At 35.9% G+C, this 144179-nt stretch overlaps 1 protein-coding gene across 1 annotated transcript; it reads left to right on the top strand.

Moving 5' to 3' along the window:
- Positions 1 to 12964: 12964 nt before the first annotated feature.
- Positions 12965 to 76995, top strand: LOC145686624 (uncharacterized). The gene is made up of 2 exons (XM_081760087.1): positions 12965 to 13342; positions 68200 to 76995. Exons 1-2 carry the CDS (start codon positions 13298 to 13300, stop codon positions 68989 to 68991), a joined length of 837 nt encoding a protein of 278 aa, XP_081616213.1. The 5' UTR covers positions 12965 to 13297; the 3' UTR covers positions 68992 to 76995.
- Positions 76996 to 144179: the final 67184 nt, after the last annotated feature.

Consider the following 144179-nt stretch of genomic DNA (forward strand, 5'->3'; position numbering starts at 1 on the left):
TCATAAGTCCTAACTTGATATGAAGTGGCGGTAGTAATATCTTATTAGAATCTACCAAAGGAGCGTATTTGACGTTGCATTCTCCAGGTACGTAATTCACTCTAGGTTCCCATTCCTTCACTTCATAATGTTTGTCATCAGCTCGGCTATCCCATAAACATAAAAAACATTGGTACTTCGTGTAACCGCACTGCAGTCCTAATAAAATACCAACTACCTTGAGATCACAACATATTTGCCAACAATGGTCCTTGTAATTTATAAGATTTAGCAAAGTTGACATGGTGTCATAGAATTCCTTAATCTTCACTGAGTGCGCAAGTGGTATAGAAGGTTTTTTATTTCCATTATGTAAAAGGACAGCTTTAAGGCTGACCTTTGACGCGTCGATAAATAACTTCCATTCTTCTGGAACGTAAGGAATTCCTAGCTCCGCCATCAACCCATTTATATCCGTACATACGCACACATTATCTTGCATTGAGAAATAGCTTGAAAATTGAACATGCCTTTTCCTGTACACTGATATGTTCGTTTCTGCATCCAATAAGTTCCAGTGCTGGAGCCTTGATCCCAGAAGTTCCGCCTCTTGTTTTGTCAGGTGCAAATCACGGACTAGGTCATTAAGTTCACATTGCCGGATGAAATGTGGCTCGCGAACACAGTCAGGGATGAACGTTGATGTCGATGTACATGTTGATGTCGATGGTTCATCAAGGTCATGATCATCATCAGAGTCTTTTGGCCATATCTCTTCCCAGTTGGTAGGGGGCTCGGGAAGTGGAAGTTCATCCCCGTGCGGAATAGGTCTAATTGCGGATTTCATGAACAAAACGAAAAAACTTGGAGAATTGTATATATATGTATTAAGATATACATATACTGTACGTTTAAAAAAATATACGTTGGAAGTACATTCTATTTTTATACACGTTTCTAATTTACAGAGAGCAATACAAGTGTGTTGTTGACTATTGTAAATATTCATTTTTATGTCTGTGTTTGTAGTAATAAAGCAAATCGTTTTTACCCCAACTCAGGAGATCTGAAAGCATTACTATCAGGTGCAATAAACAGTGCACACAGTATACATACAAATATATTTATTTCTCTAGAAAGAACAAAGCGATTTTTACGAAACTTTTAGGGTTTATTAAATATAAATCAAGGTATACTTAGGTATAATTTCTATGTTACTATATGTAAGGGGACAGGAGCTAGGGGAATAAAATATCTGAAAAAGGGAAATTTTTGAGGGAATTTCCCGAAAATCCCTCTGTTAGGGAAAACTGTACGTGATGGAGAAAAACCGAGTGCATATTCGAACTCAGCGCAAAAAGTTCCTTTAAGATCAGGTGATTTTCCTCATGTAACAAACAAAAAGTTTAAATTTGTTAACTAGTGAATCAACGGGACTTTAGGATATGCAAACTGATCTAAAAGAACACTAATATTACATATCATCAACATTACATCAACAAAGTAGGCCTGCTCATCAGAACACCGTTTATAGTAAGTAAGATTTCGGGGGGGGGGGAGATTAAGCCCGGAAGCCCCACCCCTAAATACGCAACTGCTGTTCACCATCATCTTCAGCTTTTAAGAAAAAGCATTGTTTCAAATGTTCGAACGATAAAATATTTTCGTTCTCCATCTTTATAAAAACAACACCATTCAAAGTAAAATAGACTACCAGTACTATTGCACCCGTAGTTCACTCACTGAATGTATTGATTTGGAGCTGTCATAATCTAAGACAAAATCTTCCAGGTGTTTGCAATCAGTTCACGTGATTTCCCTGAGGCTGTCATCATCTTCCAAAAGCAGCAAGTGGCACTATATTTTGTTATGTAAATAAACAAATCAAATTGTATCTATGAATGTATTTGCAAGCCTACCAACGTAAAGTTCGTAAGGCGAAACGGGAAAATGCACATCGAGATTTCCCGTTCCGCCTTACATTAAGATGAAAAGTGATAACAGGCTTTACATGCTAATTTCATTGCTAGAGGTCATAAGGCGAAACGGGAAAAGGCGAACAGTGCAGGAATTGTCGGTCACTGACATCGTTCATGCTCCATTGTTCCATTCTGAGAAATTCACTTACAGGAAACATTTGTTTCCGAAAAAAAAATAAATATATTGTAGTTAATCATTCGAAATGTAACGCGAAAAAGTAACGCAAAGTAGGTACGTTACTTAAAAATTTGTAACGCGTTACCGTTACAGTTACTTTGGAAAAAATGTAACGCGTTCCTAGGAAACGTTACTTAAAAAGTAATGCGTTACAAGTAACGCGTTACTTGCGTTACGTTACTTCCCAAGACTGCTTCATAATTACACGACTATGTGCAGGGGTAAAAGCGGATATGAAAAGGTCATGCTTTCTCACGTGCCTATGTTTACACATTGTAATTTTATTAGGAAGTGGGGGAATGCCATAGATAATTTTTGGAAGTGGGGGAACGACGTCATTCTGCGTTCCTACTCAGTTTTACCCCAGACTATGTGACAAGTTTGAGACTGTAAGGACTGTAAGTAAATCCCTGGTAAGTTTTGTGGTGTCCTCACATCTTCTATTTGGTTTCTACAAATTGCAACTGATATGCTTACAAATTTTATAACTGAGTTATTTTTATACTCGGCATATTAGAAATAGGCAACTTTAAATAGAATTTAGCTGCAGTTAATATTTGAATTAGTTCATGCAAAAACGGCTTCGGTCACCAAAATGGCGAAATTGAGACAACAACGGATTTTTGTTCCTATAGGGCAGTGGTTCTCAAACTTGTTGTTACTGCGACCCACATTAAATAATAAAAAAGCATTCTGTGGCCCACCTACTTTTATTCAAATACACACTCACATTCTACATATTGGTAGTGTATTTTATAGATATGATTTTCTAAATCATATCTATAACTCATTATTTCCTAGACTAAAAAAGGAAAAATATACATGATACCAGTGGCGGCGGTTGGACGTTAAAAGTGAGGGGGCAAGACATGATCTGAATATTTGTATATAAATGTTAGTTTTCCTGGTTGTTTCTAACATATTGTTTGACGAAAGGTTGTATAACTAATAGGATACTATATTTTCAGTTAAAATACCGTATATCGTATATAATAGTTTATTAAGTAAATTGAGAAGAACAACGCAAGTAGATACTAGCCCTTTGTACTCTTAAACAACGAAAGTGTAAGAAGAGATTTGATTCCTTGCTCATGAACATCTTAAATTTCTATCTGGAAAATTGTGTGATCAGATTATTTAATAAATTTACAAAACAAATAAATAGAAACGATAATATTAATCATAGTAATGAATAATGATGCTTGTTTTGCAAAAGTTATATTGAAACTGAGGATTAATGAAAAACTTAATATTTAATTCCAAACATGATATTAAATGTATGTTATTACTCTTAGAAAATGAAAGACAGTAAATACTACAAGCATATGCTACGACATTTAAAGAAATATTTGCTTTTGCAACTTCTTGAAATATGTTCGTTGCCATTAGGTGCAGATTTCACTTTCTTGGAACACATCAAAACACAACAATACTTACAATCCACACTTCAGTTATACAAAATAAACTTAAAACCTAGAATTATGTTCAATTTACTAAATTTTATTGTATATACACTCGTACATCCTTAAAAACAACACTTCACTCGTATATTACACTACAAAACAATGGAAAAGGTAGAAGTTGTTTCTTATCACGCTCTTTTTAATCGATATTCCTTACTTTAGAAAGAAGAAAAGACATTTTAGGAACTGTCAATTTTTGTGCAATTAAAGAATAACTTGTGAAATAGGCCCTACTTTTTTGCATAATGTTCTTTCGATTAGCTTCAAAGCGGCTCACTAACATATCGAGCCCTTGTAAGAAGAAATGAAAGTATGCTGAAATTGTTTTCCAATAGGTTATTTTTTGGGGTTATTTTCTGTGGCGATTAAAACGCAATTACTGTAGCTTTCTTTACTCCACGGGAAGACAACCAATACGTATTCACGCAACAGCAAATATTATATGGCAGCATTTTTTCCTATTAATCAGTAACACATACAAAATCGTTACATTTCCAAACGAAACTATATACATTAATTGGTTACTTAAAAAAAGTGCGGGGGCAACTGCCCCCCTTTGCCCCCCCTAATCGCCGCCCATGCATGATACACAAAAAGTTATTGCATAGCAAAATATTTGTATTGCTGTTCATAATGAGGCGCATGCGATGCGTGTACTTCTTTTCGTTATTTATTAATTGCTGCATTGGTATCCATGCTGATGAGTTACTTTCAGCAGCAAGGAATTGGACACTTGCAGTCGGTTTCTGTATTTAGTCTTTATCCCCACCATTGCTGAAGACCCAGCTTCAAACAAATAGGAAGAACTAAATTGGAGTAGCACTTTCAAAGCTACAGTAGAAAGTTCTGGATAAGTTTGCTAAACGGACAGCCAAAAGAGTGCCAGCTTTATGGGGGTTGAAATTCATATGAAGTGAGCTATCTTGAGATAGGACGATTAGTTTGTTTTTCATGAGCCTTGGCTAATATTAAAGTTGAAATGCCACTGACAAACGGGTTTGCAATCCACTTCTGTTGCATACATTTTTACATATATTCAAGAAAGTAATATTCAAAATGTTCTTTCAATGCGCGGATATTCCAGAAATGCGCGGATATTCCAGAAATTACGGAATCGTCTGGATTCACTTCTTTTTCGATTACGAACCTGTTTGCAATGTTTCGAAACAATCATAATTGTTGTTTTCAATGTTACTCTTCCACAAGACTTCTCCAGGAAATTAAAGGGCATTGAACTACTCATTTTACAAATAAAATATATTTTGTTTTAACAAACATTAAATTTTCAAATTTGCTAGCAGGAGGTTTAATATAAGGTGACAGCTGTATTTATTCCAGTTAGTTCAATAACAGTCTGTATGAAAGATTAATATGAAATTTATTTTGGGATGTTGTAAACACTCCGAGCGACCACAAATGTTATAAAGTTAAGCTCAATGATTATTTTAATAAATCAAAATTTAGTTGGTTTCTTTCATCGTACTGTAATGTGAATTTTTGAATGTAGTGGCCATGTCAGTAGGAAAATATCAGACGGTGATGATAGAGCAAGTGTAACGTAAATTACTTTTTCAATAACTTTATCTATTATATGAAATTATACGCATGCGCATAGGAGATTAAAGTGTTTCCATGGAACGAGCTAACACTACTTCCGACGCAATGCTCTTTCCTGTAACAGATTTTGACTCACCCACTTTCTTTCCATCCTAATCCAGCCTCTCTACTGACTATGCAATAGGGCAGGGCTCTGAGTAACCACCTTCTCTTCAACTCATTAACAAATGCTTCCAATTTTCATTTTCTGAAGACTACTTTACAACATAAGTTTCTCCATCAAAATGAAATTTTCATAATTGAAAGGAAAAACTTCTCGTGACCCACAAAAAAGCAACACGCGATCCACCAATGGGTCGCGACCCACACTTTGAGAAACACTGTTATAGTGTACATCTATGTTTCTATGCATAAAGAGTTTCAGTTTCATTCGTCTAAGATTTTATAATCAAACGCAAACTTAGGTTACTCTATGCAGAGTGGATTTGAGTCAGTGTCTGAAGCTCTTTCTACATGGAGAATTATATTTGTTTTATATGTTAGTGGCAATAGCATTCGATTAATATAATTTTTATCTACATGGAAAATCCAACCCAGACGCAAATTACAGGATTCGAAAACAGGACGTAACATATTATAATATTATTATATTCTTAACCCAACTGTATCTCGACTAACTTACGTAACCTAAAATCAACTGCAGTTGTCTTGTTATAAAAAGAACTTTAGTAAAATCTTTGCAAGTCAAACACACACACTGATTAAAAATGTGCAAAGATGAACAACAACAACCAACATTCCCACCAATTGCAGCTTACGCCTGCGGTAAAGTTCCCATCAAGACATTCAAGAGGGCCAAAATCAATTACGTCAGGAAACTTCTACCCACTGGCGTCTCTGTCTGGCATGTAAAATTTGGGGGGGAAGGGAATCAAAGAAAGTGATTTAACCTTTATTTTACGGCTGTCAGTACACTGCCAGAATAGTAAATCCGTTCTTTCCCGCGTGGCACTGTACTGACACAGGCGAAATGTTTACTTTGACCCGCGAGCACACATATTTCTTTTTTTAAATGATGTGCCTTATTGTATGAAGAGATAGTCCATAGTGAAAGGAACCAAAAACGTTGGTTCTCAACCGGTGTGCTCACGGGTCAAAGTAGACCTTTCGCCTGTGTCAGTACAGTGCCACGCGGGAAAGAACGGATTTACTATTCTGGCAGTGTACTGACAAGCCGTAAAATAAAGGTTAAATGGTACTACATAGTCTGTTATAATTGTTTCAAGCCTGAATATTATATTCCAAATACATGTAATTATTATTATTTATTATTATTCGGTCGTAATTATTATTCTGTCGTTAGTAAATAAATTAAGTTAGAATAAAATATTGAATATTTTGTACTTCAAAATATTGAGGGGGACGTGTCCCCTTCGTCCTCCCCGAGAGAGACCCCCTTGCTTCTACCCTATGTTCCCGATTAGCACAAACACTTCTATGACTTGGTCATGAATTGGCAACAGTGGAGCACATCGAGCCAGAAGACGAAGACGATTGATAGTGTTTATTATTATTATTATTATTATTATTATTATTATTATTATTATTATTATTATTATTATTATTATTATTATTATTATTATAATATTTGAGAAGAACAAACCTTAACACAATATGCAATACATTGTGTTTAGTAAATTGAAGTAGTCAACAAACATATCCTTGCTTCCATTTGGAGTTAAGTTTGTTATATCCACAATCTACTATAGATTTTTAACTAAGCAAGAAACGTCTTTAACACAGTTTTGTGTTAACAAAGAGTAACAAAATAATAATAATAATAAAATAAAATTACGTGCATACAAGGCTTCGTCTAAAATTTACGTCCAAGAAGGGCTTCAGTCCAAAGTGGAAAACAATTTACCATGGCAATGAGAAAAAAAATCCTATACAGCACTCGATTAATGTAATTTTTATTTACATGAAAAATTGTTAATCTTGATTTTATAGTTTCGAAACTGAAAGATTTATTATTATTATTATTATTATTATTATTATTATTATTATTATTATTATTATTATTATTATTATTATTATTAAAACTAAGTTAGTGTGACTGAAACAGGGTGTTGTCAAATAATGTCAAATAATTATTTGACAGACGGTTCTTCTGTAACAATTTTTATAGACGTAGGTGGTGAGTACTTCAAATTATATCCCCGTACCCAAACTCCCTCTATAAAAGTTGTTGCGTGAATAGCGTAGGATTCTGCAACATATATTTTTGGATAGGGCACGGCACATACTAGTTCCTAAGTGAAGTCTTGACCCGACTAAGGTAAGTCCCATAGTTTTTGAGGTATGGACCTCCAAAGGTCATTTTTTCATGTTTTCGGCAGCCTATAACTCCGAAAGGAAGCATTTGTGCACCCAGGTTGGTCCGTAGACCTACTTTTCATCTTGCCTTGGTGTGAGGAATCACCTCCCAAACGTCGGTTTTGCTTGTTGAAAAACACTCCATATATATATATATATATATATATATATATATATATATATATATATATATATATATATATATATATATATATATATATATATATATATATATCGTGTGTGTGTGTGTGGCCATACTTACAAATTATTAACAATCACTTACATAATACAGCTCCACTAATACTGAATTTATTTATTTTTAAAAATAACAGCAAGGGCGAAGACTCGTCCCCGACATTGTCACTTGAAATAAAATATTTTTTTCGGTTTTACAAACTGATTCAGAGCCATATTAGTCTTGTGAGAAAGAGTAAACAATAGACGTGCTGAGGATATTTATCAAAGGATTTTTAAAAGGAAAAAGAAGGAGGAGGAGAATAGGAGTAATAAATATAGTAAAATATACCTGAACCTGATAATGGAACAACCACACAGAAAAACATTTTGTTTGCGTTGTATACATACAGTATTTCTTCTTAGTGTTAGATCAAGTACATTACATTAATCCTGACGACAACACTCTCTGCTTTACTGACGTTACGTCAATCAACACCATAAATCAAAGGAAGGGGAAGGGAGTCCTCTCCTCTATTGGTATTCCTTGCCAATTACATTAGATAACTTCTATGAAATTATGTTTTGTTTGTCTAATGTAGATTCAAACTTATTATTACCATTTCTAACAACGAAGATGTTATTTATTTATTTATTTATTTATTTATTTTTAACAATTAATGAACTAACGAAACTGAAACATACAAATAGGACTATGTGGAACAACAAAGAAGAAAGAAAACAAATGAATGTTGATGTAAGTAGTAATGATCGTGAACTCTTTTGAGATGTGCTGTCTCGGAATTCCTTTTTCCTAATAAAATTAGGCTACCAGAAGCGTTTTTCTAGTTATTTAGATCATTCCATTTCATTGTAAATTGAAGTAATTGAATTCAAAAAGTGCTATTTTCCCGAACTAATTCTAGAAAATAACGCTTACTGAAATGCAATATTTAATTTGATTTTGAATTTAACGTCCCGTTTAGCAGCGAGGCTATATGAGACGTGGAACTTCTGATTAATGTGGAATCCGAACCACCTGAGCTCCCGCTGGGAATCGAACCCGGGCCTCCCACGCCAAACGCAAACCGCTTAGCCACGGAGGAACTCACGAAATGCAACATTTATGCAGAACAATTTCTAAAACGTCTTGAAATCGTGTAGTGTACCTGAAGTAATGTGTTGTTTAGTAATGTGTTATTGTCAGGGTTAAAATACGGTATATGACCTACTATTACTAGTGTCGTAGCATGAGAAATAGGCCCTAAAAGAGAAATAAGACTTTATCGTTACGTTTCGTAAATGTTATAGGATTTCCGTCTCTTATCGATTCTCGAATTTTTCTCGTTTCGTCTCTTTCTTCGAAAAGTTTATCTCGTCTCAGTTTATAAATTTATGTTTTAAAAAAATACATGCCCTAATTTGATTTCTTAATTTCGTCTAGAAATTATCAATATCCTTCCGTGTCACGGGAGATCTTCGAAGGGAGTGACATAACAACATTTAAACAATATGTAATATACGTATGAGTATATTGTGTAATAACTTGTATATATCTTTAAACGCCGATAAATGTAGGGATGCGCACGAGACGAGTCGAGACAGGATTTTCCTGAAAAAGAAACTCGAGTCGAGACACGGCTCTTCCAATAGAGAAATATACATTTTTTCGAGTCGAGACATCACTTTTACAGCACATTTTCGAGACGAGACAGCCACAAATCTTGTCTCGTGCGCATCCCTAGATAAATGCTCTTCATGCTGTTCGTACAATCACATTATCAATTTATAGCTTTCATAGTATGAATCATTTAACTCTAAAACCGTGTTTGAGATCCAAGAGTTAAGTGAACTCGTGAAATTTTCCGTCTCATCACGAATTTAAATAGATACTTTCGAGACAGGACTCGATACGAGAAAGTCTCGTCTCCTGTGCCAGGAATTTATGTAAGAATTTATTTCGGGAAGTCCGAAGTTTTTGGGGTGGTCCGAAGTCAATATAAGAACAAATTCCATTAAAATTTGTAAAATTACCCGTAAAATTAGACTAAATTCCCAGAAAGGTCTGGATTTTGAGGAATCTGGACCCCCAGAGCCCAACCTTGCATAGGCATCCGTCGTCAGAAATGCAAGCTAGCATACAGTATCTCTGGTTGGCTGTAATGTCAGAGTAAGTACATTATTCGTAAGTACAAACAAAGCTCTGCACTTAGAAGTCTGTAAAGGTAAGTTTGCTAAAATCTAAGTATAATAAACCTGCCTAATACTTAATTACCAATTAGCCAAAAAGTGAGTACCAAATCTTAATTTCGGGAAAGGGGACAATATAACTGCTTGAGGGCCACACTGTGTTTTTAGACCAGCTTTTCTCAAGCTGTGATCCTCGTAGTCTTTCCTTGTGGCCCTCTTGCTTGGCTTAAACATTAGTCCAAAAACTACAGAGTAATAAAATTCAAGTGAATTATGAATTACAAAATATAGCTATAAGAATTTGAGATAATAAAATGTAATAATGAAACATTAAGTTTAAGTCCCACATTTCACCTGTGGTGCATTTGGTACTTGGTGCGATCAAAGCTGTTTTTACTTACATCTTAAGCTCGGAAAAGCCGAAGCAAATAAACCCATATACTAGAATGAGGGGTATATACCTACTTTTGGGCCACCCTGTATAGTGGTATAAGCCCATTAAAAAGTGAACGTTAACGTCCTATTTAATTTGCCTTAACTCCGGAGCGAATTAATCTTCTCCAAATGGCTAAGCCCATCTCCCTTGGACGTATGCGTGGAAGAAACTCTGTGTCTAAACGGTTAGCAAACGCGTCTTGGGTGCAGAAGACACCGAGGCTCGATTTCCGGTGGAGCCTCATGTGTTTCGAGTCCCATGCTAACAAGTAAGCTGTTAATTTATTAGCCTCGGTGCTGAAAAGAATGCTAAATTCTAAACCAAACAACCAACCAAGAAGGATTGCATAGAAACTTGAATAATTATATATATATAAATATATTGTCCGTGCATGCCCGCTTCAGCACACACCTGGGTAAAACGATTGCACGTATACAGTTTTAAGAACTGCATAGATGCAACTAACGGAACATCACATTGCTGGAAGCATGGGATAAGAAACTGGTGGTAGATGAGGACATTGTCCTATAAGCTTTGGCGACGCTCCAATCCAAAGCGTCTTCGTCTGGAGTAGAAGGAGCAAAGCGAAAGAAGACAACCATGAAACTGTTGCAAAACCAGTGATTCATATTATCTCCAGTGCAGCGTTATGGATGAGTCAACGGGGAGCTGAAAGAGATACAGTTGTCATAGTTACTTTTCTACTACAAATAACAATACTGTTCCAAGAAACAATCAATCAAATGACCAACAGTCCAATTTTCATTATAGAGAAACGTACACGCCCCTTTTTCTCCCATCCCCTTGGATGCTTTAGCTGAACTCACCCACGCGTCGTGACGCATGGGAAAAAAGAGACCGACTTTTCAAGCTGCGCGATGCCAGCGTTGCCAGTACATTAATAAAATACAATATTATTATCTTCCAGAAGACCGTACTCTTTTTTTTTTTTTTTTTTTTTTTGAATGTGCTTTACTTTTTCAACATACACAACTTTTTATAACATACGGATATATTTATTTGAAATTATGTAAAAGAATGTAAAAGAGCGTTATGACCACCGTGCCCATCCTTTTCAGTAGTTGGGTGCAAATCTCCAAATGTACCATTCCTTCTTCTCAAACAGTAGTAGAGAAAACTGGAGAAGATTGTGATGAATCCGGGATAATTTGCTTTGTAGGACAAAATTTTATACAAATTCTTCAATTTTCCTCATGGTTTTGAACCATATTTAACTTCATCGTTAGCCATTATGGACTTACATTATAATTAAAATTCGATTGTGCCATTTTCAGTTAAAGTCCTCCTCCTCCTCCTCCCCTCGAAAAATGTCATGAGCGTGGGCCCTAAACCCCGCCTCTTGGGACCCCTAGATTCCAGCATGGTAAAATATTAAATAAATAAATAAAAATAAAATCTTCACAGATTTGGCGATCATCAAAACTGAGTTGAGTTGTTTTTGAGTTTAACGTCCCGTTCAACAGCGAGGCTATATGAGACGTGGACCTACTGATTAACGTGGAATCCGAACCACCGGGAATTGAACCCGGATCTCCCACGCCAAAAGCGCGTACGCTAACCGCTTAGCCAGGAAGGAGCTTATCAACAAAACTGAATTTATCGTCTTCATTCTCCAAAAGGATGTAAGTTTTTGTTGAATTGTGACTTTGTGTTTAAACTACATAAAAGGCAATATGTCATGCTGTTTAACTTTTCATATTTTAGGATGGTGAAAAGCTGTCACGTAGAGATCCATAACATTATACACACACTGACGCTGGCTAGAATACATGCATTCAATGTCGAGGTAATATGTTTATTTACGTTTTCACTTACATTATATTTATTTTACTGGACTATAAAAGAAGTCAACACCCAAATACCATTATAGCGGATTGCAGAGATTTGATTTGATTTAATTTTAAGTTTAGCGTCCCTTTCAGTTGCGAGGCTACATGAGATGTGGACCTACAGATTAACGCAGGGGCGGATCCAGGGGGAGATCGGGGCGATTGCCCCCCTACCCAGAAGAAGAAATTGTCTTATTTTATATATAAATAAAAACCCATCCCAGAGTTTGGAGCTCTTAAAAGTAGCTCTAAGTAGCAGTATTACAATACACTGCTCCCCCAGAAGTCCGTCCTGGATCCGTCCCTAGCTTAACGTAAAACCCGAACCACATGAGCTCCCACCAGGACGGAATGGAATATTTGAGTTTTACATTCTACTGCTATGCTGTATGGACTAAAAGAGACGGTGATGATGAGAAATTAATGAAAATGGTGGAATGAAGGAAGTGGGAGGTAAGGGGAGAACCCCGAGAAAAAACACGCATGCGGTGTTTGTACACCACAAAGCCCACTTGGTGCGAGCTGGGATCAAACCAGGGACCCCCATTACTATAGGTGAACGCTCTGCCACTGGGGCAGCGCGGTCCCCTCCCGCTAGGAGGGGTTGTTGCGAATTGTGCTTCAGAAGCATTTTGATGTCAAAGAAAAAAATAGAAAAGAAGATAACCTTTTGTTTAAAAATATCATTTTGCAACAAAATTTCAGCAACACCGTAAACAATGCATGCGATCAATGAGTCAAATCATATACCATTCAAGGACAAATTACCGTATGTGTACGGTCCAGACCTTATATCTGGCAACACTGTAATGCGCGATGCACAAGAAGTGACGTCACTTCATCAGCAGGAAATGCCTTCCAGCTTTTATTTAATCGCAGGATGACTCCGAGGTGAAGAAGGGAAAAGGGCAACAAAGAATCGAATAAGGAAAAAAAATCTGTTCCTATGCACTGCATCCGAACTGCTGGAGAAGAGAAGAGAAAGAACTTGCTAAGCGAATCGGCGCTGTGGCATTTCGCTGTGCCGTTCCGATTTTAACCTTGAAAATATTGAAGTTGTGTTGTGCGACGGAAAAGAGAGCGCGCGTGGACGTGGTACACAAATAGTGACAAAAATGTCGTGGCTATTTTGCTGTTGTTGGGAAGACAAGGAGGAAAAAGTAAGTAAAAGTGTTTTATATTGTTTAAAATAGCTAGTTTCTAATGATTGTATCTGTCAACAGTGTCTGTAATACAATTTTTCTTTAGCTGATTCTTGAAGACAGCTGGTTCTGATTTACACATCACTTTTCGTATTGCATATCAATTACCACTATTTCATGAACGATTGTGAAAATTAGCGTATTGTTAACACTGTTTAAAGCTTCATTAAGAGAATTTGAATGTTTAGCATTTACCATAACGGGGTACCGTTATGCAGCTTAAATTTATTAACATTCTGGAGGAATATGCCTGACAGTGGCGTGTGTGCGCTTCTACGAAATGGTAGTTGCAATCATAAGCCCTTCTACATGATGTTTTTCTGACTACGCCACTATCACTAGATTATTTATTGGAAAACATTCTAGCCTATTCATTTTCTGCACAGTTTGGATGAAACAATATTACGTACGAAAGTCAAGCAAATCTTTATTTCCTTTATTGTAAAGAAACAGATTTCCAATGGATCAACAGTTTTGGGAGATGAATTAGTTATTCTATATTGTAGTCAATTCTTTAAGTAAGGGGATGTTGGTAAAATCCGGCTTTGAGTATAATAGGTTTGCCGTTAAATGATGATATACAAGCAAGAAACAATGGACTATCGAAAACCATTGAAGTGTTGCAACTTCTGGTAAAGTTGACTAAAGTTATGTGACTTGTAACGTGTGTTCTTCGAGTTGTTTCTGTTCCATAGGTGCACGTCAGGGGCGGATCCAGGACGGACTTCTTGTGGGGACAGACCCGTATCCACGGGGGGCAAAGGGGCCCCCCTAAACTTTGGCTGGCCCCCTTAAAATTTCAAGGTAGGCTTGCAAATGAACTATAATATGGTGATGAAGTATAATATGATTGGGTCGCCCCCCTAACTTCTACCGAGCCCCCCACAATTTTTGGGCTGCCTACGGCCTGTGGAGGGAGGTGGTGGGTTGTAATACTGCTACTTAGAACTACTTTTAAGAGCTCCGAACTCTGGGATTGGTATTATTTATATATATAAAATAAGAAAGTTTCCTCTTCTGGGGGGGCTGGGCAATTGCCCCGTTCGTCCCCTGAATCCACCACTGGTGCACGTAATCAAAAGTTCGATTCTCGCTAGAAGTACAACTTTTGGTACTGACTTAACATCGTTAATTGTGGATGTATTCACGTTAAAGAGATAACAATGCAGATAGTGTGGTGGGAAGCCAATGAACAAGTTTTATTGCGAGCAGTGGCGTTCTGGTTACCAGAAATTAATTTGTGGAAGACATTAACTTGAGACTCCTCTGGGTAGGGCAAGTGAGGCGATATCACTGGCCTCGCACTTAAATTGTCGCACGGCATATGAGTAAATAGTTAAGCCCTTCTGAAAAAGTTTTTAAAAAAAAAAAAAAAAATAACAATTTCTGATTAATTCCTTGGATTCAACGTGTTTATAGATGGTGAACTATCATTTGATAAGATATTTTTTACGACAGCATACCACTAATTTCGCAAGACCACTCATGTTGGGATATCACTATCATTCATATGAAATCTAAGCGGTTACCGTACACGCCTTTGGCGTGGGAGACACGAGTTCGATTCACGGCGGGAGCTCATGTGGTTCGGATTCCACGTTAAGCTATAGGTCCACGTCTCATATAGCCTCATTGCTGAAACATACACTAAAATGAAAATCAAACCAAATCAAATTAACATGAAACATTGAAATTTGACGCAAAAATAATTTATTCATATAAAATGTGGAATTCTCAGCCACATTATTGGCCCCTTAAATTGACGGGACGGCACTGTAAGACGTCTCGGTTCAAGCGGCAGCAAGACTGAGTACAGCTAGTGTGAATTTAGAGCATCAATTTAACATAGGACATGAACATTTCATTATATATATATATATATATATATATATATATATATATATATATATATATATATATATATATATATATATATATATATATATATATAGGGTCTGAAATTTCTTAAAAGAAATTACACACTAGCTCAATATAAGCTACAAATACCCAATGCAGCTGCATTCTAGAAGCGTCATGCACATGTTACATGTAATCTATTATATTAATAATCCAAAATTGCATAAGGAAGCCAATAAAAACACAACAAAACGCCAAATCATTTAAATAAGTGTAAAATAAAGATAAAACCTAAAATACACATAATTGTTTTCGAAAAGCAATATTGTGAAAATTTTCCTCAAATAACAATACAGCCTTAATAGCAAAATCGGTTGGACCAACGTTGGGAAATGGTGGCGATACGACATACCAACGGTGGCCCAACTCAGGTTTGGCCACTTTGGCAACCATTTCCCAACCAAGAGAGCGGTTCCCGACATTTAGCCAATGCTAAACTATTATATTTCTTGGTTGATAAAACACTCAATTCTTGTATAGGTCAGGAAACCTGCGTGAAGGTCAATAGAATAGTTAGTTGACCGACCATACATTTAACGAACGTAAGGTTTTCCGCTATAGGCTCGCACCGACCATCACCCACCGTTTTGACCAAATCCTGCGCAATCCCCAACGGTGGGCCAACCAATCTTGCTACTTGGAAGGTCATTAAAAAGATTTTTTTTTGAAAAAAAAAAAAAAAAGTAATTTGAACGATCAAACGGTTGGCAAATTTATCCATAGGTGTTATCACTGGCGTTTCCTTTCGAGGGGAAGGTGGTCTTTCTTAACTTGAAAATGCAATCTGAAGCTTGAAAAAAAAAGAAAGAAAGAAAGAAAAACGAGACCCTTTAATGCTTCAAGGGGAGGAAGGTACCCAGCTGTTTTTGATAGGGGGGATAAAAAAAGAAAAAGGACAAGAGGCGGAAGATGGGAAAAGGAACACAGATCAATTCTGTTCACACTCATGTGTATACAGGAAGAGTTGAGTTGAGTTGAGTTAGTTTAGCGTCTCTTTCAGCAGCGAGGCTATATGAGACGTGGACCTACTGATTAACGTGGAATCCGAACCACATGAGCTCCTGTATACAGGAAGAGTACTATATTCTGTCATTTTCTGCCTACTAAAAACAGTAGTAATAAACCACAATGGCCATGAATTAAGATAAACAAATTTATTTTTTTTAAAAAATATATTTTTTCGTTTTCATATTACGTTTATAATATAAGATTCGTAATCTATGTAACAAAGTAAATATTCATTGTAATCAGAAGCGTGTTAAAAGGGTGAAAAGGAGAATCTACCTCATAAAGTTTTCAAATTTGACAGTGTTATATGGATTTTTTCTTTCTTTCTTTCTTTCTTTATTTATTTCTGTATTTCTTTATTTATTTATTGACACGGCAAAATCGAAATCGATAACACATTGGCGACGGAGATGATTATTAGGTTTTACGAATCTTATTAAAAATTTCTTGGTTGTAAACTCGGTAACTTTTGCTATTAAATTCTAACTCATGTTTCGTGGTATTGACTGGTGTTGTACGTGTCTAAACTTTGAATGTTTTTTAAGAGTTGAATATCTTTCTGTATTTCAAGGTTTCTTATATTATTATAGGTAATATGTGCATAAAAGAGTATGTATAGTTCACAGTTAAGAGCAGACAACATAATAGTACATTCTGCTAGTTACTAGTATTTTAACCAACTTCGAAACAAGGAGGACGTTTTCAATTCGACCTGTTTATATATAACCTGTGCAGGGTCGGACCCAGGATTTTCTGAGTGGGGTGCAGCAATAAGTACCAGTACAGTTTAATTGAAATTTAATTTTTAAAATGCTTAAAAAACATATGTGGTGTGAATGAGGAAATGGCCTGGAAATGCTAAGTAGCTGTTCCCGGTGAATCCTTTTCTTTCAACTTTTAGAAAATTGACTTAAACTATCGATTTTGCAAAACTGCCCTTTGTTTTAAGTCCAAACGGGAACATGACAGCAGAAATTTTCAGAAAATATTGCTATTTTCACCGCTAGCTTCGTAATTTAGGTAGTGTATATTTACAACGAAGGCGGGGTGCACCTTTGCATCCCCCTAAATCCAACCCTGTATACATGTATGTATGGATGTGTGTATCGCGGCCGCAGTGTGACTGAGTGGTAAAGCGCTCACTTTTGGCACGTGGATTTTGTGGTGGCCAAACACCATATCCGTGTTTCTTTTTCGGGTTCTCTTTTCGTCATTCCGCCATAATCATCAACCTATTATCGCCTGCGGCTCAGAGAAGGGCATGGGAAATGCCATTTTCTAACTTTCGAGTAAACTGGAAAAGAATGTTCAACATTCCCATGGAATGAATCAAATGACATAGTAAACAAGCTTTCCTTGGCGTATGCAGCTAGAATTTCGAATTTAAAGTACCTACATATTGTTCTGTGGTTCAGTCTCAGCCTATATCGCCTAATTACTCAATCACGCCGGAAGTGGCACTTCCGTTGTCTTCTTACGAGAAGATAGGCCTACTGTATATGAACGTCTTTAGTGTATCTATGTTTACTTCCGAGAGTATACTGTATATGAACGTCTTTTTTGTAATTATGTTTACTGTACGCTTAACTTCAACATAGCTGCATCGATTTTTTTTTTATCGTATAAATTCTATCAAAATATAATGATAGTTTTCGGGGCTAGTCGAATCGATAGTTTCCGGGATTCCTAAGTCGATTGATGACAGCTTCGGTGCCCTTTAAATACAAGGTCAGCTCCCAGTTTGGGTAATACCTTCACTAGCACCCCTAGGGGAAAGGAAGGGGGAAACAAATAAAAATGATCGAAAGAACCGATATTAGTGTCGAATACTAATTTTTAGGATTACTATGATAAATAATAACACTCCGGATGCCATATTAGTCCTATTTAAGCCCCCATTAGCTCCCGGGGGATGAGATATCACGTTTAAAAAATCTGTCACACGGTAACCGAACTCACTAGGTTTTATTCTTTATCTGCACCACAAATAAATGCTTTGTAACCGTACGTGAAGAAACAGGTGTTTTAGAAAAGAACATGAAGGCCTAACTAATGAAAAATATAATTACAAGATAAAATAATTAAACATTTTAGGTCTAATAATAATTCGATTATCTATGAGACATAACATCTGTTGAATAGGGATACCCCAACAGTAAATATTGTTACTGCATATTAGTAGGTTGCAAGTATGTATGCCATATAAATACAGATGAAACCATTGCAACCATGAAGCAGTTCGTTTAATGCATGGGCCACCGCTCTGTGTTTAATATGTTATGATTCCTGCTCCAGATGATGAGTATGAACATGTTTTGATCAATCTTGTTTGAAGGAGCGAAACAAAATCAGTACAATTAACGGCCACTATGTTTTGATATTATTTTGGCATTTGATATATTTTGGATAATAATTTTGCGTACTGGAGAACTCATATCTATAAACTTGCTGATTAAATATGTTTTATCACTGGATGGTACGTTTAAAGTACAAACTCTACTACAGGGTGTATCCATAAAGTAATTAGACTCCAATCGCCAGTAGCACGCTCCCTGGGGGAATTGTTGTGGGGGGTCCAAGCTAAGCAACACACTGGGTGACAGTCGCGTCCGAGTTCTGACGCAGTAAGGATCACGTGTGGCGCAAAAGATGTTTTCGGGTTTTTGTCACGGCAGAGAAAGGAAGCGTTTGCTCGAGCAGCGCTACGTGATTAAATTTTGCTTTCACCTCGGCAAAACCGCTTCTGAGACGCTTGTCTTTGTCAAGGAGGCTTACAAAGATGACGCTTTGTCAAGGGACCAAGTTTTCCGGTGTTTCAGTGAGTTCAACAACAGACGAGAGACCATTGAAGACATGGAGCGAACGATGGTCGGAGTCCAGACGTCCAGAGCAAAATTTGATCGCATTGCTCTGCTCCAACGAATGCACCCCATTTCGCATGTTCCCTGCCGTGACAAAAACCCAAAAACAGCTTTTGCGTCACGCGTGATGCTCACTGTGTCAGAGTTCGGACGTGACTGCCACCCAGTGCGTTGCTTAGCTTGGATCCCCCACTACAATCATCCCCCCATGAGGAACGTGGCACTGGCGACTGGAGCGCCGCGCTTCGACCAGTCTCATTACTTTCTGAACACACCCTGTAGATATTCAAGCCATGATAGAGCCAACCGCACATTTCTTTTCCCAGTGTATTTCCTCTTTGCTTGGTAATTGGCGCATTCAGTAACGGAAGTGAGTTGATATAAACAATTGAGCAACGTACTCCGTATGCTCATTTCTCTTCTTTCCGTCCGGAGTGGAGTTGCACTTGTAAATGAATAAAGCTTAACGTATCGAATAGCATAATCTTGGAACATATAGAATTTATATTCAGAGTCTGGCAGTGAGAGTAGCGTGTTTGAAAATAGAGACAAATATATTATGGAAGAGTACTCCACCTATTAGAAAACTGTATGACATATTTGTGTAGATTCAAAGGAATGTCCTATCTCTAGGAAGAGGAAATATAGCTGACTTTATTAAAGTCACATACGTTAAAATATGTTACTTAATATATTATGTAATCGGATGTCGAATTACAAATTTATGATTTTGTGTGTACTTTATGACGTTCTTCCGCTAAGCTAGAAACACTAATATTGAAAGAAGAAAAAAAAGTTGTGAAACCAACGTTTTGTATCTCATTTCCTTCCTGTTATCTGGCTAACTTCGATATGAAAATGACTCGATATATATAATAGCTGTAGACCCTTATATAAATAAAGCGCAGTACAACTAACTGTGAACTGTTTTCAAACACAAAAATATTGTCGAAAACATTTTTTTTTTCGTTTGATCTATCTGTCAATGTACTTACCTATATCTATATCTATATATGAAAGACTAAATCCACTGGCTCACTCGTCAACAAATATCCGGAACTGCTATGCATTGAGCCTTAAAATTTTGTATAAATATTCTCCTTGCATTTTACATTGTGATAAAAGACAAGGAATTGTATATCCTAAGAATACATTTGAGAATTGCATACCCTAAGGAGAAATGGAGGGGTTTGAATGACTTTTGGCCGTTCACCAGATTTTCGAAACTATAGTATATTAAGCGTAAAACTTGGAACTTTTGTGCAAAGTTTCTCCAGACCTCCGAAACTATAATATTAAACGTAGAACCGTGCAATATATATATATATATATATATATATATATATATATATATATATATATATATATATATATATATATATATATATATATATAATTTCTCCTTGTACTCTTGGCTGCAGGTGAGACGACTCCTAAAGAGAAGATAGGAAGATCAGGAGCTTGAATGATTGTTCCACCGTTAGTCAGATCTATCAAACTTCCAGGCGTACAACTTTGAACATTCGTATAAATGATCTTCTGCACCCTAGGCTCTCTAGATTAGACGAGATTTTGCAAATGGGAATTCTAAGAGGGGAATGGATTTTTTTTTCGCCAGAGCACCGAAATTATTCAGCACAGAATCCAGAGATGGAGTGGGTCAAGTGGGTCATCAAGTATTCTGCGTGGGTCAGTGGGTCAACAGCACGTGACCCACCACCCGCCATGACCCACTGCGACCCACCACCCACCGTGACCCACTGCAACCCACCGACTCAGTATGATCTATCAACCCTCTCTGCTCACTGCATTGTAGACAGTATCTTCTGAAGACTGGTAAATTTGTCTCCGTTTTACTTTCAAGACCATTTCTCTTTCTTTTCCACTTGTTTCTGTCTACTTATTTGAGGTGAGTACTATATATCTAACCAAGTGAAAAAAGATCTTCAGGCACTTTTGGATATTGATATTTTTAATAGTAATAATAGCAATAAGACTTACACTACTACTTGGCTTTCGAGACCTGTGAGTTTTCAGAGCTAACAACTGGAAACATACATTTTTGAATCACTGTAATATATAAATTATTATATTAAAAAATTGAATGTAACTATGTGTGCCTGATCATCACGGTCAAATTGCAAAGTCAAATGAAATTACTTTTGGTATATAATTAGGCCTTAATCCAAATTGGGATGTTATATTGCTTTTATTATAATGCATAATGTCCTAAGGAGGTAGTGAGGATCCGAATTTTTGCGAAAAAAATGAGTATCTCGGAAGCCGTTAAACTTACGGACTGAAATTCAGTGTATTAACTCTTTATTGAAAATAAACAGAATGTGTTCTAGCATTGTTTTAAATTCTCCTTTATATATATATATATATATATATATATATATATGTGGGGGGGGGGCACTTTCTATATATGGAAAATTGGTAGTGAGTTGGTTTGTAAAAATGATCGAAAACGGTCGATACTATTTAAGAAAAAAAAAATCAGAAACAAACAATACAGTGTTTGGCTTCATATACCCATTGCTTTCTGCTATAATAATTGCTGAAGCTTATGTTTATTATATGAAGCGCTTACAGCACAGGGCAATCAACCCATAAAGTTGTGAGAAAAATAGGCATAAAATTTGTACTGTAGCTTAATTACACGGAAATTTGAAGTTCGGATTGTACGCATAATTGTATGGAAAATTTTCCACTTTTTCTCCCTTTACGTTGGTCTACTTACTTTGATTTGGAACTTTGAAATTTCATCCTTTTTTCCACTGAAAAGTATTGATAATTGAACAAGGAAATAATTATACTATGATAATATAATTGAAATTCATCGTAATTTGACTACACACATACAATAAAATCAAAACCACTGCAGTTGCATGAAACAATCAAATGTTTTTCATTGCATTTTCATTAACATTTCTCAAATATGTCGCTCTAATAGCAGGGAGTATCCTGATGACGTCCCCTAGATGTCCCATGGACGTCACGATGTAAATAGGATGCCCATGGGACGTCCCAGGTATGTTTTACTTGTTCTCGTACGGTATCCACGGACCAGTACCGACTGTCGCAGCACCGGTCTTTTGCTTTTTTTTTTCAGATCTGGTGCAGAAGCCGGTCCTTTCTTCTGACTTTTCACTCAGAAAGAGCATCAGAACTGGTTCTAGATTTTTCTTACATTTAAAAACCGGGTCCACTTTTACCTTACATAAAAGACTAACACAAGAACCGGTCTCTGTAGTTTCTTGACATCTCAGAACCGGTTCCACAACCACTTCGTAATAAACTAAACAGGTTCTTGAAGCGGTTCCTGAACCATGATCAAAACGCAGAATCGGTTTTGAGAGCGTTTTTTAAATTTAAGAAATATGTTGAACCAGTTCTGGTAGCGGTTCTTAAAGTTCAGAAACCAATGAAACCCGTTCTGGGTTTCTAAAGTTAACAAAACACTAGCACCGGTTCCGAGAGCGGTTCTTGAATTAAACAAAACAATGAGACCGGTTTTGGAACCGCTTTTAACTTTATCATGTTTTCTCAGTTCTTGAACCGGTTCTGGGACAGAAAAAAGCGTTCTTTTTCCATCCCTGCCTAAAATCGGTACTCGCAAAAGGTTTAATTCTACACGTTACAAGAAGTACGTGTAACTAACAAGGAGCATTCGAGGAATACCTAGTGGATATTTACCTCATGTTTTGTAAATCGGCATATATTATTCATGAGATGTCGGGAACTCAAGTTTTAGCTGCCCATAGTGTTTCTTTCGCTACTTTTGAGCAGTTCAAGGTAGCATGTGTGCAGAACAATTCTCAGGGACGTGTATTTAACATTCTTGCCGACCCGGCTATTAAAAAATAAAGAAAAGTACTGCCTCATTGCTAAAATTTTGGGACAGTAAAAGAATGATCAATATTTAAGTAGAAGTGAAAAATTAAATAAATATCATTTATTTATTTATTTATTTGCCATCAACACAACAGGCATAAGCCCAATTATAGTGTTGGTGTATTACATAATACATTTACAATATTTTTTTTAACATAGAGTCCGTATTGCAGATGTCAATTTCTTTATGTTTGATACATATTTTGTTATAAGTAGAACACATTCTCCAAATTGGTGGTTTCAATAATACATTGGTCCTTGCTTTTTTGCAATAAAACAGACCAGAGTTATTAGCACGAGTTTTAAGTGTCGGAACATGAAAATTTAATGTTGATATGAGATCTGTACAATTAAATTTGTTTTGTACTATTTTATGGAGAAAAATCAAATCTGTCAAATTTCGCCTTTGTTCAAGTGTCGGGATACAGAAGTTGTCTATTAATGTTAGATAATTTTCATAATATGGATAGATTGCAGTTGTCTTGTACGTCAAGTATTTGATAAATTTAGATGGGACAATTTTCCAGTTGGTGTCTGTATTGCTATTGTGATGGGTTCCAGATCACAGCAGCATATTCCAGTTTTGATCGGACATAGGCACAATACATTTTTGTTAGTGTAGTATTATTATTAAATTCCTTTCCAGTTCTAATTAGGAACCCTAATATCTTGAGAGATTCATTAACTATGTTTTCTATATGGTTATTACATGTCAGTTTCGTATCAAATATAACTCTAAGATCTTTGACTGAATTTAATGTATTTAGTAAGATCTGATTCATTGAGTAATCAAACTCTATTTGACTTTTGTTTCTGGTAAACGATAAAATGTTACATTTGTTTATGTTTACATTAAGTTTGTTAAGAGAACACCAATTAGCAATATTTTCCATGTCACGTTGTAAATCGAGACAGTCATGGATGGTCCTTATCCTACCGTATATTTTGAGGTCATCAGCAAAAAGCAATTTGTTACTTAATAATATATGATCAGGGAGATCGTTAATGAATAAAAGGAACAATAATGGACCTAGATTAGAGCCCTGGGGAATTCCAGAATATGCAATATAATCAGATGATTTATATTCCTTGTAGATAACAGTTCGTTTTCGATTATTTAAATATGATGAAAAGAACTTGATCAAGGGAGAAGAGAAATTATATTCGCCTAGCTTATGTAATAGTACCTTGTGATTGACTCTGTCAAATGCCTTTTCAAAATCTATATATATTACAACAACCTGACATCCTACATCTAACGAATTTGCTATAAAGTCTGTGATAAGTGCAAAGTTTGTTATTGTTGATTTGTGTGGGATAAAGCCATGTTGATATGGTGAAATTACGAGGATTTGTTCAAATATGTTTGCAAAAGTAGGTAAAATTGATATAGGCCGATAGTTATTTATTTCGTGTTTATCATTGGTTTTTGGTATTGGGCAAACTATAGATGATTTCCATTTATCCGGAAAAACGCATGTTTTTAAAGCGAGATTGAATGCAATCCTTAGCTGATATGTAAACGCATCTATACAACCCTTTACGATATATAGAGGTATTCCATCAGGGCCAACAGCAGTTCTGGGCTTTAATTTTTTGATTGCCATTTCTACTTCAGATTGAGTGATTTCCTCAATGGTAAGTGACTCTAGTTTGTTTCTTACATAAGTTAATAAATTGTTCGTAGGAATGTCAGTGAAACCTGTATCTGGCACATATACTGACGAGAAATACTGTGCAAAAGCATTGGCTATTTCATCATTATGATAAAGTTCGCGTCCCTCATAATTTAATTTCCCCGCAAGAAGATGCTTAGTCTTATTTTTTTTATAAAGCTCCACAATTCATTAGCATTGTTATTAATGTTATTTTCAGAATCTTGTATGAACGCTTTGTATGCCAGCTTAATTTTTTTCTTTATTTCCCTACGCAATTCATTGAATTTATTGAGATAATTTACTTCTTTATTACATTTGTATAGAGTAATATATAATTTTCAATTACAGTTAATAAAATTTTGATTGATTTGACTTGATTTTTTAAAAAATCGTCTGAAAAAATTTGCCGACCTCCAAAACTTGCCTCCTCACGCCGAAAGCTGCTTTCCGACCCACATCTTACGTTCAAAATTTTAATAATAATAATAATAATAATAATAATAATAATAATAATAATAATAATAATAATAATAATAATAATAATAATAATCAGGGCCCGGATCTTGTTGACAAGTCAACTTTCTTCTGTTACGCATAGGAGAAGGCAAGTTCAAGTAAAAACGTTATCCATCAACTCTAGGTTCTAAAAATATAATTTTTTAGGATCAACTTTTGGTCTCTTTTTGCTGTTTTGAAATTTCAGGTCTTTTTTTAATATTTTAAGGTAACTTTTAGGTCACTTATGGTCTTTTTATTCTTTTTTTCTACATAAGGAAATCTTTAAATGAACACGGTTTACGGATGTGGAAAAGACTAAGTTGAATAATCTCTTTTCTTACTTCCTGACTATTGGAGTGGAAAAACTGCATTCTTAACAAGCTAATGAAAACTAAACTGTAGCTGGTTAACGAAAGGCGGGGGTTGGTAGGTGGCCAAACAGATAGTTTTGGGTTATTGACCACAAAGAATGTTATCACGTGAATAACTAAAAATGCATTAGAAGGCGTACAAGGGCTTTAAACGGGTTTTTATCTATTATTTTCATGAAGTCTAAACTTGCTAAGTTTTATTGTTTAAGAGTGCTTCCTAGTTTCAACTCGGGAGTGAACTTACGCTTTCAATACTTACAACCGTACAATGGACTGATCAATGGACATAAGTGATAAATGGACTGCAACTAACTGAAACAAAACTTTTTGAATATGAGTGAGAAATGTTAGTTAAAAATCCAATGGATATTAAAAAATGTCAATGTTTAATGAAATAAAAGTTTAAGAAAACGTAAGTTTTAAGGTCAATTTTTGTGATTTTTGGGGTCATTTTACAGGAATTTTAGTGTCATTTTATAGGTCACTTTTTAAAAATGTTTAGGTCAACAAGATCCGGGCCCTGATAATAATAATAATAATAATAATAATAATAAACTGCTAAAAACAGTAGAAAGGTTCATGCAAAACGTAATGAAGGACTGGTTGCGTTTAAAATAAGGATTAAGAATATATAGACTTTTGCCTACGTGTTTATGCAACCCGTAAGTCTGCAATGTTTTGAGGGCTGCATATTAACATTACGCGAAACTACATTTATAAATGAATATATGGGATATAGATACCCACAGTTAAAAGCACCGTTACCCATTAAGATGTTAACAGATTTATCCATTACTTAACCCTGTTGAGATAATAGTTCTAGCTATCTTTTTCAGAAACAGAATTTAAAAATTATCTTTTATCCGAGATTTATCGTGCAGAGTAACGAACGTACGTACGTACGTACTATCATTACAATATTAAAAGGCCCACTAGCCTGATTCTAATAAAATTACAGTCTTATATAAGGCTCATTAGCCTTATTCTAGTAACATTACAATCTTATAAGGCCCACTAGTGTGATCCTAATAACATTACAATCTTATAAGGCCCTCTAGTGTGATCCTAATAACATTACAATCTTATAAGTCCCTCTAGTGTGATCCTAATAACATTACAATCTTATAAGGCCCACTAGTGTAATCCTAATAACACTATAATACTATAAATTCCAGTAGCGTGATCCTAATAGCATTACAATCTAATAAGGCTCACTAATGTGATTCAAATAACTATGGGCCGTATGCAGAGTCATTTTGACGTATGATTAGCGTCATACTAAAGGACTGACTACTGTAGGAAACATATATTAGTCGAACTCTTTAGTATGACACTAATCACGCGTCAGGAACGATTCTGCTTAAGGTGGATTACAATCTCATAAGGTCTACTAGAGTGATCCTAATTAAAAAATGAGCTTATTTTATGTTTCTTTTTTTTAACATTTTTGTATAAATTTTAATGATTTATGCAGTGACTTGTGAATCTCAAAAAAACAAGTGCCAAGGAACGTTAATTATACTCTAGTATTATACAAAAACAGAGAAATGAACGGAAGAACAGAATTAACAGAAGAAAATAAAACGAGAAACATCCAACTCCCAAGTTGTTCCGTATGAAATGACTGAAGAATGAAGTTTTTTTAGTTTTATTGGGCCTTATGCAGAGTCGTTTTGACGCGTTATTAGTGTCATACTAAAGAGTTCGACGAACATAAGAGTTTCCTGCAGTCAGGCTTTTAGTATGACACTAATCATACTTCAAAATGACTCTGCATAAGGCGGATTGTGTTCAGTAGAAGATTATGTCACAAAAGCGTGATAGAAATAATACTCACAACGAAAGTGTAGTTATTTTCTTCGACATTTTCAATTGTGTCTTTCAATTAAGGAAAATACTTGTTCATAAAATGTTTAATGAACTTAGACAATTGGAATTTTTGAATTATTCATTCATATGGTCAAGGGCGCCGATTTCTCTGTAAATTTGGGGGCGCCCATTCAGATGCAGAAGGTATGTATGTGAAGATTTAAAGACAAATTGCACTCAAATTATGCCAAATATTTTATATTCATAAATACAATAGGGGGCCCACATGAGCTTTGGGGGGCTCCGTCCCCCCCCCCTACAGGATCGGCGCCCTTGCATATGGTGAAGAAAATGACTGACATACACTGATTTCACTGTTCATGTTTTCTAAGTTTAGAAAATGTTGTTATTAGTATAGCGTGACAAATTCAAATGCAAAATTGGAACTTCTACCTATTCGAGAGGGGATTTTATAACGTTTCAGGTTGGCATCACTGTCTACAGAACTTTATTTCTCGTATTGTCTTCTATAATTCGTAGAGAGAGAATGAGGTTCTATTTCTGTCATTCGTCTATTCAGACCGGATGTAGTAGAACTGTTGCTTTCGGTTTTCAATATTAGGTAGATCTACCGTAGTTTCATACCGAGCCTGCTCTACCATATGCATTTGCACAGTGCGACAAGCTTCAAGGGCGGCAAAATCTAAAATAAATATTTCTTGTTGGAAACAGACTTCATGAAGATGGTAGTTAAAAAGAAAAATTACTAAGCTGACTTATTTGAATACTACATTCATAAATCATGTAGTATTCATAAATCATGATCGCATTAGTTTAAGGTTACATGGACAGTGCCAAAGTAAATGGTCAAACAAATCCCAGCATAAATTGCATCGTTATTATTATATACAATAACTTACTTCTCGAACTGTAGCGAACACCTGTTTCATTTAGTTAGTTATCTTAGTTTTGATAGAAAACTAGTCATGTTTTCGTCACAAACCAGTTCCTTATCGTCGAAGGTGGAAATAAGTTTTTTTAAACTTTTCAATAGATATAGAAGGAAAATCAGGAAGTAAAGATAAAAGAGCTAGTTGCCCGGAATTGTAAACTGATATGTTGAAATTGAAGCTCTATATTGAATTCTGTAAAAAGGATTACCATATTTCCTCTGCAGTATGTTTGCTTTATCTTTCACTAACACAATAAATTATTATTTAAAAAAAAGAAGCACAACGAGATTGTATTTGTATTGTTAAGCCTTTCTTAGTGCGAGTGCTCTTTCCCTCTACTTCGTTGTTATACGATTGGATAACACTTAAAATCGCGATTGGATAACACTTAACCCAAGGGCGCCCATCAAGGGGGGCAAGGTGGAGCGCCCGCCCCTACAGGAAATTTACTTCAGAATATCGAAAATCCAATAGAATTTTTACATTAGTTACAGCAAAATTTGAAACGTCGCTTATACTTGCCCCCCCTGGAAACCACAACATGTGCGCCCTTGGGCCGACCCTAGTTTCATATTGTGAAAGGAAATTTGGTTTTTCTTTCTTTCTTCGAAACCTTTTATGTTGAGTCTACAGATTTAATAATTTTTCTAAATGTAAAACATTCTTTAAAAATATAGATATGCGTCAGTATATTTGTATCTCATATCTAGTTGCTTGTCTTATCTTATGTGAAGAATAAGTATCAAGCGTAACGTCTTTGAAACCGCGTCCTGCTATTGTGAACATTCTGGTAAATCGTAATTTCAGTTTCTTGGAATATTGTCATATCAAGTGAAATTGTGAAAACAATATGATTTGTTAATGAGTATGACGGAATGTTGAAATCAATTCCATAAAGAAAGAAAGACAAATGGTAACGGCCGATAACAGCTTTCACCGTATTTTTTAATGAATAGTCCGACAGCTATTAAAAAAAAAGAAAAAGAAAAAAACTATAGTGCAAAGCGCAAAGGAATGTTCGTCACAAGTGGCAGGAATTTGTGTAGTACGTGTTGTAAGATAAAATATCAATTAAAGTATTTTTGTATACTGGTTTTTACTTTTATTCACATTTTTAATAACGTGTCTCCGTATTTTAAGCTCCTAAGTGTTTGAGATATGACGTTTCTTTAGTTCACTTTCTGGGAAAATATTTACGCCCACAGTTAGTTGATTCGAGGGCCACTACGAAGTCATGGCACTTTATATAAAACAGGAACTAATCAAATTTTGAAAATAAATAGACTTGACTATCCACATTGAAAAAAGGGCACGAGAGAAATGAATATAACAAATCGTACGTTTCATAGTGCTTTCTATCCTATCTGTGTCAATAGAATATGCTGCTAAAACCCATGGGCGGCGATTAGGGTGGGCAAAGGGGGGCAGTTGCCCCCACTTTTCTGAAATGACCTATTAATGTATATAGTTTCATCCAGATCATGTCTTGCCCCCACTTTTAACGCCCAATCGCCGCCACTGCTAAAACCTCTTCCTGACAAAAAACGACGTTGTGATGTCGTTAATATCTTTTGGTTGCATGGCCAAGGCCTTTCAAATGAGATGCTTTGATTCGGTACAATACACTTGTAGCATGTAGAAATAAAGTTAAATGTAAAATATAAAAACATTTTTTATTATTATTACTCTTATATTATTGCAGTGCGAAAGATCAGATTATACTACCACCAGGCGGACTGGCTATAGTGGAGTTGTGGAGAATTCCACAGGGGCCGATCTATTACAATTTCAAGAGGCCGGTAGGTCTAAAAAGACTTTCAGACAGTAGAGTATGACCAAGTCAAAAAATGTAAGCTATATCTAAAACATTTTTAAAATGTAGGCCTATACAGTCAAAATAATTAATTTCTTAATTTCCAATTCAAAAATTGGTTCCTTTCCTGAGGTAATAGGCCTCTACTTTCGGATAACCCAAAAAAATCCACCAACCGACTCCTTTCAAAAAAAGTACCCCTGTTTAAGGATAGGGGCTACTTTTTTGAAAGGGGCCGGTTATTGGAATTGCTCCACAGTGAAATTTTCATCCCAGTCCGCCCCTGACTGCCACTACATCATAAATAACTAAATATGCTAGAAAAATTGCTCGTGACCGACTAGTTACCGTTTTATACTTTTCGCTTCTTTACAAGTACTTTATGTAAATTAATACATACGTATTTCATTAATGGTAGTCCAGTAGTTGTAAGAAACTAAAATGGTAGTCAAAAACTGAAAAGATTTTGATTTCAAAAATGCAACTTTATATAAACTTAAGCCGCTGTATATTGACCAGAGGACATGATTGGTGAGATGAGGTTTTCGTCCTGTGACCAATTCAACAAATCCTCGCACCGAATATTCACTCAAGAACGTGCTAGGCAAAGGCTTCTCCATCCTTCTAACTGAGACATGCGATCAGTTTACTCAGGTCTCTCTCTGTATTCTCTCTTGCCTCTTACTGCCTCATCTTGGTTGGCCTTCCTTTGATTAATATGCGCCCGGTATTAGTGCAAAGGGGCGTGCACAGGCAATGAATCCTGAATATCTGGACCTCCCTTCCCGAAATCTTGACTTTTGTGTAATCTTGGTGTAATATTAGGGGTGATTTTACAGATTTTAATATTATTTATCATCATCTCCAATATTAACCTTTCGAAAAACTCCCCCCCCCCCGAAGTAAATTTCTGCGTACGTGCCTGACTGGAACTATTGATTAATGATAGTGTTGCCAGACGGAAATAAGGAAAACCGATCAAAGGGCTTGAATGTACTTGAAATATTCAAGTATAATTTCTAAACGATACAATTAAATCCTCTTAAATAATGATCATTATCTCTATTTTCTCTGCTTGGTCATTCAGTCTTATATATATATATATATATATATATATATATATATATATATATAAGTGTTTCAAAACAACACCGACAACGTTTGGGACGGATTCCTGACACCAAGATAAGTCGAGAAGTATAGACCAACTTGGGGTGCACAAATGCTTCCTTTCGGCGTTATAGCCTGCCGAAAACATGAAAAAATGAACTTTAAAGGTCCATAGCTCCAAAACTATGGAATCTACCGTATTCGGGTCAAGTCTTCACGTAGGGACTAATATATGCGCTATCCAAAAATACATGTTTCAGAATCCCAAGGTACTCACGCAACAATTTTTATAGAGGGAGTTTGGCTACAGGCATATAATTTAAAGTACTCACCAACTACCCCTATAAAAATTGTTGCTGAAGTAGAGGAGGATTTTGAAACTTGGATATTTGGATAGGGCACATACTAGTTTCTAAGCGAAGTCTTGACCCGGCTATAGTAGATCCCATAGTTTTGAAGCTATGAACCCTTAAAGTTAATTTTTCATGTTTTCGGCAGCCTATAACTCCGAAAGGAAACATTTGTGCACCCAGGTTGGTCTATACTTCTCGATTTATCTTGGTCTCAGGAACCACCTCTCAAACGTTGTCGATGTTGTTTTGAAACGCCCTGTATATAATAACAAGTAGTTATCATATGCTTAAAGTTTCCAAGAAAACTCCGGATTATAAGATAAAAAGAAAAAACTTATAATTTCTACTTCTTGGAAAGAGTTGAATTTGTTCACTTCCTACCCGCTGCTCTTAAGCGGTCAACAAGCTGTAGGGAAGTGGTTTCCAAGCAGTGAGTTGCAAAGTTATAAAATCATGAAAGAAGGGGGAGGGTTGGCGTAGTGGTAGAGCGCTTACCTCTGGTGTGTGGTGTCCCTGTTTTCGTTCCCAGCCAAGCTAATTTGTGGCGGAAAACATCATGTCCGTGTGTTTTCTTGGGATACGCCCGTTTACTCCCGCTTTCTCATTCTACCATTCCGTCCATCATCATTCATTCGCGTTAATCATCATCGTCTCCTTTAACCTAAAGGGTTTAATTGTGGGACGTTAAACTAAAATTTCAAAATCATGAGGTATTTAATAATAAGAAGCAATTTTGAAACAAATTTTACAAGTCAACTCTCCAGCGGCAGTGTCAATGTTCAAAGAGCTCCTTCGTGGCTAAGCGGTTAGCGTACGCGCCTTTGGCGAGGGTGATCCGGGTTCGATTCCCGGCGGGAGCTCATGTAGTTCGGATTCCACGTTAATCAGTTTGTCCGAGTCTCACATAGCCTCGCTGCTGAAAGGGACGCTAAACTTAAATAACTCAACAACTACTTTATAGCAACTTGTAGCACTATTTACACTATTGTAGCACTACTTTAGGCCTATAACACTATTTATATTATTCTTAAACGTTAATTAAACAAATGTATCGTGGGTGTTCAGTATAAATGTGTCGTCAACCAATAGGAGTATGTGTGACACTGTTTGGAGTATTTTCTCATTGTTAAGAGTATGTGTGTCACTAGTAGGACTATTGTATCACTGGTATGTGTATTGTGTCACTGTTAGGATTTACATGTGTCACTGATAGGAGTATTATATCACTGTTAGGATTGTGTAAATGTGTGTCAAAGATAGGAGTATTACGTTACTGTTAGAATTATGTATGTCACTGTTAGGATTATGTGCGTCACTGTTTGGAGTATTATGTCACTGTTATGACTGTGTATGTCACTGTTAAGATTATGTGTGTCACAGATAGGAGTGTTACGTTACTGTTTGGATTTTAATGTCATTGTTAGGAGTATTGTGTCACTGTTAGAAGCATGTGTGTCACTAGTAGGAGTATTGTGTCACAGCCAGGATTATGTGTGTGTGTGTCACTGATAAGAGTATGTGTGTTACTGTTAGGGTATTATGTTACTATTAGGAGTATTATGTCACTGTTAGAATTATGTGTGTCACAGATAGGAGTATTATGTCACTGTTAGGAATATATGTGAAACTGTTATGAGAAATGAAACATTAGGTACCTTATGTTACTTAACAGTATGTGTTATTCATATACAGTACTCTATAAGTAAATTGGGGGGGCACTGTGGCTCAGTGGTAGAGCGCTTACCTCTCGTGCGTGGGGTCCCTGGTTCGATCCCCGGATAAATACATTTGTGGTGGACAGCATCGTGGATTTTCTCAGAGTTCTCCCGTTTCCTCCAACTTTCTCATTCCACCAGTCTTTCCGTTATTATTTAGTTACGTTAAGCATGGTCTTCCTTAGCCTGGATTTCATTTCATTTCAATAAGTAAATAATCAGAATATAAACGATCAAATTGCATCAGGTTGGCAACGAATGGCAAGTTGACTCCATAAAAGTGCATTTTTCGTTTGTTTTTTTTAACTACAGATGAGAATTTACACTCAGACACATAATTTTGGTTATCATAATGAGATTTATCGATTTTTTTTTTCGTTAAACGCTAATAAAAATATGTAAGTCTCTTGTCATTGTTTCTATTCCCAGAGATCTTCTAGAGATGACTACAAACATCCACACAAAGCTTTAACTATTCATTGCATCATGTGATTAACAGGCAGCTCACATTTATCTCCAAGGTTATATATACGTATACCTCGACATTCCTTCATTGCAATATCAAGCTGATACACTGAGTAACATTTTCTTCTCTTTTCTTTTTTTTCTTTTTTAATGAAGTGCATCCTTGAATTCACGTTCAAGAACACCTGCTCTGAAATACATGGCTTCCTTCGTGCACTTTAATTAATGTACAGAGTGTTCATAAAATGAGTGTAACGATGTTTATCCTCGAACTACTACTAGATAGTAATGGGCAGTGGCAATATTCCCGGTGGGAAGGAAAAGTAAAAAGGGAATATTCCCGGTATTTTCCCTGGCATATAAATTCCCGGGAAGGAATTTATTTCCGTTTCTTTAGTTTATCTTCCAAATTATAAGAACCATACGACTAATTACTTTATTTTCATTTATTAAGATTTACTTCTAGGTTTTAAATAATTTGGAGGTTTAAAAAATTAAAATTCGTTGACTGTACTTTGTATAACTAATAATATGATCTTTTAAGTCCCATTTCCATTTGCACTAAAAAGTAGCAAAGTACTAAAATACAAATGATGAAAAGGAACCAGTTTTTTAATTAAAGTAGAAATTATGTAGAAATAGATATGAAATTATATTAGTACACCCTGGACCACCGTTAGTAATTAATAGACGTAGGTGTGTCTCCTGTTTCTGACTCGAATTTCTGAAGAAGTACTCGGCCTTCTCTTACATGTGAATTAACGCATGAAATTTCGAGAAATAGGTGGGAAGAAAGGTCGTGTGTGACAGTGTTACGTGCAAAATTATATAGATAAGTCAGTGTCTTGAAAATATTGTGAGCATAAATAAATATGTATGTGCAGATGTTGAAAACTTGTGAGGCATGTGTCTTCTGGCAGTTACCCAACCTAATTTGTTTATAACATTTAAAACTTTAATATGTTTATAATATCAGTAGTAGAGTGAAGTTTAGAAAATCCACTTACATATAAATTTAAATTGTTTAGCGGTTTACAAGTATGTGGACTTACTATACCATTTTCTCACACATATTTACTTGCACAGAACATATTGTAAGTAAATATGCATTTACGCGCACTTTCTAAATATAATATTAATAAAATAACAAAATATCGTTCGGAATATATATTTCAAAGACTACTCTGGGGACAACAGTACTAATATACTGTGATATAAAAACAAATTTAACTTTGAAATCATAATATAGTAATAGAATGCAATTTTATTTGTGATTGTACATAAATACTTTGAAAATTCCCATTTTTGGGAATCTTCCCGGGAATATTTTCAGGGAATATTTCCGAAAAATATCTTCCTGGAAATTTACCCATCACTACTCCTAGACCACTGGACCAGTTTTAATGATTGTTGGTACATGACTTGATTCTCGCCTAGCTTAGGTTTTAGGTATATTATTTTATTAAAATACATAACCTAACAGGGAAGGAGGGGAACAAGGGGAGGGAAAATTTATGCCAGAAACTGAGTATATGAAGATCCTGTCAACTTAAGATCAAACTTTGTATTTAAATTCTTGATTTTCAATAAGCGGATCCGTGTCCTTTCCTTTTTAAGGGAGGGCAAGGGATATATACCCTAACAGCACAAGATGTGCTAGGCATGTTCCATTTAGGTGTCCCAGCTACTTTTTAGGTACCCGACACTTGGTACATATGATATTCATGTGCTAAGTATGTACTTTAGCTACCTAAAGTTTTAGGTGCTTGTTACACCTAGTCTATATTTGCGGCTATGTACCACAAATGTAGCATAAATGGCTAGTAGCAGTAATAATAAATTTATATACCTGGCTCATTTTCACACTGTGATAGTCATTTGTTTTTATGTCGTCACTTGGGACATATATCTTTCATGTTCAAGGTTCTTCCTTTAGGTGCATACTTATGACATAATTGATATCTACAGCGACGCACGAATAACAGTCAGCTGTTTGCATTTGCTCATGCGCAGTAACATGCAACGGTTTCTCATGCTTTCTGCTCCAATTTCTGCCCTTCGCTTAGAAAGAAGAAGCAGCAAATGCATCAAATTTGGAAGATGAATTTAGAAGAAAGAAATTACATAACTTATGAATAAAACTTAAGGTGAATTCTTCATTTCTTAGATGCCAACTGTCGCCGATCATTTGAAAGTGAATATGGAAGAACCGTGAATTAAAGTAAAGAGACGCGCGTCATTTTGTTATAAAATTATATAGCGAGCAGATTCTATCTGATCCCAAACGGTTATCGTCGAATATACGGGGTTACAAGAGCACTCTGATTAGCCAAATTAAAAAGAACTCAAGAATTTATCCCTCCACAAGCCATGTTTTCTTCATCGCCTCCGTGGCAAAGTCGGAATTGCACGCGCCTAACCAAAGGGTTGGAGGTTCGCGCCCACACCCGGGTACTCTTTTCTGCTTTTTTTAAAGTGTTTTTAGACTCACCTTAATGTAAACAAATTACGCATAAAGGCGATTTAACATATTTTGGGGGAGTAATTTTCACCTACAGTATGGGGAAGAACATACCTAGAACATACTAGGTAAGTTCCCCAGGTACATGTCAGGCATGTGTCTAGGGGTAGACATAGACTGTGACTATCACTTGCCATCCATGTGATTTCTCTCTCATAGGTACATGACTCACATACTGGGCACATTCCCATGTACCTGAGGGAACATAATAGGCATATGCCTGCTATGTAAGTGTGCTGTTAGGGTTGTCCGCGCACTCTACGAGACCACTACACTGATTTTGTTGATCTTTAGTACATACCTGGACATGGCCTAACTTCGGTTTTTATTATGTTACTTTGATCACAATGGATATCCTAAGAGGAAAGTGAGAGGTTTAAAATTTACGAGAAAAACTAAGTGTCTCATGATCCTCTCAACTTAGGAAGATGAAACTTTGAACATAAATCCCTATTTTAAAATAATAGGACCCGTGATCTAGCGATTTTGAAAATTTGCATTTTAAGAAGGACAAGGGGGACATCTTATATATAAATGAAAGTAACTATGTTTGTGATTTCATACCTCTTCAATTGTACGACCTATCTCGACCAAAATTTTAACATAGATGAGGTTCGAGCCTGGATGTTTTCTTTTTTTATCATTTTACTTTAACGGTGCAATTTAGGGGAGGGAAGATCCGAGGCATAAAAACCATTTTGGAAAAAAATCAGGGGTTTGCTTCTTGACTCGTTATTTTAAAGCTGTTTTAACTATATCGAAGTCACTAAATCTGAAACCACGTAGGTTTTCTTTCATAGGTCCAAACAGGTAAAAGTCAGAAGGGGCCAACTGTAATGCATCTGTCTCCTCGAATCAGTTCATCAGCACGTTCTCGATTTGCATCTGTGATTAATGTCGGCCGGGCGCTTGTCCATTTAACAGCAATTTCTGTTTCCCGTTTTGAAATTTCTTCACCCAATGCTGCACATTGCTGGTGTCCATTATACTGTCCCCATGAACATTTTTCAAGTTAATATGGATGTCGTTAGGTGGACAACCTTCTTTTGCTAGAAATTTAATGACGACTCTTTCGTTTAGCTGAAGATAGGTGATTCCAATCAGTCAAAATTAAAAAAAAAATACTACATAACGAGTAGTAGAATAAGATTACCTCTATTGTGCCATGCACAGATAGTTCAGTATCTGTGATATAAACATTATAGCAAGGGAGGTATTACTTTTTGATTCTCCGTCGTATAAAGATCCATGTCACTATATTTGTCCGCGAACTCCTTTCAAAATGTTGAGCCAGTTTTCGTTATTTTGGTACTAAGTGTTTCTAGCCTTAGTTTTTAAAGCACATTTTTAGCAATAGAAACACAATTGAAAACGACTGATATTAGTGTCCAATCCATAGTCTATGACAATCAATGATTTAAAGTTTCCGGAAAATTTTGAAACGGAAAATATTCCAGAAAAATTTCCGATTCATAAAAAACATACTGCACTTATTCTTACATCGTTGTTTAGACGTAAAATTCATTGGTAATAAATATTGTCTAAAAAAAAGTTTCATGAAGTGTAAATCTAACAATCCTTCATTTCTACAAAATGTTTTAAAAACTTCAAACTGTTCTTCCCTCAGAATCCACCTTTGATCTTACAAAATCATATTTTGTCAGTTTAATACACGTAAGTTGAAGTTTTCTCATAGCTTTACTAATTTTCTGGGTTTACATATTTGCAACAAATATAAATAAGTAGAGGTAATATAAAGTACCTACAGTAAATTTTTGACTACCCAAAATTCCAGTTTCAGTAACTCATGAAAACAAATACTGAACATTTTTTTTCTGGAAATAAACATTTATGTATTCTAATATTCATTCAGAAGAGAAAGTAAAATGTAACTAATAAGCAGGCTGACTTCAGATTCCTCCAATAAAATAATTAAAGAAATGTAAATAGCTGCACTATTAGCGCTGCATTCTAAAAGCATTTCATTATTTCATTTTAATTTACAATATATATATAAACTTTTTGTTATATACATGCCAGAGCTTTCAAATGTACACACTGGAATGTATTATGGAGTTATGAAAAATGAAATGAAATGAAATCTTTGAGTTTTACGTCCAACGGTTATACCGGTTAGGCTAAAGGAGACGGTGATGATGAGTAATGAATGAAATGGTGGAATGAAGAAAGTGGGAGGAAACGGGAGAACCCCGAGAAAACCCACGCACACAGTGTTTGTCCACCACACAGTGTTTGTCACTTGGCGGGGGCTGGGATCGAACCCGGGACCCCAAGCACCAGAGGTGAACGCTCTACCACTGAGCCACCGCTACCCTATTATGGAGTTATGTTACAAATATGTTTACATAACTACGTTATGACATCGTATTCAAAATTGTCCGGCTTATGAAAAGTTTTCCCACTTGTTTCTACATCGTAATGAAAACTTTCCGATCCATGGAAATTCCATTATTCCAGAGCAATAAAACGTTCCGATTTAAAAAATGTTATTTTATCTTTTGCTTCCAAATGATGAAAAATTTCCGACTTATAAAAAAGTTTTTCAATTTTTTCATACACAACAGAAAATTTTTCGATTCATGAAAAAATGTTTCACTTGTTCCTGCATAGTACTGCAAATTTTCAGATCCATGAAAATTTTCAGATTTTTTGAACGATCTTTCACTTTTTAACATTTCTATAGATGTATATGAATTCAATCAATTTTATGGTTAATGACGAACTGTTACTTGATCTCTGATATTTGTTTAGAGCGGAAAATTTCCCGGGAAAATATAATGGAAAATTTTCCACTTCACATCACTAATTACAATAGATTACCTATATTATTGTAAATGCTTTCTCTTTTTATATTTAAATTCCCACGATTATGCACCGAGGTTAAGGGAGACTGATGAAGATAATCAATAAAATTGTAGAATGAAGAAAAGTGAAAGGAAACGGAAGAATCCCGAAAAAACTACACACACAATGTTTGTCGACCACAAAGCCCACTTACCGCAAGCTGGAATCGTACAGCCAACCTACGCTACAGAGGCAGACTGATGGATAGAAATTTAGAGCACCGAAGCACACGGTCTGACGTTATTGACAGTCAGTAGAGACCTACACGGACCGAATTTTTCGGCCCGAGCCCAATCCAGCCCGAAGGTACCTAGGCCCGGCGCATCCCGGGCCCAAAAAGGTTCGGAGATTTTCCGGCCGGATAAGTTTTAAAATTATCGGCTCAAGCCCGGCCCGGGCCCGATAAATTTTTAAAGGTTTTGATCCAACCCAGGCCCGATAATTTTTTTAAAAAATTAGCTCGAGCCCCAATCTTTCTCAAAATTTAGTATTAAACTTGACTTAACCCTCAGAAACATTTTCTAAACTCTTGTTCACAACCTGACGCTTGCCTCCCAAATGGTACCATTGCCTCCTAGACCTTTGCCTGTCATCGAGAGAACAAAAACTCCATTTTCTACAACAAAAATCTAACTTAATTGGTTTTTAGCATACGTAAAGTAAAGATGGCAATATTGTTTAGCGACAGGCAAAACTTTCCTAACCCTTCTTGTCATATTTTGGGTTCATTGAAGTTCAAGGTCAGAGCTCAATTTACCGCGCAATGCCTGCAATCCTCTATAGTGAAAGTGAAGCCGCTAAGCAACACAAACTGTAAATAGCTATTGCATTCCTTGTAATATTTTTCACGGGCACACTTCTTCAACATTTGGCTTTATTCCAATTATCGTTTAACAAAAGTCAATAATTATTAAAGATTTGCAATTAATCGGCCCCAGCCCGGCCCGACTTCAAGAGAAATCAGTGTCGGCCCGCCCAAGACCGGCCCGGCCCAAAGAAATAACAAAGTCGGCAGGTCTCTAAGAGCCGCAGTAGCTCAGTGGTAGAGTTTTGCGTGGGGTTCCTGTTTGACCTCAGTTCGCATCAAGTAGACTCTGCAGTGGACAAACATCGTATGCTTGGGTTTTCTCGGGACTCCCGTTTCTTCCTATTTTCTTCATTTCATTTCTTCTTACCGTCATTGTCTCCGTTAGTCTACACGTCATAACCGTGGGACTTTGAACTGAAAGATTTCATTTCAACGTTTTGCGGTAAGTAAATGTTTATTAAGCTTAGTTTAGCACGATTTATTCTTAGTTTGAGATTAGATAAACTAACTTAGGATACTGTAATGTTAGGAAAATTATATTAGGCTAGGCTGGGGCTAAGTTTGCTAAACGTACGCTAGATTAGGTTTTTCCTTTGCCTAGATCAGTTAATGTTCGATTATGTTATTTTAAATTACTTTAGGGTTAGGTAAGGCTAGGTTAAGTAAATACCATATTTTTAGTAATTTTCTTGGTGCGAGTGCAAAATTAATCTGAACCTAAACTAAGGCAGGAAATGTCAGATCGAAATAAAAAAAAAAAAAAGAAAAACGATTTTATAATGCAATAGTAATTTATTTTCAATAATAGAAAATTACTCCTAATTAAATAGAAAATAGGCATAATCGGTATTTGTGGTTTAGTTTCTTCTAACAGCCAAAGAGAGAGGGCAGTTTCCTCTCCTGAGTTTGAGAAACATACTTCTTTTAAATAATATATATACTGATATACTAATAAAAAAAAGCGAAATTATTATGCCAGTGGACAATCTCCCTCTCTCCTCTCCTGACGAAATCTCAGTTCTGTCCTATCGAAAAATATATAAAAACGCAATGGACAAGATGAAAGGAGAAGTCTATAATTTGTTTTCAAGAAAACGCCACTGGTATATCTAACACCGTTAAAATGTTTTATGTGTTCTGAACAGTAGAAAACTCGTTTGGGAACTCAAGAAACGGGATTTACCTTCAAGGAAGGTGACTTTGAGCAACGAACAGTGAGTGTTTATCAACTTTAATACTGAGAACTGTTATTGACGGTTTTCCCCCCTAGTACTTCTTCAGAAGCTTCACGTGGGCTATCACCTTCAAATGGCATTTAGTTAGTTTGTTGTTTTACTCCGGAAGCGTGGAATTACTTTTATTCTATATTCAGTTTTTCTCACTAAAGTGACGAAAGTATGAAATTATTAAAAATTGTAACATTAAGTTAGGCTACTTAAAACAAGTGTTTGAATTCAACTTCGTCATTTTCAGTGTACAAATTAGAAAAAAAAAATGTGCTTAGCCGTAAGATTTTCTTCTGTAGTAGGAGCGCACGGGCCGGAATTTTTAGGCCGGGCTCGGCCCAGCCCGTGAATTTATAATGTGAGGCTCGACCCGAGTCCGAAATTTGTTTTAGTTTTTAGGCCCGAGCCCGTATGATAATCAAATGAGCCCGAAATCAGGCCGAATTACAGAAGTTTAATAATTAACGTAACATTGTATTTTTATTTAAAGCAATTAGAGGTTTAATTTTGCAGTTGTGCTTTAGAAGTTCTCCAGAAAAAACGGTCCGGTAAATATCGTTGTACATTATATTCACAAAGTTAGGCCCGAGAATTATGGTTGCATATTTAAAAATTTACGGCCCGAGCCCGTGGAGATCTCTATTCTGTAGTCATACATTTAGGCCTACCTGGTTTAGGAAGATCCGATTAAGACCCAATCTCTTTAAGATTAAACCTTTTATTCAAGTTATGGATTGTGTGTTTACGTGGGGATATGCAATATCGGAAAACTCTAATTCAATGACATCGTATTAAGTGTGGTCATGTAACCACCACTTTTTGAAGTACGAACATACATTCATCCTTTGATAACTTTCTGTTTATTGTAGACTTCAATACAAATGTACTAAATCTCTTCTTACAACGCATTATTCACGAACTACTTAGTCTTATTACTTATGAGCTACAGCATACCATATTGTTTACGTCACAATCAGCTACTGTATCACAAGTTCATTGGGAACTCAATAACGGTTACTGTCAAGTCACTTATGGCCTACCTTACATGTGCCACTGTAAGACAGTTGCTTTTCCTTTATATATTCAGAAGACATTATGAACTGAAACTTGTAGTGTTAACGTCCAACAGTTAAGCCCTCAAAGCTAAAGAAGATTGATAAATGACAATCGACTGTAATGAAAGAAATGATGAAATAAAAATAGAGAAAGAAACCGTGCAGAACTTAGGAACACCATTCGTACCAGAGATAAGCGCTCCACCACTTCCACGTATTATACAAGCTACTTTCATTCAACATGCTTGATACAATGGGACTGTTATCCTATTTGTATGATCAGCATTTGTTTTCGTTTGATTTGAGTTTGGTGTCCCTTTCAGCAGCGAGTATAAAGGGTGTTTCAAAACAACACTGACAACGTTTGGCAGTGATTCCTGACACTAAGATAAGACGAAAAATATAGACCAACTTGGGTGCACAAATGTTTCCTTTCGGATTTACAGGCTGCAGAAAATATGACAAAATGTGTTTTAAAGGTCCATAGCTCCAATACTATGGGACCTACTTTAAATTATATGCCCGTAGCCAAACTGACTCTATACAAATTGTTGCGTGAATACCTTAGGGTTCAGAAATCTGTATCTCCGGTAGCTCATTGGTAGAGCGTTCACCTCCGGTGCTTGTGGTCCTTGGTTTTATCCCAGCTCGCGCCGTGTGGACTTTGTGGTGTACAAACACCGTGTTCGTGGGTTTTCTCGGGGTTCTCCCGTTTCCTTCCACTTTTTTCACTCTACCATTTCATTCATTTCTCATCATCACCGTCTCCTTTAGCCTAACCAGCATAATCGTGGGACGTAAAACTCAAAACTCGTTTCACTTGATAAGTTTGATTTCATTTCATTTTATTTTAATTTGATTTCATTTATTTCATTTAATTTCGTTTCGTTTCATTTCATTGATTTAATTTCGTTTGATTTGATTTCATTTTATTTTGATTTCATTTCATTTCATTTCACTTGATTTCGTTTCGTTTCATTTCATTGATTTCATTTCGTTTGATTGATTTGATTTGATATGATTTGAATTCATTTCATTTCATTTGAAAAGCACGTACGCCAACCGCTTAGCCACGTGTGAGTTCGAAAACAAAATTAAGAGCTCAATGAAGGTATATTTTAGCATCACTAACAAGCAGGGTGGATTGATTTAAATCAGTCTGATTTAAATCACGATATAAATCAAGATTTAAATCACTTGATTTTTTAAATAAAAATCGTTGATTTAAATCGAATTCCGAAATAAATTAATTTAAAGTGAAAATAAGTAAAATCTCGTTTTTGTTCCGTGTTTTCGATTATGGAAGTTAATAATCATAATACAATGAGACTCAAATGTACAGTATACTATGAAATAAAGTGTCATGCAGAGGATAATTAGGGGAAATCCCGTTCTGAGCAGGTAACGGAGCAAATCCTGCTTTCTTCTTCTCGTAACATTGGGTTTGGGTTTTAAAATCGTTAACTATTCCAACGGGGAAATCACCATCGACATTTGAGACGAAAATTCTTTTTTGTGTGTCTGTTTGTTTGTTCCTAGATAATAGGGCGTATTTAGAGGGGTTCTATCCCCTCTCCAACTTTTTTTTTTTTTTTAATTTTATAACTTTAGGCGAAATCTATGTATTTCATGCTGCAAGCTAGTTCAGAGTTTTTAAAAATAGGCCCCTGCCAAATATTAGTAACTTTTGTGATAAAATGTGTCATTTTTATAAACGTTGCTGTTCTTTTTCCTTAATGCTTAACCTTTTAAATTAAAACTCTAAATTAATATTTTTAGGTGATAGGATAGAGTCTTCATTATTCAGTTAGAAAAGTACCAATAAGGCTTTTTACTTAGTTTTCTTCAAGACTGAAGGCTTTTAGAACACGTTATATATGCCTTCACGCCTTTCTGCGTTGAGGCATAGTGTGTGATGACGTCATAAATTTAAAGAGATATTTTTTGTTATGCGTATTATTATTTTTTGACGGGCTACCTTTCGCATTCAGAAGACTGAAATTTTGCACACTCCTTTAGTGCACCCCTTAATAATTTTCAGATGTTTTCAGATCTTTGCGTGGAAACAGCGGGGTCCAGAGGGGGCAAAAATGTTTTTAAAAAAGGATATTTTTAACAAAAAATAGCTTTTTTCGTGATTTTCCCGCCTCAGATGAAGACATATGAATGGTACCGTTTGAAAGGCTGTTCTATTCTGAAGAAAATGATGTTCGTACTATGCTCCTATTATAAATAGGGATGTCTCAGGAAACTGTTAGCTCAGATCCTGTTTTATACGGGAATCGGGAGTATTTGGGGAATATTATTTTTCGCGGGCTTACTTCTGCACCTACAAGATTGAAATTTTGCATATTTACTCAGTGCATCCCTCAGTATTTTTCAGATTTGTTTCAGATCTCTGCCTTAAAACAGGGGGAGGGGTCCACAGAGGTAAAAAATTTTTAAAAATATATTTTTAAAAGAAAATTCCTTTTTTTCCTGATTTACCCGCCCCAGATACATGGAGACATTTCAAGCGTGCCGTTTGAAAATTTGTTTTATTCAGAAGAGAATAATGTACAAATCATGATCCTAGGATAAATAGGGATGTCTGAGGAAATTTTTATATTACATCCGCGTCATCTAGGGCATTGTGGAGATGTTCTTAGCTCATTGTTAAATAGTTTCCTGACCCTTACTACTCAAAATAGAAGCTTGAAATATTGTACACACATTTAGTACACCCTTAGTATTTCCCAGTTGATTTTGAGATCTGTGTTAACACAGGGGAATTCAGACGGGATCTTTTTTTTTAAAAAAAAAAAAGTTAAAAAATGCAATTACTCTCAAAATTTCCCGTTTCAGGGACATGATAGGGAAATGTGAATCTTACCGTTTCAAAAGCTGTTCTATTTTAAAGCGAGTGATGTATGTAACATGATCCTAGGGTAAATAGGGATGATGCTGTAGCTGCTTGACTGAAAGTCTATAATTTACCTTTAAAAGGAGCCATAATTTAAAAGGGGTAAGAAACGTTGTTTGGGATTGATGTGAGTTAACGATTGGAATAATTCAAAATTCAACCCCAATACTTTCACTTAAATGGCATAATTAACATTTAATACTAATTCCTAATGCTTTTTCTTCAGTTCGCGACTTGTATTATACGAGGAGAAAGATTTGATTTAAATCAAAAAAATCGATTTAAATCAAAAAAATCAACAAAAATGATTTTTTTTTAAAAAAATCGTGATTTTTTTCCACCCTGCTAACAAGTGTGTATGGTTCTCATACAGCATTAATTAATTGTAATTGCTTATACGAATTAAATTGTTTTTATCCTCCATTGTGTCGAAAACTACGCATTGGCTCTTACATTTACGCATATCATTATGTTCAGTTGAGTATGATCTATCGGTTGGTACATATGTGATCTTTGTACAGTCAGTGACAAAAGTTCTTTCCGTTTTGTAAAATTTATTTTGAGGATAATGGTGAAACCTACATCGTTTCACCGAGTTTCAAGGCTGGAACGTAACATAAATTTACATGCGTTTTAATTTACTGAAAACTGTGCTCAAATTATTCTTCCATTCGGAAGTTATTTACGAAACTAATTTCGTCAAACGGAAAGAACTTTTGTCGCTGACTGTACATAATTTCTCGTTAGCTACTAATAGTATTATAGAATTTCATAATCATTCACTTTTATTAATAATCTTTCCTTATCCAGGGACAAAGTGCGTTAAATAAAAGAAATCTATGTCATATTGTAACTAATGGCAATACTGAGAAAACAGGATATTACACCCTTCTTTATACTTTTCTATAAAGACTAAATGATTGAATTTGATTTCTGTGAATCTTCTTTTAACAACATTAATGGCACAAAACAAGTGTTTGTAGAACCAATATGTGTCATTCGCTTCAGTTTACATTTCCTGTTTTCAATACCGGATGAAGTTGATAACCTCCTATCACTTATCAGTAATCCACTCTCTCTGTCTATACACGTATTTATATTTGGCAATACTGTATGTTATCAATGTTTTTGTACTGGCATTCAAGTGAACTCAAGATAAATACAACGTTTTCTGTTGGAAAGTTATCAAATATAATATAAGTAGTATTTACATGTAATATTAAATATAACCTATATTTATTGACAATGCGAATTCTATGTTAGTGATGGGAAAGTCAAATTCAAGGATTGAAATCTAACAATGATAATTTCAAGGAGTAATCCGAGTAAGGTTATCGTATCAATATTAACGAATGCCGAACATTCATTCTGCAAATGCTTGAGTTTTAGTTTTAAATACCGGAAATTATAAAGGTAACCAAGAAAGTTCTGCCGCTTTTTCACCCACCACGTTCGAACATCGATATGGCACTTAAGGTTATTCATTACGTCCAAATAGTTTGTGTCTAAAACGGTAGATGGCGCCACCGTCACCAATGTTAACATATGCAACTAATAAAATTAAAACAATCAAAAATAAAATGAACAATTCAAAAATTAAGCAAAAACGGATATAATCTGGTTAATGGACGTTACAAAATCTAGGGAATGGTATGTGTCGATTTCACTTATTGTTACTAGTTTCATTGTTAGAGGCCACCATTGTTAAGCAAACAATCAACTTTATCTGCCGTACTTTTTACCAGAAACTGACCAAACTTTACACACCCATTTAAGATTGAAATATCTAGGGAATGGTACGTGTCGATTTCACATATTGTTGTTAGTTTCATTGTTGAAGACCACCATTGTTAAATAAACAATCAACTTTATGTGCCACACTTTCTAAAACAAACTGACCAAACTTGGCACACCCATCCGATTAGCACAGATACATCTAGCGAATGGTACCTGTCGAATGTTCGACAGGTTTCATTGTTCGAGGAAACCATTGTTAAACAAACAATTGCTGGATTTTTCCATTGTTAAATAAACAATTAACTTTATCTGCCATACTTTATACTACAAACTAACCAAACTTGGCATACTCATTTACAATTGAGACATCTATGGAACCGTACGTGTCTATTTCACTTATTGTTGTTAGTTTCATTGTTAGAGGACATCATTGTTAAATAAAGAATCAACTTTATCTGCCACACTTTCTACCAGAAACTGACAAAACCTTGCACACTCATTTAAGATTGAAATATCTAGGGAAAGATATGTGTCGGTTTCTCATATTGTTGTTAGTTTCATTGTTCAAGACCATCATTGTTAAATACACAAGCGTTGGATTTCTACATTGTTAAATAAACGATCATCTTCATCTGCCATACTTTCTAACACAAACTGACCAAACTTGGCGCACCCATCGGATTACCACTGAGATATATACTGAATGGTACCAATCAATTTCTCATATTGTTGTTAGCTTCATTCTTCGAGGCCACCATTGTTAAAGAATCGTTGGATTTCTCCATTATTAAATAAACAATCAACTTTATCTGCCATACTTTCTACCACAAACTGACCAAACTTGCACAATCATTTACGATTGAGATGTCGATCGAACGGTACGTGCCGATTTCACTTATTGTTGTTAGTTTCATTCTTAGAGGCCACCATTTTTAAAAAACAATCAACTTTATCTGCCACACTTTCTACCAGAAACTGACCAAACTTTGCACACGCATTTAAGATTGAAGTATGTAGGGAATGGTACGTGTCGATTTCACATATTGTTGTTCTTTCATTGTTAGATGCCACCATTGTTAAATAAACAATCAAGTTTTTCTGCCACACTTTCTACCACAAACTAACCAAAATTTGCAGAATCATTTAAGATTAAGATATCTATGGAATGGTATGGGTCGATTTCACATATTGTTGTTTGTTTCATTGTTAGAGGCCACCATTGTTAAACAAACAATCAACATTAATGGCCATACGTTCTACCAGAAACTGACCAAACTTTGCACACCCATTTAAAGTTGAAATATCTACGGAATGCTATGTGTCGATTTCACATATTGTTGTTAGTTTCATTGTTGTAAGACACTATTGTTAAATACATAATCGTTGGATTTCTTCATTATTAAACAACAATCAACTTTATCTGCCATATTTTCTACCACAAACTAACCAAACTTGCACAATCATTTACGATTGAGATGTTGATGGAACGGTACGTGCCGATTTCACTTATTGTTGTTACTTTCATTCTTAGAGGCCACCATTTTTAAAAAACAATCAACTTTGTCTGCCACACGTTCTACCAGAAACTATCCAAACTTTGCACACGCATTTAAGATTGAAATATTTAGGGAATGGTACGTGTCGATTTCACATATTGTTCTTTCATTGTTAGATGCCACCATTGTTAAATAAACAATCAAGTTTTTCTGCCACACTTTCTTCCACAAACTAACCAAACTTGCACAATCATTTACGATTGAGATATCTATGGAATGGTATGGGTCGATTTCACATATTGTTGTTAGTTTCATTGTTAGAGGACACAATTTTAAGTAAAGAATCAACTCTTTTTGCCGTACTTTCTACCGCAAACTGACCAAACTTTATACATCCATTTAAGATTGAGATATCTAAAGAATAGTACGTGTCGATTCCACATATTCTTGTTAGTTTCATTACTGAAGGCCTACATTGTTAAGTAAACAGTCAACTTTATATAACACACTTTCTAACGCAAACTGATAAAACTTGGCACACCCATCGGATTACCACAGAGATATCTACTGAATGGTAGAAATCGGTTTCACATGTTGTTAGTTTCACTGTTCGAGACCACCATTTTAAAACAATCGTTGGATTTCTCCATTATTAAATAAACTATCAACTTTATCTGCCATACTTTATACTACAAACTAACCAAACGTGGCATACTTATTTACGATTGAGATATCTATGGAATGGTACGTGTCGATTTCATTTATTGTTGTTAGTTTTATTGTTAGAGACCGCCATTTTTAAATAAACAATCAACTATATCTGCCATACTTTCTACCAGAAACTGACCAAATTTTGCATACAACTTGAAATTTGAAATATCTACGGAATGCTATGTGTCGATTTCACATGTTGTTGTTAGGTTCATGATTGATGGCCACCATTTTTAAATACAGAATCGTTGGATTTCTCCAGTGTTAAGTATACAGTCAACTTTTGTCTGCCATATTTTCTACCAGAAACTAACCAAACGTGGCACACTCATTTATGATTGAGATATCAATGGAATGGTTCGTGCCGATTTCACATATTGTTGTTAGTTTCATTGTTGAAGGCCACCGTTGTTAAGTAAACAATCAACTTTATCTTTCGTACTTTCTACGAGAAAATGAAGAAACTTTGCACACCCATTTAAGATTGCAGTATCTAGGGAATAATACGTGTGGATTCCACATATTGTTGTTAGTTTCATTGTTGAAGGCCACTATTCTTAAATAAACAATCAACTTTATCTGCCATACTTTCTAAAACAAACTGACCAAATTTGGCACACCCATCGGATTTGCACAGAGATATCTACTAGTCGATTTCACATATTGTTTTTAGTTTCATTGTTCGAGGCCACCAATATTAAATAAACAATCGTTGGATTTCTCCATGGTTAAATAAACAATCAACTTTATCTGCCACACTTTCAACCACAAACTAACCAAACTTGGCACACTCATTTAGGATTGAGATATCTATGGAATGGTATGTGTCGATTTCACTTATTGTTGTTAGTTTCATTGTTAGAGGCCAGGTTTGTTAAATGAACAATCAACTATATGTGCCATACTTTCTACCAGAAATTGGCCAAACCTTGCACACACATTTAAGATTGAAATATCTAGGGAAACATATGTGTCGATTTCTCATATTGTTGTTAGTTTCATTGTAAAGATCACCATTGTTAAATAAACATTCGTTGGATTTCTCAATGTTAAATAAACGATCAACTTTATCTGCCATACTTTCTACCACAAACTAAGCAAACTTTGCACACTCATGAACGATTGAGATATCTATGGAATGGTATGTGTCGATTTCACATATTGTTGTTCTTTCATTGTTGAAGGCCACCATTGTTAAATAAACAATCGTTGAATTTCTAAATTGTTACCTAAACAATCAACTTTATCTTACACTCTTTCTACCACAACTAACCAAATTTGGCGCACTCATTTACAATTGAGACATCTATGGAGCAGTACCTGTCGATTTCACTTATTGTTGTTAATTTCATTGTTAGAGGCCACCATTATTAAATAAAGAATCAACTTTATATGCCATACTTTCTAGCAGAAACTGACCAAACCTTACACACTCATTTAAGATTGAAATATCTAGGGAAAGATATGTGTCGATTTTTCATATTGTTGTTAGCTTCATTGTTGAAGACCACCATTGTTAAATACACAATCCTTGGATTTCTACATTGTGAAATAAACGATCAACTTTATCTGCCATACTTTCTACCACAGACTAACCAAACTTTGCACACCCATTTAAGATTGAAATATGTAGGAAATAGTACGTGTTGATTTCACATATTGTTCTTAGTTTCATTGTTGGAGGCCACCATTGTTAAATAAAGAATCAACTTTATTTGCTATATTTTGTACCAGAAACTGACCAAACTTGGCACACCAATCGGATTACCACTGAGATATCTAGGGAATGGTACTTGTCGATTTCACATATTATTGTTAGTTTTATCGTTTAAGGCCACAATTGTTCAATAAATAATTGTTGGATTTCTCCATTGTTAAATAAACAATCAACTTTATCTGCCATACTTTTTACCACAGATTAACCAAACTTAGCACACTCCTTTACGATTTAGATATCTATGAAATGGTACTTGTCGATTTCACTTGTTGTTGTTAGTTGCATTGTTAGAGGCCACCATTGTTAAATAAACAATAAACTTTATCTGTCATACTTTCTACCAGAAACTGACCAAACTTTGCGTACCTATGTAAGATTGAAATATCTATCCTATGGTTCATGTCGATTTCACATATTGTTTTAATTACGTTGTTGGAGACTACCATTGTTAAATAAACGATTCACTTTATTTTTCATACTTTTTACCACAAGCTGACCAAACTTGTCATATGTACAATTCAGATATCTAGAGTGGTACATGTCGATTTCTCATATTGTTGTTAGTTTCATTGTTGGAGGCCTCCATTTTTAAATAAACAGTAAACTATTTTCCATACTTGCTACCAGAAACTAAGCAAACTTTGCTTACCTATTTACGATTGAAATATCTATGGAATGATACATGTCGATTATCAAGGGCTAACAAGCCCTAGCCAAATTGTGTGTAATACATCAGTATGCGTTGGGATCAAACGATAATTATTCGTGATCAAACGAGCTGGACAAATTCCGATTGAATTTGTTTTCATGGTGGCTGTGGTGGAGGGGCTAACAGGTCATCGGTAAATGTTATTGTTCGGAAAATGGAATAGTAAATATATATATATATATATATATATATATATATATATATATATATATATATATATATATATATATATATATATATATATATATATATATATATATATATATACAGGGTGACCGCGTGACTATGTTACAAAATTTAAGGGATGATTCCTGACACGGAAACAAGAAAAAAAGTTCAAATAAACTTTTGTCCAACGTACATAATTTCGGAACTACAAGGTGTCGAAAGCGTGGGAAACTGACATTCAAAGCTCTATAGCTCGACTATGGTGAATGATAGAGCTAATGGGGCATGGTCACGTCAAAGACACCGAAGCTGCTGTATTCAAAAATGCTTAGGTCGAGATCGTGCAATTCGTGCACAAGGGATTCCCCAAAGGAGCGTAGGGATTCCCGGATAATCTGTCAAGAAAGATGGGTCGAAAAGGATACGGATGAATAGCTGTCCCAACTGTTAGCAATAATGCGTCTGTACTAAGTCGATATCTCGCACAAGCACAAAATGGCGAACAGTTTTATACGTGCCATGTGTGGTTGCATAACGCGCACTAAATAAGAGTGGGGAAAATATGAAAGGAAAATGTGAATAATTTAGTACAAATGGTAAATACATGATAGTACATTGTCCTGTTCATTGTACGTATAGACGCGTTTAATAAAGGGAATAATCATGAAACGTACTAAAATGTTGTACAAACATCACACTATCATTGTTTTCTTTCATGTAGTTTTGTCATTGAAAGCAAGTAAAACTAAGGGGATAAACCGGGGGATATGGGTGCTTTCTTCCAGGCAGAAACTTTATTTCATTTGATGATACCAGCCGAGGATACTTTTTACGAGAGGGGGATTTTTCCGCCATCCCATGTTAATTTGACCACTGCCAGAGAACAACAGTAAAATATCCGTTTCTTATCATTAGCCGTAATGTGCGTTACCCGAACATTGAAAAAGAACAAGGAAAAACAATTTATCAGGACGTTTGTTTTAGTCGCTGCTTCCGATGTTTTGCAGGACTAATTCCGAGATTTTGTCTAGAATGCTTAACATGTCGTATTGTTATCGTTTAGAAGATATTTTGTTTTCACAGACGGTGCTATCACCTGAAGTACACCACAGTTTGCAGGTTCGATCACAAGCATTTGTTCTTCCTTCTGTCGTAGAAAACAATCGAAGGTAAGGAAAGTATAAGACAACCCCACTAGAAGGTGTCGTGGAAGGTGGAAGGTCATTCTTCATGTGGTTTTGTTCGTAGCGTACGAGTTCCTTAGTGCAGTTTGTGCTTTGCTTGTTCGAATGTGAGATCAAATGGAGTATTCGATAGCAGAACTTGCGCACATGATATTTGTATACGGTCAAGCAAATGGCAACAGTCGACAAGCTAATAGGTTATATCGACTGAAGTATCCAGAAAGAAGACATCCAGCCCATACTATGTTTGCCAGACTTTTTCAACGCTTACGAGACACGGGGAATTTACAACCTCAATACTACGACCAAGGAAGACGAAGAACCACAAGTACTCAGAACTTTGAAGAACAAGTGCTTGACCGTTTCACCCAAGACCCAACAGTAAGTACCCGGAAAGTAGCACGTGAAAGGGGAGTAGCACAAGATACTGTTTGGAAAGTAGTACACGAGCAACAGTTACACCCCTATCACCCGCAGAGGGTTCAGACCTTACGTCCAACTGACTTTCAACCTCGCGTTCGGTTTTGAGAGTGGTTTCTCCAACGCTCTGTAATTGATCCACAGTTTGCTTCCTACCTGCTTTTCACCGACGAAGCTTGTTTTACGAAAGACGGGATATTTAATAGTCACAATAGTCATGTATGGGCAGACGAAAATCTTTATGCAATTGTGGAAAGGGGCCACCAAGACCGATTCGCCATAAATATGTGGGCGGGTATTATCAGGGATCAGATAATAGGTCCATATTTACTACCACCACGATTAACTGCACCAGTGTATACGAGATTCCTGCGAGACATACTTCCAGAGTTATTAGAGGATGTCCCTCTCGGTGTTCGTCAACGGATGTGGTTTCAACATGGTGGCGCCCCAGCCCACTTTTCAGCTAGTGCTCGAGAGTATTTGAATCAAACGTTTCGTGACAGATGGATTGGAAGAGGCGGTCCTTGTAATTGGCATGCACGTTCCCCAGATTTGCATCCACTTATTTTTTTCTTGTGGGGTCATGTCAAAACACTTGTCTATGAAACGTCTATAGACAACGCAGAAGAACTTAGCACGAATACTCGCTGTCTGTGATACTATAAGAACAGATCCTGGGTTGTTACAGCGGATGCGTCAGATCTTACTGCGACGCTGTAACGCCTGTGTTGAAGTAGAGGGACGCCATGTCCATCACCTATTGTAGGATAATTGGGAGATTTGTCTCGTTTACAGGTAATTGATGATGTTCTTGGCTGCATTCAATCCTGCTGTAAAATGTTGATTGAAGACATTATTCCCATTCTTGTGACTTTTGTTTTTAGGAAACAACCTCTTTTGCATTATGGTTGTTTCGCTCAGTTTTGTTTATTTGTTTTCAATGACAACAATACATGGAAGAAAGACTAATAGTGTGATCCTTTTACAACATTTTAGAACGTTTCATGACTATTGCCTTTTATTAAATGCGTATGTTCAATGATAGGACAGCGTAATATCATGTATTTAACATTTGTACTAAATTATTCACATTTTCATTTCATGTTTCCCATTCTTATTTAGTGCGCGTTATGCAACCACACATGGCACGTATAAAACTGTTCGCCATTTTGTGCTTGTGCGAGATATCGACTTAGTACAGACGCATTATTGCTAGCAGTTGGGACAGCTATTCATCCGTATCCTTTTCGACCCATCTTTCTTGACAGATTATCCGGGAATCCCTACGCTCCTTTTGGGAATCCCTTGTGCACGAATTGCACGATCTCGACCTAAGCATTTTTGAATACAGCAGCTTCGGTGTCTTTGACGTGACCATGCCGCATTAGCTCTATCATTCACCATAGTCGAGCTATAGAGCTTTGAATGTCAGTTTCCCACGCTTTCGGCACCTTGTAGCTCCGAAATTATGTACGTTGGACAAAAGTTTATTTGAACTTTTTTTCTTGTTTCCGTGTCAGGAATCATCCCTTAAATTTTGTAACATAGTCACGCGGTCACCCTGCATATATATATATATATATATATATATATATATATATATATATATATATATATATATATATATATATATATTTCATTCAGAACTTTGTTGCGCCAGAACTTGTTTATAGCCAGTGTGAACTAGTTGTGTGCCTCCAGATTTTTTTTGTCTCAGGTGGAGCGGGATGGCCCCCTACAGCGTTCCTAGAATTACACTAAAAGCCCACAGTGTTCCTAGAATTGCACTCTAAAAGCCCCTCCCATACAACTGACCTGTGCTTCCCAGCAGACACCTCACATTTGAACTCTGTTGAGATTCTATGTAAGTTTGTCGGCTGTACATACAAATTCAGAGAATAAACATGTATTAGGGAATGAGAAGTTCTCGAAATAAATTTGCAAGCTGAATATTTTTTCGCGACATAAGTGAAGAGTAATTATATACCCTTGAAGAGTACCCTGGAGAGTAAGAAAGCTCTAAGCAAAATAATCATTGAATAAATAGCAATGTAATCACAGTAATGTGTATATATGGCATGTTGTATTTCTACCAGATTGTCAGAGCACTAATTATCTCATTTTTTGATGTGAGCGATCTCGCTATCGAATTTCCAGAAGAACATTAAAAAAAAGTTGTATTTAGGTCTATTCCATTTTAAACAAACGAAATACGTTGCGTAAAAGAACTATCCATGTTAAAATATTTGATGGGTAGAGTAGTTTGTGTGGGATTTGATTGTTATTGCATGTATCTATTGCATGCTGAATGGGTAGCTGGGAAAGCAGCCAGGATATTCATTCTGACGGTTGCAAGCCCATGAAAATACAGAGCAACAGTTACTCCAAGGGAGTAGATAATAGATAAAAATTCTTAAAACAACCGTGGGGGAGAGAGAAGAAAATTTGGGCCAGAATCACCTGTATACAGCTCTCATTGTTGAGACACTAAAATTTTTCAATTACTCGTATACGGAAGATAAACATTACGAAACTATTTTTATTTATTCGTATCTTCAAGATCAAAAATGATCCCTCAGCATCGACGACCTTCTGCCAACGTTTTGGAAGGCTATGGATTCCATCGCGGTAGAACTTAGTGGGGCGTGAAGCGAAGAAGGTATCAAGTGCATTTTGCACCTCTACTAGGGATTTCAACTGGCGTCCTCTAAGGTGATTGTCTAAGGAATGGAACAGGTGATAATCGGACGGTGCAATGTCCAAGGAGTATGGCGAATGCAATAGTGTTTCCCATCGAAAAATGATGTCCCGGGTCATCCTAGCCAGGTGGGGCTTAACGTTGTCCTGTAACAGAAGGACCTCTTTGCGATTCAGAAGTCCTGGCTCCAGAGTTTCCAGTTTTTCTTAAACACGGCTCAACTGCTGACAGTGCACAGTTGCATTGTTGCTCTGAGCTGGTAGCAGTTCTCGATGCACGATGCCGCGAGCAGTTCACCAAACACACAGGAGGACCTTCTTCTGGTGCAGTTTGGTTTCGGCTGTTTTGGAACCGGTTTCTAGGATGCTAAGTAATTATGACGGCGCCATGGAGCTTTGTACAGAACCCACTTCTCATCATATGTCAATACCCTGTCCTGAAATGGCTCCTTCCTCAGACGAGACAGCAAAGAAACACAGCTGTCTGCTCGCGTTGCTTTCCGGCCCGGAGTCAAATCATGTGGGACTCATCGACCCAACTTGTAGTGCTTTCCAAGTTGATGGAGGTGCTGCCGAATGTTTGTCCATTCTAAATTGTAGACCCAATTCCTCACATGTATTGCCACTGTTCGCCTCAATTGCTGTCTGAAGATCTTCATTTTGTACATGTGTTAGTCTTCCGCCACGTGGTGCGTCTTCAAGTGTTTCATCATTGTCTTTAAACTTGTTAAACTACCGCTGCACTGTCCGCGTAGTCACGACACCCTCACCAAAGGCCTGGCATATGTTCCGTTCCGCTGCAGTGGTGTTTGACCCCAGTTTGAACTTGCAGATCATACACGCCCTTATGATGCTGTGTGGAGGTCCAATGTCCACTCTTGTCCTTACGCGAGTTCACGGTGTAACTGAACTGCCATAGCGAAGTAGTATATTGGATATACCCACACCAACAACTGACCTTCGCCTTTACCTCCATTCGCGTTCAACTCACGGTATAAAGGTCAATGGAACTCAGACCTCCACAAAAAGCGACAGAAGCGAACTTTCTTAGTAACCTTTGTAGAAAGAAAAAAACTGGAAATGGCTTGCTTTAAAGTTGTGATGATGATGTTGAAGTTGTATTCAGCGTTGCCAAACCTAGGGGATTCATGTATCCGAGGCGCGCACCCAGAAATTTTTCTTTGGGGGCTCCAATACTACAAGCCACGATGTCTATATAATATTGAACGGGTATTATTCTGCACCCAAAAAGATGATAAGTAATTGTAAAATTCTTTCGTCTTTGTTTTCAGAAAAAAAAATGATAGAGCCAGATTGTTTTTATAAGAGAAAGAGTACATATGAAGTGTAAGATCAAATTTTCATGCGACATCATTCGTTTCCCTGTTAAACGAAGTTGTTTTATTGAAAATCTGTACTCATGCATGTTGAGTTAGGAATTTGGGAGGGGGATCTGGACCCGTCCCTATGGGTACGCCCCTGCATGTATGTATCCATGTATCCAGGGATCTATCAGTAGCAAGCGCTCGGAAATTTCAGCATAATTCAGTAGACAACTTTAAAATAAATTAATAATAACTCATCGAATAATCAATCTACGGGCATATTAATGAAGTTTCTGGGCTATTTAATTAAATAAAATCCTATGCTATTCTTTAAAAGTATTGCATGCACTTATGTTTTATTATAAACTAAAAATCACATACTCTTTTTTGTCAGTGAATAAGTGTCAAACACCTTTTGAAAAAAAAATGTCTTGTGTCGAAAGGTTTCTTGACTAGGAAAGACCTTCACAACAAAATAACTACCGGTACGTTTGTTCTAGAGGTAAGAAGACGTTAGAATTTCGATAGTCCACACCCTCTCTACCCCTGTACTGTAAGTGTTCAAGCTTTAAATAGCGATCAAGAATGCTTCTCAAAGAAGCAGCAATATTGTCCGTAGCACAAAAATTTGGACATCTTTAGCCTACATCTGTTTAAATTAGTGAATATAGGTAATATAAAATCAACTAATTGTTATACTGTTTGGTGTAAGTGTAAAGGATCATTTCTGAAGCTATGTTATACGACTGCTGGCCAGGCCGGTAGCCAGCCCAAAAAATTAGGGGGGGGGAGCGATCCAACCATATTATAGTTTATCATCGTGTTATAGTTCAGTTGCAAGCCTACCGTGAAAATTTTTAGGGGGCCAGCGGAAATTTAGGGGGGACGGCCCCCCAGATCCCAGGAAATACCAGGAAGTTTGTTTATTTTTTAAAAATAAAAATCAGTAGGTACTTTTAAAATTTAGATCTGCAGAAAAATCACTAGGATTGGAAACACAGGTGGTTACAGAAACATAGTTATACTTTTGCTAGAAGCAAAATATTCTACTTTTGCAACAAGTATTTGTAAAATTCTTCACAACTCATACGTTTGAAATTATATTTTACTTTATTAGAGGAAGTATTACTCTTTCAGTAGCTGAGTCAAATACTGTTCGGAATTGCAAAATGCTATTGACAAATTTGTAATAAAGTTTACTGAATGTTTTAGTGCTGTTCTCTTCTGAAAATTTACGCCACTACTCATCAATGGTTAAATATTGGTATATCCTTCACCAGAAATGCTTATGAGATCAGAGCCACAGTATGACTCAAGTCATGCTATGTAATGATCAGTTACTCACAATGTCGCAAACTATTTAAGAATTTATATCATTTCTTGTAATTATTTAAAAGACAAAGTGTGAAAGAACTGTAAATCTGATTAAATACCGGACAATACAAAAATACGTAATTTAAATGCCTGCCGGAGAAACTGAAAAATAGGCATGTCCGGCAAAAGCCGGACGCTGGGATCCCTAGATCCGGGGGAAAAAATTCTCCGGGTTAACAGAATTCTCACTCTTCTAGGGCCACATCTCCTTTTGTTTTCAGTGTGGCCAGTGGCGTATTTAGTATTTTGTTTCGGGGGGGGGGAGCCATGCATAACACGTGAATAAGCAATTATATTATCTTTTTACTGTACTACTTTTCAACTTCCGAATATATAAAGTTTCCTCCCTCCACTCGCACTCGAGGTAAATCTGAAATCACTGCTGATTATAGATTTCCTGGCTGGATTTCTGAATTACTTAGCACGGTCGGATCTACGAAATATTGCGCCCGGGGCAAAGACGTATACCTGCCCCGCTTCCTCCCAATCTTGCATCGAAATGGCGCTCCCTATATACTCTCAATCAGCTGCGCCCCGGGGCAAATGCTCCGAATTGACCCGCCCCTTAGATCCGGCCCTGTTACTTAGTGATTCACACACACACACACACAAAAAAAAAAGATCTCAGCAGTAGAGTTTATTGAAATTTCTTACAGTTAGCAAGTTAAGGTAGTGATTGCCACTTTATCACATTTATTTACTTATAAACAAATGCAAACAAAACTACAACACCATTTTCAATACTTGAGACGTGAATGAAACTTAAACATAAAAGGCCTATATCACGAAAGATGCTATTTCAGTATCACTTGGAGGACTCTGTGGCTTAGTGATGCCCTCCTGACTGGTCTAGTGGCTAGCACGTACTCCTCTGGTTTACGGGGTCCCGTGTTCGATTCCCGATGTGAACGCCTTTGGAATTTTAACTGTCCACGATGTTTGTGTTCGTGTCCCTGTCGTTATCAGTTACTGGAAAAACGAGTAAAATGTAGTAAAAACATAGTGATAATTACGTATATAATTTACTGAGGAACGTTCAGTAAATCAGTTAACTTAAAAAAAAAAGCGTTTACCTCTGGAGCATTGGGTTCCTGGTTCCATCCCCGGCCAAGTAAGTTGTGGTGGACAACATCGTGTCTTCCCATTCCTCCCACTAGTGTTGTTTCCTCCCACTTTCTGATTCTATCAATTCTTCCATAATCATTCACTTGCCTTAATCATTGCCTCCCTTAGCCTAGAAAGAGCATAAACGTGGGAGGTTAAACTGAAAGACTTAATTTCATTTTCATTTTTCCAGTATCACTGAAGGGAGACAAGCCCTTACAAAAACCTCAGTAAATGATAATTTTCAGCTATATTTGAACCCGGGACTTCCTGATTTGCGAAGTGAAAGTACTTATCATTCATTTACACCCTTTCATTATCATTTCCAAACAATGCTCCCGCATGTTATGTAAGTATGAGATGTCTTACAGAACGTCTATGCCTCTTGGTTCATCTTTCTGTTGATAAGTGGATAGAACAAAAAAATGCTCACAAGTAGCTGTGTCAAGTATGCACCACGTGAAGAAGTTTGGTTTTGTGAGCTGATATTTTCTTAAATCACACTGGCTGATTTATGGCACTTCGAGTTTAGTAGAGAAATTACAATGGAAATGGAATATGTTCTTGGGACGCTTAATTGATTGGAGAAACCCGCTTTTCGCTATCTGATACTGTTCTTTCTAAATAGTAATCAACGTTAAAACCGGAAGTGGTTGTTTGTGCCACTTATGGTTTGAACAGAAGGTTAAGGGAGAAAATGCTGCCTATTCGTGGAACGGTTCGATTAAAAAAAAAAAAAAAAACGCGACTCACTATCTCTTATCATATCTACTCTATGTAGATCATTATTGCAACCGCAAATAGTAGTGAATTTCTTCAGTTCCGTTTATAGTGGCGGATCTAGATCGGGGCCGGAGGAGCCTAGGCCCCCAGTATTTTGAATGACAAAAATAATTTAAGCTATATTTTTATATATTTTTTTGAAAGTGTATAATAAACATGATATACCTATCATAGTCTGGGTTTTGACTGCCCCCTAGTTTTTACTTTCTAGATCCGCCTCTGTCCGGTTGTAGAAGAAAACTAACGATGGAAACGAAACGTATTGTTGGGACGCTTAATCGATAGTAGAAAACAGCTTTTCACTATGTATATATTACCATTTGGGCTTTATACTGATCAACGTTAAGGCCGGAAATTTCTATCACTTTCGGTGTATGGATTATCTCTCGAATTCTAAGTTTTGATCTGCATCCCGGTCAAGATTGACCGGTGCTTCATCAAGCAGTTTTTTTTTTTTTTTTTTTTTTTTTTTTTTTTTTTTTTTTTTTTTTTTTTTTTTTTTGCTCCTGGACAGACGGAAGCGTAATCAAGATATGTGAGGCGTTATCATAAACCAGACTCGTAAGAAATGGTAATACGGAGAAAGAGAGAATAATTTCGTAATATAAAATCGATGTCCCAAGAGTAAAGGGCATATTGTTGAGACGGTGAATGTATATACCTACTCGTATCTAAAAACCGTTTTCCGACATCTCTTACTGTTTTTGCTTTATGCTGGTCATCATGGAAACGGAAAATGGCAAAATTACTGCCGTTTCCGGTTGCAATGGAAGGATAAAAAGCGGAGATGAAACATTTACTTGGCTACCGGTTTTGCTCGATATCTCTCGGTAGACAAATGGACATAGCATAACATAGTTTGGAAAACTTTCATTTTAACGTCCGACGATTATGCCCTTTAGGCTAAGAGAGATGGATGATTGAAGCAGTAAATGATGTTGCACTGTAAAAAAAAAAAAAAAAAAAAAAATGCGTACGTAAATTTACAAAAAACGTTGGCAATCTGTTTGCCACTCCTCTATGTAAATCAATTTACGCCTAAAAAAGTAAATTTACTAATATAAAATTATGTAAAATTACATTTTTATCAATAAAAATATTATACTTTCTTATAAATTTAGTGTAAATTTGAAAAAAAAAAAAGACCCAGCAAATTTTGTAATTTAATCTAAGGAAATGTATATCAACTTACAAAATGAAAGGTTAATGATTTTGTATTGATGTTTGGCAATTTAATTACCAAAAAAAAAAAAAAAAAAAAAAAAAAAAACAGTGTGGAAGAATCGGTACAATAAGAATGTGGAAGGAAACGGGGGTACCTCGAGAAAACCTACGGATACAAGGGCGCCCAGGAAATTGTACTTCAGAATATCGAAAATCCAATAGAATTTTTACATTAGTTACAACAAAATATGAAACTATTTTTGAAACGTCGCTTATACTTGCTCACCTCCCCTTGGAAACCACAACATAGGCGCCCTTGTACGGATGCGATGTTGTTCGCGAACTTCCATGGCTAGGGATCGAACCAGTACCGTCATGCACCAGAGGTAAACACTCTGCCATTGAGTCATCGTACTTCCATAATATACTAACAATTAAAATGAAGATTATACTATGTTTTTTTTTAATTTAAAATATTAAAGTTGTCACGAATGTTTAAATTTTGTTGATCCCATCTCATAACGAGGCTTCAAGAGTGGGATTTCTCTCATGCATGTCTGTAGTACCTAGATATCTAATGGTTCTGGAATCCGAATGCACCAGAGCTCGAGCATCTTCGAATTCGAACAGAAAATTGAAGCATATTTTACCTTTGCAATCCGAACGCTGACCGCAAATCCGAACACCCAGCACATTGTGAGTGCAGACACCAGAACTACCAGAAATGCACTTAGTTACCTGATATCATGAAAGATTTACAGGTCTTCTAGGCAGTAACTTCTGTTGTTTTCAGCTTCCACATTCGCCATCATAATTTCTTTTTTAAGGTAAATATAGGTTGTTTTATATTTTTAATTTTATTAATTTACATTTTTATAAAAAAAATATATTATCATATATTCATGTTTTAATTTAAAATGTAGTTTTACCGTATTTACTGTTATTAAAATTATTTTGAGAAGTCGAATTCGTTGGACCCAAGAACAGGTTAATCAAGTTTCTCTTATTGTAAACTGAGGAAATTGTTTTGGAAATCGAACAGGACTCTGGAATACATCAAGTTCGGATTCTGAAGTATCACGGTAACTCACTAAAGGAGTGGCAATAATTTGTGAGATCCGTGCCGAAAAAGAAAATTAGATCGTTAGATATTTTTGGTTAACTTCTGTGTCTTCATTAGTGGGAATAGGTTGTTTTCTTTTAATTTTCCGTTAACGGTTGGGGTTTTGAATTGTTATTTTTATGTATTATAGTTGGACTATAGAATCTTCTCGTTAACTTTGCACGTTAAATAACACAAATAAATAGTTAATAGTATATAACAGTAATAGAAGTGGTCATGAAGTTCGTAACCAACCGGAAGATCCAAAGCTAGTCCCATCAAACCTGGTAGCCTGGACAGACCCATGACCCACAGAGGACGAAACATTATCATACATATAGGAAATATTTGTGATGCTGCGAATGTAATTTGAAAAATCACGTTCTTTTTTCCTCACTCTTCTCTGTCTCTCTCTCTCTCTCTCTCTCTCTCTCTGTGTGTGTGTGTGATTTCACTAAATCTATAATTTTCTTTCTCGCTTGTTGCTTTATGTGCCAAAGAATTACACTGAAAGATAACTACAAGCTTTATCCGAGTATAAATGTGAGAAACACAAAAAAGATTGACTGCATATTTTTCTTATGAGGAATTGTCAACGTTTAATCAAGTGAACCTTTAAGTCAATTTGCCATTTATTAGAACATAAATGATGCCGCTCAGCCCAAACAGTGTTTTTATTATTATTATTATTATTATTATTATTATTATTATTATTATTATTATTATTATTATTATTATTATTAGTTTGTACAATACTGCTGCAAAGCTGATACTTCAGCTGTTTCCAGGTCGATGGCTCTATTCGAGTCACAAGGTCTGTCGGGTGACTGAGTCTGTCAAAGTCTCCGGGACTGTTCGAGTCACCAGGTCTGTTTGAGTTTCAGGCGCTATCCGGACCACTGGGTCAGATAGGTCTGAGAAGCGGAACTCAGATCCGGATTAGCCAGACAGAAACCTTGACCCAAATGACTCGGTGACCCATGACCCGTTCCATCACAGGTGTATATTATAGTTCCCTACAAGACGAGGATGTGTCTCAGTAGAAAACGATACACTTTATGAGATGAAATGAAATTTTTCAGTTTTACGTCCCACGTTCATGCTGGTTAGGGTAAAAGAAACGGTGGTGATGAGAAATGAATAAAATGGTGGAATGAAGGAAGTGGGAGGGAACGGGAGAACCACGAGAAAACCCACGAACACGGTGTTTGTCCACCACAAAGTTCACACGGCGCGAACTGGGATCAAACCAAGGACACAAAGCACCAGAGGTTGAACCTCTACCACTGAGCCAACGCGCCCCCGGTTTTTGAGATGAGAAAGCACGTGACGTCACCTTTTCTAGACGAGACTGTCCCAATTCATATTTTGTGGGCAACACTAATACACAGATAACATACAGTAAAACCTGTCTTTAGCGGAATCAAACGGAAATCTCAAAAATTTCCTTAAAGATAGATTTCTGGTTAACGAAGGCAGTCTATAAAAAATTAAAAATATGCATTCATATAGTGGACATGCTAAGATAAAATAGAATGTTGTACGTATACCTTAAGTCAATTTACAGTATTTATTTCTACTACGAGTTAATACACTTAAAACTTATAATAAACAGAAGAAAACACTCTATGCACGTTTTTTCTGTACACACCACTGCTTGGCTGCTCGACTTTCAAGAGAAACCACACTAACATATCAATGTAATTTCGACGTAAGGCAAATTGTTTGCTTCTGACAGTATGTTGATAAACCTTCGACCTATACTCTTTCAACTCAATGTCATATTTCTCTTCTTCCTCTAGCTCTCTTCTTTGAGATTTTTTTCTATAATTCTCAATTAAATAATGTATATCCGCTGTGTTTGTTTCGGTTTGTACAAAATAGTCTGTTTTACTGACAACGTAGTGTACTACGATATATGTATATCTAACCTCTAACATCTAAGATGTCTGGAAACTTTCTAAATGCTGCACTCCGAAACTTAAAGTTTTCCATTAAAATTCTTATTTTGATTTCCGTTGTTCGCGTGGCACAGTTTCCGTTTAATGAAGACATTTCAACATATTTTTGCCAGTAAATGCATAGGTTCCTCCAATATTTCCGTTTAATAAGGGGTCTGTTGAAGGCATAGTTTACTGTATAGGTATAGCAGGGATAAAAGTGGATCTAAAAAGGTAGGGGAACGATAGGTAGCGGCATGACGTCACGCCATCTCCTGCGTATTTTTGCCATTATATTTTTTTTTTGGAAACTGGGGGACGCCTTACATATTTTTCGGTGGTGGGGGTACGGCGTCCCCCCGCGTTCCCCCGCACTTTTACCCTTGCTGTGTAGGGAATTATCAGAATCGAATCCATACTAATCAAAGTAATAGGTGCAAATACGGCTATAACTAAGAGAAATACAGTTGAATATCTCAGGTAAACAAGAAACCCACAACAAAAATATAAAGTACATGATTATAGCTCAGATGAATAACGGTTATTTGCAGAGTAATCTACAAGGTTTAACATACTTTGTGGAATTGCCTACAGGTAGTATTTGAACTGAAGCTAAGAAATAATAGGTAGAACAGACGATATCGGAAATTGATAAATATATCGAAACACAAAAGTATCGAAGATTGAAAAATATGGTAATACCGAAAATTATCGATAAATCGATATCTCAAAGTTTCGGTCCATATATATCGAAATATCGCACAATCTAATAACAATGGCTACTATCTCTGTGTATATAATGTAAAAATCTTTATTATCAAGAACCATATTGTTTCAATATTTTTAAAAAGTAGGAGTATGTTTCCAAATTTTAAATTTATGAGGTGTTCAGAATAACGCTACATTCATGTCCAGAAATTACGGAATTTCCCTTTTCTTTCTTCTTCTCATCGAAATCCCGAGATGGTGACAAATGTGATTTTGTGGACACCACAAAATATCTCGTAATATCTCTCATAAATGACGTAAATTGTAATCCGGTGAGCTACACAAGTGTCCTATACGAGCCAGATTAGTTATTAATCATGGGCGGTTTTTACATAAAAGACAAACTTGGTAGTGTAATAAAACTATGACATGAGTAAAAAAAGAAGAAGAAGAAGAAGTTAGCTCAACAGTTTTCAAGAAAAAATGTATCAAAAAGATTTTTTTAAAGATTGTTTTCTAGTGATTAAAAAATGTATGTGTTCTTAAGTTAAATTACAAAAGAATTTTGGATAAACAGTCACACTTATCGTGGACTAATGAGGTTCTCCGGCAGTCACGTAGCGTAAGAAGTAATTAAGTGAACAAACAAGGCTGTTACGGAGAACCTCAGGGTCTGGCTGACGAAATTTATACAATATAAAAAGGTAAGGGAGAGGTCCAAGGATCATCTCTTAGCAACCAACCACAATCTGCATAACACGGGTGGAATATCAGCATCCATAACGAAGTTGTCATTTATATAAGGCTCCAAGCTGGACGAATGGTCTCCTGCGAGAGAGCATAATCTGAATTTGTATTTTTTAGTCTTTAATTCATGTAAAATAAAGTCTTGCTTGTTGTAGGAGGAAATTATTAATCTGTTAATTGATACCTGATAGGCGAGAGATCCCTAACTACCTCAATATTTAAACAGTAGTAAAGTGTTATGTGCGGCATGTTTCGATGGGAACCAAAAAATCCGTTGAAGATGATACAAAGAAGACATCTGGTCAACATTACACGTAGCTCTATCACCAGAAGATTAGAAATAGAGTAAAGTCAACGAGCTGTGGGTACCAAATTGTCTATGCCCGTTGTGTAATTTCCTGACATGGACAAGATTACAAAGGAACAAAAATATTTGAAGGTAATATGGGGCAAGTCGGTCACGTACCATAACCCAGCGTGAGGACCACTATTAGGTATTAAACCAGCACTGCTTCTATATTAACTTGACATCTTGCAGCAACCTCTGGAATCCATGTTCCCCAGCAAACTGTATCGACGGCTACACTAGGTGTTTCTTTATGCAAGACAACCCGTTAGGGCGTTCCATTCACCTCTATTACTGCCAGGACCGTTTAACATGGTGTCTTGCCGTTTATGAAAGAATCCAAGAACAGTGAGGTGAGGTACTCTTTAGTAATGAGTCTCAGTTGAGTCTAGAGACATTCTTGACGTCTGTACGGAAACGAGAAAAAGTTGTTATTCTGTCATTTTTATCATTATGGCGGTGCTGCAGTTACGGTCATGAAGTGGTATCATGTTAGAGCCATGCACACCTCTGTATGTCTTCCCACAAGGTACTGTGACGTGTGCGATATATCGAGACGTTATCTTGCGACTTTTCCAAGGTACATATAGTCCAATTTTTCTTCTAATGGATAATAATGATCATCCACCAGGGTGCAGGTGGTGGAGGAAAACCTGGAACACTAGAAATTCACCACGTTTCTGGAGATATTACTGCCAGGACCGTTTGGAGTGGTCACCACGTACCCCGAATCTTAATCTAATTAAACATATACATGGGACGCCTTTCGAAGTCGAATTGCAATAATACGAAACCTATCTCCACAGACTCTGCATGGCCTCATCCACATATAGAAGTTCGATGTGCAAGTTGTATAGCCATTTGAAGTGAACGCCTCCTTACTAAACGTTTCTGGAGATATTAGACGGGATTAACGTTGGATCGACACCACGAACCGACACAAGGTGGGTGCCTTACAGTCACTATTATCTGTGTTTCTGTGTTTGTTGAGCTTCAGTATGATCTTCGAGTATCTGTTCTACATGTCCTATCGTGTAGATCGGCATCAGTCCCCCGTGTACATTCGTATGTCACTTTCCCATGGTATCCCTGTAAACTTCTGGACACGAGTGTATTTGAGATGTAGAGTTAGTTTCACGTTAGTGCCATCTGTATGACGGTTATACCAAATTCTTCAACATTACTGTCCAACATTTCATTCTGGGTCTGGATTAGCGTAAATGAAATGGGAAATAAGTCTTTTACGTCCTACAGTTATGCTCTGACGGGTGATTGAGAATGTTAAAGGTGACAGATGATTGAGAAAAGTGAATGAGTACGAAATAATTAGTGGAATTAGAACGTGGGAGAAAACGTAATAACCAGAGTAAACCCACAGACACAATATTGTACATCACAAACACATATGAAATGGGGTCGAACCAAGGGGCTCGCGCCAATGATGAGTGACCTGCCATTGAGCCACGGTACTCCATTCTGAGTTGTCTATGCGTTGATTTATTTTTGTAATACGATGTAAAATGTTGCTGACAATAATTCTAATCTACTGATAAATTCTTCTTTCATTTCTGACAGGTAGAAGTATCTGGAAAATATGAGCCAAAGAAGGCGGACAAAAATCATAAAAACTCACAGGATGATGGTATGATATATGCAGAAGATTCAGCCATAATAGACAATAAAACAGGAAGTTGCAAGGGAGATGCCTCAAAAGATAAAAAGCGTCGTTCTTCTTCATCGTCCAGTAGCAGTTCCTCTTCATCGTCTAATAGCAGCAGGAGACATAGTTGCCAGGGAGCAGGTGATGATGATCATAATAAAGCTGACGAATGCAACCAGTTGCATAATATGTTATCGGACATACATCACTCCGCGTTCAATCATGTTGAAACTACAGACAACTCGCTTTCTTCCTCGCACCATCACACTAACGATATGGACATTGGAGATGAAGGGTTTAAAATTAAAATTTCCTTAGGTAAAGATAAGGGTGATGATTCTAGCAGCAAGAGTAGCGATTCTAGCAGCGGAGGTGATAAATCGGACGGCGAAGGTGGTGATCCGGAAGGAGAAGATGGTGATCCTGCTGTCGATGAAGTTGGTGATCCTAACGGCGATGGTGGTGATTCTGCTGTCGATGAAGGTGGTGATCCCGACGGCGAAGCTGGTGATTCTGGCGATGGAGGTAGTGCTTCAGATGGCGGTGGTGGTGACTCGCATAGTGGAGGTGGTAATTCAGACGGTGGAGATTCAGATGATGGAGGCGGTGTTTCGGATGGTGGAGACGGTGGAGGCGGTGATTCAGACGGCGGAGGCGGTGATTCGGACGGTGGAGGTGATGATTGCGACGATGGAGGTGATGATTAGAGCAGTGTTGGCGATTCTGGTGAAGCTGATTCTAAAGAGAAAGCTATGGCTATAAGAAAATTATGGGAAAATGTATTAAAAAAAAAAAAAACATTGTTCATTATTCACAAAGAAATTACGTAGTAATTTTGGTATCACTATCCGTTGTTTTTGAAGTGATTCTGTTACATGAGTTGCAATGATCTGAATACTAGGAATCTCTTCGTTTCCTATTCTTGATCTCTTATTTGGTTTCTAGAAGTACAAAGTTTTCATCGTGAGTCTAATATATCTCAAATCTTCTCGGGGTTGTCAGTAATAATTCTTGTAAGCTTCCTTTAAACCGTACTATTGAAACTCTCTTTAGAAGCTTATTGTTGTTTTTGCCGAAAGCAGATTCTGGCTTCCTCGGTGTAAGGTAACTTCGTGAGATTACTAAACTATAAGAGTAGGAGTAAGGCAGTCATTTTTGTTCTTATATGAAAGATGTCATATGAAAGAGCTGAAATCAAAAGAGAACTGACATTAGGGTACCAAGATTTCCGGAACTAAGAAATTATTCTGTATTACGCAGATATTCAGTTGTACATCAATATCCTGTTTTAAAGATAACTTAGTTTTCTGATACTACAGAAAGTTATATCCTTCACGTAGGAATATATATGCAATTCTGAAAGCAAGTTATATTTTAGGTGGACTAAGCTTATTGCTTTATTTATGACTGCGTGCCTATACCCATCCTTCTGAGTTCCTCCTTAAAGGTAAATGATTAGCAATATTGTCTTCTTTCCAGGAGATTGAGCACGAATCCCACTTGGAGTACGTACTATTAAGATCCCACCTTAAATTGAAGGGATTAAAATATTAGGGTGGTATCTAAGAAATTGTACATTTCAAGAAAATTGAAGTCACAAATTTGTCTGTGTATCGTACACCCTTCATTGTTTTTAATTTCTTCATCCAAACAGATAGTCACATAGATGAGGTGGTGTATAGCAAGCATAACACATAACATGTTAATGAACAGCCAAAACTCATCTTTTCGAAAAATGTAATATGACACCTTGATCCTCTAACCCTTCAATTGATCCGTTGAGTCAATGTGTTCTATATGTTTTGTAAAGCGAAACGGTAAAATCCTGCCCCGCCCGGATAAGATTTTCTCTTCTAGTATTTTAATCCTGAAGCGTATTACCTATCTATATAGCTGAGACGTTCGAAACAGATTAGCTGCTTTTAGTATTCACGAACGTCAATTTTGTTTTATAGAATTTCCCTTAAACAACCGTTTGCGTGGCTTGCGTATAGGCGTGCAACCGAATTATTAGTACTCCTGATTCCATTCGTGGTAGGAATAGTCAAGACTTGTGCTGCGACGTAATAATATGAGGTTGCTTAAATAATGGCGACCTGTGACCATAAGGCATAGCTGCAAAGTGAGCTGATATGGCCACCAAATATCTCAATGTAATAAGTCATATAGCATCGTTGAATTGCAAACAATTTCGTTTCTATTTTTTGTTGGAATTAATGTCTGTAATCAGAAACGAGGTTCTGTTAGGTAAAACTACAGGTTAACAAACGTGAAATTCGAAACGAGAGGCACTTCCACCGGGTATCGAAAACAGATCTTCTACACCAATCAAGAGAATGCCTATCGTTTAGCTTCGAAAGAGTAATATTTGCTACTTTTCTGCTCAGAGTTGTACTAGCAAGAATGAAAACCAAATTGATTGAACTTCTGTAGTTGTATGTATATACATATTATGTAATCCTAAAATAAAAAATAAAAAAAACTGGCAGATAAGAGATCAATGCAAACTTTACTTTATGGATTTAACAAAATATATTGTATGTTGTCTTTCCGAAGGTAGTGGATGTATTTTTTTTTAATGTTTCTTTCAAAACCATGTTAATTATTAGATTCCTATTCATTTATTTTAACAAAGAAGTAAATATATATCTATCAAAATGTGTGTGTTTTACATCTATAGTGACCAATACTAAAAAAATGCACAAGGAAATCCATCAAAAATTTATTAAACATGTTTTTTTAGGAACAATTACAGTTAATAGTTGGGGATATTACACAATCTTAATAATAATAATAATAATAATAATAATAATAATAATAATAATAATAATAATAATAATAATAATAATATCCACTTCCCTTTGAGATGCTCTACTATCTTATTCATAAGTTGAGTTCACGTTTAACAAAATCTAATGTTCTTTTTTCAGTATGTCATATTTTTTCTTCCCGTTTGTTTTCAGAAGTTTACGTATAACCTTACTATTTGTAAAACTGCAACTAAACAGAATCTCATATTCTTTTCTTAAATTATTATTATTATTATTATTATTATTATTATTATTATTATTATTATTATTATTATTATTATTATTATTATTATTATTATTATTATTATTATTATTATTAAAGTTGAATGTTCATCTCTAGAACCTTTGTAACCAACCATATGCATGTGTATAAATGTTAAATGAAATTGCTTATACTTTGTTTATTTGAATTTGTGCTTCCAAACCTATCTGTCAAAACAATTTTACTTATGAATGCGAGTAAAAAGCTTCCGAAGGGCGGGTATGTGCTCAAGTTTGATATTGTCGTGCAGTTTATATCGAAAGTGTTTACTAATTTTATAGTGTAAAATATTATTTTCCACAGCTTTCTTAAGTATTAGTATAATTAGTTTTACAGATCAAACTCTTCCATCATATAATCATTTCAATTGTAAATATATAATTTCCTTAAGCCTTGCTGTGAAGCAGTGAAAGTTACTCACTAAGAAAGTGGGTTTGTCAAACGTTCTTATTATTGTATAAAATGAAGCAGACAATTTAATAGTTTTTAGTGATGGTTTCAAGACATCATCAGACATCTCGCAACATGGAAAAAGTTAATAGTAGTAAATATTTCGGAAGTCAATGAAAACGCAACCCATACTACTCATTCATCACCCTGTGCGAATCACTAAGATGTAAATCTTTCTCGAAACAATATCCTCACCACTACGTCAAGGAATTGTACCATCATTATTTGAACATTATTCACTGGCGGCGAAATTGTGCTGAGAATATGGAGAAAGTTGTATCCTTAGATATATTGGTTTCGAGTTTAAATGTGATGTTAGCATAAAAGGTAGTGTTTATGTCCACAAAAAGTAATTTTTGCTTTCCATGTTTGCGTTTGTGGTGGATGACCACGATAGGCGGTGGTTCACACAAGACAACGTTATCCCAGAAGTCACTGATCCATTTTATCCTTGGACTTTTAAAAATACTAATGTTGCTTTCGGTACGCCATTTCATGAAGGCCAATGACCTTTATCTTTTGTCAACTTCTTTGAACAAGTGAACTAATTTGTTATTTGTTGATATTTAGCTTGGGAACCACGGTGGCTCAATGGTAGTACGTTCACCCTATAGTCCATGGAGGTCCTTGGTTCGATTCCAACTCGCGCAAAGTGAACTTTGTGGTGGACAAACACCGTGTGCGTGGGTTTTCTCGGAGTTCTCCCGTTTCCTCCCACTTTACTCATTTCATTTCCTTCATTTCTCATCACCGTCTCCTTTAGCCTAGCCGGCATACCCTTAGGACGTAAAACTTAAAGATTTTTGATATTTAGCTTATGTTTACGCGAAAACAAAAGCAAACTTTACCGGAACTGGTCTATTTCATCCGCAATTATTAATAAAATCATATGAATAGCACTTTTATTGGCGATCTATATTGCAGTATTTTACCGTACTTACAGTAAGAAAGTGAGTCCTGTTATTGTATGTAAAAGAGTAAAAGACGATGAAAAGAATGCATTTAACAATATTGTGTCAGTTTATTATTATTTTCTTTTAAAACACAGAAAATATGTTCAAATGACAGAGCATAAGCGGATTATACTCATTTTATATAAGAATTATTGTGCCATGACATGTCTTTGTAACTGAACTTCGTGAAAATGTCTTTTAAGTAATGTATTATACGTTTTATTGTTATATATTTTTTTTACTTAAATGATTACAAATAATACAGCTTAAAAATAATGTCTGTAACTCGATAAATGTTATGTGCTATATATTGTTTTTAGTATCTAGATATCAAACATTTATATATATGTAGCAGTATATCATGACACTATGCCTGTAATGGATGTGAAAATAATGAAATGTGATATGCATATATTAAGACTGATAATAGTTAATATTTTTTTCTGTTCTTTACTTGGAAAGTACATATACCGTAATTTTTTTTATGATCTATAAGACTGTACTCCATATTCGTTGTTGTTAATTGAATAGCAGATTGCATTGTAATAATAAAAAAGCTCATTTTTAAAAATCTTTTTCCTCATGTGTAGCGTGTAGTATTCGTTGAGCTATATATTTATGTATCATTCATACCTACCTGCGAAGTGACGAAAAGCCGAGACTGTTTATATTCAAAACTTCCTTCAACTATGTTAACTTTTTCAGACTGGTATTGCTAAAAATGTGTAAATAAAAATTTTAGGAATGATCCAAAAAAAATGGATCAAAAGATTGCGATCTTGGCCAAGAATTTTAACAATGATAAAGAAAAATGCATCAAAAGATTGAGACCTTGACTAATAATTAGTTTTTATATCAGGGAATACAAAGTTTTTGAACGACCCCTAAGTCAAGTTTTCGTGTTTTGAGTTTGGCCACACTATATGTAGTTCCCGAGACACAAGACGTACAAGAATTTTTTTGAGTTGGAATATATTGGATCTTTTGATTTAAAAATAATATGTAAATAAAAGAAATAATAACAGTTACTAAAGGAATGTGCATAGGAAACATCAACCAGAGCGCGCACATTCCGTTTCCGTTGAAATTACTTGGACAATTTGGTGGTCACTTACCAATATCATACTCAACAGGTCAAGTGTTGCATACTGAATAGCTTCTATGCATCACGATCTTCAACTAATCTCTTCGTCTTTATGTTGCAAATTTTTGTTTTCATTTGTTCCTTTTCTCTTTCTTGCCACCATACTTTCTATCAGGTTTCTCATGATACAGTTTCTTCTCAGCCAATGTCCCAACGTTTTTCTTCGTCCTTTTAAATTACATCTAAAATTATTTTCTCTCTTACTTTTCCTAACAGTTTCTCATTCATTTTCTGTTCAACTCAGCTAATGTTACCTCTTCTTCTTATCTACGTTTCCGAAAGCCTCGAATATATTTTTTATTATTGTTATTTCCTGCTCAATAGAGTACAATAGTCCACACAAAATATTTTGTAAGTCTTTTTCTCACACCTTTATTCAAAGACTCACAAAATAAAATTCTGCTTTTCCTAAGTGTTTCTTTGGCAATTCCTCTGTCCTAGCTTTTATTTTACGTTCGCCATTCATGTCATCGTTTATAATATTACCCACATATCCAGTACTAGTCACCTTTTAATACCGATCGCATCATGAGTGACTAAAGTGATAATAAAGACATGCCTTGGCGTTGAGATTGTTTTAGTGCAAATAAATTATAAACACAAAACCAAACTGATGAGGATACTATTTTTAAAAAATCGTTCTGAAGAAGGTAATATAAAATATGTTTAATATGAAATGAGTAAGGGAAGAAGATTGTAAACTATTAAATGTATTAGTAATTATGTATTCGTATCGGTTTTTATGCGGACATATACTACCTAAATATAGGTTTGTGATTTAATGTCACTTATCAACATCCTATCTATATGAGACATAAATCCGCAATTTCACATGGAACTCGAACTTCGAGTAGATGATCTACCAAAAATCAAATACGAGTCTGTCGGAACTATTTTCTTCACGATGGAGCTTTAAAAATGGCACATATTGACGTAGACAACATATGTCGTATCTTAAATTTGTGTACATATTGTTTTGTAAGCATCAAATACATCTTGTACGTACCCTTAATAAAAAAGAATTGTACTTAATATTTGGTCTGTAAACCAGGGATAAAAGTGCGGGGTGACGCCGTCCCCCCACTTCCAGAAAATATATGTGGCGTCCCCTCACTTTCTAAAAAAATACAAAGGGCAAAGATAGGCACGGGGGATGGCGTGACGTCATGCATCCCCGTACCTTTTCAAATCCATTTTTACCCCTGCTCTAAACAATCAATATTGTGCCAATTGAAGGGTTAACAATTGTAAGTTTTTCTTTGACGAAAGGTAGATTCTAACATGAGAACTGTATTGTTTGGAAGTTTTGTATTTCCAGTAAGTGGCAGGAACAGCAAAATGAAATAATGCGAACAGCGAAGGACAAATAAAATAAAGTCACTTCGACCATAGAAATTATACTTGTACCTAAGTCATTCATTAACATACGTGATCTGAAAATCAAAATAACTTTTAGTTATAATTGAAATTTACATCAGCTAGTGGCAATTATTTCCGTTTGCTTGTGTAAACGTGTTATAAAGCTTGTGCAATTTGCATATACTAAACTGATGTAATTGTAGACTGAAAATGAAATTCGTGCTAAGTGCCAAAAATGGAGAAGTTTGGTTTAATGTCAAAATGTGGGCTATGTGCCTAACACTGCTCAGTGAACAACGGGCTATCCAGTATTCACTGTGGAAGTAGTTCAAATAATCGCCAGAAAAATGCGCGTGGGTCTATATCCCACCAGTTCTGAAGCAAAATCTGGTCTTTTTGCACAACATTTTCATTGTGGCACTTAGCACTCTGTAAAAGACTGAAGATAGTGAATGCAACTGAGTTTTTCGTTAACGATAATAGAGAAAAAGTTACGAAACGAGTGGCGAAATTTTGAATGAAGTATATGTGCTTTATATGTTTTGTATTATACTTTATATGTATTTACGTTAATTTTCTAGATAATAAATGTAAATGCTATATTAATGTACGTAGTATGATTAATGATCCAGTTGTGGCATTACTTTGTGGTGTAATCCAAGTAGTGAAGATGTAGCGAAGACATTCTTCTTGACTTCCTTGTTTTTCGATTAGCAATTTACCTTGGCAGTGATTTTCCCTTAAGCTATTACAGGGATTTGTTTGTATGAAACATCAGCATTAAATACACATGCATATGTATAAGAATGCGCATATATATAGCTTTCAAAAAAAAAAACATTAAGTTTCTGAACTTCCGTGTCATCTAACAACTGTGTAGGATGCTAAAAACATTAAAAGAATCATTTATGCTACCTTCGTCTCCCGTGAGCACAAGTATGAAGATAAAATGCATTAGCTTAATGTATATAATATTCTGATCAACATACATTTCAATTTTATCGCGATAAAAGCCGCTGAGTACCGTTACTCTCCCATTGCCGTGAATCTTATGGAATTCTTGCGGTAAAATGCTACTATTAGTTGATGCATACGTTCTCGGTTCGAAATCAAGAATAAGCAGGAAGGGTAGAGAAAATAACGATAGCTGAAAGAAACATTCTACATGTCACTCGATACATTTCTTTGTGATTTACTCTAAACTACTTTCAACTTCACCCATTTCAAAGTTTAAAGCGCTTGCCTCTTGTGCGTGGGATCCTTCATTGGTTTCCCGGCCAAGTAAGTTTGTGCTGGACAACATTGTGTCCGTGGGTTTTCTCGGGTTACTCCCGCTTTCTCATTCCATCAATTCATCCATCATCATTCATTTGCTTTAATCATCGCCTACCTTAGCCTCAAGAGCATAATCGTGGGACGTTAAACTGAAAGATTTCATTTCCATTTCAAAGTTAGATCAAATGTTCTGGTTTGATCAACATTTCTGTTTTTCTTCGAAACTAATTCTACGTTGTTTGGTTTACAAACGAAGCCTAAAGCAGTTTGAAATAAATTCATATTTAACACTACAGATTGAACTGTATTTGTGAACTAAGTAAATTATTAGTTAACAAGTTAATTTTCGAGTATTAATATTAAAAGCGAATAATTGTTTTTAATTTGATAAATTGTAAGTAATGAAAATTGCATTAAGGGGGCAGACTACTAAATATTTTTCAAAAGCTAACAATGTTTCTTTTGCCAGTTTTTCGTTAAGTGAAAAGAGATAATGAAATGTAACTTACCACAATAATAGACAATGTTATTCTACATCCGAAAATACGAATCGAAAGTGTAATCAGTGCTGCCATCCATAGAAATTACAGTGTGACTAGAATTTGAATTACCCAAAAATCTAGGTTAAGGCAACTGCTAGAAAAACTCAACGGTAATTGATGACTTATCATGTTGTTTTTGTTCCTTGTTGACTATTTTTTAATAGTATTTGTATTTATTTTGTAATAACTTATCTTTGTTCGGAAAACTTTCATCTAATAGAGTATGATCTCTATGACCTGACCAGGAATTATACAGCAATAAGCTCTTCGCACTGGCACGTATATGTTCACCAACGACGGTGTAAGTAACTTTTCATACGCTCTTTCGTCCTTTTACCACTTTTACTTGCCTGTACTTGAATGTTTCGTGGACATGTTGCTCTAGGTTTCTTTGAAACATTTGTGCCAAAAGTGCCTTGTAGCTCTTGGAAATAGCTATAGAGCTTGTGAGCTAATTTGCCACTCATTGATAAAGCCACATAAATTGTATAGCTCTGTGTAGAGCTATGCACAGATTGTAACGCAGCAGCTTTAATTTTCTCGTCCCTGTGAGATAGTGGTGACAATGAAGGCATTTGTTAATTAAATTGACTTTAGTCATTTCCAAACAGTTTCTTTGTCCATACTCTTGTCTGTTACATATTTGTTTATTTCCCCCACAAAACCTTGTGCCTTTTGCCGAATATTATAATCTTGTATTTCCTTACGTGTGACGAACGTGCTAATATGCTTGGAAGAAATGTCATATTTAGCCTTAAGTTTGTTGATGAAGGTGTTCGAAGCTATGGGATTGTCTATACCAACGCTTTTAGACGCTTATAGTGCCCACATTTGCAGATGCCAATAGTGAACAAAAGGTCCATACGGTCTTTCCCTATCAAATTGTGAAATAACATACTCCTAGTTTCTGATAGACAGCATGTTTCCCTTGAAGTGAGTTCGATCTCGCCTTTTGTTAGTCATATAATCTGATACTACTTTGCAATCCCATTTACTTCGATTGCACTTACAGCGCCTTGTAAGGTTGCTATAGAAGTTGAAGCCACGACTGTAATCGTCTTCATAAATGTTCTCCAGTATGTTGCCATCAATGTTTTGTAATATACTGGCCCTCGACATTTTGAATGGAGATGGTTCGTACTCACTTTCACTTAAAGGTTCTTGTTGCTCTGCAGATGAGTCTTGTACTGCTGACGGGCCAAATTTAGGTACAGAGTCTACCTGTCCTTCAAAATCACTATTCTTATCCAGCGTATCTTTATACATTTCTGAATCTTCCTCATTATATTTGTGAATTATTGTGCTATATAACATATTCGCAAATTCTATATCCTCGACTTCGATTACATTTCCATACTCAGCATGTCGCAACTTAGCCGCTAACAGTTTGACAACATTCATGGGATTAATTCGCCTCATGATACCGATATATACTCTTTACACTCAAACCGAAAACTCTAAAAAAGAAGGTCTCCTACTGCTACTATATACTATTTACACAACTAAAGTAAGTACTTGTTTCGTGGAGATACAACATACCACCGTCGAGTGGTGCTAGCAAACAACAGCTGCGTTTGGCATGAAAATGACCCATACCACTTTCTAGGGTGAGCGATTTATAATTTAAGCACACTTTCGTGCGGTTCTAAGCGTTCAAGGTCACGCACATCCCTTGTGAATAGATCGTAAAGAAGCCCTATCAGATTACATCTAGAACATTTTATTCCGTTATTCTTCTTATCCGCTCTTTTAAGCTGTATATGGGGATGGACAGCAAGTCATTAGGAGTTCTTAATCTGTCAACCTATATGTGTGATCGATCCCTATGATTCCATGTAATTGAGGAGTCGAAGAAAATTTTAAACGGATCAAGAAGTACATCAAAGATTCCAGCAGTCGCCCAATGCCACAGTGGAGTTTAGTATAATCCAAAAGTAGGGTTGTGCGATAATCGAGAATTTCGATATAGAAAATCGATAACATTTCGAAACTTAATCAACAAATATATAGAATTACCACATATGAAAGTATTGAAAAATGTTACCGATCTATTTTATATTAAAATATATGGAATAACAAAATATATATAAAAAAATATCAAGTATAAAAAATGAGATATTGATATTTCGATATTTGAAAATCTCAATCGAAATATCGCACATGGTAATAATGTCTACTAACTGGGTCTATGTGGTGAAAATTTATTTATTCTTGCGAAATGCTTTTCTTTAATTTCCGTAAAAACATGATTACAAAATCTTAGTAATTCAATTTGAGATGTATAGTTAGTTTCAAACTAATGCAATCTGTACGACACTTCTATCAAATTCTTCAATCCTATACACAATTGTTGAAATTTGCGTTCTTCCTCTGAACGCATCATTAACTGTGCCTTTTACTTATACTTGTAATACAACATAAATAATAATTTTAACCTACTGATTATATCTTCGTTTTATTTTAAACAGGCAGAAGTATCTGGCAAATACCAACCAAATAAGGCATCCAAGAAGCAGTATGGAAACTCGCGAGATGATGGTATGATCTACGCGGAAGATTCAGCCATAATGGACGACAATAGAGGAGGTTGCAATGGAGATGCTTCAAATGTTGATGATGATCGTCGTTCCTCTTCATCGTCCAATAGCAGCGGCAAGCATAGTTCCCATGGAGGAGGCCATGATAATGATGATAATAATAAGGCTGATGAACACAATCACTCGTCGCATACACATCACTTTGAGTCCAGTCATGTTGAAACCACAAGCTACTCGCATTCTTCCTCGCACCATCACAACTCGGACATTGGAGGCGGTGGATTTACAATTGAGAGCTCTTCAGGTGGAGGTGGAGGTGGTGATTCTGGCGGCGGATTTAGTGATTCTGGTGGCGGAGGTTGCGATTCTGGGGGAGGTGATACTGGAGGAGGAAGCTGTGACTAAAAGAAAGCTTCCACAAATCTATTTTTTTTTTGCATTGTTCATTATTTACAGAGAAATTATGAAGTAATTTTGATATAATTATCCATTGTCTTTGAAATTATCCTATTACACAAGTTGCAGTGACACGGGAGCTAAGAATAACCTCATTTCTTATCCTGGTCTCTAGTTTAATTCCCAAAAGTAGAAAGTAGTAGATAAAGCATCGTGGTATCACTGATTGTGAATCTAATAGGCCTATAACTTAAATCTACTATTAAAACTGCGTTTTAAGATTTGTTATTGCTTTACTATTCTAACCAAAGGCAGATTTTAGCCTACTTATTTTAACTATGTAAGATTGCTAAACCAGAAAAACAGAACTAGTATGACCAATATTGGTTCTCTTTATATGATTACGGTACGTGGAAAGCGGAAATTAAGGAGCTGGAGTGGAAAGAGAGCGCAGTTAGGAATATTATGAATTTTAAAAAATTGAGCTTTTTGAACATTACACAGGTATTCACTTGTATATCAATATTTCTTCGTTTCAAATGTTACTCTGATTTCCGATATCAAAGTTATATCATTGATTTACGGAACATTAAAGTCTGATAAAACAGCTGAGATTCAGGGGGACCAAGCATACTTGTCTAGACCTGTAGTGATCCTTTCATGTTCTCCCTTAAAGCTAAATGATTAACGTTCTTACCTTCTCTGCAGGAGATTGTTTAGATCTCCCCTAGGAGTACATGTTACTAATATCATTCATTAAATTGATCTATTAGGTGTCACATACGGATTGGAATGCAAAATAATAATGACGAAGTAAACTAACAAACTTGTTCCTTTCAGTGTCCTTAGTCTGAAATAACCTATTATATACATTCCGTTGAAACATTAGAACCACAATCTTCAAAATCAATCTTACTTTTCAGAAATTGCTTAAATGTAGAAGCATTCTAGTACATGCATGCAAGCAACTAGTTCTACCATGATTTCATTATGGTAGAAACACAATTCAGCTTTGATCTTGTGCTGCCACGTAATAGGAAGTTGTTTAAGTGATAGCAATCTATGTCGGTGAGGAATTGCAGCAAAGCGGCAGATATGGTCAAAGAATGAAAAACATGAGGTCAATACAGTATATATATGTGTGGTCTTTTCAAAGACAATGGGTATATTTAGAAAATAATTTTTGAGTAATTTGTTTGAAATTGACTGTTATATGTATATTTTTAAAAATATATCTTTCCTACAAAGAAATTACTTATATAATACCCAGTACTGGGAAACGCAAGAGATCCATCAAGAAGTTTAATAAAAAGGTGTATTTTTAGTAATGTTTTTTTTTTGAAACTATTACAGTTAATAGTTAGAAATAATGATTATACATCCATGTTTTTCTTAAATATATACATCAAGCTTTAATAAGGTGTATAAACGTATTCATAAACAGCATTCCAACTTAACAAAGTCGTATATTCATTTTTTATCATACTTTTTTTTGAACATCCACCATCCCGTTCAGAATTTATTACAATGCTGTTAATAAAACTACAGTTAAACAAAGTAGTTTTTAAACTAAGCCACATTTGTAAAAACTTGAACATTCATTTCTGGTATAGAAGCTTTGTAACTAACCGTATCCATATTCAGTAAGTTGTATATTTTCTTCAATTTTTGAATTTGTTCTTGTAAACGCATATAAAAACATTGCTATGTGTGATTGCGAGTAGAAAGTTTGCAAATACAGGTAAGTGTTCAAGTTTTATTGTATAGTTGCTATCAAAAGTGTTTACTAATGTCAAAGTGTAAAATATGCCTATTTGTACAGTCCTGTTAAGTATTAGTGTAATTATTTTAAAGGCGAAAACTGTTCATCACTTAACCTTTTTATCTTACATATATCATTTCCTTGAGCCTCGCTTCAAAATGCAGTTAAAATTACTCACAAAGAAAACCAGGCTGGCAAAAGTTATGTATGAAATTAAATAGGCAGTCCAATAATGTGTAGTGGTGATGTTAAAACATTCATTTTACAACATAGAAAGAGATGGGAAAATTAGAGATTCAGTGAAAATGTGATCCACAATCACTGATACACTATCAACTGTGGTCCACTATGACCCAGAACACCTTTGAGTGATCTAAATGTGAATAATCTCTTTCGAAACGTTGTCCTTACCATTACGTCAAGCAGTTTAACATCATCATTACTTGAAGAAATGTTCATTGGTGGCGAATATTGTCTAGAAAATATAGGGATAAAGTGACATCCTTAGACCTATTGGTTTAGAATTTAAATGAAGTGATGGCATGGAAGAGAGTGTTTATGTGCGGAAGTGTTAATTATTATCTTCCATGTTCGATATAGCCATTATTTAATTTTTAAACTAGACGCGTTACAAATTTGATCACCCAACGTAGTAACAAATTTGTAATGGGTCAAACGTTATCACAGTGAATGGTGGATCAATCATAAGTCATTTAATGTTCCGCCATGACTCATTGACCCACCCTATCCTTGGAGTTCGGCTATAAAATATCAACTGTATCTCTTTAGACTTCATAAAATGTTTTTTTTGTCAGTCTTTTTTTTTAAACATATGGACTAAATCCATTACTTGATATGTAGCTTATGTTTACATTTAAACTAAAGAAAATTTTACCAAAGCAAGTCCAGTTTGTCTGAAATTATTACCAAAAAAAATCATGTGCAAATAGTCTTTTCGCTGACGACTTACTATTGCGATCTTTCACTGTACTTATTAATAAAAAAAGCGACAGTCTTGTCATTGTGTTTAAAGAGGTGAAGGACGATGAATAGAAATGCATTCAATATATTGTGTGCCAGTCAGTCCCGAGGAAAAAGCGAATACATTCACATGGTAGCAGACGTAAGCGAAACGTATTGATTTTGTATGAAAATTATTGTGCCATAACATAACCTATTATAAAAGTTACTTCACCACTTACAAATCAACCGTTTTAATTGTTAAGCTTTATAAACTAATATTTATCAAGTGCAATTATGCCTGATGCACATCCGACTGTACGAGTTAATTTTAGCTTGTTTTTTTTTCTTGTTTCAAGAAATGTGTCTTTGTAACTGTGAATCTTGTGAAAACGTCCAAAGCTATGTATTATAATTACTTTTTTTCTGAAATAACGGTAAATAACACAGCTTAAATAATATATCTCAATAAATAATGCTATATGTGCTATATGGTTGCTTTAGTGCCTAGATATCAGACATTCATATATACAGCAGTATATCTCTATCATGGCAATATGCCTATAATGAATATAAAAATAATGATGTGTGATAAGTGTGATGTAAGGCTGATAATAGTTAATAACTAGGTTTTTTGAAAATCATTTTCGTACTTTGAATATACATGTACCGTAAGTTTTATATATCACATGTAAGACTGTATTCCATGTTCATTGGTGATAATTGAATAACGGATTTCATTGTAGTAAATAAAAATCACATTTTTTATCTATACTGTCGTGTATAGAGTACAACTATTGGATCATTTCCCTATGTATCCTACTGGTTAAGGTAGAAGAAAAGCAGATACTTTATATATATTATATATATTCGAAGATTTTCTTGAGCTATTTCCAATATCTGGCAGTTTTCTGTGGTATTACTAAAAACGTTTAAATAACTAGATATAAAGTACCATAAAAGCAATAATAATTACTATGGTAATGTTCACATTGTTACATTTCCCAAACTACGCAACCTGATTCCAATGGAAATTTAGTGGATATTTTCATGGTCAATTATCATGAATGTGATAATTGTAACACCAACGTGGTACAACAAAAATCCTGCCTTAACATAAGGACTGCCTTGGTGGAAAAAAATCCCTAGAAATTCCTCTATAATCTTCCTCTATAATGAAGAAACAAACAGACATTGTTTCAATTTGATGTGTATATATGTAGACTGAAAGAGGTAAAGATTAGCACAGTTTCATAATTAAAAAAATGTTCTGGAGAACGTAATATAAGGTATAGGTAGTTGTAAACTTATGACCTATCCGACTTTGGCGACCTGCACTTACGACTACTTGTACAGGTTAGATAGATGGTGTTATCAACGTCCTATAATAATAATAATATGAGAAAAATAGCAGTAATAACATCATAATAATAGATATGTCACTAATATATAAACCACACTACTATTATTAAGATTACAGAAATATAAACATTTGTATACATAAAAACAGGTAATAGTGATGCAGTATGACGAAGCCTAAATCATTGGCCGACGATTGGTAAAACTTGTATTTCATAGAGTCTATTGTACTGTATAATAGGCTACGATCTGACTGACTTACAATTGCGCAGTTGGAACCGAAGTTGGTCATGGGTCCACGAGGAAAATTACACTTTTATTCCTACAAACTAATGGAAGAAAATTTAAGTAATGTACTAATTGTTGTTTACAGGAATTGTTACATTAGGTAAGTGTTCTTTCCTTAATTTGAAGGTTAAAACTTGAATTTTCAACGATGTGACATCCTTCAAGAACCTCCACTGAGTGAAAGAGAAGTGATGGGGACAAAGTGCAAATTATTAAATAATAATTAATTTATTTGGAGAAATTGTTACGTTTGTGTGTATTTTTATGTGTATACTAGGTTAAGATATTTTGGTTTACATAACATACAACTTGATGTGGGATCAGAACTCATTACCTACTACAAAACAGTCGAATCAAGTCTTCCAGAATCATTGTCACAACAAGAGACCTCGAAAAGTACCACGAATTGACGTATATATTATATACCGTGTCCTAAATTTGCGTAAATAATATATTGTAAACAGCGAACACATCTTACAATCACCTTAAAGAAAATACGTCGTACTTAATATTTGGTCTGTAAACAAGTTAAAGATGGTAGGTCTTACGCCAAAACAAACAGATAATTAACTTTAGGATGTACTGTGTGAAAGTATTGAATTTCTGGTAATTTGTACAGGTACTAATGATGACGGTGCGTAGCCAAGGAATCTAAAATTAAAAAAAAACTCAGGTAGGCCATAGAAATCATACCCATAAATACATCATTCATTAAGATACACGGTCTGAAACCAAAATAAACTTTTATTTATTACAATGATTTATTACCAATGCAAGCTTAAATTAGCGATTAGAAACTGTTTATACTGTATGTTTGCTTGTGTAAATGTGTTGAGTGAAGTCTGTGGGATTTGCATATTTTAAATTGGTGGAATTATTTTTTAATATTATTAAATACTAAGCAACAGATTGAAGGCAATGAATGTAATATTATTTCCGTTCAGTATAAAATAAGAAAAGTTACTGAATCAGTGAAATGCTTTTAAAAGAAAAAGGAAATATGTAATGCTTTATATGTTTTGTATCATAAAGAGATGTATTTACATTTACTTTTCTAGGTAATAAATGTAACTCCTATATACTACAGTATGATTTAATTACCCAATAACCTCATTATCTTCTGATGTAAGTTAATCAAAGTACTGAAGATGTAGCGAAATAATTCTTGAAGATTTACTTTTCCGTTAGCAACTTACTCCTACAGCGGTTTTTCCTGAGCATATTAGGGCAATTTGTATGAAAAATCAGCATCAACGTACATATTCATATTTAGCAAACTTTATATATATATATAAAGTGAGAACGTGTTGTGTTTTTGGTATAATTTAACAGATTTCATACGATGCTAAAACATTAACTGGAGAATTTATGCATCTTTGCTTTCCCGCAACTTGTAGACCCTACTTATGGAATTTTTGTAGTGAAGTGTGACATTCGTTTACAAAACATGCTTAGGGTCAAAGCTTACGAGACTTAGATGGGCAAGTCGTGTAGCCAAAATGGAATAAAATGGGCTCAAAGTTTTAAGTCCAATCGGATATCGACCGTTAGGAAGACCTAGGCGCAGATGGGAGGACAATATTAAGCTAAGTCTCGTAGAAATAGAAATACAAAATAGAAACGGGATCTAGTTGACTAGGAACAAAAGTCAATGGAGAGCTTTTATGACGCAGCATTGAAACTCCGGGTTCAGTAGGACATAAGTTAGTTACCAGTGTAACTACCAGTGTCGGTAGACTCTTCCTTTGTTCGAGATCAAGATCCAGAGTTTTGGCCTTGTAATGGATGGTATTATCCTCCTTCATGCTAACACTAAACCTCATACAGTGAACAACACGTTATTGGAAGTTCCTAGCCCGTCAGCCTACAGCTCTGATCTGTCTTCATGAGATTTCCATGTAATTAAGGAGTCAAAACAAAATTGAAGTATGTACCACTTTTTAACGGATCAAAACGAGCAGGAAGAGTCCACCATTGATTTCGCTAGCATAGCTATAAACAGATGGATTCTAGTATTACAGTAAAGAATGTGTGACAGGGGCGTCATTTAGGGAGGGCAGGAGGGGGCAATCGCCCCCCCAAGAGTTTGAGGAATACATAAACATTAATAGATTGTTTACTAATATACTAGTACAGAACGTGAAAGTACTATGTCTGTGGTGCATTTGCCCCCTCCAAGCGAAGTCTGAAATGACGCCCCTGATGTGTGATCGAACGGGAAAAATTACTGGAATGTGAGTATATTTCTTACTAGCTGATCCTTACATTTAAGATTGAACACGCGCGCAGCCAGACATCTTTGGTTGGGTGGTCCAAAGTCTATAATATATTCCACCTGGTGAACTCCCCATCAGTGTTTCTTTCAGAAACAATGTTTCGGGGGGGGGGGGTACTGTTGATACTATTCTATTTATTATTATATTATAGACGTATTATTTTGGTCTCCGGGGGGCAAACTTAGGACTCCGGGGAGGCAATGCCCCCCAAAAGACAGGTCTGGAAGAAACACTGCTCCCCAGAAGTGAGACTCTGATGCAGGCAAAACAAGTATATTATTTAGAACATTTTACGAAGTTTTTGGAGAGGATGCGGACCTGGTGAACCCGTGAGTGCGCTACGATGTGAACATATCACAAATTTAAATAAAAGACTTTTTGTATATTGACTGGCGTTTCATTCCTAAAGTCTTGCGTCTACAAAAGTCGACTTAACCCAATATTAATTTCATCCCTCAATAATACTAGAATGAACAGGGCGATTCGATCTCTCTCTCTCTCTCTTTTTTTTTAATAACTACAGTATGTGCACAGGCTTTATAAGAAGAAAGAACTTCGGCACCTAGCTTTCTGTAGAAAGATATAGTATCAATCGTTCGTAGAACAGTTTGATATTTTGATTCGAACTAAAGGTCTTAAGGCTAAAGAATATCCACATGACAATAAAGATGCTTGTTATAGAGTGAGTTGTGTGGTGACTGTAAATTTTTGAACAAAACTTCAATGGGGGAAGCTGATGACAAAATGACTTCCATATGTAGTATTTATCGAGTTTCCATTGAGAGCTTACGTAGTTCACAGTAGAAGTATTGATACACAAACCACCAGCCAAGGTTGACGTATTGATTTGCACACTGCAATACTTCTTTTCTCTCTTTCTTTCTCTCTCTCTCTCTCTCTCCAATGAAATCTTAATCTTAGTAAAATTCAGGAGATTATTTGGAATGTGAAGAATATGAAAAGGAAAGATAAACACTAAAAATACGAAAGCAATGATGATTGGAACAAAAAGAATTGTGGGAACTATAGAAGTTAAAGAAGATAGAGCATAACAAGTGGCTAATTTTTGGGATCTAAGTAATAGTATTACTGAACACCGAAATATAAAAGAGAAATAAAAGCAAGGGTAGGAAGAGTCAAATCTTAATGAAGAGTTAGTACAAAAAAAATTAACATACGTCTTGTGTGCAGTGTTGATGATTGATTACAAAGTTTAACAAAGCTATATACAACGAAATTTACATTTTAAAACGAAATACGAATTTGTGTCCGAAGAAAGCAAAAAACTCTTACCAGAAAACAAACTCAGTATCAAGTGCAAAATGTACCTATTATTAGGAGCAGAAACGTAGGCTTTACAAGAAGAAAGTAGAAGCTTAAGAAATATGGATCTGGAGAAGAATTGAGAAAATTTGCTGTGGTGGAATGGAAAACTGATAGCGGGTTGATTATAAAGGATAATAGAAGAGAATTATATATTTTAGTTGCTAGCAATAGAAAATGAAAATAGGATATTCTTTATGAAGAAATTAGATAATACAGGGTGGTCTGGAAGCCGGTGCACCTCCCCTTTAATTTCAACAGTATAGTGTTAGTTATGGTAGAATATCTGTACACAGTTACCTTGAAGTCTCAAGAGTCATAAACATCGATATGATCACCATCCATGTCGTAACACAGCTGAATTCTGCGCCAAGTTCATGCAGATGTTTTGCGGAGTTCGGAGTCACGAGGGTGAAGGCGTGTTCCACAGCTGCTCGTAATTGCTGCATTGTGTGATATCGAGTGTTCCTTACTTGTTGCTTTATGAAACCCCAGAAAGCATTGTCTGGTGTCGTCAGATCGGGACTTCTTGGAGGCCAAGCAAAGGAAGCTGGTAAAGATGCACAACCTCTTCCAGTCCAGCGGGCGCAAAACATCTGCGAGAACTTGGCGCATAATTCAGCTGTGTTACGACATGGATGGTGATCATATCGATGTTTATGACTCTTAAGACTTCAAGATAACTGTGTACAGACATTCTACCATAACTAACACTATACTGTTGGGGGGTACACCCATTTCCACCCTGTACAACAGACATGATACAAGAAGGTAAATAAAAGGATTGGATTGAATTTTCAATATAGCATCCCTTTCAGCAGGCTATATGAGACGTGGACCTACAGCTTGGCGTGGGATCCGAACCACATGATCTCCCGTCGGGGATCGAAATAAGGTCTCCCACGCCAAAGACGCGTACGCTTAGTTACGAGAGAGCTCGTAGGTAGAACGGGAAGAGGGAAAGTATGGACTGATGATGATCATGAACAGTATTTAAAACGCACAACCTTTACGTCAGGACGAAGATGTTAGCTGAGAACCAAAGTGCGCGGAAGCATTTTCTTATTTGTGGCAATCGATCAGACAAGAAAAACAGATTGCTTATGAATCACAAATGATACACACAAAATGTTTCACAAGACACGTATAAAAATCATCAATAGTAGTAAAAAGTAAGAAATGATTCAGCGATTTGTATTACTTAATATTTCGTTGAAAATGTTTAATTTATCCCTATTATAAAGGAAATGTGTCAATAACGCCAATTCCTAATAGATATTTGTCACCGCTCCGTTACTTTCGCTGTATACCTGCCTATATTTGAAAATGGATGTAAATGATTTTGAACATGAACGTGGCTTGCTGTTCATTATTAAGGGGATCTGATACCTCTTCCCTTAGGTTTCTAACTCTCCATTTGATAGCATGTAAAATTTAATATGGTAATTTCTAACAAAGTATTGCAGGTAATGACTTGAAATTTTTAATACAAATACACAAGACCCATATAAATCCAACCACGGTCTCCAATTTACGTTACATGCGTTAGATTAATTGTAATATATTCTTCAGTAAGTTTGGCAACTATGCTGTATATAGTATATGGATAGATCTTTTTGAAGGAATTGAGAGCCCTCGGAATCTCTAGCCCTACTAGTCTTCGCGAGGATAGGTGCTGATTGCCACGGGTGCTGACTGCCGCAGCCAATTATTGGTGCTGACCACCACGACTGTCGCTGATTGCAGATATGAAGGTGCTGACTGCCACGAGCCTGGGAGAAACTGTATTTGGAAAGAGAGGAATTAATCCCTCATACTAAATTTATGATTATTAATTAATTTAGTAGGGATTAATTTAGTAATCATCACAGCAAATCTATGTGGCATCCTATAAGTTACAAAGTTGCTCACTAAGTGGAACGACATACACTTGGATGTTTATAAAGGGATTGTCTTTTCTGTTATATGTACAATTTGCACATTTCATTGTTTATATTAATTGTTTTATTGTATTATTTAATGGATATGATGTCTGAAGCCAGCTGACAAGGGAAGTTTGGGAGAAGCACTCGCCTGCAGAGAAATAAGCATGCCATTTGAAGGACCAATTCATGCTGATTACAACAGGTAATAAAACTCCTGTACGTTGAGAACTGTTCGAGATATTCAGCTTGGAAATTTCTATGAGAAAATGAGTGGATGCACGTTTCAATGCGTTAAGTATTCTCACCCATGGCGAAGCCTGATGGTTTGAACTTGCTATTGCTTGATCACTGGGGTCCATTCACAGACAAACTGTCCATTACAAGTTGCATGACGGATGGCAAAGATGTAATGGTTGAGAAGATACCAAAGAATTGCACACGATTTGTGCAACCATTTGATGTGTTTTGATTCCGATCTATCAAAGATTATGGCAGGAGATTTGTACATAGTATGAATCTTCTTCATCTGGACGTTATAATGTAGCAACGAAACAATCAAATAAAGTTCGTGTCCATACGAATCACTTCCGATCACCGCGATACATGGGATTGTTTCAGTTTGCGTTTTGCAAGGCATGTTACGAACAAATTATAGGCCTATAACTTTTGAATCACTTGTCGAATTTGCTTTTTGCTTTGGTTCTGCGAACTGTTCTCTTGACGGATGCAACACAATTGCACATATAAAATGTTCATGGTGCAAGGGAGTATTTTGCCTGCGTCATTTCTTCATAAAACAGAAGAACAACAGTGATCAATTTTCATCTCTAACCTATGATTATTGTGAACAATGTAATGACTAATTGTATCTAACAAACCCGTTAGTTATTGCGAAACACTTTTTTTCTGTTACTTCCGATAGCTTTCAATTCGTATGTCAATATTCGTTACTAATTACGTTGTACTTAACGCGTATAAATGCGTATATCCTCATTTTCTCATATAAACTTCCAAGTTGAATATCTCGAACCGCTCTCAACCGTACAGGAATTTTATTAGCTTGTTATAATCAGCATGAATTGGGACTTCAAATGGCATGCTTAGTTTCTCTGCAGGCGAGTGCTTTCTCCTGAACTTCCCTTGTGAGGTACAGACAGCAGTGCTTTTTTGATGGAACTTTCAAGAGCTGCTCGAAACAATTTGCACAGCTGTACACAGTTCATGCTGACATAGGGAGAATACATAAATCGTACCAATTTTGTACGCACCGCTCCCTGACAAAACTGAAAGTACACTCATGTCCAAAATTATTGTCGCATATCTATAACTGTCTTCTTGTAAGAATATAATTTGATAATTTTGCAGAATACTTTTAATACTTATATTATGTGTATAATCAGGAAATTTATATTTGTGATAAATTTCATAGGAAAAGAATTATAAATACCAAAATCATAATGAGTAAAATAAAATGTAACTAAATGGACAAGAAAATTTTATTTTCGTTTTATTGTTCTTATTTACTGCTCTTTTGACATGAAATTTACCACATACTTTTCTTTGCCGATTATACACATACTAACATTATAAGAAGTACCGGGCGAATTCGTTATCAAATTATATTACTAGAACAACATATTTATAATCATGTGACAATAATTTTGGACATCAGTGTACATACAGAGACCTGTTTACCTTTGTTAGGTGTTGGTCTGAACAACACGATCCTAAGGATCATCTAGTTTCTTTCATGCTTCTTGGCGTCCGGTAATGTTACGTCTAGCAACTTTCTCTCAGGCTCGTGGCAGTCAGCACGCCATCGTGGCAGTCAGCACCTTGATATTGGCAATCAGCGCCAGTCGTGGCAATCAGCACCATTAATTGGCTGTGGCAGTCAGCACCCGTGGCAGTCAGCACCCCACCGAACCGCGACACGTGGTAGTGATTTATGAGCGCTTCAGGCTAAAAACCAATGTCGCCTCTGATCCTTTCTTTCTAATTTTCTTTCTTTTTTCCCCTTTTTTTCAAAAACTTGTTTTGGGCAGCTTTGCCCTTTTGTTGGCAGTCTATAGAAATAGCAGTCATACTCCCTGGAATTGTTGATTCTCGGTTGGAACAGTCACTTCCTCTCCGTGGTGAACTTCAGTGTTAGATTCGACAAACAAAAATAAACTCAGACAGTAAATATTGTATCTAAATAACGTATTTGTGTTAAATGTACTTTATCATAATAAGAAGTTCTATATTGTTCTCGTATAAGATGCTATAAATGCTCTACTTTGTAATAAAACTAAAAGTAATGTCTTTGAAAGATGGTATTAGACTTGGCAAAAATTGGTTTTGTGGGGTCAATGTAATAATTTCATACATACAATATTTTTATTCAATTTTCAGACATTAGTGTATTGGTAATATACAAAGTATACAGTACATGTAATCAGTGTACAATATTAAGATATTTTATTGATAATTGTTTTTGGATGAGTTAACTTCAAGCATATAATCATTCTATTCATTTCTATAATGTAATTAATATAAATGTGTACACAGAGTATAAATGTTGTTTGACAATAGTAAGGTATTTTGTTGGAAAAGATGCTTTTTGTAGGATCGTTTTAATTTCAGATATATAGTTTCGTTTTCATAAAGTAATTAATATAAATGTATCAACAGTATAAATGTCGTTAGTGTTAGAAATGTAGTGAAATATTTTGTTAATAATTGTTGTAGAATCATTTGAAATTTAACCTTATTGTCATTCAATGGGGTTTCATAGTCTAATGGTTAGAGCGTTCGACTCCTGATCGCCTGGTTCTAGGTTCGATTCCCTGCTAGAATACTAAAATTATTGGCGTCTGCCCTTCGTCGTGAGGCAAGCTGGGTAGCCATGTGATTAAAAGACATGACAGTCTATATAATAAATATAAATATATACACAGTACAAATGTTGTTTGACAGTAATGAGGTATTTCGTTGATAATTTATTTTTGTAAGATGTATACTATTTTTATAATGGTAGAATGTGTGTATACTATTTATGAGATGTAGACCTATACATTTCTTTGTATAGACTTTTATAATATATAATGAATTTTTATAATCAAGAGCGGAAGTTTAATACCTTAGAATGGGCGAATCATGCCACAAAAGCGAGATGTACCCATAGAAAGATTAATAATAATAATAATAATAATAATAATAATAATAATAATAATAATAATAATAATAATAATAATAATAATAATAATAATAATAAGGGAAGGAATGAAGGCGTACTAAAGGAAGCTAGTAAAGGACGACAGATCATGAAGATAATAGGAGAGAGAAGAAAGAGCATGCTTCCCTATCTTATTCGACACTCAGATCGGACACCGTGTTGATAGAGGAAAAGGCAGAAGAAAAACCAGGAAGTGGAAGACCAAGGATAGAAAAATCTATAAGTTTTACGTCCCACAGTTATGCCTGGTAGGTTAAAAGAGCTAGTGATGTTGAGAAATGAAGGAAATGGTGGAATGCAGAAAGTGGAAGGAAACGGGAGAATCCCGAGAAAACCCCCACACATGGTGTTTGTCCTCCACAAAGTTCACTTGGTGCGAGCTGAGATCGAAATAAGAACGCCATGCATTAGAGGTGAACGCTCTTCCACTGAGCCACCACGGCCCGACCAAGGATAGATGCAGTAACGAAGAAGAGACCTTATCAAATTATAAAACAGCTCTCCCAGGGGAGAGAAAAGTTTTAAAATTTCCTTCTTGCCCATCAACTATGATTGAAGTGAGGAAGATTATTATTATTATTATTATTATTATTATTATTATTATTATTATTATTATTATTATTATTATTATTATTATCAGTGGCGTATTTACGATTTTGTTTCGGGGGGCTTTGCTAAATTTTGGTTTGCTTTGCCTGAAAATGTGAAAATTCTGCAAGATATTTCATATACTTTATTATAGTAAGTAAGATTTCAGGGTAGGCTTAAGCCCAGAAGCCCCCCCTAAATACGCCACTGATTATTATTATTATTATTTTATCGAGAGTGTACTTCTGGGTTTCCTCCTAAAAAAATACACACACTATTTAAAACTATGGTTATCTTACTTTTTACAAATTTGTCTAATTCAATATTGGTTTAAATAGTAGTTTTCAAGCTGCGAGTTCTATGACTAACTGAATAGTGCACGCCCCTTCTGGCTCACTCGCCACTATTTAACATTAAATTTCAGATGTCTCGATATATTTGCATAAGTTTATTATTTCTAAAATAAACATTACGTACAAGGTCTATTCAAATTGATATCAAGTTTTTCTGGCATGTGTATATTACGCATATATTTCTTAATTTGCATTACTCACATCACCCCAGAGAACGAACAAATTTTAGAGTTCTGGTTTGAACTTCTCTTACAATAATAAGCAAATATACGAGGAACAAATTTACCATTATTGACGATGCGGAGGGGAGGAGATTTTCTGGACTAGGAAGGAATGTGAAAAATGCGGCGAAATTTTATATATATCAAGGGGTCTTGCCTCCCCCAAGCCAAATCTGAAATGACGCTACTGCCCGAACCCCTCCCTGGCCCGAAGTGATGCATTCTTTGTAGGCCCGAGCACGTGCAGACCTCTAGTGTAGAGGCGTTTCAAGTGGTGGGCGACTACCCACGGCCTTGCATCTTTAGGAACCTCGCAAAGACCAACGAGTCTAAAACGATTTGGCACTCACTTTTGTCGATGCAACAATAGAAACAAATATGAATTCGGACTTATTTACAGAAAAACAATACATAAGGCTTCAAACTAACTTTTCATCTATTCCTATATATTAGATTGCTAGCATACGCGACAGGCGGCGAGTTTATTTTAAGATTGCATATAAGTCTTTATTGTTGAGATGAATTGTTTTCGATAATTTTTTCTTATAATTAGCAATTTTTAAAAAGGGGGGCAGGAAGGACTCGTAAATCTTACTCGCCCTGTTGTGCAGATGGTATGGTCAAAATCAATACTTGATAGTGAAAGTGTAAGTGTAAAGGCTAATATGGAACAGAGAAACAAAAGAGAACTTCTTCAGAAGGGAATTGGGAGGGGAGGGGAGGGGAGGAGAGTACAATACTGTAACACTTGAAATGCGTCTTGATCTGTATACTTCAAAAAACTTTTCTTATTAGATTACGCAATATCTAGTTTCTTACTACGATTATTCAAAGTATTCAAATGTTCTCGGAGGGAGTGACCGCCCCTCCCTTTAATCCGTCCGTGGTGTCATTCAGTTTTGCTTTTTGCTACTAATTCAAAATGCTTTCCGAAACAAGTTGTGTGGTTTTGGGCTCTTACAGTCCAGGCCATTCTAACCACTGAGAAATGAGAATCACAACGTGATTTTTCTAGTAAGAGCGTCCTTTTAAAAGCAGCTAACAAGCAAACAGATGGTCAGCCCTCTCCCATCTGCAGCATACTTTTTATTCTCTGTTGCCAAACTTACTGAAGAATATATTGCAATTAATCTAACGCATGCAACGTAAATTGGAGACCGTGGTTGGATTTATATGTGCCTTGTGTATTTGTATTAAAACATTCAAGTCATTACCTGCAATACTTTGTTAGAAATTACGATATTAAATTTTACATGTTATCAAATGGAGAGTTAGAAACCTAAGCGAAGAGGTATCAGATCCCCTTAAGACAAAGGCAGTAATAAGTTAAATACGGCGAAGGTTACTTAATATCCAAAGTACTTATTCCATGTCAACCACAATATAATTTAGTATTTAAGTAACATGAACATAAACTAAGAATTGTTACGGTTTGTTTACCTTTAGAACAGTGCAATATTTAATTAGCTTTTACCATCAACCCACATGAATAGCGAGCAAACTAAAAGGAAGAGTTAAAATGTAAACATTTTCAACTTTTACTTAATCACAGTTTTAACCTATACCTTAGAACAGGCCAAATGCTTTTGCGGGAACAACTAGTTTGATTAATATATTTTTCTATTTACTTTAGTAATGGCATAGGTCACCACTATATATATTATAATCACGCAGGTGGAATTGCAATATTCTAATGTTAGTACTACGTCCTTTACTCCACATAATCACTCTTTAACGGAAGTGGAATTATCTCGACCACATTCGTTAATAAAGTCAATCTGTTTACATTTTAGCGAGTAACGACAACGTACGTTCTTCCGTTATTTTACACGATCACTCTTTAACAGAAGTGGAATTATCTCGACCACATTCGTTAATAAAGTCAATCTGTTAACATCTTAGCGAGTAACGACAACGTACGTTCTTCCGTTATTTTACACGATAACTCTTTAACGGAAGTGGAATTATCTCGACCACATTCGTTAATAAAGTCAATCTGTTTACATTTTAGCGAGTAACGACAACTTACGTCCTTCCGTTATTTTACACGATAACTCTTTAACTGAAGTGAAATGATCTCGACGAAATTAGTTAATAAAGGTAAACTATTAACATCTTAGCGAGTAACGACAACGTACGTACTTCCGTTATTTTATACGATAACTCTTTAACGGAAGTGGAATTATCTCGACCACATTCGTTAATAAAGTCAATCTGTTAACATCTTAGCGAGTAACGACAACGTACGTTCTTCCGTTATTTTACACGATCACTCTTTAACAGAAGTGGAATTATCTCGACCACATTCGTTAATAAAGTCAATCTTTAACATCTTAGCGAGTAACGACAACGTACATCCTTCCGTTATTTTACACGATAACTCTTTAACGGAAGTGGAATTATCTCGACAACATTCGTTAATAAAGTCATTCTGTTAACATCTTAGCAAGTAACGACAACGTACGTTCTTCCGTTATTTTACACGATAACTCTTTAACGGAAGTGGAATTATCTCGACCACATTCATTAATAAAGTCAATCTGTTCACATCTTAGCGAGTAACGACAACGTACGTTCTTCCGTTATTTTACACGATAACTCTTTAACAGAAGTGGAATTATCTCGACCACATTCTTTAATAAAGTCAATCTGTTAACATCTTATTGAGTAACGACAACGTACGTTCTTCCGTTATTTTACACGATAACTCTTTAACGGAAGTGAAATTATCTCGACCACATTCGTTAATAAAGTCAATCTGTTAACATCTTAGCGAGTAACGACAACGTACGTCCTTCCGTTATTTTACACGATAACTCTTTAACGGAAGTGGAATTATCTTGACCACATTCGTTAATAAAGTCAATCTTTAATATCTTAGCGAGTAACGACAACGTACGTTCTTCCGTTATTTTACACGATAACTCTTTAACGGAAGTGGAATTATCTCGACCACATTCTTTAATAAAGTCAATCTGTTAGCATCTTAGCTAGTAACGACAACGTACGTTCTTCCGTTATTTTACACGATAACTCTTTAACGGAAGTGGAATTATCTCGACCACATTCTTTAATAAAGTCAATCTTTAACATGTTAGCGAGTAACGACAACGTACGTTCTTCCGTTATTTTACACGATAACTCTTTAACAGAAGTGGAATTATCTCGACCACATTCGTTAATAAAGTCAATCTGTTAACATCTTAGCGAGTAACGACAACGTACGTACTTCCGTTATTTTACACGATAACTCTTTAACGGAAGTGGAATTATCTCGACCACATTCGTTAATAAAGTCAATCTTTAACATCTTAGCGAGTAACGACAACGTACGTTCTTCCGTTATTTTACACGATAACTCTTTAACGGAAGTGGAATTATCTCGACCACATTCTTTAATAAAGTCAATCTGTTAACATCTTAGCGAGTAACGACAACGTACGTTCTTCCGTTATTTTACACGATAACTCTTTAACGGAAGTGGAATTATCTCGACCACATTCTTTAATAAAGTCAATCTGTTTACATTTTAGCGAGTAACGACAACTTACGTCCTTCCGTTATTTTACACGATAACTCTTTAACTGAAGTGAAATGATCTCGACGAAATTAGTTAATAAAGGTAAACTATTAACATCTTAGCGAGTAACGACAACGTACGTTCTTCCGTTATTTTACACGATAACTCTTTAACGGAAGTGGAATTATCTCGACCACATTCGTTAATAAAGTCAATCTTTAACATCTTAGCTAGTAACGACAACGTACGTTCTTCCGTTATTTTACACGATAACTCTTTAACGGAAGTGGAATTATCTCGACCACATTCTTTAATAAAGTCAATCTTTAACATGTTAGCGAGTAACGACAACGTACGTTCTTCCGTTATTTTACACGATAACTCGTTAACGGAAGTGGAATTATCTCGACCACATTCGTTAATAAAGTCAATCTGTTAACATCTTAGCGAGTAACGACAACGTACGTTCTTCCGTTATTTTACACGATAACTCTTTAACGGAAGTGGAATTATCTCGACCACATTCTTTAATAAAGTCAATCTTTAACATGTTAGCGAGTAACGACAACGTACGTTCTTCCGTTATTTTACACGATAACTCTTTAACGGAAGTGGAATTATCTCGACCACATTCTTTAATAAAGTCAATCTGTTAGCATCTTAGCTAGTAACGACAACGTACGTTCTTCCGTTATTTTACACGATAACTCTTTAACGGAAGTGGAATTATCTCGACCACATTCTTTAATAAAGTCAATCTGTTAGCATCTTAGCTAGTAACGACAACGTACGTTCTTCCGTTATTTTACACGATAACTCTTTAACGGAAGTGGAATTATCTCGACCACATTCGTTAATAAAGTCAATCTGTTAACATCTTAGCGAGTAACGACAACGTACGTTCTTCCGTTATTTTACACGATAACTCTTTAACGGAAGTGGAATTATCTCGACCACATTCGTTAATAAAGTCAATCTTTAACATCTTAGCGAGAAACGACAACGTACGTTCTTCCGTTATTTTACACGATAACTCTTTAACAGAAGTGGAATTATCTCGACCACATTCTTTAATAAAGTCAATCTGTTAACATCTTAGCGAGTAACGACAACGTACGTTCTTCCGTTATTTTACACGATAACTCTTTAACGGAAGTGGAATTATCTCGACCACATTCTTTAATAAAGTCAATCTGTTAACATGTTAGCGAGTAACGACAACGTACGTTCTTCCGTTATTTTACACGATAACTCTTTAACGGAAGTGGAATTATCTCGACCACATTCTTTAATAAAGTCAATCTGTTAACATCTTAGCGAGTAACGACAACGTACGTCCTTCCGTTATTTTACACGATAACTCTTTAACTGAAGTGAAATGATCTCGACCAAATTAGTTAATAAAGTTAAACTATTAACATCTTAGCGAGTAACGACAACGTATGTACTTCCGTTATTTTACACGATAACTGTTTAACGGAAGTGGAATTATCTCGACCACATTCGTTAATAAAGTCAATCTGTTAACATCTTAGCGAGTAACGACAACGTACGTCCTTCCGTTATTTTACACGATCACTCTTTAACAGAAGTGGAATTATCTCGACCACATTCGTTAATAAAGTCAATCTGTTAACATCTTAGGGTGTAACGACAACGTACGTTCTTCCGTTATTTTACACGATAACTCTTTAACGGAAGTGGAATTATCTCGACCACATTCGTTAATAAAGTCAATCTGTTTACATTTTAGCGAGTAACGACAACTTACGTCCTTCCGTTATTTTACACGATAACTCTTTAACTGAAGTGAAATGATCTCGACGAAATTAGTTAATAAAGGTAAACTATTAACATCTTAGCGAGTAACGACAACGTACGTACTTCCGTTATTTTATACGATAACTCTTTAACGGAAGTGGAATTATCTCGACCACATTCTTTAATAAAGTCAATCTGTTAGCATCTTAGCTAGTAACGACAACGTACGTTCTTCCGTTATTTTACACGATAACTCTTTAACGGAAGTGGAATTATCTCGACCACATTCTTTAATAAAGTCAATCTTTAACATGTTAGCGAGTAACGACAACGTACGTTCTTCCGTTATTTTACACGATAACTCTTTAACGGAAGTGGAATTATCTCGACCACATTCTTTAATAAAGTCAATCTGTTAGCATCTTAGCTAGTAACGACAACGTACGTTCTTCCGTTATTTTACACGATAACTCTTTAACGGAAGTGGAATTATCTCGACCACATTCTTTAATAAAGTCAATCTTTAACATGTTAGCGAGTAACGACAACGTACGTTCTTCCGTTATTTTACACGATAACTCTTTAACGGAAGTGGAATTATCTCGACCACATTCTTTAATAAAGTCAATCTTTAACATGTTAGCGAGTAACGACAACGTACGTTCTTCCGTTATTTTACACGATAACTCTTTAACGGAAGTGGAATTATCTCGACCACATTCTTTAATAAAGTCAATCTGTTAACATCTTAGCGAGTAACGACAACGTACGTTCTTCCGTTATTTTACACGATAACTCTTTAACGGAAGTGGAATTATCTCGACCACATTCTTTAATAAAGTCAATCTGTTAACATCTTAGCGAGTAACGACAACGTACGTTCTTCCGTTATTTCACACAATAACCCTTGAAGCGAAGCGAATTTTTTGAATTATATTACTATTATTGAATAGATAACTAGGGTGTCTATATCCACAGAGTTCGTTGGAAACGGTAACGGCGAATTACATCTGTCCGTCAGTGTACACCATAACTTTTGAACGAAAGCGATTTTTTTTTGCAGTCTATTGATTTCGCTAATGGAGTCAATTCATTAACATCTTAATGAGTCACAGCGGCGACTTAAATCTGTTCATTAATCAAGATGATATCTCTTAAATTAAAGCGAATTTTTGAATTTTGTTTTTTGCAATAGGTAACTAGAGTGATTATCTCGGCCGAGTTCGTTAATCAAGTCAATCCGTTAACAACTTAGCGGGTAACGGTAGCTGTCCATATCTCAACTTCTGCTGTTGAAACAACAATAAAGGTAGTAGAAGTTACACATCTCGCCGTTAAATGGCAGCAAACATTCTCCAGCTGTCGACACCTAACGGACGAAATTGAAAATTCTAATGAGTGATCCTGTTTTTTTTCTGTTTACCAGAATTTATTTTCAACTTGGGTTACACTTGGATCCCAGTTCTTGTTCGAGTAACCCAGGCCAAAACTGTGTCTCGCTCCTCAGGTTTCGTGATCCAGACAGGTCCGGACGTACGTAGTTGAAATTATTTCAGATCTACAGCCAGTCTTGGAAAGTAACGCGTTATTTTTTTAAGTAACGTTTTCTAGTAACGCGTTACATTTTCCCAAAAGTAACTGTAACGGTAACGCGTTACAAATTTTCAAGTAACGTACCTAGTTTGGGTTAGTTCTTATGCGTTACATTTCGGATGAGTAACTACAATATATGTATATTTGTTTCGGAAACAAATGTTTCTTTCTTGTAAGTGAATTTCTCAGACTGGAACAATGGAGCACTAACTACGTATGTCATCCACCAACAGTCAGTCCCCGACACACAAAGAAACAGATAAGATCATAGTGCCACTTGTTGTTTTTGGAAGGTAAGGACAGCCCAGGGGTGTAGCCACGGGGGGGCCCACCGGGGCCCGGCCCCCCAAATGAGTTCTTGGCCCCCCCAAATGACCAACTTATAAAACATCATCGTAAGATTACTTCGCTTCAGTCATTTAAAAGTAACAAAGTTTACATATAATTGATAATTTTCGGTAAAATAGTATGGAAAATACAATTTTACCATACCGATCGAAAAATAGTGTGGTATCCAGGGGCGTCGTTAAGGGGGGTAAGGGTGGAGATCCCCCCCAAAAAAGTTCTCAATTTCTTAACCAGTTGGCAAATTAAAATACCTAGTTGGCAATTTGAAGAATGCCGCTTTGTTCGTGCTGCAAATCATGATCAGTTCTTTTATAGACTTGGCATAAATTTTGTGTAGTTTCCTATCTTGAAATAAATTGATATACCGGTATTCGTTGAAAACTTCTTTACTTGTTGCAAGTGATCAGTGCCGGATTTACTTACAAGCTAAATAAGCTATAGCTTAGGCCCCCACTGTCTTGTAGGCCCCGGAAACCTGAAGAAAACTGGATATCCATTTCCAATGTATAAGAAAATCAATCAATAAAATACAATTTACATATACGTAGGACGTAGCAACAGTGCTTACTGTTGTGTAGGCTACTATGATGTAAGTGATGGTGCCCCTTCTGCTAGGTTACTTCCTAAAATATCATTAGTTTATCCATTTCTGTATACAGGGTGCCTACGTTCACTGGACACGTAAAGGGCCCCATTACCTTCAACAGCTTAGGGCCCCACTAAACCTAAATCCGACTCTGCAAGTGATCACACTTCACTTTTGTTCATTTGATATTCCTAAACATTTTGAAGAATCTTTAATGAAAAATCGGGAAATTGTACCACTGACAAAAGCTGAATAGAGGTGGCGTGCAAAATTAAAACAAAGACAGACAGAAAAAGCGTTTCGGTTGCAGGTAGAGCATTGGACGCAAAAGCATTTGATACAAGAGCGTATACAAGACAACACGCAGATTGTGGAGATTAATAAGAGAATAACAAGAACTAATAGGCCTATTAATAAAATAAGAACAAGTCAGTGACTAGTTAGTATAAACTTTTTACTATGTATAGTATGTAAATTTGACAAATTTAGGAGTTTTTTCCTAATAGTAAAATATCAAAGGGAACTAGATTTTGATACCAGAGTGAATATATTATGTAACCGTGTCTGCTTTGTGTGTGAATAGACCTTTCCCTTTGAACAAAAAGTGATCATATTAATACGGAGGAAAACAATAGATTATTTCAGTTGTTTTGCAGTAAAACTCTATTTACAGGGCTTTTCGAGTAGAGAGAATTGAACAAAATGTGTTTTGGGAATGGTATCACATTAGATTTTTGGGAGTGTTGTTCGGTAGAGAGAAAAGCTACAATGGATGTCAAGCAGTGCCGTGCCTTGGGGTGGGGCGACCACCCCGGGTGCAGATGTAAAGGGGCACAAACTTCGGGAGAAAAATGCATGTGCGTACACATGTATAAAATGCAAGGAAAAAAGTAATTAAAAGTGCTCAAACTCAAGAGAAAGCAGGGTTTAATTTTGAAAATTTTCTACCGCTTCGCGCCAAGCATGGTGGCGCTTCGCGGCTGATCTGTCGATCTCACCCATATGTACGGCGGCACCGTCGTATACTCTCCCCGGGCGCTGACTTACCACGGCACGGCACTGGAGTCAAGTCATTTCGTCGCTTCCACTGTGAACCTAAGTCCAAGATTTCAAAAGTCACATTTTGGGGTTCAAAACGTCTGCTGGGTGAAAAAATAGACCGGTGTGTGTTTCACTTCATTTTCATACAAATATGTTGCCTTTTCTACCTTATTTTTAATCCTGTAATTGCTTCTTTCGAAAGTAAAACAAAAATTGCAATTCTTTCTTTCTTAAGTCAAAGCATTACATATGTAAATCACAGGGCCGCAACTATGGGGGAGGAAGCGAGGCACGTGCCCCGGGTGCGTGGTTAGAGGGGCGTCTAAAAGGGAGGTTATATATTAGTATTTTTTCTGCCGGTATTTAATATATTTCATCAGAGTGCGAAATCATGAAATCGAAGTGGGACAAGACGAGGACTGAAGTTTAAAAAAAAAAAAAAAAAAAAAAACTTTGCGCACTTTTATGCTTTAAAGTTTCGATATAGAAAGTTCACGTATTTAGGCATCCAGAAGTAGTAAATTATACAAAGTTAGGAATTATACTAGTATACCACTGATCACTAGTTCATCTAATAATTAAATATGAAATACACGTTGATTACATATGAATTACGGTAATAACTTTGGAAACTTCTGACATTTCAGTGTATTATCCCCCCCCAGCAAGGATTTAGTGAGGGAATTTTGTCAAAAAATATTCAGTGCGGGAATTCCCCTGTTCCTCAAGGATTTCGCACATTGTTTTTCACAATAAATTTCACTATTTCAATTCGATAATAAATAATGAATTTTTTGTAGAATCAAATCTCATATTAAAATATAATATGAATTATAGTGCATTTTCATCTTCTCTAACGACATACATTATTCATTTTGGTAGAAAATCATACTACAAAGACATTCTCTCAGGCTTTCTCCCACTTCTCTGCCAGAGCCTTTTTCCGCACCCTACCCAACAAGATCCGGCGTTTTAGCAAACGTCCTTAAAATATGAAGTACGTAGATGAGCTAAGGAGGTATTTGTGTGCAGGTTAGCCTGGTCTCTCACTGAACCCCTCAATTGAATGTTTATGAAAATTATATGTCCCTATATAATAAGCAGTAAATATAGCCTACCTTATTCTACGTTTTTTAATGCATTTCTACAACAGATTATAGCTTTAGAGGTTCTCGTGAGGATTGGGTGACGCGGATTATCTAACCTAGCCATAAATTGTCAAATTAGCAGTTGTGCATCGTGCATGGTAATAATGATTCTGAGTTAAGGTGTAAAATTGCACTCCAAAGTGGAACAAGGGCTGTTCGTATTCGTACCTCAGACGAGGCATGGAATGGGACGAATATGAAAATAAGGTTGCTGTAATAGATTTCCACAGGGTTGGTACAAGTGAGACTAAGATTTTCAAAACACTTTTCATTTTTTAATAAGACTTGGCAATTTTTAAAATCAAGACTTGGCAATGTTAAGTTTCATCCGCCCCCCCCCCCAATCTTGTAATGCTCGCCACGCCGCTGATGGTATCTCTTTCTTATACCGATCGGAAAGTAGCATGGTATACTTTTTTTGTGACAGCAGATTACACAATTTACTGCGATTTATATTTGACAGTTTGATGACAAACGTTTTAACAAGGTACTATAAATACTACCATAAAACATTGGTACTAAATTAATTTGTAAGTACAGTACATTATATTTTTATATGCTCTATCTCGTGTTTTATAAAACATATTTTTTATCATATGGAAAATTTGATGAAAAACAAAGTTTTTATTCAATTTTTCAGTCTGGATTTCATTTGCTTTTTAAAAAAACGCTACTTGGTGTAAAACAGGAAGTAAGATATAGCTGTTAATAAAATAAATGTTTGTTCAGTCACGAATAATAAATAAATATTTTTGTTAGGAAATCTTTAAGAAATTAAGTGCAATTTTAAAGAAAATCAATCTTATGTAGATAGGTTCTGTGTACAAAGGCTTAAACTGAAATAGTTACGCACAAAGGTATAACATTTGGTCCGGGATAGTAGTTCTGAGTTAAATATAATAAAAACCATCTGGAATATAATTCATGGAGAAAAAGTATAATAATAATAATAATAATAATAATAATAACAATAATAATAATAATAATAATAATAATAATAATAATAATAATATTAGTAATAATAATAATAATAATAATAATAATAATAATAATAATAATAATAATAATAATAATAATAATAATAATAATAATAATCTTAAAAAGCGGTGCTTTTAGTTTTCCGGAAACAAACCAAAATTTTCCGGTTTTTTTCAGGCCTCAAAAACACCAGCTGCAACACATTTTTTTTGGCTTGGCCCCCCTTGAAAAACGACGGGCCCCCCTACATTAACCTGCTGGCTACACCCCTGGGACAGCCTCAGGGAAATCATGTGAACTGATTGCAAGCACCTGGAAGATTTTGTCATAGATTTTGACAGCTCTAAATCAATACAAACAGTGAGTGAACTACGAGTGCAATTGTAGTCTATTTTACTTTGATTGGTGTTGTCTTTATAAAGTTGTTCGAACATTTGAAAGAAGCTGAAGATGATGGTGGATAGAATTTAAAAGTAAAGTATCAACAGCTAGGATGCCATAATTAACGATATACATTAAGGGGTTAATGTGAATAAAACTGTGTTCTGTTGAGCAGGTCTACTTTACTACTAGAAAATAATTTGTTTATGGTATATGATATTGGAGTTCTTTCAGATCAGTTTTGCATATACTAGAGTTCCATTCATTATAGAGTTTGCAACAAGTAGCTGTAAAAAGTATGTACCGATTTTAGAGTTACTGGCAGGTTTTAATTCACCTCCAATTCATGTGTTCTCATTTTATTAGTTGTAGTGTAGTTTCTCTATATTCTGTAGTTTTAATTTTCCATAACACTGTTATTATTATATAATTAGTTTAGCAGAATAATAATAAGCAGCCATTTTTTCTAACGCAGTATGGCATTTTAGTCAGTGTTACATTATATGAAAATGTTCATATAGCAGTCAAGTAAGAATTCGTTCTTGCATCTACATAAAGGGATTCAGAAAGTGCAATATTGCGTTTATAAAGTTAGCTAAGCACATTTAAGACTTATACCACTTAGGACTTGTGCCTCTTCCATTCACTTGCTTTATTTCTGAACTTTGTCACTGTCAACCAGAACTGCTTCAGTGCAATGGTTGCTACAATGCTATTACGAACATAATTCCAACGATAACAGATAATGCTTAAAATATTATTAGGTTATTATTATTATTTGCGGTTATGATACATGAATTATATATATTTTTAAAAAAACATTTCTTTATAAGAATGAATTTATATATCTTTTGTACGAGTATATGCAAATTCCCTCAATAAAATAATTAAAAAAGAAAACACCTTCGTAAAGAAGTAATCAAAGCCTCAGCAAGAGACTACATATTTTCATAACTTTGATTTATTTATGAGTGGACTGTGCCAGGGGCGGATCCAGGACGGACTTCTGGGGGGCGGTGGGTTGTAATACTGCCACTTAGAGCTACTTTTAAGAGTTCCAAACTCTAGGATGGGTTTTGTTTATATATAAAATAAGAAAAAGTTCCCTCTTCTAGGGGGCAATCGCCCCGATCAGCCCCCCTGGATTCGCCCCTGGACTGTGCTATCAGAAACATACGTCTCTTTATCAGAAAAAGGAAATTTCGTTCTCTTTCTCTACTATAGGTCATACAAAATATTAACAGTAAATATTACCGAAATACCTTTTAGATAGAGTACCACTCTCTTCACAGTGGTATAAATCTGTACTTTCAATTCTTAGAAACCTTAGCTATTTATTAATCTTGAATAGTTCAGTATAGCTTCATTTTGTTCGGTCGTTCATCAGTCGATCTATATATATGAAGATCTTATCCTAAAATACAAATGAGGGCTGATCTGTACACCCAACTGCACGGATTCGATCTCCTGTCGTGGCCCAGGGCCTATGGTTATAATAGATCTCTTCCTTGTAAACAGAATATTCCAAAGGACGCAAAACAGAGAAACTCAAACGCATCTATTTCTTGTAAACTGATTCAATGGTTTGTACCTTCCTCCCAACTCTGGATGCTGTTCTGGTTAAAAGAGTTGTTCTTGTATTAATAATTCTAATTTTAAATATTCTTTTTTTTTTAATTCTCATTAATTTCAATGAAGTTACTTTTGAAAGTTGCTTCTAAAATTTCAATGGCACACTGTGGGTTATAAACCATTCGCCTGTTTTGGGCATCCCTGCTACGAACTACAAATTTAAATATTCGATCGCACATATCGGTATTCTCTAGCTATGCGTATTGCTTCTACACTATTCTTGAAATGGACGCGATGGAAGGGCCTCAAAAGATCTTTTAGGACTTCTGTCGTTAAGGATAAAAGCATCTGAGGTTCAATGCAGTTTAGGACTTGTGGTGTGTCCCCGCTTGTGTTATCTTGGAGAGGAAAGTAAAGCTATATTTGAGACTTTTCCTTTTAGCTTAACGTCTCAGGATTATGCTCCGAGGCAAAAAAAAAAAAAAAAAAAAAAAAAAAAAAGATAGTGATGACAGTGATAATGGTAGAGTGATGAAAGTAGGAGGAAACGGGAAAGTCGAAAAAAAGCCTACGCACAAGGTATTTGTCCATCACAAGGCCCACTAGGGACCCCACGCGTCAGAAGTAAGTGTCTACCACTGAGACGCCGTTGCCCTGATAAATATTTATTGTTATGTGTGAACTGTACCACTTCCGAGTAGGGAATGATTTTCAGCTTTACGTACATAGAATAACGCAAAAGAAGTGTTTGGCAAGTCTATGAGAATCATCCTGCAACTTGAAAATAATTTCTACCTTCAATTAGTACCACAGAATGCTCAGAAATGCTGTTCTTTATTCATACTAGTAGCCCTAGTTTTGGATTGGATTGGATTTTTGAGTCGAGTTGTTTTTAAATTTAACGTCCCTTTCAGCAGCGAGACTATATGAGATTGGACCTACTGATCAACATGGAACCCGAACCACATGAGCTCCCTTCGGGACGGGAATCAAACCCGGGTCTCTCACGCCAAAGGCGTGTACGTTAACTGCTTAGCGACAAAGGAGCTCTGATTGGATTTTTGAGTTTAGCGTCCCTTTCAGCAGGATGCTATATGAGACATGGACTTACAGCTTAACGTGGGATCCGAACCACATAAACTCCCGTTCCTGGAATCGAACCCGGATATCTCACCCTAGTTTTAAATCGGTAAGTTGCCTGCACAATTTAACACCTGATGACACAGATAAACATCCATTAGTGTCACACTGGTAAGCGATTGCTCAGGAAGGGACACCTATTAATGTGACGCTGTTAAGCGATAGCACAGGTAGCGTCTATTTATCATTAGAATTATTAGCATGACTTTTTATTATTACAATTAGCGGAACACACAAACTCAGATGTTTGCCGAGATGGTTGCCGATTATTATTAAGATCTATCTATTAAAATGCTACAATAGCAATTAAAAGCGCTTTTTTTTGTCCAGCTAGCGGACGCTAGCTACTACCCGAAGAGGGTTACGCCCTCTGTAGGGGAAGAGATGCAAGAAAAAGTAGTACGATGTGCAGGAATCAGTGGTGGGGATATGAGTAGATCCAAAAACTTTATTGCACATACTTTAACGGTCTTTATGGAATTTAACCATAAACATGAGGCAAGGCAGGTACATACTTCAGTGAAGGAAGTAAGAACTGGTAATGATATTATGTGAGATAATGAAATGAAGTGCGAAACACATCACAACACATAGGTTCTGTTGGTGGAACAAATGCAGGTTATCTTCTCGCCTAGGGGCGACGCTAGGCATTAATGAAAACACAGGAGCCCTGTTAGTACAGAAGGTGTTACTGTGCGTATGATGGCCATATGTGAGGTAGATGAGCGGCTGTAGTGTATGGCTCGTAGCAGACGGCGTCAGGGTGGTCTGGAGGCAGAGAGTAATGGTAGTGAATAGTAATGAGAGCGGAGGGTACAGAGCAGCAACGGAGGAGGTACTTCGAGCGTGGTCGGCAAAAGTTTGCTGAAGGAGTGGATGATTGTTGTGCAAGCGCTGGGTGATATATTTAGTTCGTAGTGTTTCTAGATGATATAAGATGTGCGGAAATGTAAGTCTATGGTAGAGATCTTGAGTGGAAGTAGGTAATTTGATACGAAAAGCGATTCGCAAGGCATGACGTTCCAGGATGAGTAATTTCTCGTAGTATGAGGTCGGAGCAGATATCCAAGCTGTAAATCCGTACGTCAGAATAGGGCGGAGAAAAACTTTGTTTGTGTTCAGAATTGTATGAGTATGAAGTCCCCAGGTAGTTCCAGCAAGACTTTTCAGAAGATTGAGGCGAGAGTACGCCTTCTTGGAGATATCTTTCAGATGTGCTGACCAGGTTAGATGATGATCGAAGGTTACTCCTAGATATTTGACACTGCGAGTAGGTTTTAAAGGTACATCTTGTACAGTGAGGTTCAAGAGTGTTGGGTTGCGATGTACACGGGAGCGACGCTTCGGAGCAAGAAATACAATAGATTGAGTTTTTGCTGGGTTTATTTTCAGTCTCCAGTGGGAGCACCAATCAACAAAGGCATTGATAGCATCCTGGAGAGCCAAATTGAGCTGATGAAATGTTTTTCCCGTGGCAAAAAGTGCAGTGTCATCGGCATACTGAAAGAGCTTAACAGAATCTGGGATTGCTGGGAAATCAGAAACGAATAGGATATATAGTAAGGGCGACAAAGCCGATCCTTGGGGAACTCCAGAATGAAAAAAAATAGGAAATGAAAAACTAGTGTTGATACAGACGTAAGCCAGTCGACAGCTAAGAAAATTAAAGATGAATCGAAGATAAGCAATAGGCAGGCGAAGCTGTTTGAGTTTATAGATGAGAGCGGGATGCCAGACCTTGTCGAATGCCTTCTCGAGATCAAACAGGACCAAGCAGGATGGATTGCCTGTGTTAAAATGATTAGATATGGAATTTGAGAGGCGAAGCAATTGGTCATTAATACTAAAAGAAGGTCTGAAACCAGCTTGTTCGAGTGGAATGACGTCATGATGTGCCAGGTATGAATGAAGACGTTTGACAATGATCCGTTCCAATATTTTACTGAAGGTCGATGTTAGTTGAATAGGACGGTATGAGCTAACAGAAGCAACAGGTTTATGTGGTTTGAGAAACATAAGAGTTTTCGAAGTTTTCCAGTCAGCAGGTACAAAGCCAGTGCGAAGAATAAAGGTAAAGATGTGACAAAGCAGATATAAAACTACGTACGGACTTTCTTTAATGTGTCTATATGTAATAGAATCCATGCCAGGGGCTGTGTTACGTCTGTGAGCTACAACTGAATTGACGTCTGTGAAAGGCACACCTTTCACAAGTGCAATTTGATAATAATATGCAATTTTGTTATTTTTCAATATGCAAATTTTACCTTATTTACATATTGATATTTTAATTTTGCATTTAATGTATTAATATTTTTTTTATTTAATATATAATTAAATAAATAAATTTCCAAATGCTTTTGGAACTGCCGTACTTATATATATATTACCCTTACGCGCCCTCATTTATTTTAAATAAATGTACAATTTCATTTTATAAAGTAATTATTTTGGCATTTAAAAGGACTGTTGTGCTTCTCACCTGAGAGTGAACAATGCCACCCAGCCGAAAAAGAATTTAACCTAATAATCACTTTCAAGTGATAACAGGTGTATTTAAATGTGCTATGTTAGTTTATATAAGTATTTTTACATGTTGTTTATAATATTTTTATTTTTTTTAAATTATATAACTATATATAATTAAAAAATTTAGTGCCTAGTTCAAATTAAAACAAACTACTGGATTTTTACAAACAATGAAAAAAAATGTTTTTCAAATAAATAAAAGTGAGTATATTAAGTATATATATATATATATAGCAATTAGTATAAAACTTTTGTATGTGGAGTGACTTACTTAAAAGTAACATTTTAATAACGCAAGGAAAAAAAGCCTGAAGTTTTTTACAAAATTCTTTTTAAAAAAGCGTAAAAGAAACCAACGGACAAACAGCGTCCCTTTCCAAAATTGAATCTCTAAAATGGAGTTGCGGGGGAAAGAGAGAGCGACAGTTTTTGTTTTAAAAGAAACAACTGAAGGAAAAAACGAGGGTCAGTTGGTGTGTTTTTGTTGAAAGTGTGAGGAGGTTTCCTCAAAGACAAAACTGACCAGAAGACTATAATGAAAGTTAACAGGCAATGCAACTTCAAAAAACTGGGGCTAATGCCTGTGTTCTCGGTAGCAAAGTTTGTGCTTTTATTTAAAAAAAAACTGTAAATATTTCAGTACATAAAAATAAGTAATTACTCAAAAAACAGTGTTATTAATCGCAGCGCATCAATTAGTATTTCTCCAAAAACTGAACTCTTCAAAAACATAAATTATTTCTAAATAAAATAAAAAGTCTATAACATGTAAAATAAAGTCAAAAATAAGTGTGTTTAGCTAAACAAATACTCCACTCCATAAACTCTCAGGTTATAAAAACTTCCATTTATATTTCTTCAAGACACTGCAAAAAGGATTATGTCCAACATTTCAATTTATAGTGCGCACGAACAATAAAAAAAAAAAAAAAAAAAAAAAACTTTTGTTTTTGTTGTGTAATCACAAGTGAATAATCAACATTAGTCTTCAAATAGAAGACGTTTGTAGGGCATTTTTAAATCATATTAGTTTAAAAACAAAAATAAAAGTGATATTGTATTCATTCCAGGAAAGAAAATTACTATTACTATTATTATTATTTCTTTTTCTTAAATCCTTTTTCAGCAGGCTGTGTGGTAAGTACAAATTTTTATCCTGTATTGTCTCTCTTTCAAAATGGAAAGTGTGATTTCCTTCCGGGAATCAAAGTAATTAATACTATAAATTTGTCTGATGGTGGAAGACATCCATATATACAGTGGGCAGTAGTAGGCCATGTATTTGGAAGGAGTCACTGACGGGGCAAGTGACCATAAAAAAAAAACCCACTAGTTCGCAAGCTAGGAAATGTGAAAATACACAAAAATTTTAAATATTTATATATTCTATCAACATTTTTTTTATTTATTAAAATCACTTACATTTATATGTAATTTTTATTTCATTCATTATTCCAAAAGAATTTTTTTTATTAAAAAAATCGCATTCCCTAAACACAGTTCCTTTTGGCACTTCCCTCAAAAAATGTAGGGTTGTGTAAGCTTGCGTTATACACGTCAGAGATAGAGATTGGTGCAGTAAGTGGATTGTTGTCGGGCAGAGTGTAATTAACATTAGGCTGGAGATGAGGAGAATCCAGATTGAGTTTGTCGACTGGATGCGAACGATGGGGATAGTCAGGTGCAAGAGGTGTAAAGATGTCCTGGGGATACCTTGCAAACGCATTTGCCTTATCTGTATCGGTATGCAGCGGAGTATTGTTGTCGATAAGAGGATATGTTGTGCGAGTATTGTGACCTGTAAGTTGCCGGAATTGTTTCCAGTATTCAGTGGGGTGTGAAAGTGAACCGAGATTGTTGCAAGCTTTGACCCAGCATCGCAATTTATAAGCTTTAAGGTAGTTATGCACCGTTCGTTGCAACTGCCGGTAATGATGAAGAGAGTCAAGGTTGCCAGTGGCAGCATAATCTCTATAAAACTGTCGGGACCGTTTGATCAGTGATAAGTAGTGAGACGGTAAAGAGGGGCGAAAAGTCGAAACTGTTGACTTAGGGATGTATTTGTCTGTGGCGTTATGCGTAGTATTGACCAGAGCATCCAGAGTTTCAGAAAGTTCTGATTCTGCAGTTGGTGGAGGTAAATGATGAAGATGATCCTGAAGATACGATCTGTAGGCAGTCCAATTTGCTTTATCGTAACGATAGATAGTACGGCGAGGAGAAGGCTGAGAAGTGGTAGTTACACGGGTCTGAATGTCTAGTTTAATTGGAGCATGATCGCTACCAATGAGATCAAGAACGTTAACACAGCTACGATGTGATATGTTGCTCGAAACAATAACTATATCTGGAGTAGTCTGAGTCGTGGGACGAGTCGGTTTTGGAAGTGGCAGAGTCACTCCAGTAGTATGACTGGTGATGTAATTGAGGAAACGGTCCCGTTACGTATGTGTCCGGCTATGTAGATTCACATCTGCCATAATTATGTAGGTGCGGAAGGTATTGGAGATATACTGAAAGAAGCTGAACGGAATATCGTGCCCAGGACGGATGTATATGGTTGCTACAGTCACATAGAATTCCTGGTAGTATAATGATGTGATAAGGTATTCAGGAAGATTGTGCAGAGCCGGAGAATGACTCCGAAATGGGATAGAAGGTGAAAACCCAATCGCTACTCCCCCGTTGGCTCGCATAGCAGGTAAAGTGCTATCTTGACATAACAATTGGAAGCGAGGTATGCGGCATGACAATCGGGATGTGAGATGTGTCTCATTAAGGATAAAGGCATGGATTTGTTCTTCGAGTAAAAGTGCTTCGAAGAGCGGCTTATGCTGTGGTAAAGAACGGATGTTTAAGAACAAGAAAAAGAGCGCCATAATGCAGTGAATAATAATATGGATGGCTAGAGGATAGCTCTTAAACCTCGGTTTCGAGTGCATTTGAGTGATAATAGACGTTATTGCCGGAATATGTTGGGCAGATATTGCCGTGGAAAATTGCCTTAGCCTCGGTTTGAATTTGTTGGGCGATGTGATCTCGAAGGAATGGATGGATATTTTGTAGCGAGAAGGTAAGAAAGGTGAGAAGCTGATGGACAGTTACAGGTTGCTGTAAAGCGGGATTGGCGGGTGATTGGATTTGTTCCGGTATGCGTAATGGTGCCACAGTTTCTGCTTTTGTTGGTTCGGGAGCTGGTTTAGATCGGCATTTGTAACTGTATGTAGGGTGAGAATGATCTTGACATGTGGAGCAGGTTGGAGGTGATTGTAAATTTGTACAACTTCTTGTAGGGTGAGGGCCGGAACAATAACCACATTTGAACGGATATCTACATTGGGAAGTAGAGTGTTGACCATAAACCTGACACCGTTCACAGCGAAAGGGTAAAGGAGCGGAGGTGCGTGATGGTTCGACACGATGGCGCTGTTTATAGATATAGGCGCCATGGGTGAGTAACTCATCGATAGTCTGTTGAGAGCTTGTAAGAACTCGCACCATGTACGTCAACCCATGATCGTTTTTGATTCGGATACATTTTATGATATTGTGCCCTTCCAGTTTGAGTTCTTCAAAGACCTCCTCGTCACTATAACTCGGATCCACCCCTCGTATAACGACAGACAATGTTGGTGATTTCCTCGGTGGTGGTGGCTGTTTCGGGCGTTGGTCGCTAAGCTTTGTCATGGTTGATTTGGAGCCAAAAATCTCAAAGCTGCACTTGTTCCGTGTCGTACGGAGAAACTCCGGGTCAAGCGTCTTAATAATCATGCCAATTAAAAGCGCCTGAGCTCCAACCTATACCTTCAGCTTTCAACTCATTCATTTACGGTTATGTCTGATTTCACGTTTAACAGAGACAAACATTTTAAGTATTTGTACTTTAAATAGCCTAAATTGGTTCACTATATCTTTTCATAAAGTTTATGATATAAAATTATTATTCAAAGCCTTTGTATTTTAATAAGCCTTCTCTAAAATCAATGCATGTGAATTGTGTTTCCATCTTTCGAGTTTTTTTAAACTATACTAGCTGAACCTGCGCTCTCTACACAGCGCATCATTCGCATATGAGCATAAATCTTATCATTCCTTACAACATCTGTACATGTCCCTTTACAGACACAAGTGAAAGACGTATTGATTAAAAAAAAAAAAAAAAAAAACAGCCAAGGGGTATCATAAAGGGGAGACTTTTTTCGATTATTTTTCTCAATATCTCGCACCGTTTGCAAGATTTGAGCCTGCTTCCGGTTGGAGTTTCTAATTTATGTATGACCAGTGTTTTCTTTCTTCTTGCATGCAGTCTGTAATAAGCAAATACATTACGTACACAATTAATTATAATGTCAGTTATATATGGTGTTCATTGGGCAAAACACTCCAAAAATAAAGGTTCATCTTAGACTGGAGAAATGGTTATCCTTCCTTTTCCAGTATTATTTGTCAATGAAACAAACGCCTGAGACATATACAGTTCCTATATACAACAGTGTGGTGTTGGAATGTATAATGCTTAGGATGTGATGCTTTAGTTTTTTTTTTTTTTTTAATTTCAACACTTCCAATGTACCCGCAAAAATGTAATAAGGAAACAGACAGTGGCCATGTTTTTTAAATATTCAATTAGAACTGGACAATCTACATGAAATTTGCAATCGATCAGTGAAAACGTCATCTTTCTAGAGCCTGTAGTTTCCGAGATCACATTGTCGAAAGGATTGGCCACAAACATATAAACGTAGTGTAAAAGAGCACCAAGGATTGCAGCACAATTCATTTGCATTTATTTCGGAGAAGGCTTATTAAGGAAAAGGCAAAGGCCTTTGAACAATAATTTAAAAGGATAAAAATTTTCTGAAAAATATTTCTTTAGGTAATTTATTTAAAGTACACTCTTTTAAAAATATTTGTCTTTGTTATAAACGTGAAATCACAAATAACCGTAAATCAAAGGTTTGAAAGCTAAGGTTATATGTTAGAGCTCGGTCGCTCTTAATTGATACTGTAGCATTTTAATAGATAGATGTTGAGGACGTTTATATATTTGTGGTCATTCCTTTCGACAATGAGATCTCGGAAACTACAGGCTCTAGAAAGATGAGGTTTTCACTGATCGATTGGAAATTTTGCGTACATTGTCCAGTTCTAATTGAATATTTAAAAAAAACATGGTCATTATTTCTTTATACATTATTTTAGGATACACTGGAAGCGTTGTAATTTTAAAAAAACTAAAGCATCATACCCTATGCGTTATACATTCCAACACCACACTGTTGTATATTGGGGTTGTATATGTCTCAGGCGTTTGTTTCATTGACATATAATAATGAAAAAGGAAGGATAACCATTTCTCGAGTCTAAGATAAATCTTTATTGTTTGGAGTGTTTTGCCCAATGAACACCATATATAACTGACATTATAATTAACTGTATGTATATGTAATGTATTTCCTTATTACATACTGCATGCAAGAAGAAAGAAAACACTGGTCATACATGAATTAGAAACTCCAACCGGAATTAGGCTCAAATCTTGCAAACGGTGCGAGATATTGAGAAAAAATAATCGAAAAAATTTCCTCATTATGATACCCCTTGCCGATTTTTTTTTTTTTTTTAAATCAAGACGTCTTTCACTTGTGTCTGTAAAGGGACATGTACATATGTTGTGAGGATGCGAATGATGCGCTGTGTAGAGAGCGCAGGTTCAGCTAGTCTATATATTAAGGTGCTACACGAGGTTTATACGTATGTTTGAGGTCAAGAAAAGTTTATATGTTTGTCTCCAATCCTTTCGACAATGAGATGTCGAAAACCATAAGTGCTACAAACTGCCGTTTTTACTAGCCGATTCCAAAGTTCGTGTACATTGTTCAGTTCTAATTGAATATTTTAAAAAAAACATGGCAGTTATTTCTTCATTACATTTTTAGGGGTACAATAGAAGTGTTGAAATTATAAAAAAAAGCATCATAATTACAATACGAGTTATACATTCCAACACAACACAGTTGTATATAGGGTTCGTATATCTCCCAGGCGTTTGTTTCATGGCCAAATGATAATTGAAAAGGAAGGATAACCATTCTCCAGGCTAAGATGAATCTTTATTGTTTGGGGTGTTTTGCCCAATGAACATCATATATCACTGACATTAATTATGTATGTAATGTATTTGCTTATTACATACTGCATGCAAGAAGAAAGAAAACACTGATCATACATGAATTAGAAACTCAAACCGGAAGTAGCTCAATCTTGCACACGGTGCGGGATGTTTAAAAAATAATCGAAAAATCTTCCCTTTATGGTACCCCTTGTCGATTTTTATCAAGATATCTTTCAGTTGTGTCTGTAAAGGGACATGTACAGATGTTATAAGGAATGACAAGGAGATTCATGCTCATATGCGAATGATGCGTTGTGTAGAGAGCGCAGGTTCAGTAGTTTTCGTTTAAAAATAGTGATTTAAATTTTTTAATTAAGAAAAACCAATCTACATAACGTTGATTTAAAACATTTATGCTATTTACTCATATAATCATTCAAAACTTATGAATTGTAGTGAAACCAGCTTATTTTAGCCACCATCGGCTCCATTATACAGATTTAACCCAACTACTCATTATTATCAATGTAGCTATTAAATAATTTTCTAAAATATAAAAGCATATCATGAAATAAAGAGCTATCTTTAGTTCATCATTTGCATACTGTAACTTACTATAAGTAACTTCAACATGCTAATAAGCTACAAAACGTCTCAGCGCGTTCTTTTTTCTTTCTATCTTTCTTACTTTTCTCTCCTCCATCTGTAAAGATAAAGATAAAATAAAATGTCAGTTTCAGGAAATACTCAAAACACCTATACTATCCTGCCAGCAACTCCCAGCACTGGAACACCAGAAGCGATCTATTGTGCGTCTCGAAAGTAATTGTTGGGCAGCAAGTAACGAAACAAAAAAACTTTTTTCTATTACCACATTTATCATTCGTTTTATCACTATGCAAGATGTATCCGACGATCACTTGTTCTAAATCTCCTGCTAGCTCCTCAGAAAGAAAAGTATTCGAAGAAGTCACGAAAACAACGGACATAAAAATTCATCTGGACTGTACCATGAAGTGGTCTTGCAATACAGAATGTGAATAGAAACCCTAAATGGCATAATCTATTGATACACGTACTGACAATAGCCATAAAAGTAGTAAAGAATACCATCGTTTACTGTATTTCTGGAAGTTATTTTCAATAAGCACGTTTATCCCTTTTCTACCCTTGCTTTAAAGATCTCCTGAAACACACAACAGTAAAATATGTTCTAAATTAGTTTCATGTAGATGTTCAACATGTAAAGGCGAATTTAACATTAGCAACATAGGACAACGTTCCCTCAATGTGATCAAGTTCCAAGGTAGACAAGTGGCCAGCTTACATAGTAAGTGATGTATGTCTTATGGGAAAATGTAGATTCCATTGGGAAAAGGCCAACATAGGCAGATGATCAACTTACAGAGTAATTGATAATGTATGTCATATGGGTAAATGCAGGTTTCGTTAAAAAAAAAAAAAAAGGCCAACATAGATAGGTGGCAAACTTACAGAATAATAACTAATGTATGTGTTATGGGAAAATGCAGTTTCAATTGGAGAAAGTCCAACATATGCAGGTGGCCAAGTTACAGAGTTTGCTGTAATGATTTATAATGAAAAATAGGACCTAATTCTTCCATAAACAAAAGTATATTAACCAGTAGAATAAGCAAACATACAACACTGACAAAAGTTTCAGATCTGTTTGGAATTGTTTTGGTGAAAATTTGGACAATTTCACATATACATATATACATAATTCGACTTAAATGTTATGCAAGGATGATATAGGTACTCAAAAATTGATCGAATTATCTACGAAGTTAATCGTACATTTCCCTTCTTTCTCTGAATCAGCATTATTCGTTTGTTTTAATAACCATTCAGTAATACAATAATACCTAGTGTAACCAAGCTAGCATTTGAGATAGAAAATTAGGAGCTTTAGTGGTAATATTTATGAAATATTCATTCATTTAGGTATATTTTAATAAATATTTTCATGATTTTGTTCATAAATTAACATAATCATTAATATTTATTCTCTAATTTTGGCTTTGTAAGCATGCTTTATATATATATATATATCTCACTCTAATGTATTCGTTAGTTGGTCGCTTTCTATTCCAATGGACACCAGTACAATTTCTCATAAACATTTTCCTTCCTTTCCTTATGTGAAACCTCAATTCATTCACCTTCTGAACAATTAAGTATCTGCGTGAATTTCCGGTAAGGTGAATAATGTAGGTACCGACAGCATGCTATCTAACCTTTAAAAGAAAACCAAGGTGTTGTTACTTGCACCTCCTTGAATTTATTTTCTTGATTGCGTGCAGAACAGTACTTTCTCAAACTAGTTTTTCTGTATGTTATCAAAACAATCGAAAATATTTTTCACCAACATTGAATACATAATATGGTAGATATAAAGCTTCATAGCTAAATGCAAGGTGTGAAGTCATCAGAGTTAAAGAGGGGGTGGTACAGGAATGATAAAAAAAGACATTGAGAGTTCACATATTACAACATCCATAATGATTAGGGCAACCCAAAAGCATAAAATACATAATAGCAATTTACACATATGGTTGGTATCTTGAACATGGTTGTGGTTGCTTAAGGGTCCAGAAGAAACTAATTTTAAAAGCATAATAAAGCATAATCTTAGAAAATAAAGGATAAAGCATAATTTAAAATATATAGCACAATTATTGGAAAATTCTGTTTAACTGCAATTATAACATACTGTATTAATATTTTTTAAAACCAATATTTACAATGCCAAATCATTGAGAACATAACAATGCAACAATGAACATAACAATGCTTACTTTTATTTCTGTAAACTTCGGTGTAAGCCTTTGGTATGGAGACAAGAAAAAGGAAAAGAAGAAAAATTTCCTCCAACAATGAATAGTACACAAGAACTCCATACTATATTGTTATGTGTACCTCTTGAACTTCGGTACTTTCTGTACTTTTTGATGGCATCTTTTATTTTCCCTTTCTGTATATGTGCACCTCTAAGGCGCACACAATAGATTAAAAAAAATGACTCGAGTAAAGCATATCTCTTTACAGTACATTAAGTAGAAAGTTCTTTAAATATGAAAGAAACTGGTTGCATAAAATATTAATAATTAGATCAAGATATATAGAATATTTAATGTATAGTAAATATTATACATTATACACGATTAATGTAAAACTATGATTGAAATTAACAATAAAGCTTAATAAAGCATAATTTGGAAAAAAATAAAGCATAATTAAACTAAAAATAAGCATAATGTGGGTTGCTCTAATAATGATTAAACTATGTGAAATTAAGGACACCGCAAATAAAAATTTGAAGAGATGATAATTATGAAAAATACTAGATACGTTCTTTAGAGGCATATGGGTAGTTTATAGAAAGATTGGAATTGCTTTTTTTCTTCTGATGCACTTCATATTCCCTTGCTCAATAACATAGAAGTTATTTAACAAGCATTACTCACTAACAAATTCTAATTCAATGAACAAGGAAATGATTAATTTGCAAAGTTTTGACAATAATACAAATTTAATTCACCCTCCTTCCATAGTGGAGGAAATTTTTGCTCCCAAAATATTAAAAAAGCGAAATTCTCATATTCATCCAGGATTTGGCACCTTGATCAAAGGGACACATACACACACTATTGCATTCAGCTCACAGATGACGAGAAGAACCCTAGTAGAAGTAGTATGACGTAGGTATGGGCTCGCCCATTTTTCGCACGGGGGTTTCAAATGACACCACGGAATAGCACACAGATAACTACCCGGAGTAGCAGACGACATCTAAGTATAGACCACACCTCAAAAACCGAAAATGGACTTGACCGTGTCGTTGACCTGTCCCCGCTTCCCCTGTTTTAGGGTTCTTCTCGTCATCTGTGAGCTCTACGTCAGCTACATGTTATATGTGAGTCCATCTGTATGTGAGATCTTGGCTGCCTCTATACATTTCTTTGTTTTACACGGAAAGTACGTATAAATGGAATACTTATACGGCAAGTATTATGAAACATACGCTTTGAGTTATAAGTTTGCTCCAGAATATTACATGTGCTGGTACGTTAAGTCCAAAAAACAGCAGGGTTTACGTATGTAACGTAAGTTTTATGTACGCCATATACATTTTTTCTCAGTGTACGTCATTATAGTCTCTCACAACCCATAATTTAAAATCAGCATACTTAAGGCTACCACCATAATTAATTAATTCTAATAAACCATTTTTAATAATTGAGAACTGTAGAGGCTCTAAGAAATCCCTCTTTGAATTCTTCCAGCATCAGAGAATGTCGAACCTATCATTCATGGGACTACTTTTTTAAAATTTTGAAAACAGCCCTATAGCTGATAACTTATCGAGTAAAACGGAATGTGCGCACAGAAATAATGATACCACAATATTATTAGCATGGCCGCACGCAGCAGAAAGCAAGGGAGCAGTTGTCCCCGATAGATTTTTGAAGAGTGTTCAATTTTTCGAATTACATATCGAAACATTGTAATTTTCTCTCACATACTGTGCTATATTTTATTTAATGTGTTCAATAAGGATATGTTCGTAAATAACTGTTATTTTATATTGTGTATTATATACGCGCGCGCATCAAAACGTTTGTGTGTATGTGTGTATTTGTACTCATGACATATGTGCGTGTGTGCCGGTCTTATGCCCCCATGGAAAAAATCCTGCGTTCCTCCCTGATTTTTAGTGTTTAATAGAAAAACTGCTAAAAAATCAGACATCGTATATCAATTGATAAATCTTGTTGAGCTCAACAAAATGTAAAAACTCATGCGTAGTTTTCGAGATAATCAGTAAATAAAGAATTAATTTGTAAATCTCAAAATTGATGCTGTACAAGATTCATGCCATTTATTGGGGTGAAACTTATATTAAAATATTCCTTTATTAAGCTCTTCATTTATGATAATAGCAACACGACAGCACATAGAATGGATAATGTAAATCAAAGTTAACGTTTAAAACTTAATTTCAGTTTAACTAAAATTTAACTAGTGTCCAAATATAAGACATAATCCGCCTTATGCAGAGTCATTTTGACGTTTGATTAGCGTCATACTAAAGGCCTGACTACTGCAGGAAACATATGTTAGTCGAACTCTTTAGTATGATACTAATCACGCTTCAGAACTACTCTGCATAAGGCCCAATGAGTTCGATAGATCAAATCAACAAGATAACGTGCATGATGGTATATTTTTAATGATTTTTGTAAATTAGCACATTGTTATATATATTAAGGAAAGAAGGAAACAGCCGGATTCTTAATACACTAACTCCTCTTGCAAACTCAATGATATATAAAGAGTGAAAAAGTGGATGAGTGGACCGGAACTCAACCTCGGGATCTGCGGCGTACCGTGCTGATGCATTAACCACTATGCCATCCAGTCCACTTCCCAGAACAGCCATATACTCTCTCACTCTTGAGATTGGTATGGGTACATTCTCGGTACGTAAACTTATTATCTCATTTCATTTCGTTGAATGATTGTCTAGTGTCGTGTATGAGTTTTCGAAACGAGACGAGACACGAGAATGTTAATGAGCAATACTGCTTATGTCAATGGAAAGACATTAAAATGTAGAAGCCAGCTATTTGAGATGTGCCATCTTAGCATTCGTCTGATGGGCGACAATGCATGCCATTCTTCTTCCTCTGACAAATGAATTAGTATACATCAAGAGAATACAAGTCATGCAAAGGGTACTTGTGCTTGTCATTTACTTGTTAAATATATGAAAGAACATGAAAAGCGTACTGGTTCAAAAAACATTACTACGCAATGTAATAGGAGGCTGAATTCACCTCAGTGTCGCCAGACACGAGAGTGCTGAACCAATGTCCTGACCGAGGTTTGAACCATGACCGCATGAATAGCCTGTATCGTAGTCGGACGCGTTACCGGCGAACTGTATAGGAACTGGAAAATAGTCGAAATGAAATAAGTGAAGAAAGGAAATGTCTGAATTAGTACAAAGTAACTGTTCGAAGGTGTGTAATTTGACAGGAAATTTCGTTGAAGGTAGAAAGAAGTAGAAAGGGAGGAAACCATCAAATATTGCAGAAAACACTGCTGAGCGATTTTCTTAAATGAGCATAGTCCCATGATAAGTCTATTTTGCCCGAGTGGCAATGTCTCACGTAATCAAGCACGAGCAACACGGCGCTCATCTTCCACTTCCCGTTTAGTTCTGTTTGTGCCGTTGTGTGTTGAATTGTATATTGCATTAGAGTGGTGTGTGGAATTGGCCTTTGTGTGTATAAAGCATAGTGACTCTGTATTCACCTGCAAACAAAGAGGAAATGGTCCTTCACACATCCAGTTTGAGTGCAACTTCGGCTGCGGAACAGACAATGATTGGCAAGTTATTGACAAGCTTCAAGGATTCTGGCAGTGTCTTGGACCGACCTCACTCTGGCAGACTGCGAATCTGTAACCGACAATGGCATCACTCGTTAACATTCTGGCTAAAGTTACGTGCAGTCCAACATGATCGATACGAAAGATGGCCCAAGAGAATAATACTACCCGAATGTCTGTCCAAAGATTTCTGCTCAAGCATGTTTTTCATTCCTTCAGGATACATTTCGTCCAGGAGTTGCATGGAGATGATCCGACGGACGACGTGAATTCTGAGAATGATTTACACGCACACAATATACCTTAAGGCTAACATCATGTTTTCCGACGAAGCTACATTTCATCTTAAAGGAATTGTTAACATACATAACTATGTGTATTGGGCAGAATCAAACCTCATATTGCCGAAGTTTCCCATAATAGGGTTGACCCTCGTATAAATGTGTGGTGTGCAATTCACGGTAATGTTCTGGTCGGCCCTGTGTTCCAAGTGAGGAGATTAATGGGTGAAATCTATCAAACCCTGCGACAAGTAATGCTGGAACATTCTTTGGACAACTTGCCTCTCGCAATCCGCTAGCATTTTTACTACCAACACGATGATTCGCCACCGCACTTCAGTGTCAATGTTCGACAATGGTTGAATACAGCAGTTCGTGGACACCGGTCGGGCGTCAAGGTCTGGTGGAATGGCCACCACCGAGATCTCCTGATTTAACACTTAAAATACATTGTTTACAGGGATCGCCTGCGTACAATTGCTGCTCTACAACACAATGTTCGTGAGGCCTGCGCTGCTATTACTGCTGAGGCTCTGCAAAGGATTAGGCCAGTTTGCGACATTGTATGACAATTTGTTCACAACAATATGGACATCACTTCGAACATCTTCTACGCTGAGCATAAATGTACCATTGTTTTATCTCTTTCAGAATCTTCCAATAGGCAGGGGACTTGAAGTAAATGAGTTAGGTTAGGTGCGGTATTCCTTGTGTGGTGTCGCAGTCTTTTCTCCTCATATCATTGATTTGTCAAACGAACAAGGATGATATGACATTGTCGCCCAACGGACGAATGTTGGGATGGTACATCTCAAATAGCTGACTTCTACATTTTTTAAATATCTTTCCAATGACATAAGTATTACTTCTCGCGAGACCAGAACATTCTCGTGTCTCGTCTCATTTCGAAAACTCGAACACGACACTAGACAATGGCTCAACGAAATGACATAAAGCAACAAGTTTACGAACCGAGACGAGACCTGCAAATGAATAATGATATTCACAGGCCGAGAAATAATATTTATTTATTTATTTGTTGAAGGAAATGACACAAGGAGAGATTGAGCTTCCACTCCAAAGTCCCATCAGCCATTTAGATAAGTCTAGTACTGGAGAAAGAAGCGGCCCTAGCCTGAGAGAAAGAACTATCCCAGCATGCTCTGGGGAGATTGAGAAAAAACAGGAAAAATCTTAGTCAGGATGTCCCGTCGAGGTAGGGTTCGTGCCAACTTTTGCCCTACCATAATGCCGTGTGACAGACAGGCACACTATCCCTACACCAGCGACTGGGTTCGAGATAATTAATCTGTCTTGTTTGAACTCGTCTGGAAACTGACGCTGTTGTTTCTAGACGAGACAACAATTGAATAATGAGACAGTATCTAAGTGGCGCAATAAGTAGAATTAAATTGTATCGTTCAAAGTTGTCTTAATACCAAGCAGAATATATTTATAAGGAGTTTATATCTTAAGAGTTGTTGTTTCTGTTTTAAAGCTTTTGCACGGTCGCAGTACCCGTTTAACTTGTATTGCAGTAACTCATGTTTATCGACCTTTCTCTGATTTTTGAGTTTTGGCACTTAAGCCCTTTCTAATTTTACTCAATTGTTCTCTTGTGTCATCTCGTTGACACCATTAAGCTACAAAAGTGTATCCAAAAGTTCCTGGACTGAATACGTAAAATGAAAATTTCTTACCTGTGAAGTTTAATTCCTTCATCACTTTCAAAGTACTCTTCTTTTGCATTAATACAGCGATCCCAGCGTTTCTGCCATGGTTGGGAGCATTTCTGTAAAGGCCAACATACACTAGCGTATTTTCAGCGCGCATTTTCGGTCCGTAAAATGATGTCGTAAATTTCGGTCCGTAAGTTGGCCCATACACCTACCGTAAAAATAGGCGCGTAAAAGAAGAAGAAAAAGAAGCGATCATTTTTCGCTCTTCCTCTTGCCTGTTGTTTGAGCACATGGTCGTTTTCCAGTTTACTCAAGTTGCTTGAACAAGATGGATCTATCTGAGGCCATGGTTTTAAGTGCAGGTGCTATAAACATTGTGTTGTTAAGTAAAAAAATAAAAAGAAAGCATAGAAGAAACAGACTGGGAGGCACGCCGAAGAGGATTAAGAATTCACATTTATCTATATTACGTCCAAGCAGCTCAATCCACTTGGCCTAGTTTTGGTACAATCTTAGATCATTGTACTTAGTGATCTGAGATCACTAAATATTTATATAAATTGTACTTCGAAGGAGGAGGACACAGGACAGGGAAAAAAGTTATATTCAATTTTTTACGATGTAAATTGCAAACATTTAAATTTCTAAACAGACACAATGATGATTTAATACAATCTGAACGAGCTTGATGTGTGGTTTCCTCTTACCTTCCGAAATAAGCCTATTGTTCGGAACTGCAGTTTACAAAGAATAAGGGAGTAAAGGAGTGTTCCGATAGTTGAATAATTGATTGATTTTTTTGTTATAGAATGTTTTAGACTGTTGACTTTGGTGGTTAAAAAGTGGGCTACTGAATGATAAATTCAATTTAAAGAAAATATGATTTACTAATGGTTGCAGCTTTCGTTTTTTTTTTTTCTTACAAAATTAACGAAGAATATAGTAGTAACAAATAGAATAAATTATCCCCTCACGGGATACCAATTTTTATTGTTATCCACAGCTCAAAATAGGCCAGAAAGGAAAAACGAGGCTTATACAACTACCTCCAGCCCCAAGGGCGTCGTTAAGGGGGGTAAGGGGGGAGCCTCCCCCCTCAAAGCTACCAATTTCTTGACAAGTTGGCAACTTGAAGAATGCCGTTTTGTTCAATTGACTTATTTGGTTTAACATTTTCTTAGATACCCAGTTGCTGTAACTTATCAGTTCTTTTATAGATTTGGCATAAATTTTGTGTAGTTTCCTATCTTGAAATAAATTGATATATTCGTTTAAAGCTCCTTTACTTGTTGCATGTGATCACACTTCACTTTTGTTCATTTGATATTCCTAAACATTTTGAAGAATCTTCAATAAAAAAATCGAGAAATTGTACCACTGACAAAAGCACAATAGAGGTGGCGTACAAAATTAAAACAAAGACAGATAGAAGAGGCTTTTCTGTGGCAGTTATATTGGAAACAAAAGCATTTGATACAAGAGCGTATACAAGACAACAAGCATATTGTGGAGATTAATGAAACTAATAAGAATTGATATTAATAAAAACAAGAACAAGGCAGTGACTGGTTAGTATAAACTTTTTATTTCAGTTCTGTTTTGCAGTAAGACTTTCTATTCACAGGGCTTTTCGAGTAGGGATAACTGAACAGAAGTGTGTTTTGGGAATGGTATAGCCAGTGCCTTGTATAAGGGGGAGAGCGGGGCGACAGCCCCGGGCGCCGAAGTAAGGGGACGCAAAATTGGGATAGAAAAAGGAGAGAACGAAAGAAAAAGAAAGAAATGAAAAATTAGAGGAATATTACTAGTATGTACTTAAATCCTCTTTCTGCTTTAGGAGGTGGTCCTATAATGTTACTCATGTTAGGAAAATATATGGGCACATATATAAAATGGAAGGGAAAAAGTAACAAAAATTGCTCAAAATCAAGGAAAATCAGGGTTTATTTCTGAAAATTTACTTACGCTTCGTGTCAACCATGGTGGCGCTTCGCGGTTGGTATGTCGATCTCACTCATATGTACGGGGGCGCCATCATGTACTCTCGCCCCGAGGAAAATATATGCGCACATGTATAAAATGGAAGGAAAAAGTAATAAAAAGTGCTCAAAATTAAGGAAAAGCAAGGTTTAGTTTTGAAAATTTTCTTACGCTTCGCGCAAACCATGATGGCGCTTCGCGGTTGCTATTTCGACCTCACTCATATTGTACGTGGGCGCCGTCGTATACACTCGCCCCAGGCGCTGATTTCCATGGCACGGCACTGGGGGGCCACAGTAGGTTTCTCAGGCGTTCGATGGGGGGAAGCTATAATGGATGAGTCGAGTCATTTTGTAAACCTAAGTGCATGATTCCAAAAGTCACATTCTGGAGGGCCAAACAATACGTCTGCTGGGTGAAAGCATAGACCGGCGTGTTTTTCACTTCATTTTCATACAGATGAGTTGTCATTCCTACCTTATTTTTAATCCCGTAGTTGCTTCTTTCGGAAAGTTAAACAAAAATTGAAGTTCTTCCTTTCTTTATAGTACGTATTTATAAGTCAAAGCATTACGTAACCATTGCATGTTACAGGGCCGCAACTATGGGGAAGAAAGCAATTCACGTGCCCCGGGCGCGTGACTGGTGGGGCGCCTAAAAGGGAGGTTAAATATTAGTATTTTTCCTGCCGGTATTTAATACTTTTCATCAGAATGCGAAATCATGATATCGAAGTGGGAGGAGACTGGAGGAAAGAAAAAAAGCTCTGCGCACTTCTCGTAAGGATTGGCTGGCGGGGATTACCTAAACTATGATAACCATGAGTTGTCAAATTAACAGTTGTGCATCATGGGTGATGATAATGATCCTGAATTGAGCTGTGAAATTGGACTCGAAACCGGGGGGTTATTCGTATTCATATCTCAGATGGGGCATGAAATGGGACGAATATGAAAATAAGGTTGCTGTAAAGTTTTCCACAGGGTTGGTAAGTGTGGCATTTTTTAAAATCTAGACTTGCAATTTCAAGTTTCATTTCTTCCCCCCCCCCCAATCTTGTAACGCTTGCTACGCCGCTGTCCAGCCCCATTCTTTAGAAATAGTTTGATCCTTGTTACCTCAGCTTTTGTAAGTTGAAGGAATCCTCCCCGCTGTTTCCACCTACCTTTTTTTTTATTTCAAAGTTTATCTTGCCATTTAGTTTTTATCTAGTTGTTAAAAATCATTTAAATATTTATTTATTGAAAGGTTGGGTGTTAGCGGACTTGGGTAATTTCATCACCGGAATTTTCGACACCGGTAATTTTGTCACCAAAATATTAGCATGTAGGTTATTTCGTCACCGGAAATTTCGACATAGTAATTTCGTCACTTGTAATTTTGTCACCAAAATATTAGCATGCAGGAAGTTTTGTCATGGTCATTTTTTCATCTTTGTTGAACTAAGTAGAGACAAAGTAAACGACCGAAACAGCTGACCTTATCTTAATCAAAGTTGGAAAACAATTCAGTTAGTGTTCGACTCTGGAAAATCAAAGTTTCGGATACTCGAAGCAAGAACAAACAGCAGTAAAATAACATAATGTCAGTTTCAGCAAATGTTAAAAGCACAGGCAAAATGGGCCAGTAATGGATTTATATATCACTATTTACAAATATAAGTTTTGGCAATATTAAAATTTCAGAACAGAAAATTAGCAAACAAAATATAACTTGTATTAATGCAATAAATGGTTTACATGTTCATTCTACTATAGGAAACAACAAGGATTTTTTTTTGAAACATTTAGTTCCAGTGTTATACGTTAAGCGCAAAGACTAGAGCCGTTTCTAAAAGATCTGAAACACTCTTCTAGTTTGCTGTTTGGGTGGTTGCCCCACAGCATCTTGATGAAGCACAGCTGAAACCGTTGCTTCAACTTGTTGAATTTCATGAATAAGCTTCCAAATATGTAGTTGCGTGGGACATTCCTACTAGATGATGAAACTTCTAGTTCCACAATTCACAAATATTAATTATCCTAGAATTGCTGCTAAAGGTAGCCTGGTGAACGTTCCAATTGTCTGGGGGATATAGACGGAGCACATTACGCAAACAAATATTCCCAGACCGAGCTTTAACAGGGCGATACGTGTTTGACACGTAAGTGCTATCAAAATAGTCCAGAAGTTCCAGCTCTTCCTACGAAGTCACTTGTATTAATCGATGCACATCTGCTATTGAAAGAAATGCAAATCTGTTTATTTTCTCGCAAAAGAGACGAAAATTTTCATTGCTTTTGTACCGTGCTAAGAGTCCAAGCTCTTGGACCTTCCTCCATGTTGACTGAGTCAGGTGAAAAAAGTAACGCTATAAACGAGTTGAATCTCCAAAAGTTGCATTTACAGCCAGCATTTACGCTATATCAAAATCCATTACCATAGTTAGAGGTCCGGATATTCACTAAATTCACTGCACTGATGCACCACCGCACGAAACAGTTCTTCATATGAATTTTGTGTCTTGGTCTACATTAGGGCGTATACCTAGTAAAGGAAGTCTCACCTCAAATAACATATACTTTTTTTTTTTGGCGCCATTGAAAAGTTGGCGTTCACCACCCATGTTTCACTTTTTAATAGCTTCATAAGGCTATATTTAAAGGAAACATCCGGAAATATTTATACGTTTTTCTTCCTTTATAGAAATTTGGTCTCCACATATATCCAATAACAATTTGCCAATGTTTACTCAGAGTTGAAATATAATATAATTCTTTTAATAGCTCCTAAAAAAATGCCACTCTTTTCAAATGACTCTGTTAACTTGGAAGGTCCAAGAGTTTCGGCTCAGAGAACGGTACTAGAACGATGAAAATTTTCGTCTATTCTGCGGGAAAATTAACAGATTGGCGTATCTTCCCATATTTGTTTATTATTTTCTGTTCTGAAATTTTGATATTCGCGAAATTTAATATTTCTAAATAGTGAATAATGAACCCATAAGTGCCCTATGTTGCCTGTGCTTTTAACATTTGCTCAAGCATACATTATTTTCTTCTACTGGTGTTTGTTCTTGCTTCGAGTAACAGAAACTTCAATTTTGCAGAGTTCAACACCAACTGAATTGTTTTCTAAGTTTTATTAAAATAACGTAAGCTGTTTGATCATTTGCTTTGTCTCTATTTAATTCAACAAAGGTGAAGAAATAACCGTGACAAAATTTCCTATATGACAATATTTCTGTGATAGAATTACTGGCAACTTTTATCTCTTGTCTCAAATACAATATCTAAAATATGTAACTCTTTATTTAATAATAATAATATATTTTGATTATGCTGCATAGTTTTGGCAGTTGAAGATTAAAGAAAACAATTTCAAAAACTTTTTCGAGTTCATTCATTGTACTTGTATTATGTTCTAAAAGACACTGATGATGAAATTATCGTGACATTATTTTCGGTGACGAAATTACCTATATGGTAATATTTTGGTGACAAAATTACCGGTGACGAAATTACGGTGACGAATTTTCCGGTGACAAAATTACCGTCGCCTGGTGTTAGCATGCGGGGTCAGGTTAAATTAAGTTCTACTCTGGTTTTCGTTTATTGCCAGTCTATCACTGTTTATTTTCATGTTTTTTTTAAATGTAGTCTTTAGTAATTTATTGTATTAAAAAAATGTTTTAAACTTAATAACTTTTTTCTTCGTTCTTGCTGTCGGGTATGTGACATGAGGGTAAAATCCACCCGAACTTGAGGGTTTCCACATATACATACAAATCAATTGAGTAGTAGTAAGGGCGAACTCAACATCGGATAATTTTCTTTAAATTCGAGTGATAAATTTCTAAACTTAATACCTTTATCAGATTTCCAAGGGAAGGTTTTCGAATTTTCTTCCTATCCCCCAAAATAAAGGAAGTTCACTGATAGATGAAAATAAAAAGACAAACGCGATTTTATCGAAAATGACTAACGATTCTTCTCATACATCAATATTTCATTACCACTTTTACTATTTGGCATAAGTTATTTCTGTGGTAAAAATACAAAAAGGTTAGTTTACTCTTGCCTATGAGTTTTTTCGAGATATTTTCTCAAACACGAGTCAGTTAATTTTGTTCGTAATTGATAAATAAATGGTTTACTAATAACCGGACAATATGACGTAACTAATTTTCCCTGAAAAGATCCACAACGGGTAGTTTACTCTTGAGGGAGAATTTTTTTCGAATTTCTGAAAAACGCCTTAGGTGATAGTTCATATTTCATAAATAAATGTTTAATTAATAGCCTGCAATATGGAAACATCCACACGAAGCAGTCTTGAAGATGAGTTTCTACTATGTTCAATATGTAATGTCTATGAAAAATATACACTATTAAGTAGCAGATTGCGTCAATTATGTCAATTCTCCTAATAATGATGCATATACTACTTACAAACATAGTAAAACGATTGAGTTGTTCGTGAAATAAATTATTTAAATGACAAGTATTGAGTGTTACATAATATTTTATGGCAATATACCTTAAGTTGACATTTATCTAGGAAGGTTTGATACTACTCCCAACACTGAGATTGAGAAATGCTTTAATAAGTTAATTTAAATTTATGAGTGTATTTCCAATATGTAATGGGTGTAATTTTCAATTCTGGTCTTAGTTATGATCTCTTTTGGGCTTACATCTATTATACTTTTCAGGTAAGTGTTCGTAAACATATCCCCATCATGATGAGATATAATACAATGTTGAAAAATATTCAACATGGTCGGCACCTCGAATTGAACCAGAACTTTTACGGCTGGGAAGCAACCATACAGAAAAAGCTGTACAACGATTTGCTATTTGACTTAGTATATAAGCATTAATGATGAAATAGGATTATTATTAGATTTAAATATTTGCACAAACTGAGGTTTGGAACAATATACGAAGAAAGGAACATTATATATCGTGGTTTATTGAAGTTTTTTACGAGTAATATCAAGATCGCGTGAAAAAATAGTTACTTTCTGAATCTATTTCGCTATAAATTCTTGTAAAGTTGAGAAAGTATTTAAAATAACAAGCAGCACATTGTCAAAATAGCAAGAATCGTCATCGAATTTCGATATTCAAACTCAATTATTTGCTCCGTGTTATCAGGAAAATATCGGATAGTATCTTGTTCAAGGTCAGGATTACTACTATTTAAACTTACAGATACAGCACTAGGCCATTTTACTCTGAAACATTTTAACAATTTGATAACAGTTTAATAACAATTTGAGGTCAAAATGGTACAAGACAACAGCGACATTACAAAAATAGCTTATTTATAGATGATCTGAAATTATACTCACTTGAAAAAACGTCTACAGTTTCTGGTAACTGATTATAGGTACTGATCTAATTTTGTTTAGAAGAGACCTTTGGATAATATTAACTCTCACAGCTCGAGTGTAAAAGAGATCACTAGACCGTGTTGTTCTCGCGGGTACGCGAAAATTGATCTGACTTAACAACTGTCCATATGATATGTGGCCATTTATAATTTTTTGGAAAAATATTAGGTCAGAAATTGTGTTTCTCACTAGGGGAGGTTTGATATTGAGGATTTTAAAACGTTATTTTTTGGAAGTGTTCGGAGGTGAGGTACTCGGTAGGATACAATGGCTAAAAAGAAGTTAATTACGGAATTTAATTTTTTAAATGAGTAGGGCAGGCCATAGACTATATAGGAGAACAATGCTCAATAGTGGGAGCAACATATGATTTATAGATAATTTTCAATTCGGCAAGAATTGGCCAAATGCTATTGACAGTCATGCTTTTTTTTTAAATATCACAACAGAGGGCCACAGCGGCTCAGTGCTAAAGCACTTATCTCTGGTGCGTGGGGTCCCTGGTTCAATCCCCGTGCAAATAAGTTTGTGTGGGCAACATCATGTCCGTGGGTTTTTTCAGGGTACTCTCGTTTCCTCCCAAATTTCAATCCACCAATTCTCTCATCATCATTCACTTGCCTTAATTATTGTATTCTTTAGTCTAAATGGCATAATCGTGGGAAGTTAAACTCAAAGATTTCATTTCAGTATCACAACGTGGGTAACTCTGAAGGTGTGACTTCATCTTTATATGCGCCTTTACCTGTGTGAAAAAAAAAAAAAAACTAATGTCCAAATATTAAATTAAATCTTAAATTCCTAGTCGAAAGGCATGAGGTTCGATAAGTTTAGCGAGCCTATATGAGAAGTAGAACCCGAACTGCATGAGCTCCCGCCTAGTATCGAACAGGGCGCCCCGCACAGAGGACGGGTACGCTGACTATATAGCCACGGAGAAACTCTCATAATTTGCGAATTCAGATTAGGAAGTATTGGATTTAAATACCTTTTTCTCTGTACACTCAAAATTAATTATGAATTTTAATTAGGAAATAATGTCTCGTTTTGTGCAATAGGAAATATTAGTTTAGCCGAAATCGTATCTTGTATGGAAAGACTGAAACTAGATTGGAATGATGATTTCTGGTGAGTCTACCAGCAAACCTCAGCAACGATTCGCGAGGACAACACAAGAACAGGTTTTCTCTTCTGAAAACAATAAGACCAGACCAGGGAGGACAATGTTGCACGGGACCAGGGAAGGGCAAGAGACCACCTGCTGCTCGAAAACCCTTTCATCTGAGCCGTTTTTACGCGCCGTATTTACGCTCGAAGTTAAAAGCAGCCAGACTTTTCCAGCGTATAAAAATTCGGTACGTAAACGTACGCCCGGCCCCATACACTAACGTATTGACAGCTGCTAACAAGACTAGCGCAAGAAATTTTATGGCTACGGCTGAAAAATACGTCAGTGCATGGCTCGTATAAAGGCCAACATACACTAGCGTATTTTCAGCGCGTATTTTCGGTCCGTAAAATGATGTCGTAAATTTCGGTCCGTAAGTTGGCCCATACACCTAGCGTAAAAATAGGCGCGTAAAAGAAGAAGGAAAAGAAGCGGTGTAACGGTATCATTTTACCCCCGGGACAGGTTTACCCCCGGTAAAACTGTACTAGGGGGTAAAGATATCCCGGCTATAACGCGGGACCAGATTACCCCCGGGATCAGATTACCCCCCAAATAAAACACAAGAAAATGAAGTAATACTCGAAATGTTGTTCCATATTTAAGTTAAACACCTTACAACTCTAACTAGTTGCCCCACCACTTTAGTCCTTTCTCTAATTATACCCCTCCCACAAGAAAAGCGGCAAAATAGCACTCACAGAGGAAAAATCGACGCTATTAATGCTGGTTTCACTTAAAGCGTATCTACGGCATTAGTACATATACCTCAATACTAACAATTGTCAGAACACGAAATTCAGCAATTAACATAGGAAATAATGGAGGGGGGTAATCGTGTCCCGGGATCAGATTACTCCCCCTAAAAAAACAAGCAAATCAAGTGATACTCGAAATGTTGTTCCATATTTAAGTTAACCACGTTACAACACTAACTAGTTGACCCACCACTTTAGTCCTTTCTCTAATTATACCCCTCCCACAAGAAAAGCGGCAAAATAGCACTCACAAAGGAAAAATCGACGCTATTAATGCTGGTTTCACTTAAAGCACATCTAAGACATTAGTACATATACCTCAATACTAACAATTGTCAGAACACCAAATTGAGCAATTAACATAGGAAATAATGCAGGGGTAATCGTGTCCCGGGATCAGATTACCCCCCCTAAAGAAACAAGCAAATCAAGTGAAACTCGAAATGTTGTTCCATATTTAAGTTAAACACCTTACAACACTAATTAATTGTCCCACCACTTTAGTCCTTTCTCTAATTATACCCCTCCCACAAGAAAAGCGGCAAAATAGCACTCACAAAGGAAAAATCGACGCTATTAATGCTGGTTTCACTTAAAGCACATCTAAGACATTAGTACATATACCTCAATACTAACAATTGTCAGAACACGAAATTCAGCCATTAACATAGGAAATAATGGAGGGGTAATCGTGTTCCGGGATCAGATTACCCCCACTAAAAAAACAAGCAAATCAAGTGATATTCGAAATGTTGTTCCATATTTAAGTAAACACCTTACAACACTAATTAGTTGCCCCACCACTTTAGTCCTTTCTCTAATTATACCCCTCCCACAAGAAAAGCGGCAAAATAGCACTCACAGAGGAAAAATCGACGCTATTAATGCTGGTTTCACTTAAAGCGTATCTACGGCATTAGTACATATAGCTCAATACTAACAATTGTCAGAACACGAAATTCAGCAATTAACATAGGAAATAATGGTGGGGGTAATCGTGTCCCGGGATCAGATTACCCCCCCTAAAAAAACAAGCAAATCAAATGATATTCGAAATGTTGTTCCATATTTAAGTTAAACACCTTACAACTCTAATTAATTGCCCCACCACTTTAGTCCTTTCTCTAATTATACCCCTCCCACAAGAAAAGCGGCAAAATAACATTCACAAAGGAAAAATCGACGCTATTGATGCTGGTTTCACTTAAATCACATCTAAGACATTAGTACATATACCTCAATACTAACAATTGTCAGAACACGAAATTCAGCAATTAACATAGGAAATAATGGAGGGGGTAATCGTGTCCCGGGATCAGATTACCCCCCCCCCCTAAAAAACAAGCAAATCAAGTGATATTCGAAATGTTGTTCCATATTTAAGTTAAACACCTTACAACTCTAATTAATTGCCCCACCACTTTAGTCCTTTCTCTAATTATACCCCTCCCACAAGAAAAGCGGCAAAATAGCACTCACAAAGGAAAGATCGACGATATTGATGCTGGTTTCACTTAAAGCACATCTAAGACATTAGTACATATACCTCAATACTAACAATTGTCAAAACACGAAATTCACCAATTAACATAGGAAATAATGGAGGGGGTAATCGTGTTCCGGGATCAGATTACCCTCCCCTTAAAAAACAAGCAAATCAAGTGATTTTCGAAATGTTGTTCCATATTTTAGTTAAACACCTTACAACTCTAATTAATTGCCCCACCACTTTAGTCCTTTCTCTAATTATACCCCTTCCACAAGAAAAGCGGCAAAACAGCACTCACAAAGGAAAAATCGACGCTATTGATGCTGGTTTCACTTAAAGCACATCTAAGACATTAGTACATATACCTCAATACTAACAATTGTCAGAACACGAAATTCAGCAATTAACATAGGAAATAATGGAGGGGGGTAATCGTGTCCCGGGATCAGATTACCCCCCTAAAAAAACAAGCAAATCAAGTGATATTCGAAATGTTGTTCCATATTTTAGTTAAACACCTTACAACACTAACTAGTTGCCCCACCACTTTAGTCCTTTCTCTAATTATACCCCTCCCACAAGAAAAAGCGGCAAAATAGCACTCACAAAGGAAAAATCAACGCTATTAATGCTGGTTTCACTTAAAGCGTATCTATGGCATTAGTACATATACCTCTATACTAAAAATTATCAGAAGACGAAAGCAGCAATTAACATAGAAAATAATGGAGGGGGTAATCGTGTCCCGGGATCAGATTACCCCCCCTAAAAAAACACGCAAATCAAGTGATATTCGAAATGTTGTTCTATATTTAGTTAAACACCTTACAACACTAACTAGTTACCCCGCCACTTTAGTCCTTTCTCTTATTATGCCCCTCCCACAAGAAAAATTGGCAAAATAGCACTCACAAAGGAAAAATCAACGCCGTTAATGCTGGTTTCACTTTAAGCGTATCTACGGCATTAGTACATATACCTCAATACTAACGATTGTCAGAACACCAAATTGAGCAATTAACATAGGAAATAATAGAGGGGTAATCGTGTCCCGGGATCAGATTACATCCATATAAAAACAAGCAAATCAAGTGATATTCGAAATGTTGTTCCATATTTAAGTAAACACCTTACAACACTAACTAGTTGCCCCACCACTTTAGTCCTTTCTCTTATTATACCCCCTCCCACAAGAAAAGCGGCAAAATAGCACTCACAAAGGAAAAATCAACGCCGTTAATGCTGGTTTCACTTAAAGCGTATCTTAGGCATTAGTACATATACCTCAATACTAACAATTGTCAAAAGACGAGATTCAGCAATTAACATAGGAAATAATGAAGGGGGTAATCGTGTTCCGGGATCAGATTACTCCCATATAAAGAAACAAGCTAATCAAGTGATATTCGAAATTAGTTTTATATTAAGTTAAACACCTTACAACTCTAATTACTTTCCCCACCACCTTAGGTCTTTCTCTTATTGTACCCCTCCCACAAGAAAAAGCGGCAAAATAGCACTCACAAAGGAAAAATCAACGCTATTAATGCTGGTTTCACTTAAAGCATATCTTCGTCATTGGTACACATACCTGTATATTAACCCTAGGAACACCAAGGTACTTTTGGGTTACGTGGATAAGCAACGGAAAGTGGGAGTCTCTGATTCCTACAGCATAGAAGTCATTATTTGTCACGAAAAGTAATTTATTTTGACTGATGCGAATTTGAGATGTGTAAGACTTCATATATTTTTATTCTCTATTATTACGAGGTTTCTAAGTACAGTGTTGCAAACTGTATATTTGGAATTGTTTTAGTTAGCAATTTTTATTTATGTCGGTAAGTATGACCTACTTACTTTACTTGTTTTTGTAGAAAAAGTATCACAGATCAATAGCAACTTAGTACAGTGTAGTGTTTGTACAAAGGCGGCTTCTAAAAGCAATTTGGTGGTGGTTCAGAAAAGTGGGGAAGAGTGGGGAATACTTCAGTATTCCAATGAATTCAGGATTAATCTTTTATAATTCCATCCCGATTATCCTTGGAATGGCGATTTTTTTTTCAAATTTTGTTTCCGCGAAAAGATAGACATTGTGAGGGACGTTTATTGGACACTATAGGGAATCTCACCAGTAAAGCAGTGTTGCCAACACAATCATTGTTACAGTTTTTCTAGTAGCACAACGTCAGGGTTTTGCACCTATGGAATGAATATGTAAAACGTAAGCAAACAAGCTACGACTTCTCTGTCAGGTTTGTAAACTAACACACTACATCATGAATATTACAAGGGATACATTGCAAGAAACGTACCACTGATTCCATTTGTTCAATTTGCATTATTAAATAAAATGTTCAAATCACTGTCCTAAGCATCAAAATCAGAAAGTGTTGTTTCCACCTTGCTATATTCGAGCTAGTGATGGGCGAAAAACCGGAAAAATATCTTTAGGTTTTTCCCTGAGTTTAAAGCCGGTTTTCCCTCATTTCGGGAAAATATAGTTTTTTTTTTATATAACGACGAGAAAAAAATATTTATCTATAATTATTTTTGTTTATAAGTGTAGCTATCTCTCTTGACATAGAGAAAATTGCATGTTCTCTCGCAATATAATAATACAGTTCTCATAAGTTTTACTATTATATGAGGTGGTACATGAGTTTTTATAGTAGGGGAACAAAATTGATAAAGTTGCACAGAAAATGAATCCGTGGGAAATTCATTGCCAAAAGCAGCAACAGTTATTTTCTGTAAGTTCTTGCATCTAATATTTAGAAAAGTATTGTTGCCAACATAACAAGTAGGTGTGTTGGTCGCCATATTGATTCAAAAATGGCGGATCCAAAATTCATATAATACTTAAATTCAATTGAAATATTGGCATGTGTGGATAGAAAATTAAAGATTGAAACATCCACAATGCATTAAAAAGTAAGAAATATATAATACAGAATCATTTGAAGCCAATGCAGGTGAAAGTGCAATACCGAAGCGTTATATTATAATTTATTTCATGTTTTAGCGAAGATAAAACTAGTCACTCACTCCAGTCACTAAAGTTAGGGTTTGTCCAATTCTGCCAGCACCAGCTTCAGATTATGATACGATTTGGACAGCTATAATGAGGTGTAAGTTGATTTCACAACATTTGGGCCAGGATCATACTGTTGTAACATTTGATCAGGCTATTTACTGCAATGCAAATGAGCTAGTAAGGTAGAATAAAGATTAAACCTGTGGCGTAGAGGAATACATCTATTAAGGATATTAAGATATACATCGTAGAGGATATTAAGAATTGCTACATCTTTCCACAATGGAGATTATGAACAAGTTAGAAGCAGGGTGAAGGAGTTAACGTGTAATCTTCCAGCATTTGTAACAAAACTACAGGAATTTGTATATGAACATGTAAATCAGTTACTTTTAGATTGTGGTTTCCCTACTTGGAAACAGTGAATACATTTCTCAGTTTTATAAGAGCTGAACGTGAGGGAAACTAGCATATGCACTTACAAGCTTTCTAAGATATGTTACCTTTGATTGCTGCTCATAACCATACAATCTACACCAGATGTGGTCCAGTGTACCTTACATGCATGAGAGATTTGCCACACTTACCCGGAGACGTTTATGCAGAGTTCACAGACGGTCATCTTGGTGTCAAAAGAAGCAAGCTGCCGTTTGTAGAGATAGCAAATGATTAAGCCATTGAATATTTCAACAAGATTTGTAAGGTTGCAAATGATATAATAAGCATTACTCGGAATATGTCAGACAGCGATGGGAATTCAGTTACAATGAGCTTAGACATCTGGTTTAAGCGGTAAACCAGATCTTCAACATTGACATTAAAACACCTTCATTTACAATGAACAACCTAAGAAACAACTAGAGAGGGACATCACTGATGTATCACTAATAAAAGAACAACTTGTGCGCTTTCAACTGTTTCGTGATATTAACAATGATTGAGAGAGATATTAACAGGAGATATAATCCCGGAAAATACTTCACATGGCATTCTCAATGCTTTTGAAAGTGGCAAACGGATTATTGAATATATCGTTAAGATACTTCTACTTCCTGAATCCCAAGTTAATCGGTTTGAAACTATACCAAAAATCAATCCAAAAAACATTCAAAGACATTACGTCACAACGAAGTAAGACAAAAGTAAGACATCTGGAGTCTGTCACACAAGTTAATCAGCGACTAATTACATACATAGACAGATAACCAAATGTTGATGTTCGATTTCTTCTACAACATGAGTTCTTTGAATATCCTCCTACTTGTTCAGATTGGATTTTTCACCTATCATTGATTATGAGGCTGTTTTATTTCAGCTTCTAACACAGGATACAGTAGCCACTGCAAACATAAAAGGTCTTCATGGCTCAAGAGCACTGATTATTGATGGTATGGCTTGTGTGCACAAGGTTGATAAACCAAAGAGTGGTAAAATTTTGGAGACCTTGCAGATTCTTTCACTGAACATAGTTTTTCCAATTATGCAGCATTGATATTGTTTTTGATATGTATGTCTCTCCGTCTATTAGATCAAGCACAAGAAACTTCAGATCTGGAAACAACTTACCCATTAGAAGGATTATTCAAGACAGAGGAACGCCACTTCCAGCATCATGCAGGCATTTTATGGCGCTGCCGCAGAACAAAGAGAACCTTGTTACTTTTCTCAGTGAGGAATTTCTTAAACATTCAAAAAGATTACCAGACAACAAAGTACTAATTCATACTTCCTTCCATACAGAGCCTTCCATTTGGTAAAACAGTGCACTCTGTAGCCGGAGACATCCCAAACCTACTTTCAGATCGAAAAGAAGCAGACACGAGGACGTTGCTGCATTGGAAACAAGCTTTAGATGAAGGATTTACATCGTTTGTTTTTTTAGCGACGATACAGATGTATTTGTTCTTCTTGTGTAGCATAATTTAGGCCCTCGCGTATGGATGAAAAGAAGCAACCCAACTAGATTAATATCAATCCATAAGATTGTGTCTGATATGCCATGTTATGGTATACAGTCCTCTTTGCTTTCATTTCACACCACTACAGGCTGTGATACAACCAGTCAAATAAATAGGCATGGAAAGAAGTGAACTTGGAAAGTATATAAAAACAACTAAGAATTACTAACATCTGTGGGACTGGAAAACAAAATTGCTGCTGATGTTTTCAAGAGAATTGAATATTTCGTTGTCCTCCTTTTCCATTCCAAACCCACTGTATCTGAAGTAAATGATCTTAGATTGAAGCTATTTCATCAGTGAAAGACTATTCAACAACTGTCCCCAACAGAGGACGCTTTATGACAGCATGTCAATCAAGCAAACTATCAAACGATCATTTGGAAGAGAGCACTTCAGCAACATCAAAAGCTTCGAACACGTACAGATTGCCGCTGGCAAGCGAAAGGGACATCGTACGTACCAATTATGAGAACATTTCCACTAGTTTGTATAGAATATTAGATCATCACAAACTGTAGGCGCAAAAATAATGTAAATCATCATCTTGTTCATGTAAATATGAAAGACGTTCATGGTCTCCAACATGTGACTGTTATAATCAGGTGTGCTATAATGAGTATGCATCTCAACAGAACTTATCAGATTCAGAAACTGAAGTGAGGATGAAGAATCGCACTGACTATAGATGGCACTGTGAGAATTCAGATATGAAACTTTCTTCTCGTATTACAATTACAGTTTTATTGTTAACTTTCAGTTCGCTTTCATGTAATGTATTCGATTGAAATTGTTTTCAATTTAAAATATTAGCAAATTAGTAACATTAATTCCTCTAACTAGGAATTTCAGTAAGGTGACCTAACAATCTTGACCTTAAACACAAAAAAGGCTTAAACAATGTATAAAAGTACTTTAATTTACTTGTATGCATCCTAAGCTTTCATTTGATATCCCACATGACTATATTCTAATTAACTTGTATTACGTAATTTGTCATTATGCACGCCATTTTTGAACCAACATGGCGGCCACCCTACCAATTGCCGAGGTTGGCAACATTACTTTTCTAGCTCTTTGTACCAATGTCTATCATGGTAACATAGTTGCCACTTTTGGCAATGAGAATCCTACGGGGTTACACATTTCTATATTTTGTTACCCTACTATTATGTCTGATGTTACCCCAACATGTTTTGCATTAGTTGTTAAGAAAATCCGTAGATATTTGTGCAGAAATGAAGAATATGTTTCCTTTTCTGGTCATATCCGACAATCCAAACTTACAGACAACTTGAAGATGTCTGAAGAAAAGATTAACAGAAGAAAGAGATTAAAAAGAGTGGATACTACTAGATAGGCAAATAAAAACGATGCTTTAAGAACTGTGTTGTCCTGTTTTGATGTGATACAAATTCTTTACAATCCGAGAATAGACATAGATCCATATGGCGATACTAAAGCTACATGTAAAGGTTTGCTCAAACAACTTATTATGATGTTGTTGGTGCAGTGCATATCTCTACTAAGATATTTAAAGTTCTTAATCCTGTGATGGTTTGTCTTCAAGGCACAACAGTTGATTATAGAATAGTTTATTCAGTGATTGATGGAATGAAAAAAGAAGCTTAGATCACTAAGTAATAATGAATCGTGGAATAATATATGTTCAAAAATAGATACATTTGGTGATTGTAAAATATCTATCATTTGGCATTGGTACTGTATATTAACAACTGTCGGAATACTAAATTCAGTAATAAACATAAGAAGTAATGAAGGGGGGTAATCGTGTCCCTGGATCAGATTACCCCCATATAAAAAAACAAGCAAATCAAGTGATATTCGAAACGTTGTTCCGTATAAAGTTAAATACCTCAGAACAGTAATTAGTTCGTCCACCGGTTTAGTCCTTTCTCTTACTATAACCCTCCCCCAAACAAGAAGGGGCATAATAGCACTCACAAGGGAAAAATCAACGTGATTAGTGAAGGGTTCTTTTAACGCATATCTCCAACATTAGTGCTCATAAATGTATACTAACAATGCGGAAGAGTTGAGTTGAATTGAGTTGAATTTAAGTTTAGCGTCCCTTTCAGCAGCGAGGCTATATGAGACGTGGACCTACTGATTAACGTGGAATCCGAACCACATGAGCTCCCGCCGGGAATCGAACCCGGGTCTCCCGCGCCAAAGGCGCGTACGCTAACCGCTTAGCCACGGAGGAGCTCTAACAATGCGGAAGAGTAAATTCGGTAATCAACATAGGAAATAATGAAGTTGGGTTTCCTGGTCCCGGGATCGAATTATGCCACACAAAACGTAATCAAATAAAGTGATATTCGAAATGTTGTTCTCTGCTAAGTTAAACACCTCGAGACAGTAATCAGTTTACCCAACGCTTTTTTCCTTTGTCTCATTATATTCCTCTGAAGGAAAGCCAGTAAAGGAACCCTGAGGCGATTACTATCCACCATAATGTGTTATTCTGCATTGCTGCTCACTTCTTTCAGATACTGATATTTGTAATAATGTATAGGTACCAAATTTCACAAAATTAAATCCCCACGTTAAGCGGGTTTGCATATCCAGGCTCCTAACTATGAAAACATTTACGCTCACTCCAACCTCAATCATTTCACGAATTCAACCTGTTTTACGTATGTTATTAGGACATAATATCGATTGTGATTTATTCTAAAAACACTTTTATACAATGCAAGAGCTGTAACGTCCAAATATTTACTGAGAACTCATAGTCGTATCGGAATAAACAAAAGCGAGTATGGAACAGTAAACTGCTTTCACAAAAGGCAAAAGAAGATGTGCAAAGGCATGCAAAACGGTCGAGTGGTTTGGGTCGGTACACTACCAATCACATGTTTGTGTGTTCAAACCCGGTAGCAAGTTGTTTCTTTTTTAAGTGTCTTCCTATTTTCATCCGGAGGCTGAAAATATTTCTTTGAGTAACTCATTGAAAACTTCTTTTGTTTCAAATTCGATTAGAACGGAATATTATATGAATTGCGAATCTTAAAT

Source organism: Thermobia domestica, chromosome 5 (genome assembly GCF_964235325.1).
Source record: "Thermobia domestica chromosome 5, izTheDome1.hap1.1, whole genome shotgun sequence".
In the NCBI taxonomy this organism is placed as follows: Eukaryota; Metazoa; Arthropoda; class Insecta; order Zygentoma; family Lepismatidae; genus Thermobia; species Thermobia domestica.

What these genes read in the sequence shown, in the direction of transcription:
- LOC145686624 (XM_081760087.1), top strand. Translation starts at nt 13,298, where the DNA reads ATGTCGTGGCTATTTTGCTGTTGTTGGGAAGACAAGGAGGAAAAA. An exon ending in GGGAAGACAAGGAGGAAAAA is followed by an intron (nt 13,343 to 68,199) that starts GTAAGTAAAAGT and finishes CATTTCTGACAG; the next exon opens with GTAGAAGTATCTGGAAAATA.